A 142,951-nucleotide genomic window follows, 5' to 3' on the forward strand; every position below is an offset into this window, starting at 1 on the left:
CGTGAATTCGTGATTACGAAACCAAAATTGAGTTCCTTATGGCTAAAAGATATCGAGTTTAAGATTCTAAAATATATCTTGATTGAATACATGTAGCAGACAGAGTGAAGAGATAAGATAAAGAAGGTAAGCAACTAAACAGGACGATGTTAGCAACCTCCGCGATCCGATTAATTTCGCACCATAAAATTCATCAGGTACTCCTTCATGTGTTGTCACAACCAGAACCTATAACATGCACAAATAAAGCTAACATGTTAGTTTACAATGTTAGAAAAAAATATAGGATAAATGATGAAACAGTTATAATGAAAAGGCACCAAAGATGAAAATAAACATATCCACATGAAGATACAAAAAAGGAGAAAAAGTTACCTCATCTCCCATTTCACGAAGGTATTTTATGAAATTCTGAAACCGATTTTTGTATCCGGAGACATATCTGCAAAATATACATAACTCGGAATAAACATTCTCTTTAAAAGGAAGATACATTTTCTTTTCTCGCCATACGTCTTTTTATGAAGTATATAGCACGAATATTTCCTCGTGCACTTCGCCGCCGCCTTATATTTAACACATGAATAATGCTAAGTGCAATGCAATGTCATTGGGATTGTAATGCAGAGACTAAAAACATGGCAGAGTAATTTCTTATCGACCTTTCCTAGAACTACTAATTCTTCGAAACACATTCATAAGCTGTATTTAATTTTATTCTTTTGCTCCGAGATTCTCGGTCTTCCATGGTCACATTGGACTCCGATTAATCTGGAATCAAGCCAGTACGACTTATTTAAGGGGTAAAGTTCTCTCAATGCCTACTTTTCCATTCACTAGACTCGAAATCCTGTCCTTTCTATATCGAAAGCTTTCATCTATAACTCAAATATCCACGAGTGTGAGAAGCATCAATAAATATTCCAAAAGTGATGAAGACAAAGCATGCTCAATTACAACATAGAACAAAAAACAACACAAAAAAAGAAACAAAAAAGGTTTTAAAAACCATGTGATCTAAAAGTCCATACCCAATTAACCAAACAACAACAAGTCAGCATTGAATCAGAAAAAAGTCAACTGTTGTAAAAATTGCAACTTTGATTAAAAAAACCCCATTTTTTTGAAACTATGAACAAATTAACTAAAAATAACTAAAAGGGTATTTCAATTTTCACACACTTCACATAAAAATGAGCATTAGATAGTATCAAAATCATGCATTTCAAAGAGTAAAAGAAATGACTCACGCAAAAGGAGAAGGCTCAACAAAGAGAGCAATTCTACGAGGCTTAGAATTGTTCTCAAGTTCAAGCAAAGCAGATTCAGAAGGACCATCTTCTTCTTGTTCTTGTTCATTCACTACCTCAAGTAAACTATCATTTGATATGGTCATTTTGGTCAAAAGTTTTATCCTTTTCACACTCTTTGGACCTTGTAAAGAACACAATCGTGGGTTTCTACAAAAAAGAGAGATGGGTTTTGTTGCAAAAGATTGGATACTAGGATATGAAGTAGTAGTAGAAGAAATTGTAGTAGGTGAGAGAAAATGAGGGGAGAGAGAAATAGAGTTCATTATTTGAGAGTAGAGAATAATATAAGTACATAATATAAAGTATATTTTTATGATAATGTGGGAGAGAAGAGAGAGAGAATGAAAGAGAAAGGGAATCTAAGACACATGCTATGTTATGGATGGATATTCTTGTTTTGGGGTGTCACAACAATGGAATCAATCATGAACTGCCAGCATATGCTATTCTAAGGGGTGATGTCTGTCGAGTTTGTTTGGATGTCGAATTTTGGAGGGGAATGAATGAAAAAAGAAGGTTTGAGAGTCTTGTTATAAGTATATTTTAGGACTCTCAAGTCTTCATTTTTTCCTTATTTCCCTCCAAAATGTAACTCACAAACTAGAGTTTGTTTGGGAGTTGGATTCTAGAGGGGAAGAAAGGAAAATTGAAGGTTTGTGAGTCATTTCATAAATGTATTTTATGGCTTTCAATGCTCTTATTTCTATTATTTCCCCTCCAAAATTCAACTCTGAAGCTTTGTTTACAAGTTGAGTTTCAAAGGAGAATAAAAAGAAATAAAAAACTTCAGAGTAATTTCATCATTATATTTTATGGATTTCAACCCTTCATTTTATGTTTCTTTGTCATTCAAAACTCAATTCTTAAATCGGTAGAAATGAACTAATATAACCTTAGATAATTTGATATTGAAATATGAGGTAAAAAAAGTTTGATAGTTTTCATTATAATTTTATTTAAAGGTATTTTAAATTTGTACCATTGAAAAATTATTTATATTATGTTCAACATATTCATCTAACTCTTTAATACTAGAGATATTTTTTACTCATTATAAATCATTCACATCTAGATTTTTTTCTTTATCACCAAGTTGTTTAGAATAACTAATTCTAAAAGAGATTAATTTTATTTGTTTTTTTAAGAAATCTGAGATGGATTTCATAGGCTAATGTGATAACTAATAAGGTTTTTAGGTTGATAAAAAGATCTAAATTCATAATTTATGAGCTATAATTTGTCTTTATACCAACAAATAGATATAAGAATTAAAATTTGATATAGGGCCAAGGTTATGTAACCAAAAAATCTAATGTAAAATGTTTCCTCCTATGTGTGTTTTATGAGTATATTTTTAGGTATAACTAATGGTATTCATTCAAATAAACTAATTTTTTTTTGTGTATGATTATCCTTCCTAACAAATGTCGTTATCAGGAACTAGTCTTTAATATTTTGATACATCATGTGTGAGAGTATTTACACTTTCTCCCCATTATGTACTTGTTGTTGTTGTCTATTCATTGGTTGTCGACGACTTTTCCAATGGCCTCCTATACTAATTCATCAGTGATTCATGATGGTTTACATCATAACCATGACCAAACTTGTAAAAGCTTGAAGTTGAAGGGTATGAGCTCTCCTCCATATATAAAAGCAATTTTTATTTCATTTTTTACTTGAATACTAGAAACCATTCTATTTATCTTCCATTAATAGTAACATAACAATAAAAATTAAAAAGTATTAAATATGATACATAATAGTCTTTCCAACAACTCTACAATAAGGAAACAATGAAGGAATTGCAACAATTTCAAACAAAACAAAGCAAAACATGTCATAAACAAAACATATATGACATTCTTTGCAGGCACCTGAGCATGTGATGCAGCATAAAAAATGAAGTTGATATGTTTGTAGGTGAGACCTTCAAAATATTCAATAAAGCTCCCTGATATATTATAGGGATAGTTGTTGCTATAATGGACCTCCCTGATATATCAAAATATATGAAGATTCACCAAAAATGGCCAGGTGGCGGATGCATCGGCGATACACTGGCGAAGTTGGAGGTGGCTCGACCGACATAGTAGTCTGCGGTTCGGAGAGGCCGCCCATAGGCGTCGGAGATGCAATGGGGAAACGACATCGTAGAGCCTTCATGGCCACTGCCATGCACTCTCTCCATGAGAAAACCAATACAGGAACTCACACAAGGAAGTAAGGAAATTGACGTCGAAAAATAATTCTATATTATACCCACAGTTTTTATAAAATTTGCAATGACCAAAAATAGTTTTTGTAGGTATGAGGGATCTATACCTACGGAATATATTATGTCACTAAAACATATAGTTACAAACCTGAACATGCATAATTATATTACACTTATACCTACAAATTATTTATATTCATAGCTATTTTATATCAATACCTACGGTTTTATGTGTTGTCACTATAAGCGTCCGTATGTATATGGTAAATTTCTTGTAGTGTGTATTCTTGACAATACGAATGTATGAGTAACGTCTGTGTTTTTATAAGTGTGAAGTCTCACATTGGATATGCGGGGAGGAGTGAAATAGATTATCAGTAGAAAAGTCCTCTAGAACTAAAGCCTTAAGGTTTTGCTTCAAAATGTGGTGTCTCACTTGTGGCTTTCCATTCTTACCATACCCCGCTAACAACGGAACTCTCCAGTAGTTAGAGACTCCCCGATCACAGTTTGGTCCAACAAGATTAATCACATCATACAATTCCAACTCTAAGTTATGCTCCCAAACAAACAAGGATCTCATCCAAACCCAAAACCACCTCCTTCCAAGAGCCTGAGTCAACCACTAAAGCATGTTTATTAGCTACAACCATAAACAGTCTTGGGAAATTTTATTTCAAACAATATTGACCAAATCAAATATCTAACCAGAAACGAGTCTAATATACATTACCTATATAGCCTTACAAACATTTGACGAGAACCAATCCTGATTAGATCCCACTATCAGACCCAACTTCCTTACATCCTTCCACCATTGTGAGACTATTGTGGAGTTAGACATAGATAGCACATTGTCATACTTAGAAGTAATCATTTTCACATATAAGGAGTCAATCTCAACAAGAAATCACCACCTTTGTTTACCTAACAAGGAGCATTAAAGAGAGTAAGGTCTTTGACCCCTAAGCCACCCACATCTTTTTGTTTACAAATATCGCTCCAAGATACCCAAGTTATGCCCCTTCGACCAAGTTTGTTTGCCATAGAAATTTCCTTTAGATCATGGTTAAGGCATTGATAACATTTTTAGGAGCCTTATAAAGAGAAAGAAGATAATAGGAATGTTACACAATATTATATTTAAGAGGATAATTCTCCCAGTAAATGAGATAGACTTACGTTTCCAAGTGACTAGTCTATTAACAACTGCATCAATTACTGGAAGCCAAGTCGAGTACCTCTTTGGTCTTGCCCCAACCTGAATACCAAGATAAGAAAAACATGATGAAACCAACTCTACAATTGATAAATTAGCACCTAGATCCAGGGTGTTAAATTTTACCTCACATCAAGTGACAAAAATACTTTGACTAGAGGAATCTCTAAAACGAAATCCTGACTATAATTATTGTTGCATCAATCACATTTTTTCACAATTGTGACACAAAACCCACAATATAACCACACTCGCAATGTAAGAGAGTACCTTCATCCAGTGATTTAAATTGTGGATCACATCACGTGATGTAATCACAATATTATGGTTGTAGTGACAATCACAACCTCATCATATTGCAGTTGCGGTGTAACACTAAATCGTGACGATGTGGTCGCATCGTACCACATCAAATTCAAAAATATATTTTTAATTACAAAAAAATCCGCACACCAATTGCTGCTTCGCATTGCAACGGCTACAGTGACGTAATCACAATAACCACAACTATGAACAATCACAATAACCACAACTATGACACAATCGGAGTACACTAACCTGACTAAAAAGTAATTGAAAACACTAAATGCATCCTATAAGTCCAAATTTACATTTGTCATCATTTCACTCTCATGAATTGATTCAATTCCACTAAAACCCTCATTCCAGATCTATGGTGTTAGCTATTGTTGGGTTTTGGTGTTCAAAAACTGTTTTACAGTCCAAAAAATGGCCTGTAAAAGAAACATCATTGTTGGTGAGAAATACAACAACAAAAGTAGATGTAGACCCTGCAATACAACCTCAAAAGCAACGTTAATTGGAAGAGTATGCATTGGTTCCTTCTTCTCTCTCTCTATATATACATATATATATATATATATATATATATATATTATGAGCTTTTATTAACCTTAACAGTTTCATTCTTGTCTCCCTCTTAGGTCTTCATGGCTCCACCACTTTTGTCTTTTGACCAAAACCCTTCCTTTTTTTTTCCTCCGTGATCTGTGACAAAATTCTCACTCTATCTTTTTCCACCGATCATATCCTTTACTTCATACTTTGTCTCACTAACAATACTCACAATAAGCTTAATAATTTGTAGGGTCTCATACAATATATCAAAAAACTGTTGATTCTACCATAGGCCCATGCATGTGTCATGTGTGCATGTCTCATGAACGTATATCATAAGCAGAAGCTTGCTTCTTCTCACACTGAAGTTGATCTTTAAGTTTGTAACATCTCTATCCATCTAAAAATCTCGGTTTTAAATTGCGGTTGTAGTTATATTGCATTTATCACGATTGAGAAAAATATTGGGAAAATTGGGAAAATGTCACTGCAATTGTAGCTACCATACCATTGTAGATCAAAACAACAATATCGCGGTCACAATTGGGGTGTTACTTAAAACAACATAAACAACCTAATCGATGTATTTAAATTTTGTTGACACAACATCTCTTTCTTTAGACTTCTACTTTGACTCAATATTTTAAATTGTAGTTATGTTGTGTTTATTATAATTGTGGATAATGTGATCACTATGTTGTTCAGGAAACTCCCAGAACCTCAATATTATTGCTGCAACTTGATTCCATGGTGCAATTTAAAACATTGCTTTGACCAAGTATGTTTCTTTAAATCCATTTTATCTGAATAAGGATCCTCTCCATTAATAAAGAGACAAATATTTGATTATAAATATATTTTTAGTAGCAAAAGTGTTATTATATTAAATAAAAATGATATAAATATTTTACCATATTATTGATTTTTGTGTTTTTTGTAGTATTTGTCTCTCTCTTACTTCATTTATCTATATATACACTCCTTTTCCAACTTATTCTTACCATCATAATGTCCCTTTTGTTCAACAATTAAGGGAACTAACATACTTGACTTTTCTGAAGAAGTCTCACCTTGTTGTTCAAATGTTAAAGCAAAGCAAAAGAGTGTGTTTTAGTCATAATTTCAATGAGAAACCAACCATGTTTCTCAATCATAATGGTGTTGATGGAAGCAATGGTGATAGAGCATTAAGAAACAAGAAAAGGGTCATTGGATCTTGGACTTTCAGGTTACCCAAAGACCCTAGTTTGTTACCTATGAGATTCCTACAGAAGATAGGAACAAAGGTGGTAAGTGCTATAAGAGATTTTTCTTCTAAGAGAAGATCCTCTAGGAAGGTTTCTTCATCAACTTTTGTTAGGTCAAGTTCATTGTCACACCCTACTGAATCACATCATGCTAAATATGTTGAAGATTGCATTGAGTTCTTACATTCTTCTTCATCTAGGGAAAGACCTAGTTCAGCTTCTGAAAATTCTTGTTAGGAAAGTTTTTATGTGTGCTACTTTCAAGAGATGTATATATACTTGAGTGAGAGAAAAAGAGTATGATTTGTTGGTTTCAATTGACATAGAAGTTAATCTTTCATGCACTATGCCACTTCGGTTATGGATTTCTGAACAAGATCCTCTTCAATATTGGATAGGGGAGTTCTTGTTTTTCCTTTTATTTTCAGTGACAAAAGTGTTATTTTATTGTATATAAAAATATAAAAGTATCATACCATGTTTTTTCTATTGTTTTTCTAGATTTTGTCTCTCTAATGTTGGATATTATCTTAATTAAGTTGGATGTCTCATATGAAATTTAAGCTTTCTTTCATTGCAATATATTGTATATACAACCTTATGTTAGAATTGTTGTAATTTTGTTTTGTATAATCGATCAACAATATGGTTAATCGTTTATCTAGTTAGTTGCTTCAGTTAGTTAATTTGAGTCTTATATACAATAATCGATTATTAACGGAGTTAATCGATTATATTGTTAATAGCTTTTCTGTTTTGTATTTTCTTCATCTTTTGTATAAAATGTCATTCTTATACCTTTGTAACTCATTCAATTCAATAATGAGATATGTAGTTCTATTGAGTGAAATTTTTCTTTCTCATCCTTTTTGTTTCATTAAGAAATTAGTTCATGTCTCCTAACATTTTAACACCTTCCGACATGGTTATCGGTTTTCATTTATTTTATTGGCTATTATTATTCAGATTCTATTAATTTCTTATACCTCAATATTTCTGATCTTATATTCCTTCCCTACTTAAGTGTAGTTTTGATATTTTCTCTCTTATTCACTTATTTCATATTATTTATTGTTCTTTTTAACTATTTTTCCCTCGATTAATATGAGTTGTTATGGATACTTTTTCAAAATGACACCTTTAATAATTACCTTAATACATATTTATTATCTTAAATTGATTATAATCTGACTCACTTATGCAGTACTTAATGGATTAACGTGATTGCATATGCTTGCTTATATTTGTAATCAATGAAAATCATCAAAAGAAAAAAGTCATTGTGAAATGTCCAACTTGCCCATTTTCTATTTTCCTACTTGAAAATGGAATTGTCCATTTAGGTAAATTACATTTTTCTTCTTGCACAAACTATAAAGGAGCACCCGAAATTTAACTACGAGTAAAAAAATATATCCACTGATAATATATGAGTTTTATATTACTCATTATTTATATCTAAATTCTTCACTATTGCTACACCATACATAAAATTTGAGTGAAACTCATTTCAAGTAATAGAGAGGGAAATATTATAAAATATTAAAGAAAATGTAATATACATTAACATTTGTATCTTTTTTATTTATAATGAGATTACACTTTCACCCTTAAAATTTAAAGAGAAAAAACACTTCCCTGAGTTTCACTGATAAAATTATTGAGTGCTTATTATTGGCTATATAACCATTTATAACTGAAATAATCATGAGTTTCATGATGAAAATAAAATTAATGAAATATGTATCCTAGAGTTAGCTTAATTCATTCAGATATGGCGCATAAACTTTGTGTTGGCTCAAATACCAAAAACTACCCTCTCCCCTTTCTAAAATCAATGAAAGATGTTATTTGTTGTCATAAATATAAATATTATTACATGTGTTATTTTATAGTACTTTTCTCTCCGATACCAGAACCGAGTTGGATTCATTTCCTAGTAGGGATCTTTGCAATGCAATGATTCTGAAGCATTACAAAAAAGAAAACAAAATACTGGACCCAGCAATTGTTTACTTCTTCCTAGTAGTAATAAACTGATAACTTTTTTATCTTGTACTTTTGTCTTGTTTTGGTTGAAAGAGCTTCACTAAAGCAACAATCTTTTATCATCCACTTGAACAGCTAAAAATAGTTTCGGAGGGGTAAGCTCTTAAGTAAGGTCTGAAGAAAATAAATATATTCAATCTTATTCTCATAAGTGAAGAGACTATTTATAAGATTTTTTTTGTACTATCAAGGATATCCAAACTAATCCATTTCGAGATTCGTGGTTATCCCTCCTAACAAATATCGCTCCAAGAAATTAAACCTTCAACCTTGGGGATCTAATGGAGCCTTACACCACTAAACCAATACCTTATTGGTACCATTTATAGGATTTGAACTCGCTAACAATACCGTTGCATCAAAGCTGACCCTAGAGATAGTATAAATTTGTATTGAAAATGGTATAATTTTTTATCATCTTTATGGAGAGAGTAATAACTTCAAACATTGTGACAAAAAAGGACTTAGCACTCAGGCAATGATGGTACAAACAGAACATAAAGCATTAAAGTTCACACATCCAGTAATAATTGTGAATCCACTAATCTTATCCATGTTAGAAAAAGCAAAGATCCTAAATGGGATTATCAATGCATAACATGATCTAAGAATCCAATGAGAGATTTTGAACTTCTCAGATTCCTTGACTAGATGCTTTTTTCAACTCCAGAGCTCTTTTGTAAGGAGGAGCAATAGGAGGCTGAACAGGATCTAAGCTCTGATATGTTCCTCCAGCAACTTTAGGCAGTGGATATGAACGATCAGAATCATACCCACTAAGGTCACCACAAGCTAGAAATGGGATATATACCTTATTAGGGCCTTCCAACCAACCACTACAGCAATCTGCAAAACCCACATGCATTAACATAGCAACATGATAAAACTTGAGATTAAAGCTATGAAAATTGTTAAGCTTATATCTTAAAAACTAATTGGCAATGTGAGGACTTACTTTCGAACATCCCCTCCATAAAAGTCTATCGGACTAGGCTATTCGTTACCTCTGATGTTAGTGCAAAAGGGGATTTTTTGGCAAATGAAGAGAAGTTGGACTTTGATACCATGGGTTACCTTTTGACACATTACTAAGAGAAGTTGGACTCTAATACCACATTAAGGTTCTAGCTCAAAATCAATTGCCAATAAGAGGAGTAGCCCAACAAGTAGTAGTTAAACCGGTTAGGCTACTCAACTTGTTGCCAATTGATTTTGAGATGGAACATTAAATAGTTTCAGAGTCAAAGTCCACATTCTCTCCAATTGTCATGAAAACAAAAGATATCATTTCATATTGGGTCAAAAGTAACCTATAGTATGGTCCAATAACTTCTGTGGAGAGAGGGTATTATGAAGTAAGTCCTACATTGCTTGTCTCATTGTCTAGACAGTGGTATAAACATTTGTCGTTTTTCTCCTTCCATTGTCAACTGTTTTAAGATGGAACCTTAGCAAACATAAAAATTCATGATACAATGCAATTAAGCAAAAACAAGTATTTCAGGGTATTGATGATTAAGATTTAAGGCTTTAATCATATTAAATTACAGAAGAAATTAAATTGAACTCACTTAAAGTTTGCCTCAATTATACCCAACAACTTCTTTAAAAGTTACACTCCCTCCTCTTAGGAGAGGTCAGTATAATTTATAATCTTTTAGGGAGGTTAATATAATTTTCTGAAATAAGGTGCCCCAAGAGTAATTAAGTCAAACCTCGACATAAATCTTTAATTTTTCTTAAATTATACTCAGGAATAAATTTAAGAAGCTGAATTTGTTTTTATGATTGCTCTTCTGATTTGCTACAAGGACACGAAAATACCTGTGTCTTCTACCCCAGAGGGGCTTCCAACCTTCTCAAGAAGGCGATGAAGATCTTTTGGATTGAACCCTTCCGGAGGGGAATAGTTTTCACAAACTGCAAATGCCTCTGCATGGGTAAAAAAGCGCTAAGAAATATCACAAATAATATTAAACATATTCCCAATTCCTATAATGTAAAAGGTTTGATTCCTACGAGCGACACTTGTTGGAAGGCATAGTCATGCACCCCAAAAGAGATTAGTTCCTTACCCATAGGGTGAAGGGATACCCTTGGTTATACCAACAAAAAAAGCAGCTCCTTGGCATATATACAGGGAGATCAATGCTCACTTAAACACCAATATTTGTTAGGTGTATGAAGACACAAGGACAGCAGCAAAATAGAAGAAGATATTCAAAGTTCATACAACATTTGTTAACTAACAGATAGGCTTTGATCAAACATAAAAAAGTGCACAAAAGGTACGCATATCAAAAGTTAAAATAGCATGATAACAAGGAAACTAGGATTCTTACCTATGCTGGAATTGCGGCTACTTTTCGGTTTTGCGAAAGTCACTACAGGGAAAAATAATTTTAGCTGCAAACAAAAATATGAGACAGCATAAGTAATGATGATTCTATGGTTAAAGTTGAAATTTTAATTTATGAAAATTGCTGCTAAAACCAAAATTGATATGATGGAAGATCCAAGAAACTTTTAATGACAATGATATACTACCACTTCTCCCATTAATATGATTATGATCATTATGCGAAAAACAGAACTGCACAGCAATTTCACAAGTACAACTATAATTCCAGATACCATCATGAGTAGAGATCCAAAGTTCTAACCAGACAAAAGGCATGGCATCAGTGACTGAATCAATTTAAAAATGCTATTTACTTTTAACAAGTGCACTTTTATTTCTCATGATAGTAAGTCAATGGTTTTCCTTTTCTTGCTAAGAACAACTACATCATTTATTTTTTGGGTGAAACATAAGAATTTGTTAGCATCTGGTTGACTCACTGTTTTACACTAGAATTCTGCACACTAGAGAATTTTGCATTTCCTTTTATGCCTAAGAAATCTTCGAAAATACGATTATCTATGTTTCAAAGGAACATATCTTGTGGTATTTGGATTACTTCTATTGTCTTAAAAGGTCCGCAGCTTTCGCCCAGTTTTAAACACGAATATCTAGTATCATTGTTCTACAGATGTTAGAAAAGCTACCCAAAAAGAGGATGACTAGAAGATAAGCAAAACAACATTTGCTATTGTCAAACTATGCTAAAGTCTCCACTTAATAAACAAAATATGATATGGAGAAACTTCAAACACCTGACAGTATAGAAGGCTTGTGTCTTTTCCTCTAAATATCTTTGCAATAAACTTCCCTCCTTCCTTAAGTACATTGGTAACAATTGTTAGCCCCTGCATAGAATATCATAGTCATCAAAATTTTGCAACATTAAATATAGCCGAACATAATCACAAAACATTTAGCAAATTAAGAAATAACCCATTTAATGTGGATTGCATATTGTGGACTAGGATGTGCTTATTATGAATGTCCCTAGATTATTGAAAATGAAGGGCAAAACATCAAAACGTTGGTGCTTGGCAAGAGAGTAATAAGGAATAGGTAATAAAAGAGTGGTCAATGGTTTCTATATCATTCAAAAAAATCATCAAATTTCAAATACGGTGAAAATGTAGTATCAAGATAAACCTAAAATAAAAAAGAATGAATAAAAGAAAAAGTACAACAAAAAAGTTTTGCGAACAAAGTTTGGTACTTACAGCAAGTATGAGTTGAGACTGAACAAATTCATCCATGTCATGAAGCCCGGTAACTGCAAAACAACATACAATGAAATTAGTTTCCTAAACTGCAAATAAAAATAACTCTGAAATTGAATTGTGCATTTTCTTTACCATCAGGAGCACCATCACACACAACTAGATCAGCCTTGCAACCATCAAAATGTCTAATGACCTGAACAAAATGTCAACATATGTGTGAATTGAGTTGATTTTGTTACGGTATAAAGTCCCTGTATGACCATACTATTTCATTTCAGTATCTCAAACATGAAACATGTACAATTCACAAAAAGCAATTGGCTAAATATAGTGAATCAAGTGAAGTATAATAAAAGAAAACAGAAAAACAACAACAACAATGCATATATATTACACTTATATTAGAATTAGAGGGCTACATGGATCAAACGAAGTCATTGTCTTCTATCATTAACCATGTCTTCAGAAAGGTCACTTAAATCTATCTAAATCCTTTTTAATGATTTCACCTATAATTTTACTACAATCAAACTAAAATCATAATGTATACACAAGTTTCAAAAGCAAACCAAATCTATTTTGCAAATTTAACTTTCCAGTGCTTTGCCTTCTTCTGCATTCTTTGTACGAAAAATAAAATAATAAAAAGGAAAAAGAAATGACACAAGAAAAACATGAGCTCTTGATGAAATATTAGGAACAAAATTTAGATAAGCAAGAGAGTTGTTATCATTTCGAATTCTTCTGAAATGTGAAACATACTCAACCCATTATGTAAACAATATAACGATATATGCAAAAGGAATTAAAAAATATAGCTTTATATACCACTTCAGCAGTTCGAGCATTAGTTATATCACCCTGAACCTGAATAACACCTTCAATCGGAGCCATTGGCTGCAAATCAATAGCTACAATAAGAGGAATAATTCCATCCCTGCATATCATGAAGCAGCAAGAAAGTTATGATTTTGATAGAGACAGACTGATAATTATATTTACCTCATGTTTCAAAAACATAAAACACACCACCTTGAATAGTCAATAACACTGATTTGGTTATCTTTTCCACCTTATAGACATAAATGTTACCAAGATGTATTAACAAAGCCTTCTAAATTTGTTGAAACATATTAGTGGGACGGGGTGTGTTCTATAATTAAACAACAGAACATGAGCAACCAGAGACGTTAGAATATTAGGATTATTAATTATTATGCTAGGAGTCTTATCATGTGAGGAATTTTAGTGCTAGCTGTACATTTATACTTCCTATAGTATCAGTGTCAATAGGTGAATATCAGTATCAATAGGTGAATATTAGTATCAATATGTGTATTAGATTAATGTTTACCACAGACTGCATATCATCACATTATACAGAATCATTTAGAGTTGAGTCTTATGTCTTTCTTCACTCTTCCCATCTTTTCTCATTCATTCGAACAGCATTAAACAGGACATGTCCACTGCATAGAACACTATACTAGCTGTTTTGACGGGGTTGTCATATCATATATGCATAAAGATAGGACAACCTTTTTTTATTTTGATTCTGTGTTCTTTGATGTGATTTGTTTTTTTCTATTTTGGAATTGAAACAATCCTCGTAATTGTCTCACAGATATGGTCTGCCTCTTTAACCCAACAAATTTTCTTTTACTTTTACAAAAACAATCATTGAAAAACATAATTATTAAAAAGCATACGGTTTTATACATGGTTAGTGACGTTGATCTTGAAAAAAATTGAAAATTACCTCCTAAAAGTGTGCTGTACCCAGTATATTAAAAACAAATAATAATAAAATAAAAACTTTCAAACAGAAACACACAATGAATTACAAAACAAAACAAAATTAAACATAAGATACATATAAAGCACTTTAGTATTGCTTATACTCCATGTTACAAACTTGCAATCTCCCGTTTTCCACCAAGAGCAAAGCCAACCCAATCATATAAATGCTCATTATCGTTAGAGTAAAACATGTTTAGATAACTTCAGCCAACCAAAAAGAAAACTTAGAAGTAAATATAGCTTAATTTCAATCCCAACTACTAAGTCCTGGCATACAAAATTGCAGCATGGGTTGTGTATATTATGAAATTGTTATCCTCCATTTATTACACAGACACAGATAATGACACAATTTTACTTACAAACTACTAAATACCAGTAATGAAAAATTAAAAAGTATATTAAAACCTAAAACCTGTTCTAAAATACTAATATTCTTTATAACAAATACGCCAACTAAAGTACACACAAAAATTGCATAAAATTATAAGGTAAAAAATATTTAAAAATTAAAACCCCGAGTATACATTACAAGACGTGAGACCTCAACATCAACGAATCCTTAACGAACAGAGAACTTCCAAGGAAAGTGAACTTACTTTTCATCAGGTGCAAGCTTGGCTGGGAGATACAACTTACGGCTCAAAACCTGCATATTACAAATGAGTATTTTAAAGTTACTAAGATGGCTGCCAATTGCAATCTGTAAATGCATGCTCCTGCTCTTCCTTGCCTATTTTTTCTGTGAGTGCATGATTGCATGTAATAACTTAGAATTAGATCTTTTGTATAACTATTCTAGCATTCTTATCTCCATTTGCATTTTGCAAGATGACCTCGATTCTATTCTCGATGTTCAATTCTCTTAGTATATTAACAAATAATTTTTGCTGGGTTGCAAATCATGTTCCCAGGTCTGCAATGTTCATGCCAATAAATAAGAAGCGCCTAATTGTAGTCTGCATTCACCATTTATATGCTTTTGTTAGGCATCACGTTCTGTTTTTCTTATAAATAAAACCTGAGTCAAAAAATAAAAAGAGAGACTAATATTGTATACTACCAAAGCTAATCATGTATTTTTCATATCATTCATGGGAACGATAAGATCAAATTTTTGTTGATATTTGCCACAAAAAATCATGTAATTGTGTCTTTGTACATTGATCAATACCTCTGGGTTTAAACTCAAATCTCTCCTTCAAGTGAATCATATGTTATGGTGGTTATGAAAATAATAAAGCGGGATGGAAAAACTAAACTCAAGACATAAAAATCATAATTTAAAAGGGTGACGATACTGAGCATGCTTTAAAAAAAAGATTATTTCTTAATTCTTATGTTTTCATTTCTTTCTCCATCAGGGTAATTTAATGAATTTGTTATTTGGTTATTGTGGTCCAGTATCAATCATGCCATGTACAAACTTTACTTTAGTGGGATTTTCTTTAAACTGTTTCAGCTATTTTGGATTATTATTTATGTAAATTAGTGACTGCTCACTGGCTATTTAACTCAAATCTTAAATTGAGGCCTACAAACACCATAGTTTAGACAAGTGTTATCCAACCAGTACAATCAATATCAAAGAAAAAATGAAGAAATTACTTTAGCAGAAAGCGTTAGTTGTTAAGCATGTAATAACTAAGAACCGAGTGTGGTCATAGGTTTTCTATTCTTCTTTCCATCTTATTTTGTTTTGCCTAATGATCGAAAGCTGGTCAGATATATTTGTCAAATCCTAGATCAATGTTCAAATTGTAGATATAATTCACAAAACCAAAACCATCTTCCATCATATTTGTCCTAAGTTTCACCAAATCCTAGATATGTGTTGATTGACTTAGAATAGCACATTTAATAAATTGATCGGTACTAAAGTACAAAGATCCCCCACCTAGTGGGACTAAGGCTTGGTTGTAGTTGTTGTTGTAAAGTACAAAGATCCTTTCTTGCCTACCCTTTCAAGAAGGCTTAAACAGTAAGGTCATAGGTGCCACAGCTTCTTGTACGTACATGGCTATGGTAGGTTGTCTAGTGACAGTGTTTTCTAACAACCAAAGACATAAATTTGTATTTGATACAGTTGGGAGGTTATTTTGTGAAGCACCCGTCATAAGGGACGCTTTTCAAAACTTTTGTGGTTGTATACAACATGAAATACTTTAAATGCAAGCTTTTCATTAAAAGAATGGGTCAGTGATAATTTCATCACTAGTACCTGACTCCAGCTACCTGGGGCAGCACATAAGTCTACAACACGTTTCACTCCTGCAAAATACAATAAAGAGTAGTCAAATGTAGAATCCTCAGGCAAGAATTTGAATTTGTCCACTTTATGGATAAATATGTTTCTATTCATGTGTGCAAGCATTTTGTAATTTATGAAGTCACGCATAGAAAGGCTTGATAAAAACCTTACATTATTAATTACAATATGTTAATAAATTCAAAAGCTTTCGATTTCAAAAGTGGAATGCAAAAGGATGGTACACTGTTTACCAATGCATGATCCCATCGCATAATCAACGTAAAAAAACAACTAACTCATTATAATGTGTTCAACAATAATCAAGCCTTTATTCTACTAGGTAGGATCGGCTATATGGATCAAACGACGTCATCATAAATTATGTTAATTGACAAAGCATTGAGTTCTAAATCTTTTTTTATCATTTCCCTTATGGTTTTTCTTGGTCTCCCTCTTCCTCTAGGAATTGGACTAGCTTCCATTTTATCTACTCTCCTTACAGGGACTTCTACCAGTCTCCTCCACACATGTCCAAACCACCTAAAGTACGATTCTACCATCTTTTCTACAATAGGAGCTACTCCAATTTCTCTCTGATGTATTCCTTTATAATCCTATCTTGTCTAGTGTGTCTACTCATTCAGCACAACATTGTCATCTCTGCTATGTGAAGTTTGTGCTCTTGAGCTAACTGTATCCTATATCTGCTATAACTAACTACATATTCTGTTATAAAAAACATGAGTATACAACTATACCTTACCTGAGGTAATTGTTCTAGTATTCATAGTGGAGTCTAACAACTCGAAACACAAACTAAATAAACTTCATTATTAGCATAGCTAATAACTAGATATGACACCTCAATTGACACACCTCTCACATCTTCAAACGATAAGCTCACTCCCCCTCAAAACACGGGATACCTCCATATTCACCCACACTCATATCAATTTATGCCGTCTATATTGGGTACGATAGAGAGTGAGTTTGGTGTAACATGGCAAGGTTGTTGCTTAGCGATCATGAGGTCATGGGTTCAAATCCTGAAAACGGTCTCTCCTCTTGTGGGGATAAGCTTGTGTACATCTAACATTCTCAGACCCCACTACGTAGGAGCCTCGTGCATTATGCATCTCTTATGTTGGATACAATGTTCTAAAGTGCGGTCGCGTTTACAGCAATTGCAGAAAATTGCACGAAAATGTGGCCGGTATCATCGCGGAGACTTCCAAAACCGCAATATTGCGGCTGCAGAGTGCAATTTAAAACATTGATTGGGTGGCTTAAGAAAAGATATTACAAGTTGAATACACAGTACACACCTTCAAAAATGTTGAATTCCTCATCTATCTGAAGCAATTTAAAGGCACTACGAGCACGCCAACCTTCTTCTTTTGCTTTCCGGTAATATATATCCTGAAAAACAAGTCAGATATAAGTAAATATCACATTAATCAAAATTCATCACAAAAATTAAAATAAAATAAAAAAGATCAATCTTTCTACATACCCTTTTATCCCTTGATGCTTTTCCCATGCTTTACCACTTACTTAGACAACTACAAACTCTGAAAAACAAAATCACTGAGACTAATAATAATGTGTTGTTCTTTTAATTAGCCGTTTCTACAAACACCTTGTGTGCATAAAAAAGATGACAACACAGAGCACTACAATGTTGTGTTGCCAATCTAGGGTTTCAGGGTTTTAGCCTAACTAATTTGCATACCAAAGAAATTTAGCAGAACAAAAACGTTGTTAATGTTATGGAAAAAATAAAATATATTTTGACGTAACTATAAATAAACCGGGTCAATTTATCCTAGGTTCCTATGAATTTATTTTGATGGTATATTTCTCAATTCAAAAACATTTGTTAGAAGTACATTGTATTTGTATTTAGAGTAAATTACATTCACATTCTCTAGATTTTAATGAAATTATACAAATTATTCCTTCATTTTTTGTACCTACAAAATATACTGATTATCTCTGCATGATAAATAAGTACGATTTTTTAAATAAAAAAGATGATAAACGTAATTAAGTTAAACAAAATATGATATATTGTGCATACAAGTCCAAATAGTATACTAGTCAATACATTTTTATTATTTTTGGTTTAATATAAGATGGATAAATAATTCTAAGGACACATTTAAGTCAATCTTATACTATACTCTAATGATCAAAAAATAATGAAAATGTATTGATACGAATGTCATTTATTCTTGTTCCCATAATATAACATATTTTGTTTAACTTAATTACATTTATTACATTTTTTTATTTAAAAAGTCACATTTTTTTTCTCAGAGAGAGGTAGTCAATGTAAGATATGTATAAAAACTAAGGGTTTTTTGTAAGTGTAAATAATCGATGAGAAGTTTATGTAATTTTACTAGAACTCAAGAAATTTCAGTGTAATTTACTCTTGTTTTTTATAATCTCCTTATCCTTAAACAACTAATTATTTTGTAGTGGGTAATCCTTGAGTGTCACCCTAAGGAATTGAATAAAAAAAATTTGTTGATGTTGTGGACTGAAATAAATTTATGTTAGTAGTGTCCATATCCACAAACAAGATAATATCTTTTGTCTCAAAAATTATGTTACTAAGTGTGGAATTATATTTTTTATATAGGTTGTGTAACTAATTATATATCATTAAGATGAGATCCCTCCGACTAATTAAAAAAACATATTTCTTATCTTAATCATTCATTCTATGAAAATCTAATTATTCAGATTTAGTGATCATTCAAATCATGTGAACCATTAGATTTTCTAAATGACTTAAATGTGAAGTATGTTTTTTTAACTTACTCCTAAAGCAAGTGGATCTCATCCCTATCATTAAAGAAATTTTTTAAAATATATAAAGTTGGTGATATTTATGGCTCTTGTTCATTAATTGGATTGTAGTGGCTTATGCAAGTATTTTTAAGGATGGAGCCACTTAAGTTATTGTTATAGAAATTAGGTATAATAAATATGATTACAAGCACTAATATAATTCAATAAAATGCTTACAACTCTTAAGGGTTATAAGTGTATTTCATGGAGTTGAATTTTGGGGAAGAAAGGGAAAGAGAATGTTTGAGAGTCATCTCATAAGTGTATTTCATGGCTCTTAAACCTTCACATGTTCTTCCTTCCCCTCCAAAATCTAACTCTCAAACTAATCCTAAAGAAATTCTACAAGTTACAATATATTATGGAGGTATAAATAAGACTTCAGAAGGATGATGAAAAGGTATTTGTTGGTGGGACTACAAAGCCAAGGAAAGCAACTATTACAAGATGTGCATGTTTAGATTTTAGTCAATTGTAAAGTAGTTTTCTTCTTGTGATCTACAACTAGTCATTAGATATTTAATAAACCTTTTGAAAGTTAAGTTTAGAAGGAAAAGAAAAATAAAAATTCAAGAATCATGAAATATACTTATGAAATGACTATAAAATCTATCGTTTTGATTTTCCATCCTCCAAAACTCAACTTATAAATGAACCTTAATTAAAAGATAGATTCAAAGGGAAGAATGAATGAAGAAAAGACAATACAAGCTTATTGAAATGTTCAAGCATTAATTAAAATAACAAGCATCCAAAAAGACAAACAATACAATACTCCTTCAAAATTATTTGTATTATTTCCACAAATCAACAAATACATGGGTGGCATAATAATAAGTAATAAGGATAATGCATAACATATGCCATTACATCAAAGTATTATCGTGAACATCAACGGACGCGTTGGTTCAAGTGGTACATGCTTAATTTCCCTTGAGTAAGGTCTCGAGTTGGATTGCCTCCAGTGCGAGGATACATGTGAGAAACCAAAAAAGTACTATGTTGTACTAACCACGTATTTATACATATGATTCCTACACTTCTTTGACCAAGACTAAGAATGGCAAATTTAAAAGATTAATCTTGAACTATGCTAATATTAAGATGAGATATCATTCATTTTTATAAGAGCTTGAACTTAGTTTGTTATGTGAGTAGAATTTGAATAATTGAAAATGTTTATCTCATCAAAATCCCATAACATATAATAAACACTTAATTTTTTCAAGATTGGGATTGATCATAGTCATAACAAAAAATGCCTATAATGCAAACTAGTGATTTGATTTATTTTAAATTTACACGAACAATAACTAACTTCATAGCATAAACTTCAACAATAAATGTACATTATTTGTGTGTCAAATATGGCATTGAAACACATAAACTTCCTAACAAAATCTATAAGAAAATATAATTCAGAAATGTTGTGAATCCATTTTTCTATTACTAAAAATGAAGATGCATTCGAAGCTTGTACCACCCTTTCTTACAAGACCCCACAAAAGTCAACCCTTTCCTAATAAAAAATCCAATGCTTTTAGATCTCATCATCTTTTTATCTTTTGGACTTGAATTGTTCATAAGATATTTGAATAATGTTGAATCTATGTATCAAAATATGCAACCTTTTCAAGGTCCTTATACTAAATTCTCTTAAGTCATTTTGGAACAATAACAAGATTCTTAAAATGACACCAACCTCTTTGTCTTTAACACATGTCTTGTGGGGTTGTCATTACTATATCTATTGTAACAATTTGATATCTATGGTAATAGAATGTAACTTGTACAATTGTTGGTGTGTTTCATGTTTCTAGGTTGAGTAAATTTAGTATTGGTTAGTTGTTTACTCTATTTTTGGTTTTCGGAAATACAGAACCAATTTTCCGTACGATGCAAAATGTGCACTTGTAGAAGCGGCAAGTGGATAAATAAAATAGAGAATAGTAGAAGAATGGTACCAAAAAATTTAACATGGAAAAACGTGACAATAAGTTTTAAAACATTCTTCAAATTTTATATGCCTTTTTCTCATCTTATAACATTTTTATCCTTTTTCTTGATTTTATTTTTGGGTACTTCTTATTTGGTTCTACATGTATATATAATGTTCATGGAAGAAAATTCTTTTCAAGCTGGGTATGATTACTATTAAGGAAAAAGCTCTTCTTCCAAGTATTTGACCTAATTGTAAATTCAAAACTATACTTAAATGATCGACTATACGCTAAACTGATAATTAGGAGTATAAAATTTTACTATGGTGTCACAAATAAGTATAAGGAAAGAAGTTGTCGTATCTATAAAGACTTGCTAACTTAGCCTTTCAAATCAACTCACTATTCTAAGCTAGTTTTTCAATGATTGTTGGTTTGGTTGTGAAAATTCAATAAGAAAAAGTGTTGGAATTTAGATGTGGGGTCGATTCCCTATTCATTTCAATATTATGGCAAACAATGAAGCAACAAAACAAATATGATTCTACACAATATTGGATCTCAATTACACAAATAGCTAATGCTTTAGTCTATTTAGCAACTCAGAAAAAAATCAAAACCTTACTCACGAGATCGATAACAATGATTCACACACACTTCTATTTCTAACAATTTATGCATGTGAATTGAATTTGTGCACACCTCAATAATGTTAATCACCAATACCTTGGTCTATATTAACATTTTACCAAAATAACTCTATGTCTAGCAACTATAATGCTAAAATTAAATATTATGAACTGTTAAATATACATCTGTGTCTAGTAACACATGTAATTTAGTTTGAGAGTTTTTTTATATTAATATAAATTTATATCTAGCAAACATACACTCATTGTGACAATTAAGGATACAAACTACGTCCAAAATTATGCAAAAAATGATGAATTACATACTTTTGACTATAAACCGAAATTTCTTCACCAAGTTCTTTTTCTAAGATAAACTAAACATTTTGTCAAACAAATAACAAACATTATGCATAACAAACACAATTCATAAAAATCAAAACATTTCATTCATAATCAAATTCCAAATACAAAAATGTTTTTTTGAATAGTCAATAATGATTAAAAATAAATAGTATATGATAGACTAACAATATATAAAACTCTTACACTATTGATGTATATACATGTTTTATTCATGGAATATAAAAAAACTAATGTAATAATAAAAATCAATGTTATAAAAAACCCTAGTTAAGAAAAGAAAATATGATGAAGATGTGTACATGGATAAAAATATATATTTTTTCGAAGAGTTTAAAATCTATGTACCAATAACATAAAGTTTTTTATATTGTCAACCATTCATTTATACTACTTTTAATTGAAAGTAATAAATGAGTGATGAATGATTTGCCGACAATATAAAAACTGTTACACCGTTGGTATATAAATATTAAATCATTGTTACAATAATGAAATTTGAAATATTAAGAAGTCTATCATGGCACGGCGAGAGTAAAAGAACACCACCTACAACCACCTTGTAACACCGTCGCCACAAATATCAAATACAAAAAATTAGGGTTTCTTCTTCTTCTTTCTCTCTCTTCAGCCATGGTTGGGAAATTATCCATGGCTGCAAGTTCCCGTGAAAACCTCGCTAGTCTTGTCAACTCTTCCAATTTAGCAATTGATATACCCTCAAAGCTTCAATCTTTGCGCCATCTGAAGCGAGATCTTCCCCAACAAGACCCTGTTCTCCTCACCGAGTTTCTCCCTTCTCTCTTTGATTTCCTCTCTGATCGCTTCAGCCCCGTTCGCAAATTCGTCACTCAGTAGGCTTCGTTGCACTGCAATTTCCACTTTTTTGTATTTTTGTTTGACTATTGCTTGTATTTGTTTTATGCACCGTTTGCGAATTGGTTTTGGGAGGGTAATCGAGGGAAAAATAGATTTTAAGAGTCATGAAATACATTTCTGAGATGACTCTCGGAACTTACTTTGTTTCTCGTTTGTTTGCGAGTTGTGTTTCGGAGAAGGAAGAGAACATGAATGCTTCAATGCCACCTCACATGTATATTTCATGCCCAAACTTTTCAATTTCCCTCTCCTCCTTCAAAAACCAACTTGCAAACATAGCATTAGGTGTGTGTTTATGAGTTAGTTTTTGGAAGGAAAGGAAAGGAAGGGAAATGAGTATTTCATGTTTACTAAAGGTCTAAAGCTACCTCTTTCTGTTCAATTCCTTCCAAAAACCAACTTTCAGACAGACCCTTTTATGCACGGCAAAAGTTGGAGTCTTGTGAATGAAAAAATAGGTGCTGAGTTGTCTCGACTTAACGATGATTTGATTTGTAGTTTCGGTGATGGCAGTTTGCTTTGTGTTTGATTTTGTTCATATGATGAGTTTTGTGTGTGGAATTGAGAAAAAAAATCAAGGTTGAAATTGTGGTTTTATGGTTGCAGGATGGTTGGTGAAATTGGGTTGGAGAATACTGAGTTCTTGCCTGATATTGTGCCTGTTCTGATTGATGTATTGGACGATGATACCCCGGCTGTGGTTCGACAGGCTATACTTTGCGGCATTGAATTGTTTCGTTCAACTCTTGAGAAAATCACGATTCAGGTGTTTTATTTATATCAATGGTTGAATGAATTTTCTATTTGTGAACTTTCAATTCAGTTAATAATGAGTATGATGATATAAGTTGTTCTTATGTTCATCTGTGTTTGGTAAGGTTACTTGTTGTAGATTTTGTGCTTTCAGTGTTTTGTGATTTTGTTATGAAATTCTTGCAACTAAAATATGGCAGATGATTTGAAAACTTTAGTATTGGCCCCTTTTTATCAACGGTTAACATTCTACCATGGAAGAGAACATGGGTTCTAATGAGCTGATTGAAACGTCAATTAGTGAGATTAAGATTTATTATTGAATCAAGGAACATGAAAAGTGAGGGAAGGCATTGTTAAAATCAAAATAGTTTTCTTGGGTTTATTTTATCCACATTCAACCATCCAAGTCTGGTTCTATTCAAATATTTTTTGGAAACCTTTTCATTTCCATCACCTTTCCAGTTTCCGCCCCTTCTTGGTAACATCATTATAACTAGAACGTATTGTAAAAACTGATAAAACAATTATACACCTGAAAAAAAATCAGCAAGTTAATATGTAAAACTAGCAAGTATTTATACACAACCGTTTGAAATTTTTTAATATCTTATAGCAGTTGTCTCTCATCTTATATTGTTTTTATCTCTTTTATGCATTCTTGTTATACTTTTTAACATATAATCATTTCTGTTCTGGTTTTATTTTGTTTTAGGGTCTATATTCTAGTGATTTAGACAGTGCACTTGAATCTGCATGGGCATGGATGGTTAAATTCAAAGAAAAAGTATACTCAATAGCTTTTCAAGTAAGTAATTGCTCTCTTCAAATATGAAGTTACTGCATTGGTTTATGGTCTGATAATTGTACTCCATAATATGCTTAAAAGCATGGAAGTGGTGGTGCGAAGCTGCTGGCATTGAAGTTTGTTGAAGCAATTATTCATCTTTACACACCTGATCCTAATGGTTCGTCAGAGCCCACATCTCATCAAGGTATTACATTTTGAGTTTGGTTGTCAGTATCATCAACCTTAAAAAAAGGCTGTGCAAATCTAATATTTTTATTTGGTATGATAGTCTCCAAATCAGTTGCTTATACTGCTTCTATCCTATTTATAGGAAGGCCCGTGAAATTTAATATATCATGGCTGAGGCGGGGTCATCCTGTGCTTAATATTCGAGATTTGTCAATTGAAGCTAGTCATAGTTTGGGTCTCTTGCTTGATCAACTTAGGATTCCAAATGTGAAGTCTCTTAATCATTCAGTGGTCATTGTGCTAATTAAAAGGTATTTCCTCTACCCTCTCATGCCTTTGATTTGCTGCCTATCAATTTCAGAAAACACCTCACACAAATTATATTTGTTAGGACTTCTAGTAATCCAATACTATCATATTTTGCTGGGGCTTGTTTGGAAGAAAACATGTATTTGTTGGAAATATAAACTAGATCCACTCACTTTATTAATTAGTGTCCATGTATTTTCTAGGTTTGTGGTATTTTTCCTATGCATGCATCTATACATTCAAGAACTTTTGATGTCTTAGAGTTGTACTTTCAATGCATGTGCTTAGGTTCATTGTATCACATGTAGCATACGATAACTAAAGCACCTATAAATAGTTAAATACCCATGTACTAGTGCATTTGTAAGCAATTCAAGAAACTTAAGCAATTCAAGCAATTCACATCACTTTCGTTTATTCTCTCCTTTCCTTTTTCCTATTTAAAAACCTTCAATTCAACAACGCTTATTTTATAATGTTTGACATCCAATTTGGGGATTGCTTTACAACTTAAATCAAATTTTCATTATATTGCTGTCAGTCTGCTTGTGAAAGTCTGTTTTACAAATATTGCTGGCTAACTATTGACTTCCGTATTGGTCTATTCCCAGCCTTTCAGCCATTGCAATAGACAGGCCTGCATTCTTTGGCCGCATCTTGCCAGTTTTGCTCAGTTTAGAACCCTCAAGCTCTGTTGTTAATGGGTACCGTGTAACAGCTGCACATCTCTCTTTGAAGAATGCATTTCTTACCTGCTCAAAATGTACACATCCAAGTGCTGCTCCGGTATTTATTTTACACTAAGATATGCTTCACGTCTTGGTTGTTTAATCTTAATTAATGCTTTTTTGGGCTTACAAAATATTTAGTATCACGCGATGGAGTTGAATTTGGATGTGCAATTTTAGTTGTGTTTTCTTTAGTTTTTTTCCTACTAGTATGTCAATGTACAAATTTCCACAATTTTATATCTTGAGTTGCTTAATATTATTGCATACTTTTTCATGCCATCTAAATCATTTTCATGAAGGACAGCAAAACTTTTAGGAACTAATAGACTTAGGGTATTCCAGGGTGGATCAATGGTATAAAATAGATGGATTGAAGGTTTATTGGATGTACAAGTTACAACGGAGTTAGGAGGATTTGCTGGCAACGAGAGCGGTATTTTTTATTAACAACTTGATAATTGGAAGGGGGTTTCATTTTTCTGGGTGGCCATATCACATTGTCATCTTAATAATGTTTTTTGGCCTGTGTCTAGATAGTTTTTGAGCTTGTTCTACGACATACTCCAGGCCTACGTTCATGGGAGAAACAGATACGTAATCAACTGTTGTCAAAAAGTTACAAGCAGTAGCTTCACTATATGCTGATATTTAGTATGCACTACGATTTTACATATCACGTACCGCTTTCAGCGTACCACATACCATGTATCGGGTTTGTAATAATAATGTAAAAACTGAAGAATCACATAGGACTGGGTACCACGTACCATGTAACTATGGGCAGAGCATTAAAGAGAAGTGAGGAATTTTTTACTGACATTTTAGTATCCTTTTTGTTGCCAACCCTACCTATTGGGATAAAAACTTGGTTGTTGTTGTTTGTACTTTAGTATCCTTTTGTCATAATTTGTAAAAACACTAATTTTTCTTCATTGATAAGATGTGCTATAGAATTCTATTTTTCCATTTCTTACTCTGCTCTTACATATTCATATTCATATTCATATTTGGGTTGTCTGTCATCTTTGGTCAAGATCTTTTCCCTTATTCTGTTTCATATATTTGTAACTTTTAAATGAATCTTATGAATATTCAGGTGTGTAGTTCATATTCAAGAGGTTTAATTTGAAATTGCTTTTCATAAAACTGCTTATTTTTGTTTTGGCAGTGGAGGGAACGTTTGGAAGATGCCTTGAAGGAGATGCAGTCTGAAGGGAAGGCAGACCAGGTTTTCCACATAATCATATCTCCAAGCAAAGGAAGTATGGAAATAGAGAAGGATGATCAACCAATTGTCAAGGTAATAATCACCTCTAGCCCTCGCTTGTTTTTTTTATCATTCTGTTTCTTATAGATATTTTTCTTTGGCCTCTCTCTCTACATGTAAATATGAATGGTCTGTTTAAGCTCGATGAAATATTAGCTATATGGCTGGATGGGACACTATTATATTGATAGTTCAGAATTGTTGTATTTGCAGAAGTGATAGGTGATAATTACAGAAGTGTCAAACATAGTTGAAATCACGGATATAAGTGTAGAATTATCTTCATGGATCATTAATTAACTTTTTGACTTAGAAATTGGTTAGTTATTAGTGTACTAGTACAACATAGATACTTTTTCAATGTTATAGCAAAGTTCGCGGATCAAAAGAAATCATTTAAATTATATCTAATTATTTAGGATATGCTGGTAGATATAGAATTATGCATTCAATAGCAGGCATTGACCTTCGGTTGTTGATCATGACTTTATCATTTAACAGAAAGAGGAACCTACAGTAAATTCATGTGACTCAGTGCACAGTGATTTTGGTAGAAAACGACCAGGATCACAAAGTGGAAGTGATTTAGCTGAAGATGAAGATGTGGCAGGAAAACGTGCCAAAACAACAATAATTGGTTTAAAAGAACCAAAGAAAGAGGCAGATAGAAGTACAACTAACTCTCAGGGTGGTAGTCCTTCAACTGTTCCAACATCATCAAAGGGAGATACTGATAATGGGCCTGTACACCAACTTGTTGCCATGTTTGGTACTTTGGTTGCTCAAGGTGAAAAAGCTGTTGCATCTTTGGAAATTCTCATCTCAAGTATTTCTGCCGACTTGCTAGCTGAGGTGGTCATGGCAAATATGCGTTACCTACCTGCTAATTACCCTTATGCTGATGGAGATGATGAACAGGTGCATGACATTAGCATAATTGGTTCTGATGACAAGGCTAAATATCCACCCTCATTTATAGCTGGTGTTATGTCACTTTCTAGTACTTTCCCACCAATTGCTTTACTTCTTGATGCTCATCAAACAGTGTCCAATGAGGTAATGGTGTAATATCCAATATTTATTTATTTATTTATATATTAACTTTTAGGCCCTCCTCCTCCCTTTTCTCGATCCACTTGCAATGCCCCTCACTCGTAATGATCTCACCTGTTTTTCCTTTGTAGAATTTCTGATAATTATATTTTGTTGTTTTAACTAAAACTATCATGTACACAAATAATGCAGAAGTCTCAAGGTGAGGATGAAATTTTAGCTACTGGAGAAGATAATGTTGTTGTGCATTCTGGCATGAATCTTTCATCTGAAAATGTGTCGTCGCCTACCGAGTTTCCTTCTTTAGATGCCGGTATACCTGGAGTGGAGAATGTCTTCGCAACTGTGCCGCCTTCTGATGTTCATGATGTTGGAAACTTAGAGACCGGAATCCCTGGCCTGGAGAGTGTTGGTTGCAGTGTTGACTTGTCAGAAACCTTGGATGCTCCCTCATTGGCTTCTCCCGAGATAAAATCAGAAGAAGGCAGCCAAGAGCAAATTATGAGTTTGGATGAAAGGTCACCCTTGAACCTAGTTCCGTCAATATCAACAGATAGATCTGAGGAGTTGAGCCCAAAAGCAATTGTCACTGATGTGAATAGCTTGGTGTCCTCAACAGCTACTTCAATTGTGTTGCCTGCTCGTTTAATCCTGCCAAAGATGATTGCACCTGTTGTTGACCTTGCAGATGAACAAAAGGATAATATTCAAAAGTTGTGTTTTATGCGTATCATTGATGCATACAAGCAAGTAGCTGTAGCTGGAGGCTCAAAAGTCCGATTCTCGATACTTGCTTATTTAGGAGTCGAGGTATTAATTTCTAGCTTCTCAAAATTTTCATGTCTTATTCTTCTGTTGTATAATTAACTTAGGTTAAATGCTTAATCTAAAATGGTTTATTCATAGGTAAAGGTTGTATTAGGTAGTCGACAACCAATGTAATACTTTGTCAAGTCTCTGATATGTGATAATGTTAATGTTAGGTTGTTGCCTAGGTGCAACACACTATATTACTCAACTACAATTTGAACTAGCAAGGGCCGCTTGGATGTAGTGGCAAATAAGCAAGGGTTCTCACGTTTACATAAACGAGTGCGAGTAAAAAAGCTAGTTCATCAATCTACGATATAAATTAGAACATAGAATATACACTCTTACAGATAAATCAATGAAAATACTAGACACAATGATTAGGAGGAGAATCAATTTTATGTAATTACATGAAACTAAGTGGGTTGGTGAAAAGGTAAGAGAATTATATGCTTCAAGTTTTAAGTTGTGGTACACTAGTAAGACAAGATTGAAAAATGAGGTGAGTATAATTATAGGTAAGGAATGGAAGGAGGATATGATGGATGTATAAATGATAGGAGATAGAACCATAACCTTAAAGTTTGTAGCAATGAAATACACCTTCATTGTGATTAGTGCTTATGCGCCTCATATAGGTTTAGAGGAACATCACAAGATAAGATTTTAGGAAGATTTGGAAGGTGTAGTTCAGGGAATGTTTTATGAGAAAATAATTTTCCTAGAAGGAGATCATATTGGACATGCAGGGAGGGATGCTAGAGAGTTTGAATGTTTTCATGGGGGTTATGACATAAGGAAAAGAAATGCGGAATGGAACGCTGTTCTAAGTTTCTCCTCAATTTTTATTATACAATAGTCAACCCATGTTTCAAGAAGTGAGAGAAGCATCTTATCACATATAAGTGGTGTGACATATTTTCAAACGATTTCTTATAAGGAAATAAGATAGAAAGTGTTTGTTGGACTTAGGGCCGACAATGAACTGAACCAACTTGATATTCGCTTGAAACTCAACTCTTATATAGCTGAATAAGCTTAGTTTATGAATCAAAAACTTGAACTTGAGCTAAAAATTGAGTTCGTTAAATTAACGAGCCGAATTTGAACCTACTACAGTTCGACTCGTTAGGTTCATGAATCAACTCGATTTTATATAAAACAACAACAAGCCTTTATCCCTTTAAATGGGGTCGGTTACATATACCAAAGGACGTCATAATGCTCTATCACAAATCACGTTCTTGATCTTTAAATCGTTCCTAATCATTTCGTCTATGGTTTTTCTTACTCTGATTATATATAATATGATTTATCTATATTGGGTCAATCATACAAGACAATGGAAAAATTGAAAGAGATATAAATCATAAGATTCAAACGGGTTGGATGAAATGCGAAGGTATTTATGTGTCATATGTGATAGAAAACTAAGCGGAGGTATTCATGTGTCATATGTCATAGAAAACTAACTCAAGTTTAAGGAAAAGATTTACCTCACAACTATAAGATCCGCAATATTGTATTGTTTGTGACTTAATGTTGGGCCGTAAAATGTCAACAAAATATTTTGAGATTATTGAGATAAATAGAAGATTGCCGAAATATTTGAAGACTCCATATGTGCTTAAGATTAAATTATCAAATTATATCATTAATGTGATTAGGATTAAACATATGATTACAAAATCATATAATGTATTTACCTTTCTGATTTTATTTTCATAAAATTATAGGATTCATGTATGAACTCTTCTACTATAAATAGAAAAGGTTGAGTTCTTACAAATCACTCAAGCAATTCACCTCAACAATTTGTCCCTTTCAAGTAGGTTAAACTCCATGCAACATAGATAAGAATATTGCGTTGGACGAGTAGACACACTAAACTAGATAAAATTATAAATGAACGCATTAGGGAAAAAGTTGGAATAACTCCTATTGTAGAAAAGATGGTATAATGACACATATTGATTTGGACATGTGTGGAGGACATCGTTAGAACCTACAGTAAGAAGAGTACATCAAATGGAGGTTAGTTCAATTCCTTAAGGAAGAGAAGCCAAGAAAATGTAGGTGAACCAATTAGGAAAGAAAACTATGAAAGGCAACAAGAAAGCTGTGAACGAAACAAGAGATAGCTTATGATGAGTTATACAAATGTCTAGGTATCAAGGGAGGGGAAAGAAGTGTCTATAGGCTTGTAAAGGGTATGAAAAGAAAGATAAGAGACTTAGACCAACTGAAACATATTAAATATGGATATGGAAAAGTCTTGGTGAAGGACAAAGATGCTAAGGAAAGATGGAAGAACTATTTTCATAAGCTTTTCAATGACATTCATGATTCTTTGCATTTTGATATGTGAAACTCTAAAGAGGAAGATCAAATTGATAACTTTTGTTGTAGAATTCATGATTTTGAGGTGAAAGAAGCTTTGAAAATGATGGAGAATGACAAAACGGTTGGATAAGATAATATACCTATTGAAACCTAGAAGGTTTTAGGAGTGTAGAGAAATAGTTGACTCACAATGTTATTTAATGAGATCATGAGCTCCAAGAAGATGCTAGACGAATTGAGGAGATACATTTTAATCCCTATTTATAAGAGTAAGAGAAATATACAAAATTGTGCAAAATATAGAGGGATTAAGCTCATGCGACATACTATGATACTGGGAGAAAATAATTAAGTGGAGTTTGAGACAAGAGATGCTTTTTACTAAAAGTCAATTTAGTTTTATGCTAGGGAGGTCGACCATGAAGGATATATACTTGTCATGACGATTGATAGAGAGATACCAAAGGAACCAAAAGGACTTACATGTTTTTCATCGATTTGGAGGTGTATAATAAGAGAGATTGTGGAAAGCTCTACAGATAAATTGAATTCGGATTGAGTACATTTGGACAATTAAGGATATCTATACTATTAATAAAGGCAAAACAAATAATAACTACCTCATGGTATAATTTTTATATTCCAAACTTACCCTTTTATATTTTTAATAACTACTATAAACTTCCACATATTACTTTCATTTTTTATATTAATAATTTAATATCATTAATCTTTCACACATTCTCTTATTTCTATCTTCTATCTTTCTCCACCCAATAGACACAAAATGAGAAATTGACATAAGTTTTATGTATATCATATCAACTATCACATATTATCTTCTTAAATCTTCACTCTTTATTGATTTTATATACTGCACTCTTATATTTAAATTGTTTTTCTTAAATAATATAATATGAAGATCATACATACTATATCAAAAAAATAAGAATGCTGGTGACCGGCACGGAATGCCGGTCGACACGCTAAGTGTATGATAGGGTCAAGACCGCTGTGCATATGATATTTGTTTTATTTTATTTTCTTAAGTTTCTATGTATGTTTTTTATACTTATACTAGTTACAATAAATCATGATTTATGACAGCCTCAAGCTTGTACTGTCTAGTGTCTGTCGTATTACATTTATTTGAATATTAAATGTTTACTTACTACCTGTTTTCTACTTTTGAATTTAAAGCAATTAGGATGAAAAATTCAGGACTAGTCTAATGCATATTCTTCATATTTTATTATTTTCTTTATTTCATGTGTGTGTGCACAGACACACCTGTATCTTGCTTATGTTAAAATTTTCTTTCGCTCCATTCATGATTGCTTTAAATGTGGTTTGAATCAGACATCTATGACATCCTAAACTCATTCAATGACAGCTTTATCTAACACTAAATGATTATATGTAGTTCTTTTGTTTGCATACAGCCTCTTTGTAGGTATATTGTGTACTTTTTTTATATATTTTATTCTTCATGCAGTTTCCCTTGGAATTAGACCCGTGGAAGCTTTTACAGAAGCATATTTTGGTTGACTACACTGGTCATGAGGTAAGTTCATGTATCAAGTATTGGCTATTGCTTATATGCCAAGTTCTATCTAGCTCCTCACTCCAGAACTAGAAAAGGAGAAATAAGAGCTATGTGTGTTCTCTTTAGTCATTCTTTTTCTCAGTGTTTTAGCATGTTTCATCAGTTTAATTTATTAAAATAAAATGAAACTATTGAACTACCTATTATGAAAAACTGAATTGTCTTTCACTAATGTGACCAGATACAATGGATTAATTTACAGTTGAGGTGTAACCTAGTCTTTCATGACAGTATATTGACTAAGCTTTCACCTACCTTTATAAATCATGATATACCCTAATAGGGTTAATAGTGATTTTCAACTCCAAACTTGGAGGGCTGGCCTTCTGTTACAAATTTAAATTAGAGATTGGACCAATTGTGTTCATTTTTGTCATATGTTTCTATCGAAAAAGAAATGTTTGCCATGCTGTAAGTCGAAAACCTGGTTCTGTATGATTGTATTGGATAAGCCTCCTCTAAACTGAGTTTGTCTCTTAACTGAGCAAGTATTTAAGCATTGAGCCCACTAAATGTTTTGAAGGCAGAACCTTTAGCTCACTTTCGGGGTAACTTTTTCAATTGTATTAGGGTTTGATATTTGATGTGCTGCAAGTATAACGAGCACTGCTATTTAAAGAGGTAGGCAAGCATGAGGATGGGTTCATTAATAAACCCTGCCAACTTGTGTTATACTGGACATATAATATTTTGCTGGGTTCTGCTGTTTGGTTTAAATAATTCATACAAATAGCAGATATTAGATGTTGACTGCATTCATTCAGACTATACGTGCTGACAATGATTATCTTATGTCTCAGGGACACGAGTTGACATTGTGTGTCCTCTACAGGTTATTTGGTGAGGCTGAAGAGGAGCCTGACTTCTTTTCTTCGACAACTGCCGCTGCTGTATATGAAACATTTCTTCAAACAGTGGTATGTGCTTGTCTTTCTATTTCTTTTTTGTCTTTTGGCAAGGCAAGCATTGAGCTTTTGGTTTACTTCTATTGCAGGCAGAAGCACTTAGAGATTCTTTTCCACCTTCAGATAAATCATTAAGTAAATTGCTTGGGGAATCACCTTATTTGCCAAAGTCAGTTTTAAGAATTCTAGAAGACATGTGTTCTCCTGGAAATGGAGATAAAGTTGAAAAGGAGTTACAAACAGTGAATGCGGATAGAGTTACACAAGGTCTCAGTGCTGTATGGAGTTTGATTCTTCTGAGGCCTCCCATTCGAGATACTTGCTTAAAAATTGCCTTACAGGTTTTCTGCCCTACTTTTTTGTTTGTTTAGTTGTGATTGTTGGTTATAATTCCTATGACCCTGTTGCTTTTCTTTCCTCATTTGATTAAATTTAAATTGAACTTTAAGCCAGCACGTTTTATAATATTGTCACTTGTCCGTCTCCTTGAACTGTATACAACTGTATTTCTAACCTTTCTCCCCTTAGTGACTGTAATTTTGAACCTCACTTTTAATCTTTGTTAATTTGTTTTTCTCCTTTTCCAATGAAAGAGTGCAGTGCATCACTTGGAAGAAGTGCGTATGAAGGCTATACGTCTGGTACTTTAAGCGTGACTTCCTGTTAAACTTCATGTTGCATGCATAAGAGCATCTATCTTACAATTTGAGTACTTCTTTCAGGTGGCAAACAAGCTTTATCCTTTGTCATCCATTTCTCTGCAAATAGAAGATTTTGCGAAGGAAAAGCTATGCTCAGTGATGAGTGTTGATGCACCGGAAGTTACCAATGCCGAAGGGTCCATTGCTGATTCACAAAAGGTATTACTTTATTAATTAATTTACTTTTTTATCAGTGTTCTGTTGACTGCAAGCTTGTACCTTTTTTGTTGAAGTTAATATGACACTTTGTTCTTTTTGTGTTCCCCTTTACTTTTTCAGGGACTTGATATTGAAAAACTTGCGAATGAGCCATCATCATTGAGCGGCAGCACTAAAGATATCTCAGATAATTGTCAGTCACACACATCTGAAAGTACTTCATCAGTTTCAGTTTCTGAGGCTCAAAGATGCATGTCATTGTACTTTGCTCTTTGTACAAAGGTATTTCCTAGTTTAGATCGTTCTGTAATTCTCGTTCTCTGTTACTCTTTTATGTATTATTAAAAGTAATATATTGCTTTATGATAACAGAAACACACTCTCTTTCGCCAAATATTTGTCATTTATCGAAGCACATCAAAGGCCGTGAAGCAGGTTTCAGTTTTCATGTGTTTGGGATTCTAGTGAATATTATCAAATATTGCTATTCAGTTACTAGTTTTTATCTCTTCAATTGTATGGTGCAGGCAGTTCACCATCAAATTCCTATACTAGTGCGTACAATGGGATCATCTCCACATCTACTTGATATCATATCGGATCCACCATATGGAAGTGAGAACCTCCTAATGCAGGTTTACTGTTTTACCTTACTATTTTTTAAGTGTTGAAATATTTTAATAACTAGACTTTTAGGGTCACAGTTTTTGGTAATAAATGGAGACTTGGAGAGTTTAGATTTTAAGTGCAAACACAAATTATTTATAAATATAAACTTTCAACTGATGCTTTGTGGATTCATTCAAGTCAGTCAATAATATTATATCCAACCCTCTATTTTATAATCATTAGTTATGTTAGCGATATTATTTGATTTCCTGAGACCATCAGTTATCCAGTCTATATTTCTAATGCTATAGTAGAAGTGAAGTAATATATATTCAACAGTACAAATAAAAGAATCAATTGTTCCTAAAGCCAATGTTTCAAAATCTGAGTTGGACCTACCAATTTAATCAGTCAGATAGACGATGACTTGTTCCTTCACAATTCTAGTGCTACTACCTGTTATTATGTTATCCGGTTCAATTACAGATCAATTAGCCATAACCTTGTGGCCTCTCGCCAATTCAATTTTTAAATTACAGCCCCAATGCAACAACGATGTTTGCCTTGTGACCTTGAGGTTGTGGATGTGGAAACAATTTGTTCACTTGCCTTGTTGGTTGATAACGTTTTCTCTAAGCTTTCTGAATATGTTAGCATTAAACGGTCTCAAGTAGAATTTGTAGCTTTTTAAAAAAATAGACTTTTCTTTGGGAAACGCCACATCATCACATATGATGATTGGACATTAGATGGCTTGCAAGAGCCTACTTCTATAGAATAATGAATATTGATACTTTTGCATTGATCATGTCAGGTGCTGCAGACGCTTACGGATGGTACAACCCCTTCTAAGGAGTTAGTATTTACTGTTTGGAAGTTACATGGTTCAAAACTTAAGGTATGTTAAAATGTTGCTTTATCAGTCTGGAGTCAAACTAGGGTTCTGCTTAATATTTGGTTTTTGTACAGGATGCTGCGGTTCTTATTCCAATATTACCATTCTTAACGAAAGATGAGGTTCTCCCTAACTTGTGTTCACTTGCATATAACGTGAATCTTACATTCAAATAAATTGTGATGTGAATTATCATCAATAGATTTTATGTAATTTTTTTAATGATAGGTATACATTTATTTTCCCTTTCCAGTTATCTTTTTCAACTGCGCCACCTTTCATTTGGTGCACATCGTTTAACAAGTTTTTTTTATTAGGTAATGCCAGTTTTTCCTAACATCGTGAATCTTCCTTTGGAGAAGTTCCAAGCAGCACTTGGTCGCATATTGCAGGTTTGCCTCATCCCTTTACAGCTAATAAGTTGCTAATTATAAGCTATACTCCGGTAAATAAATGTTCTTCAAGCTTAGAATAGAGCTAGAACCAAGTATATGGAATTTAAGGTTGGAAACATTGTAAGTCGTAGCTATAGATTTTGACAAAGGTCAGAATTCAGTGAACGATGATATGTAAACTTCATGCATCTTTTTTGGTGAAAAAATTAAACAGTGAAATTGATGAAGATTATTAGATATGAAGAAGATATGAGAGGAGCAATTGCAGTGCTACTTGATTATATAGGGAAAACCTATTGTCCATAATGCGTTGTATGTGGTTCGTCATAGTTTGCAATGTACAGAACAGGTTATTACTAATTGACAAATTCATTAGATGCACGTGGTATGGACAGTGTGATGTCAGATATCTTCTGCTCTAATAATCAAGCATGGAAATGAATACGTACCATGCTAGAGAGGCCGGGATGGTTTAGGGTAAAAGTAATAAAGAAAACCATCGCAGTACAAGAGATAATAATGGTTACAGATAATATATGGTATTCTTTTTTATTTATTAAACTCATAAAAGTTTGGTAATTTTGACCTCATTTGTTAGGATTAGCTCCTACAGCACATCAAATTTAACTTCGATGATAACAAAGTTTGCAAGCAGTAATCTACATTGTATTGTAATTAGGAAACCTGTTCTGGACTGTGGATGTATTGTAGTCATTGAATTGACTGCAGAGTTTTTATACAGGGATCAGCCCAATCTGGCCCGGTACTTTCTCCAGCTGAAGTTTTAATTGCTATTCATGGAATTGATCCTGATAGAGACGGAATTCCTTTAAAAAAGGTTGGTCTCTTATGTTGTTTTGTTTTCTGCATCTAACTTATTTTAGATTCATCCCGCATAATGAAGTGCTTATATGCAGGTCACAGATGCATGCAATATTTGTTTTGAGCAGCGGCAAACTTTTACTCAAGAAGTTCTTGCCAAAGTTTTGAATCAATTGGTATGTTATATAGGATTTTGTTTAATTATTCCGAACTCATGTCCAACATTGTTGATCTCATGGTAATTGCTTTTCCCTGCAGGTTGAGCAGATTCCCCTTCCTTTACTGTTCATGCGTACAGTCTTACAAGCAATTGGTGCTTTTCCTACACTAGTAAGAAGCTTACTTATACAATGAAATGTAATAGTTAAGGAGCATGTTTGATTGTGCAGTCACTTCACCAATAATTGATTGTTTAGATGTATATCTGTAGTTCTGAAACCCCATACATCAATGTTAAGCTCTTTATCCTTCTACCCTAGGTGCCTCTTTAGGACACTACCTTCAAGTTAATTTCTTATTTTCCAAATTAAAATGAATCTACCCCCTGTCCCTTGTTATTTGTGTTCATTATTTGATTCAGATTTTTTATATTGGAACAAATCATTGACTTATTTAAATTGTTATAGGTGGACTTTATCATGGGTATTCTCTCACGCCTTGTGACGAAGCAGGTTATTATTATTCTATGAATTTAATTTTGTTGACATGATAGAACATAGTGGTGTATTGATCCATATAGCCAACTCTAGCTAGTGGGGGAGGAAATCCTTTAGTTGGTTTGTTTTTTTTGTAAATTTCTTTTGTAATTCTCAGTTGTTCAGTGTACTTATGCATGCCTTCATGAATTGCTGCAGATATGGAAATACCCAAAGTTGTGGGTTGGATTCTTGAAGTGTCTGCAATTGACTAAACCTCAATCATTTGGTGTTTTACTTCAGGTATTACTACCTGATTTTACTTGTCTGTTTAAGAGCTTATATCATTTGTAAGTTGTAATTTGCTGCAAGTTCTATTATTTGTATAAATAATTTTGTTGGTATTACCAAGAGTATCCTCTCACCCTACGAGTAAGTAAATAATCCATTTCGGGGTTCGTGACTGCACCTTCCTACAAGTGTCGCTCTCAGTAATCGAACTCTTGGCCTTTTGGTCTTTCTGGGGATCTAGTGAGGCCTTACACCATTAAACCAACACCTTGTTGGTATTATTTGTATAAATATGACTATTAGGTTTGTATTTTGTATAATCTCATCACATGGTTATCATGTCATTTAATTATCAGTCTCATTATATTTCAAGTCTCTATTTTCTTTTCCTCCTTCACTGCCAAAAACCTTCCAAGTCAACAAAGAATATATGCATTTAACTATATCCTTCACCATCTTATTTGTTTGGATTGTCTTTAATTTTAAAACTGCTCTAATGCGTTTTCTAATGGTCTATGCTGCGTGCAGCTACCTCCAGCACAACTCGAGATTGCGTTAAATAGAGCAGCAGCACTAAAGGCGCCATTGATTGCTCATGCTAGCCAGGCAGATATACAGTCTTCACTTCCAAGGTTCGGAAATCCACTTGGCACAATGCCATGAATTTGAGTCTCTTTTCTCCCCTTCTACTTTATCTATTTCCTTTTAAAGGGTATGTTTTATTTTTGTTTAGGTCTGTGCTGGTTGTGCTGGGAATTGCTTCAGATTCTCAGGTTCCAAGTCAGGCACAAACTAGTCAAACACAGGCTGACAGTGAAACACAGACTGTTGAGACAAGCAATTCAGCCAAGGATTCAGTGACAGAAAAATCTAAAGAATCATCTACTGCTACCTGAACTATAACTAAGCATGGTTGAGTGGCAGAATCTAACTGTGAGACTAACCGAGACTAGCTGCTGCGAGCTCTCTCAATACAACGAAATGAAGAGCCATAACCGATGTCTTAGGCACACCAAGATACCGCGAGCCATTTGCCATGGATTTCGGCGGTCTATGTACCCTATGTATTAGGCAACAACCTAGCATGTAAATTTTTATTCATGGGTCAGATATATATTGGTATATGATGTATCTATCATATTGTTCTGAAATTTTGGTCCCAATTTTGGATATGCTGCTAGACCATACTGTATTCCTATTAGTGATGTTTATGTTTATGTATTCACCTTCCAGTGCATTTGTTTTTGTTGGCATCACTTTTCACATATCTGGCTCTTTCATGCATTTTTCTTTGCTACTAGTTACAGTATTGAATTTGTGTAAAGGTTCTTAATTATTTTCTCAGATAGTTTCATAATATGAATCATGAGCTTAATCTATTATGGTTTGTTCAATTTTGATTGTTCTTGTTATTACTATAAATTAGGATTAAATATTTCTCATATGCTCATCTGAATCTTCTTCAACCTTATAATTTTATTGAACAATTTATTAAACTAACTTATATCATGTTTTCTTGGAACCTTCTAGACTTCAATAATATGTTATTTGGTTTAATTACTTTTTCATTCTTCATCATCTCCAAGTTTTTTTAACTTACAACTCTCAAATTTTACAATAAAATGTATATTTTGATTTCTCTTTCATGTATAGTCTATCAAAAAGCAAGAAATAATGTTTATTATTAGAAAGCTTATGAAAATATTTCCTTCATCTTTCTTTAAAATCCTTATTATTCACAATTTTTCATCTTCATAATTAATGATATGATATTAAGTAAATTATCATAATTAATTTAATTTATAGTATGTATTGTCTAAAGATGAGCAAATATTAAATAGAATTCATATTAAAGAAAGTTGTTATTTTGGTCTTTAAACTTAATTTACTTTCTCAATTTTTTGGTCCATGATTTTTTTTCTCATTTTAGTGTCTCAAACTTTATTAATGCTCTCACGTTTCCTTTTGATGTTGCCACAAGCACAAGATATGTTAGTTTTACCTCATTCAATCTTGTTAGGGTTTTCTTCCATGTTATGATAATTCCATTTTTCAAATGTTAGTTCTGGTTGATGAATGGTTCAGTTTAGTTTGATTTTTTTGTACTAACAATGATATCTTTTACCTTCTTTTGTACAAAACTAATCCCTTTCAATGATAATATGTGATTTATTGATTGAAATGAGAAAAAATATTGAAGTCCAAATTGAAAAGTTAAATTAAGTTAATAAATCAAAATAATAATTTCACCCTAGTAATTTGAATCAATAAATCACATATTTATGTACATAAGCTATTAGTATTTTTTTGGAATAACCTTGAAATTAAAAAAAAAAACTTAATTAATCATTTATTAATATGGAGCAATGATACAAGAACTAAAGAGGATTATATGACTGTCAAGGTTTATGCTTTTAATCAAATGAGGGGTTGAACTCTAATCCGTAAAAAAATTTGTACAATAAAGTTAAACCAAATTAATCCAAAAAACTAATGAGACATTTTACTTATTTTTTAATAAAAAAGTAGAAAAACATTGATCTAGTGTTCTATATCATTCTCATAAAAAATATTAATAGACATTATTTCATTATAATTATACATAATTATGTAATTAGATATAATTATATTAATGGTACATAATTATACAATTAAAGATAATTTTAATCATATGACATCTCTAGTTTATTCGGTTAAATTAATTAAATTTTATACAAAATTTGTAGTACATGATGACAACATGACAAATATGGATTGAGTTTGTGCTCACCCAACTTCGAATTCGAAATAACATACCTAGACTAAAAAAACTACCCTTTCTGTTGAATTTCGTGTAACCAAATCCATATTAAACTACTTGAAACCCGACCCTATCATTTAAATGAATTTGTTTCTCCTTTTATATTTATATGCTATATTTATAAGATAATTCTATATTTTAAACCTCAATATATAAATTAAATTTTGGTCAAATATCACATATCCCAAACCCAATATTTGAAATCGGAAAAAACCCGAATCCAAATTAATCAAAATAAGTTTTCCTCAATAAATTGAATCCCCACATGTCATGCTCATGTTTGGTTGATAATATAGAGTAAAATTAAGGACAACGTCACCTTTAGAATTTATTATTATTCAAAACTCTTTCTCGTTTATTCAACGAGACGCCGTCGTTTTACTCAAACGCCGGTGCCTCCGCCATGTCCGATAAAACAAAGCAGCGTCGTTTAACGTTCTCGCTTCCCGTAACCGTTGTCGTTTTGGCCATCTCCTACATTTACCTCTCTACTATCTTCGTTTTCATTGACCAATGGTTCGGTCTCTTCTCCTCACCAGGGATCATAAACGCCGTCGTTTTTACCTCCGTCGCCGCCATGTGCTCCGTCACATACCGTGTCGCTATTTCCGCCGATCCAGGTCGGGTTCCTTCCACGTACATGCCTGATGTTGAAGATTCCCAAAGCCCTATTCATGAGATCAAGCGTAAGGTAATATCAATTTTCTTTTTATTTGATGATATTGTTTTGTTTCATTCTTTTTTTTTTTCATCATGTTGTTCAGTGTTGATTTATTTTATTTGTTTTTGTTTCATTGTTGATCTATAATTCTATATCATATGAGATTCGGCAAAGTTTTAAGTTATCTGTAATTAGGATTAGGACCGGTTATGTATAGCATCAAATATACATGTGTATGTTTAAATGATGATTCCTCCGATTTATAGAGGAGGAGGAGAGAGGCCAAGAAAAACGATATGTAGATATCAATTTTTTGTCTATAAACATGATTTATGATAAATCATTATGGCGTTGTTCGATGACGTAGCAGACCCTAGCTATTGATATTAAAGCTTGATTTTGTTGTGTTTATTTTGTTTCATGTTGGTTTATGTTTTTTATCTTTGGATATTATGGTGTAATTTGATCCATGTGGTTGAAGCCAGCCCCACTAAGTAGAAAAAAAGAAACTTTTGCTGGTGTTAGTGTTGGTTTATGATTATTTCTATGATGCATTGTGGTACTTGAAGTTCTCTTGTAGTAGATACTAGCTGAATTTCCTGATGGATTTGTTGCGCTCTTCATCTTATGATCTGCAGCTGAAAGAAAGTGTAGCATTTTGCAGTTGGTTCTGTTTTAGGGCATGTTTGTTTAAGCTGTCTTCACAAAAAGCGTGATTAGTTTGATTTTAAGAATTCACCTGTAACCCTTGCAAATTTGTTTGGTTGGGTACTTGGGTTTATGAAGAAGAACATAAAAGATTAACTATTTTACAGGCTAAGATTAACTTTTTTAAGAATTTAACACCCAACTGGTTAAATGCTTAAGTTATGATGCTCCCCATTATTTGAAAATGAATTTGGAACCTTGCTTTTCTGTATGGTTTGGATTTGGAAAGGGTTGTTTCATATTATATATAGCCATACAGGTATAGATGCCTTTTTAATTTAACAATTTATTTTGAGTAACCACTTGGCTGAAAAAGATTAATGCATTTATGTTCTTCCAATAATTCCCAATAGCATGTTGTTCTATATTAATATATTAATGTTGAACACAATGAAATGTAACTTTCATGTCATGTTTGTCCGGAACTGTTAGCAGGGTGGAGATTTGCGATATTGCCAAAAGTGTTCTCACTATAAGCCTCCCCGTGCTCATCATTGCCGGGTTTGTAAAAGATGTGTTCTACGAATGGTATGCATGATCTAAATTATCATTCAAGGTTTGTCTCAGATTTTTTGGATAATGACAAAATGTCTCATGGTTGTAAGGATCACCATTGCATTTGGATAAATAACTGCGTTGGCCATGCAAACTATAAGGTCTTCATCATTTTTGTCATGTATGCTGTAATTGCTTGCGTGTACTCCCTGGTATGTTAGAATTTTTTTATTATCTTCATGAGTTGGTTTTAATTATGATTATTGAGTTCCCAATTAAGATTTTTTTTTCAGGAATAAAATCTTGGGCCTGAGCCTGATTTACTTTCTCTTCCTTCCCCCAGTTTTAATAATGGGGGTGGTAGATATGGTATTTCTGCTTGTGCTGACAATCTTCTTGTTTTCCCTATCCTTTATCTTTGTAGGTTCTACTCATGGGCAGTGTAGCTTATGATGATGGTATGCAGGATGAAGAGAAAAATGGTGGCTCTTTCAGAACTGTATATGTAAGTTCTGTTAAAAATGAATTTGTGTTTGCTGCTTAGTAACCAAGAGACCACATGTTCAAATCATGAAAACAGCTTCTCCACTCGTGGATGTAAGATTGTGTACATCTACCCTCCTCAGACTCCCACTAGGTGGGAGTCTTGTGCATTGGGCTGCCTTTTTTAAAGTAAACTCAACAAGTTATTTTCTCATGAAATTAATTTTTTTGCAGGTTATTTCTGGGCTTTTGCTTGTCCCCTTATCTATAGCATTATGTGTGCTTCTAGGATGGCATATCTATCTCATCCTACATAACAAGACGACAATAGAGGTTATTATATGTTTTTAGTTCAAAGATGTTTTTACTTTTCCAGAATGATTTCAAGTTTCTCAATGAGAGCAATTGTGTTGACAGTATCATGAAGGAGTGAGAGCTTTGTCGCTTGCAGAGAAAGGTGGTACTATCTATAAGCATCCGTATGACCTTGGCCCATATGAGAATTTGACATCTGTAAGAACTGAAGATTACTTGCTGCTTCCATTTTCTTGGTGTCTTCACATGTTCTTTCTCCATCCTTGCTTCTTTATTTTTCTTTCTCCACTTGCTTCACCTGAGATGGCTTTACTAGTGGATTGAATTTATGTTGTGCTGAAATTCAACTTTTTATTAGAAGAATAGGGCTGGCAAGGATCACCACTTGATCACAAATGCCCTAATGCTGGGTCAATTACCAGCTCGCTCAAAACCTTAAGTTGTTACCAGGGTCAGACCTAGGTGTTGCATAGTGAGGGCACTTGCGCCAACTACAATTGGAAATTTTTTATTACTTGATACTTATTTGTTATTTTCACTTCTATATTATGTATTTGTATGTTATATTTGTCCTTACTAAAACTTCCGTAGTTGTATATCTCTGGTCCCACCATTTAAAAATTTATGCTTGTATTTTATCTTTGCTCATACTACAAAATAATTATGTGCCCGTCACAGGTTGTCAAGTGTAGAAAACTCATGGATGGCTTTGTATCTCTAACATTAGTTTAAAAGTTTATACCACTTAACCGCAATGGATAATGTGGAACTATATACTTAAACTTTATGATAGTAATCAGTGGTGAAATCATAGAAATTATATGATTTGTGTTTATATGTGAATAAATATGTTGGCATGTCTTCATGGGTGAGTATATTAGAATTTGCAATACCCTTCTCTCTGTTTTGTTTTTTGTTTTGCTTTTTCCTCCTGTTTTCCAATTTATTGAAACAAATCGTGAAGCTACATATATAAACTATGAGTTTGAGCTTCTGTTTCATATTGCTGCAGGTTTTAGGGCCAAACATCCTTAGCTGGCTGTGGCCAACAACAGACCATATAGGTTCTGGACTTAGGTTCCGCACGGTCTACGATATCACACAAGGTGCATCGACATCTAAATAAAGTTTGATGATAATTGGTAATGTGGTTCACATCTAACACTTGCGAAGAATTGTTGAGTGATGACGGTGCTGAATGATCGGGTAATGTACTATCTCTGGTTCGGTGTATAGTTTTAACAATGCTGGTTTCCCACAACACAATTGTTGAAGTGTAGCGGTCCATGGAGCTGTTTGCTGAGAATGCAACGTTTATGCCCATTTGTATGTGGATATTGATAATTGACACTTCATTTTTTTCTACGTTTTTCCCTGTTGTTAGATACAGAATAGGCTTCCTTTCTTGCTTTCCACTTCTTCCGGTCTTGTTAAGTTTTTGGATGATGTGGGTATACAGCTGTAGAGTTTTGGTGATTAACCTGATGTACAAAGACAAGTTCTGAAACCAGCTCATCATGGAGGCTGTGAAAGGATTGCTTAACCCTCTGGTAAAATGTTGTATTTTGTAATATGGAACTGTAATTTTATGTATTTTGAATGAATTAATAACATTTGTTTTATACTTCTTTTTAATAGTAATGCAATACTTAATTGATGTTCTTTTTAATAGTAATGCAATACTTAATTGATGTAAGCTGGGAGCAGATGAACTTGCCCCATTTGTTGCATTCTCAGGGTTTCTTAAAACAAATGTATCTTAGAATACAACCGTATAAGACACTGTTGTTATATTATGGTAGGTTCAATTCCATCTGATAGTTTTCTGGGAGAAAAGAAATGCACCAAATAACCTGTTTAGGTATATCTGGTGTTGCAGCATTATGCATGTCTATGATTAGTATTCAAAATATGAAGTTTTGAGGCATATTTTAGGATAAAGCTTCCCAAGTTATGGTGTATCGTACAACTTCACATGCAATTAGAAAAGTTGATGCTTCTTAATTGACAAGTTCGTTTAAGGATAGACACAATAAGGTATCATCCCAAGATTATGATAGAATGTGAGTTTGGTAAACTATTATTCTTGATATTTGGTGTGCACCTTATAAATTATATGTAAATGACAAAATTAAGCCTATAAAAATTACATATAATTTGTAATAAATATTAGGGGTGGCAACGAAGAGAGGGTGAACTCGCCGTGCCGGTAGGGGTAATGGTGGCAATGAATGATCATGGGGAGTAGATGGTGTGATGGCAACAGTGATAAGGTAGTGGTGGGGTAGATGGTACATGGGGTTGATGATAATGATGGTAGGGTTGGAGATGGCAACAAGAGTTAGAGAAAATCTAAGGGATAACAAATGGTTCTTGGAATAACTGTGTCAAGTTTAACAACATATTGCAGTCTATTTTCTTTGGGTTAATGTATCAAAAATGTGGAAATGAGTCGAGTTTGATTCAGGTCGATTCGATAAGGGTAATTTTAGCTTAGTTTCGAGTTCAATATGAATTTTTGTTGCAGTTTAAACTTGCCTCAAATAAAGTTCACAAATTGTTTGAATCAGCTCAAACTTGTTCAGTCTACAAATCATTTACATATATGTATTAATGAAATTTTAATTTTAACATATTCAATATATTAATAGAAAAATAATGTAATCAACACATAGAAAATCTTAAGTTACTTTGTCAATATAAATTGTTTATTATGAACCTATATGATAAATGAATACAAATGACACATTTTCTCAAACCCTAAAAATGCCCAGAACTTATTGTGGAGTGTCATTGCTATATGCTTTTATCAATCAAAGTGTAATGTCAATTGCATAACTTTGTTCTCCTAATTGAGCACCAACAAACCTGAAGAAGTTATCATTGGTCCAAAGCCTCATTGTAAGGTAAATTGTTTGCCTTGTGACCTGAAAATATTTACTTGTAAGGATAAGACTGCGTATATCTATTTTTAGCGTACTCAACAATGTGGCACGTGAATGAAAGAAAAAGAGAAACAGTGACCACCAACTGAAGATTTGATCACAGATTACATCAAATAAAATAGAGTTGGCAAACCAATTTTAGAAAATGAAATTACAGCAATAATTCATTTACATGTGGAGAGAGAATCTAGCTGAGCAAAAGATAAACTAAACAAGGATAACATGTCAACGTGCATATTTAGTGGCACACCACCAATGTTTTTTTCTTCTTCCAATATCCTCTAGAACTTGTTCATCACTCTTTCCACTATAACTAATTGTATATTCAAAATCTGTGTACATAAGGGAAGCTACAATTTCAGGTCCATTGTTAAATATTGATACAACAAAGCATCACCTACTAGGGAGCCACATTTTCTGTCCCAAACTTCGTATATTCGATATACCCTTTATTTTTTATTAGTCAAAAAAGTAAAACATGAATTAAATGTATATTAACTTTACATTTTCCGACCAATGAGAAACAATGGATATATTGAGTGGTACCATTTTGGGATAGAAAATGTGCTTCCACCTAATAAAACTTTTTTATTATAGGGCTCAAATATTGACACAACACTTGTGTGCAAAATGCATTTCACCAAAGTAAATGATTTCATTTTAAGAATTTCATAGCTTTCAATTTAGACTACTACCAAACATGGTAGAGTTTTTTTTGGGTAGGTATCCCTCAACGGCTCACCCTATGGAGGAACTAATCTCTTTCGGGTGTGTGGCTTCTCCTCCCAACAAGTGTCGCTCTCGGAAATCAAACCCTTGACCTTTTGGTCTACCTGGAGATCTAGCGGGACCTTACACAATTAAATTGCTAGACCAATTCCTTGTTGGTAAGAATCTCTAGATTAAGTACAAAAGATGATAGCTTTTTACATGCTAAGTTATTCTGCACCATTAAAGCAATTATGTTCATAAGACAACCTAATACTACAAGCAACAATGAATTCTACTTTGTAGACATGCTTATTCAATAATCATGTTTTACATGACTAACCTCTCAGCTTCAACTTTTAGCTTTTAAGTTCATTTGATCATCATACATATTGCTCATTCCCTATTCAATTATCAGATTAACAGATACATTACCTCAAAATTCATTGAACAACAATGACAAAAATAAGTACATAAAAAGAGAGAGAATATATTGCAAAATAGAACTTAGAAAGGGGTACCTGAGATCCTCAGAAGACAAAGTAACTCAACAAAAGCCCTATGAGATGCCCTTTGTATTGTACTATCTTCGGTTGTCATGCAGGTCTCCAGCAAGAAAGCGCATAGATGATTCGGCCTTTCCAACCTTGCAACAACCAATTACTATCTTCATAAATTACAAAATCCTTATGGTAGCTAGATCTTACTTTCTCCATTGCCATCTTTACCGTCTCGCGATCAAACGGCTGTTGCGAAAACCCAGCCCGGAGAATATGTGCTTGCCACTGCTTATATGTCTCTGGCCTCTCTACTCTTTCACAGCCTTCACAAGCTATAACATTCAATGCTTCTCTCCCAAATATCTCCTTCTCAATTAGCATCCTCTCCCAATCTTCGCGAGGCACAATGGTTTCTAGCATATCGAACAGTGCTGAATAGTGAAACAGTGCCTCCCGGAATCGGGTAACAAAGAAAGGGGCATTGAAGGCCCCATTCATAGTGCCATGGATGAATATGTTTGGGTTGATCTTCCTTATCAAACTGAGGAAATTTTTCCTAGGACTGTCCACTACTACAGATTCATCCAGTAAGTTCTTACCTCTATAAAAACAAGTAACAACAAGGAACTCATCCCGATCGATCCTCAGTTCCTCAAGTTGAATTGTTTCCCATTTCTTTGCTATGGCATTATACTCAAATGGTACATTAAAGGATTCGGCATAAGCTGTCAAGCGGCGTCCTGTTTCTATAACTCTGTCTGCAGGCCTGAAACCAGGTTGTGGGAAGTCTATTCCCGTAATCCGAAGCTTTGGTGGTCCTCCTGCTCTCCATGAAAGCCTCTGTATAAAAGTGGGCCACTGAAAACCATAAAAGATGCCGAAATCTATAACGTGAACCCTCATTGAATTTGCTGCAGATTCCCTTATTGTGACATTCGACGTAAAATTAGAAATTTTGCTAAAAGGGCATGCAGCAAGGTATAGATGATAAGCTTTTAGAATATCAGCAGCTGGTGTTCTTTTACTAACAAGTCCCTTATAAATTTCACTTCCAGTACCAGCCAAGCGTGCCTCAAGTCCATCGGCAAAAATATGAGCCAACCTCTGATTCCCATCCCCAAAAGGGCTCGAGTGCTGCCTAATCTGCTTTAACAACTCATGTGCATTCCTATAGTCATCTGCTGCAACAGCTTGTGCACAAAGAACCAGTAATGTTCGCAAATCGATCACTTTATTTTTCCTACTTTGTTTCTTTCTCTGTCCCTTACCACCATTGGATTGTTTTGATTGACCACTAGCCATCAATATCTTGTTTGTTTTATTCTGCAATGCATCGCGACGTGCAACATAATGATCCTTACCATCTCCTGCACTATGAAGCAGGATTATATCTATCATACTTGACCGTAATGTTGGTTCCGAATAAATTGCTGCTTGCTTTCGGCTTCTATTTTCTTCAACATCTTCCTCATCCCTCTCAGGATACCTCCTTCCCTTGTATCCATCAACAACATCTTCACCCTCATCCTTCTCCACCTTAACAGACCACTCATCAATTCCTACTTTTGGCTCTAGTGGTTTAAAATTCGCAAAGAGATCATTTCCACTTGGGAGAAACTTATTAGCTTCCTCAACACCCTTATGAAATTGCCAAATGGATTGATTCTCACTACTCAAATCAGGGACCTGAAGATTACTACTTGAAGAGTCCAAAGTACTACTTATTACACTATTACAAGAGCTGTAAGGTGAGTTTGAAACACTATTACCTTGAAGATTTTGCAGAGGCAAGTTACCTGAGGTTGGAAACAATAAATCATCATTAAAAGCAGTGTCGTAAAAACTGGTTCGTGCCGGTCGGTTCAACCAGTAAATCAGTGAACCAGTCCCAATACCAGTACGTACAATAATTATATCAGTCATACAATCATATTGGTCATAAACTGGTCATACTGGCCGGTTTTCAAGTGAACCATACCGGTCACCGATTTAAATAGCATCAGTACTAATCCTACATAGAATAATGAAATATTTCTAATATTGCATAATGAATAGAAAAATAGTACCAAGAAAGATAGCATAACTTTCCAACAAGTTATTACCTCCAACACCATCATTTTGATTGTTAGGTGGGTACTTTTCACCAAGAACATCATAAAATGATCTCTCAGCTGATTGAAGATCTAAAGAATCTTGAAGCATGCATGTCTTGTCTTCCATATCTTCTTCCATAAGGATCTGACTAATGTAACTCAAAACTGCATCAGAAAAATCACAATCCTCTGGAGATTGTTCCTCATGAGTCACAGTAGAGGATGAAGATGTATTAGCTTGTATTGGATCAAATTGAAGATAATCAAAATCTCTACTTTGATCAAAAAAGGATGAATTTTGAAATCTGGGTATAGTAGAAAATCCTTGATTATGCAAAAGTGGCAAAGATTGATTCCCAAACTGAATTTCATTACCACTAAATCTTTCATGGTGTGGATCCATTTTCATGTAATTTTGAAGATATTTTAGTATACAAAATAATCAAAAAAGTTGTCTTTTTTGGTTCAAAATCTCACTTCAAAGATAGATACAAACTTTAGAATCCAATAGAAACATTGAAATAGTCTCAAATATGGAGCTAGTGTTTGATATTAAGATGAGGGTAATCACTCAAATTTCAACATGAAGCTAAATAAGACAAAGCAACATAGGAATAACAAAGACAACGTGAGGAACAATAACAACCGTTGATATTGATCACCGCTCTTCACCGTTGTATATCCACCGTCCAGAATATAACCATGTCTTGAGGAATCTGAATTTTATTAGGTACTAAAAGGTCTAGAATATTCTAGATATGATAGCATGTGACATATAAGAAATTTTAATGATGCAGATTTTAAATTATTTTAAATTAAAGTTTTTTTAATCAACAAATGAATATGTGTCTTACATTCTAGTACTCGAGAGAATCTTAACTCTTTAACGAGTTGATCATAAATTTGTTGGTACCATTGATTTCATATGAGTGACTCTACTCAACACTGATATTAGGGATTTCATGATGTGTATAGTACAATTTATACTTCTCTCATAGACCATATGAAAATCATTAAAAGCTTTAAACTCATTTTTCATCACAATATAGCATAACTAAATAATTAACCTGTTTTACCGAATTATATCTTAAATATTATATTGCAAGACATTTTGCAATAGAAATTACATAAACACAAGAGAATTGCTTTAACTCCTAAAGGAATATTTTGAGAGGATTATTTACCACTTAGTCTCATTTTGACACTCCTAAAGCAACTAACTCTAACTAGAAGATACTTTTAACATTAATACAGTACCTAAATCATAAATGAAAATACTAGTACATAATAAGAATGAGATTCTTCTCTAACACCCGAAAATCCAGATTCTAACATATGATATCAAAAAAATTTAAGGGAATAATTTTTTTATTATTTTAGGATCCAAATTATTTTTATTATCTGTCCCTTATATTCCAATATTGGAGAGAAATCATTTTCACATAACAAATAGTTGATTTGGTCTCACCTGAATGTGATATTCACTAAACATTATGGTTTTGATACAATCGGAAATCCAAGATATAAGAAATACTATTTCAACACCAAAAAGTATATAAAGTAAGCCACAAATATCTACCACTCATTATTTCATTTTAGCAACAAGATGGGTATAGGAATGTTCCAATAATTATATCATCAACTAAAACAAATGGGTTTAAATGTGCATATTTACAAATAACTTCCTCAACTTAAACAAGTGGGTTCAAATTGATATATCAAATCAATTTAAAGATCAAATATTTGACTCATGTAAACGTCATTTGTTGGAGATAGTCACATATCTCGAAATAAATTAGTTCTTCACTTATAAGAAAATGGAATCTTCTTGGTTATAAAAGTTTTTGTTCTTAGTTAGAAATGAGAGCACATTAGTTAGAAATGAGAGCACATTTGTTGCTCCACTTCTTGTGTCACTCCATATACCATCACCTGATTTGTTGAAAAAAATTATTTAAGCTAAAATTGTAATTATTAAATATTTTTCTAGTCAATCATATCTTCTAACACATGGAGTGACACAAAAGAGTTGTGGACCCATTAAAAATATGCTCTCATGTATCAATATAATTCTGAAGTGTGGACAATTGTATTGGACATAGTTTTGCATGTAAGACTTAAAATGCTTTAGGGTATTACAATTTATATTCTTTCTTGATGACTCTCACTAATGATATTCTTTAGGGTATTTCAATTTTTACTTTTTACCATAAAATAAAAAATTGTAGTCTACAATCTAGGAAAAGACCACAGTAATTTTCAAAACCATTTTTAGGCCACAGTTCTCAAACCTCTTTTATACCACATTTTTTTGTAAATATTGTTTAATACTAAGGCCACATCAAACTTATTGTCTTTCATATTTAAAGCATGTCTTGTTTTGATGACAAAACACAATGAGTTCATTTGATCAATCTTGTAGTAAAAATGTTGTAGTATGATTGTTATATTTTGAAGTGATGATATTGAACTTTACTTTACACCTTATAACAATATCAGTCCTTTGGAAAATTAAACATGTAGTAGTTATATAAAAACCACAACATACAACCTTATTAAAATGATTATGTATTCTTGTATTTGACAAACATGTGTGATTTGGCTAAATACAAAAGTTTACTAACTAACTAAATAGAAAATGAAAATGGATATATAGAATACTCTACACATATCCTTTAACAATATATATAGCTAGAGCTAATGTGTGTTGGTTTAAGTGGTACATGTTTGATTCCTCTTAAATAAGGTCTCGAGTTCGAGTCTTGTAAATGAAAAAATATTCACTAGGAGGGTTAGCACCACATACTTGTAGGAAACCAAAAAAAATATATATAGCTACAAGTAACCTTGAGTTCAAGGTCAACCCTCCCCTAGCAAAAAAACTTGTATACACTCATTAGAGAGTTTATTTTTTGTGCCAAAATATATACTACTATTATGAAACATTTTATTGTTATTAGTTAGAAAATATAAAATTAGAAATATGATTAATTATTTACTATACTCAGTAATGAAAAAAATGAGTGGTACTAAATTTGAGTTGAGAAAATTCTTGCCACTTTAACACTGCTACTACAAACATCTGTTTTGTCTCTCAAACAATGACTCATACTCACATAAAGTTACTAACAAGTCACTCTCATTTTTGACTTTCAGAGACAATGCAACCAAAAAAGTTCTTACGTCCATATCTCTTCTGCCATGCACACTTTTTTTATGGATTATATGTTTCTATCATGAGATAATTTATCTTCTTAAATTCATTGATTGTTTGACACGTGTTTTATTTCTTTTTTAATAATATATCTTAAAACGAAAACTACTAGAGAGAAATAAAATAAGACACGTGTTAAATGATCAATAAATTTAAAAGATAAATTATCTTATAGTATAAGGAGATACTTTATTTTCATTTTTATAACCCTTCTCTTCTCTTGGACCCTACTAAGTATTATACTACCCTATTGAGGTGGACAAAGGGTACATTAATTCTATGAATTTCTTTGGACTCTTCCTAGTATTTGATTTAAGGGTCATTCATTTTATACTCTATATAGTATATACCATATCCTATACATTCTCTAACACAGTAATGGCTCAACAGGTACCATATTCTCTTTCTTATATTAATGTGTATAATGGAATGCTTTTAATCATTGTAGAGTTTTTGGTTATTGTAGGAACAAGGGTGGCCTTTGGGGCTGAGATTATTGAATGCAAGAATTGGGTTGCTCACAAATGGTGATTTCTCTAATGGTGATTTCTCTAATGGTGATTTCTCTAATGGCTCAGTGTCTTTCACTACTTTGTTCACTGCTTCTGCTACACTTTCTACTCATTCTTCCTCGGATATTAATACACAGGTTTCTTATTTTGTTTCATTCTTGTCAAATAAAGATATGTATAATTGTCACATGCCATTTTTTATATATTTTGCTTTCGTATATCCGACACAAGGGTAAGGTTGCTAAGCTATATACATCTATACCCTCTCAGAACGTACTAAGTCGGAGTCTCGTAATTGAGTATCTTTTTTATTTCATTTCTCATCATTTTTTCTTCCTGTGTTTTTATATTTATATACCTATTTTATTATTACTATTGTCCATTTTGTATTTTTTACATAGTGATGATGATAGCACTATTTAAGTGGACCTCTCAAATAGTGTGTATCAGTGTTTTAAATTGCAGTTACGGTTACGGTCACGGTTGTGGTTACTGTGATTGTAGTTATTGCGGCCGACCTTACTATGCCTGAAATTATCATGAAAACCCAATTCTTTACTTTTATTTGTTATTGAGGCAATTGCACAAGATTCCTATTTAGTAGAGTCTAAAAATGGTAGATATATGTGTAGGCTTGCCTGCTAGAATTTGAACATGTGACCTTATAAGTAAGCAACAACTTTACGATTGAACTTCGTGACATCGAAAACATTTAGCACGCCTTGTATATGTTTCATATACTTTATCATCATTACTTAATAATAACAATGAAAAAGAAGGGTATAGATGATGCATATCTTAAATTTGAGATGCTTTTCTTCTCTTGACTTCTGGTTTGATCCATGTTCCATGGCTTTTGACTATGTACTTTGTGTAATTGTGTTCATTTCTGTCATTAAGATGAAGCTTTCTAGTACATCATGCTCTGCAAGAAGATAGCATTAGTTTTACTTTGAGAAAAGGATAATCACACTCTAAAGCAAATCAAAAAATGAACATAGAACATTTTCCCTAGATTGAATTTTGCACTAACTCTAACATTAATTACATTGAGATTATGCATGTTGAAAGCAGTTTTAATGAGGCATTTGACTATGTTGAAATGGCATTGGTTTTAGTCTACTAGATCATTGTTCAGAGAAAGGAGCATTACATTTGGCAGCCTCATTGGTATTTCATCCAATGGAAGAATGGTGGAAACCTCAGAAAATTACATCAAAAGGAATCACAAGTTGAAGTTTTGCTTCTTCTCTCTTTGTTCAAAGCTAACTACCGATGCGGTGAGCAGCAATCGTACTTACACAAGCAACCATTTATAGACGTAATGATTTCTTCGCAATTCCAAACTCGAAGTCGATATTTGTATCCTACCAGACCTCACTAGGTAGAAACCTCGTGCATTGCTTATATCTAAGTAGAATAGACAGTTAGAAACCAAGCAGGGAATGAAACATGCCTTGTTATTTCCTGTAACATTTGTATTTGATAAATAGACTCTTCCATCACCTGCGTGAATTAAGAATATTGTATTATCAAATCCAATTTAAATATTGTATTATCTTTGCTTTATCTCATCCTCTAGCAAGTGAGCATCATCATTGGATCATATTATTATATTAATCTTTATATGAATTGTTTTGATCCACTTACTCTTCATCATAGTCATTAACTTTATAGACATCAATGATTTAGATCTATTCACTGATTCAAACCATTAGATTTTCCTAGAATTGATGGCTAGGATGTAGAGTAACTGGATACCTCCTCCATAGTTTTACTTTAAATTTGTATAAAATGGTAGATAACTCACCTTTAATATTTTTTTTAATACTACTAAGAGTATCTCTCACTTTTTGGTAATGAACTAATCTATTTTGGGGTGTATGACTATATTTCCCAACAAATGACACTTCATAAATTGAACTATTAACATTTCGATCGTTCTAGGATCTAGTAGAGGTCTTATACCATTAGACCAACATTTTATTAATAACTCATGATTAATATGAAACAAATGATAATACTACAAAAATTAATTAAAATTACAATTTAGATATAGATTTGATGAAAAATAATCATGAAGTATAACATATTTGACAAGTGTGATAAATTCATCTCTTGATGCTCAAACATCACTTTCATGTCATGTCTCATACCAACCTAAAACAAAGCACACTTTTGACTCCTCATTCCCTCTTGGTTGTTGTGAGGAATTTACTTAGCTTACTCTTCAAATTTGGTTGCATACTCACTCATCCATCGGATAATGATTATTTTTATTATTAGAGAGATAAATGTCATACAATAATAAATAAAAAACAATATGTAAGAATATTTTATCTTTTTATTTATTATGAAATTATATTTTTGTCATTGAAAATATGAGGAGAAACAATTAGACACATGGGGAAATTTGTTATTGGAATCTTGCTCCAAAAAGAACACATTGAAATCACTTGAAAAAATAGTAACTTTTCTAAAAATTCCAACTTTAATAAAAGCATTCCATACCTGAATTAAATTCAACTACTTCATCACACTTTCACCAATTAAAGCATTAAAAAAACTATTGAAATCCTTTTAGTTAAGACAACCTCAAATTAACATTTTTATCAACATAGAAACTCACTCTTTCTAACTTCAATCATTTCAAAATACCAACAAGACATTGATCTAATGATGTAAAATTTCATTAGATCTCTATAAAGAAGTGGTATAAAACTTCGATTCTTGGAACGACACTTGTTGGAAGGGACAATCATACACCCCAAAAGAGATTAGTTGTACCAAATCATTTCAAAATATCATTACTTCAACCCTTGTGAATTAACTTGAACAAATCCTTTCAACTCTCACAAACCATTCTACTGAAAAACCATTTGAAAACTCTACATCAAAAACTCATCTTTTCCTTCATCATACTCATGACTTCTAAGGGAGATGAATTAAATTCATTCCCAAAATTCCATCTTTACTTTAAATTTGTATTATTATTTTTTTATGGGACGAGATCAACTTATTCTAGTAGCAAGTTATAAAAATATTCTCTACATCTTGACCACATTTTCTATGCAAATTTAATGGTTTAGAACTACAAACTAATTCAAATCACACTAATCATTATATTATTATAAAATGAATGACTAAGATATGAAATATGTTACCCGACTCATTTTTTATATGTAAGATTAGGTAAGGTGGTTGGTGTGACAAAACAAAACCTCACCTTCCACACTATAAGTCACCAACCCATTACTACACAACTAATAACCAACCAACACTTGCAATTCAATTTTCACCAACCACCATTTTCCTTTTGCTTTTATTCAAACACCACTTTGTGTGTAATTGAGGCATAACAATAATGACCAACAACCTCTTCACTTTGGCTCAAGTTTCACACCACAATCACTCCAAAGATTGCTGGCTTGTTATTCATGGAAAGGTAATCACAAATTTACCTTCTTTTTCTATTTTTAAACTTGGTTTTCTAGGAATATTTACGTTTTATTTATTTGCGAGTTGGTTTTTGAGGATTATATAGGTAACAGAAGGGTTGAAATACACTTCTGAGATGATCAATTTCAAAATATAAGTCGCAAACTGACCCTTATAGTCTATTTGCGAGTTGTTTTTTTAGAGGAGAATGAAGGGAGGGGAAAGACTTTAAGTCATGAAATATACTTATGAGATAACTCTTAACTTCTGTTTTTTCCTCTCTGAAAACCAACTAACAAACAGACTCTTAAAAGGGCTAGAGTTTTGTCTTGATTAAGGATATCTGTCCTATCCTATGTAAAAGGATTGGTAAAATTGTGGGGTTTTTGTTTTTTCTGCAAAAAATTGTGGTAATTATTGGTAGGTGAAAGAACCTATGGTGAAGTTCACCCAGTCACCAATTTATGGTTTTGATTGTATGTTATGTTATGTGAAGGATATATGGTTTTCAGATTTTCTGGCTGCAATCTTTGAATGGTTTATTTCAACTTGTAGCCATTGTTTTATATCATGATTCTATATTGGAATGTTAATTGGTTGGAATCTTTGGTAATTTGAGTGATAACCTTCAATGGTTGGGGATGTATGTTCAACACACTTTCTTCAGTTCTTGATGTGTTGTGTTACTCATTGTCTATAACTTAATGGCATAAAGATGAGAGACAGTGATTTAAAACAGCAACAACCAAATCCTTTTCCGGTTTTACTAATAGGCGGGGTTGACTACATTGATTAGACGATGCCAATTCGCCCTGTCAAAAACTAAATATTCATACAGATCAGTTATATATAAATTCTTTCTGATGGTTTGACTTAGATTTTCTTGATCTTCCTCTTTCTCTAATAAAGATTTGGTCTAAAAAATGAGGCATTGAAATTTCAGTGAAGACTTGTGACTCTTGAAATCCAATTTTTAATGTATTTCTCTTACTTAAATATAGAGTCATAAGATGCAAGAATGGTTGGTATTTGTTCCGTGTTCATCGTTCATAATCATGTGTGTTTAGTTTATGATAGGCAGTACTGAAACATGAGCCTATGGGGCTTAAACAAAATACCATTGTGCCATTTTGTGGAATGCAAAGTTTGATATAAGTTAGAGATGAAATAGTACTAATGATTTCTGGAACAGGTTTATAATGTGACAAAGTTCTTAGATGACCACCCTGGTGGGGATGATGTCCTGTTGTCGTCCACAGGTATCCAGCATTGTTTCCGACTGGACGTAATTATTCGCGAACCTCGTAGACTCACACAAAGTGAGATGTTTGTAAATGCCTTCTGATATCTAAAACAACATGTTTACAGGTAAAGATGCAACTAATGATTTCGATGATATCGGTCATAGTACTAGTGCGGTAGCGATGATGGACGAGTTCTATGTTGGAGACATTGATACATCAACTATCCCTTCCAAGGTTCAGTACACTCCTCCAAAACAACCTCACTATAATCAGGACAAGACACCAGAGTTCATCATCAAAGTCCTCCAGTTTCTAATCCCTCTGTTTATCTTGGGTGTGGCATTCGGTATTCGTTTCTACACCAAATCGGCATGAAATTATAGTGTTCAAAATTGAAAGACTCTTGCCCATTTTTATTCTTTTGAACTACAATTATGAGGGGTTGCAAAGATATGTTATTTCTATCTGCAAGATGTTATTTGTACTTTTTTACCTTGTTGCCTAATCTGCTGTTAAATATCAAATTGTCTTTCTCTGAATGACATGCTTCAGGAACATTTTCTGAAGTTCAACCTTTTGAAAGTTTAGCTGATTTTCAATAAACATGTTACAAAAGTTTTATTTTGAGAGCATATGTTAAGATCCATTCTTTTTTCCCTTCCTGGTCTGTTTTGGTGAACAATTAGGCATTTGGTCTTCTGTCTATGTGTGTTTGATGCTATACATAGCCGGTTTAAGCAAGCCCGGATAAAAGGTGAAAGTTGTAGGCAATCGACAATCGACATAAAATATTGTCGAATCTGTATAATATGGATAATGTGGTCTTGTAGGCTAATGAAGTATTATTTGCTTTCTTATACTATTGAACAAATAATGAGATTGAAATACAATTGATGGGGTGATAATCTGATGGAAATGACAATTTCAATAGCTTCAAGAATTTTGTTGTTCATGACTGGTATCATTAACAGTAGTATTTTCAAACAAAGAACTATTATAAAATTATTCCACAACACTAATTGGTTCTTGAAATTTTCCACTGAACTCAATTTGTCCAAATTCTAAGAATCAAATTGACCATGACATCACAAGAGACTAAAACAAAATTGCAGTGGGGTATAACATAGGGGAAATTGAAGGGGTATAATAGGGAAAAGTTGCAGTCTCATTCAACTGAACAAGTCATGTTTAAAACTAATTTTAAGAAGTTAGTTTCATCACCAAAGTTATGAGTGTTAAAGATTTCCTTCTCTCATTTTTTTGTTTATTTCCTTGATAAATGTTCATTGTTTTTTTCAACCAAAACTAAATTTAATATGTTATTATATAAGTAAATTAAAATTCAGAGTTAAGACCAAAAGAGAAGTCACTCTCAAGACAAAAAGAAAAATCACTCTCTCTCTTTTTTCCTTTTATAAGTTATCAGTTCTTATCATGATATAATTAATGGATAAAAAAGTAACATAGAAAATTGAAACATATTTATAGATTTATACATATGATATATATTCAAACAAAGCTAAAGTACCAACAAGGTGCTGAACTAGTGGTGTCAGGTCCCACTGGATCCTCAAGGCCGATGGTTCGATTCCTGGGAACAACACTTGTTGGAAGGGGCAGCCACGAACCTCGAAAGGGATTAATTCCTTAACAAAAAAGGTGAGGGATACCTTTGGTAGTACCAAAAAAACAAAACTAAAGCAACAATCACCAAAAACCTGAACCTGCAAGCAAGAGGAGCCTCTGTAGGTTTGTCCTAACATAAAGGATAAATGGCAAGTTACACATTTACCTATTCTGTACTAGCACAGGTTCTGTTAATCACCTTTGTATCTGTTTTGTGAGAATTCTTGGAGGGACTACTTGATCCTCTGGATGAACTATGTCTAAATAAGCTAATCTTACCAATTTTTTCAGAGAAAGAACTCATAAATTTGCGCGAACGGGACTTCGCCATGTCTCTCTTCATGCAAACATGATCCTTCTCTAGATCATTTAGTCTCATTCTTAATCGAGCTAACTCGAGTTTTAGCTCACGGTTTTCTCTTCTCAATGATGCATAGTTGTCCTTCGGTGACATTGCTGCACTTAATGCACCACTATTTATGCGCCATGACTGATGCATTGCAGGCTTGTGATCATCTTCGGCATAAGAACTAGACAGTGAATTTCGAAGTCTTAGTTGTTCGAAATATAGAACTTGCACTATTGATTGGAGAGGGAGGCGCTCATTTTGCGCAGCATGTGCTCCAGCTTCTTGAGAAAGCTTTTGGAAATCAATCAATTTCGATAGTTTCTTCTTGTCAAGATCTGATAAACCTGTATGAGCCTGAAAATGCATATATTAAGTATATCATATTTAACCATAAAGTTTGAATAGCTCAGAAAAGTTTATGAATGATATAAATTTTACTCCATATCATCCATAAAGTTGTTAATGCAGATAGCAAAATATTGCATACATCATCATGCAAAGATAGCAAAACATACTTTTAAGTAAATATCGATTGCTCGGTATAATCCATCATGATCGGTGCGCGCGTGTGCTGGTAAGGTTTCTGCAATGACCAGAAACTTGGACAGCTTCAGGTTTGCATCAGGGGCTATTTCAGCAAGGTAGTTGTCCACTAATTTCGCCACTTTAACTAATGCAGTTTGGGAGGGTGAATGAGGGCTATCAGATTCGAAGACAGAAGCATCATCTAAATCGTCTTCACTATCTTCCTTCTGACAGAAGTTAACCAGAATTCTATGAATTGTGTCAACATCGAATAAAGTATTATCACCCGAATGCCTAAAAGAGGGAATCAAAACATCATCAAGAGTGGCGACATCTAGCTGTGATGCAATCCTTCTTTCTAAGTCAAGCCTGGAAGCAATTGTACAATCAAGCATCACTGCACTTCGTAGAAGTCCGAAAAGGAAATTGATTGGAACGGCGAGTTTCTCAACAGGCAAAAGGCTAACAATAGTCTCAACCACAAGCTTTTCATGTGCACTAGAAATTGAATCAACTTTAGACTGGCAGCTAGATGGGTTCCACAAGCTGGATTTCTTAGTCAACTCTTTATGTGCATAACTCACAAGGGAAGCACCAATACTCTCGGGACGAATCCCGCGACATTTCATGGCTGTTATGACTCTTTGGAACATGTCAATTCTTAGAACAGAAAGATCTTCTATCCACCAATCACCATCACATTTGGCTTGCTTGCTCATGTGTAACCTCCCGGAGCTGCTATACTCTAACCTCGAGAAACTTGAAGCTATTTGTTCTGCACAAGTTTTTGAGGCTATTGCATCAATGCAGCAGCTAACTACCCTTAACTCATCAGCAAGAGGAAGCAGGCTTTCACATTGTTGCAAGACTTCAACACACATTTCAAGATTCTTGCAAACAATACTATCGAGATATTCCTCGGCACGTGAGCCAAGATTGTCTTTTGAGAAGTCTTCAGTCATTTCAAGGTAATCAGAAACACAACATAGTTGAGCAACATTTGTGGATGTAATCTCAAAGTTAATACCATAACAAAATTTAGCTGCCAACTGAAAACATTCAGCACCTCCTGGTAGATTAAGAAGCTCGACTCTTGAAATATCAGCATCCCGATGCTCTGCCACTAACCTCCGTATTCTTCCACTTCGAGCGACAAGAGGAAACTTCATACAAAAGTAATAAAAATTAGCACAATGACAGAGAGGAACTTCTCCATAGTTGTTCATGTCATTATAAAGTATCATAAGTAGGTACTTACCTTGTGCAATGAAAATGTTGCTCCATTCACTTCTATAGTTATATCACTTGGCACATCCCGGAAAATCCTACAGATTGTTAATGACTAAATCATTCAAAAAGAATAAGTATATCTTTATTTTTTATTTTTTACAATATGAAGTTCAAGACTATTAGATATGTAGCAAATATGGGTCATGTGACCCTATCATTCAAGCACAATATTCATAGCAGTTTTGAAGATTATAGCATTTTTCATAAAAATGATATTACATCCACTAATTCAATAATGCCAAGGAAAAAACCAGCTTAAAATTGGAATACCATGTACTAAGTAGTTCAGTTAATTAAATTACTAAGATAGAAGCATGTTAGTGATAAAATATTGGTTTAGTTCACAAGAAACTTTATTCATATGAACACATGCAACCAAGATGTTATGATCAATACATCCAAAAGAAGCTATTCCATGAATTAAGCAGAAGGACAGAGAGAACACTGATAACAGAGAACTATATAGAAGATCAATGCTTTGCATAATTTACAAATTGATCTTATGACAACATTAGATAGATCTTTGGTCATTTAATTCCAGAAACAAGAAAACAATAAGCAAGGGAAGTAAGTTTGAGTAAAAACAATGTTCATGAGAATTCATGATAGGCCACAGACTGGCTAGTAAATAGATCACCTACTGATAACACAAGAAAAGATTAAACAAAAGAAAAAAACGACACATGATCAAGGTTTTAAATCTGGGTCTGCAACCGTAATGAAAGTCGAAGTGTTACAAGTTTAAGAAGTCTCATAAATTCACCGTAATCACAACTGTGACCTCATTTTCAATTATAATCCGCAATTTTGGCAAATGCAATATCGTCCCGGGACTATAAGTGCAATTTAAAACCTTACCCATAGTAATAATAAGAATAAACAACAAAATAACATATGCACAAAAAGAGACTCACACTGCAAGTAAAAAAACTTTTTTTATGAAGGAAAACAAGCAAAACTCAACCTTAAACTAAAAAACAAACACAAGCTTTGACAATTCAAAACAGAAAAAGGGGACTAAGAAAGCATGAAACAAACCATTCATTGCATCTTTGTCTTGCACTCTTGGTCAAGGAAATCTGATGCTGATGCTGATGCTGTTGTTTGTCAGTACGGTCCATAGAGAATGAAGAAGAAAAAAACAAGTATAGAGGAAAACATAAGAGAATATGAAGGGAAAGTGTAAAAGTATAGTAGTAGTGGGTTTAAGGTAGTGATGAAAGAGATAGAGACAAGTAATAGATACTATTGTTGTGTGACTTTTTTTAGTATACTTACTTTCTTCACTCAATATACCTTACTTATCATCACGTACCACGTACTACGTACCTTTGTCATGAAGAAATGACGAAACGATTAGAATCACATACCAGAATCGATATTAAGTGGTATTAACTTATTTCTTTAGCCATATTGGTTTAAAAAAAGGTGGTGGTGAATGCATAGATTGCAATTGTCTAAAGCAGTGGGAGTGTATTGTGTGGGTCAGACATTGTTTTTGAACGTAATGAAGCTATTTACATGCATGCTTCAACCAACACATTTGTGTGCTGAGGTGACCCTATGAGGCACTATATTGTTATTATTATTATTATGGGTAGTGGGTGCTTTTACATTTTTCTTGGTTTCTTAAAGTTAACGATGCCCAAATATTGGTTTTGGACAGAAAAGTCAAAAATATTGATTGCAGGAACAGGAACTAAAGTAGGACATAAAGTTGTTAAACCTGTTTTTGTTTTGACAATTTGGTCTATTTTTGTTTGTTTTTGAAGTGGACAATTTTGTCATATTACTCTTATTATTTGTAAAATCATTTTATATGTTAGAATTTGATAAATAAAAAAGTTTTTGAAAAAGAAAGGATTTTTTTTTATTTCAGTAATCTTCATCTTCTATAAAAGGAAGTGGTGAAAATTTAATGTACAGAATTTTTATAAAAACAAAAGGATTACTTTTTCTGATCCCCTTTGCTCCAAATTTTCATCATTTTTTTTGCAGCAAATAATGATGTTTTGTCACCAGGTTTGAATTGAATTTGTATTTTATTCTTCTCACTAAAGATATGGTTGTTTCATGTTTGATCTTGTCATTTTATAAAAAAAACTGCAAATTACTTTTATGCAGAATTTATGGACTCCATAGATAAAGGTGTATTAATACATAATCATAATTAATCTGTATTAATGTGTCAGCAAATAATGATTAGACTTGGAGAGATTATCTCTAACAAATGTTTAAAAATTGTGAAGATCCTAAAACAAAACAACTCCTATTCACATAGACATAAAAACTTAATTAAATTTGAATTACTTATAAACTATTGCAAGGAGAATTGCAACAAAAGTGGCCTTATCAAAACCTGGTATGCTGCAAGCTCAGGATAATGTACTTTGCTGCTTCTGTAACAGGTATTTGTGTTGATCATTTTTCTTTACATTCAAGCATCAACAGGTCAATGAAAATGGGACAACTTTAGAGGATGTTTTGGTTTACAACTATTTGGTTGATGAGAAAAGATGTTATTTTCAATTCTAAGCTTGTCAGTTTCATACAGATCAAGGACTGAATTCACCTTAGGACATGAAGATGGTTTGTGCTTTTTCAGTTCATTCTAGCTTATCAGCAACAACAAAAAAAGGTGTATATGTTCAGAAAGGCTTATTTTGTATCACTAAAAACTACAATAGAAATTTGTTTGTATTTGATTTGTAATTAGAAAGCAAAAGAATGAAGGCTAAACTTGCAAGTGACTCAACATGTACTGGACTACACCATTCAAATCTTTCCTATTTTTTTCATTGCTGAACTATATGTGAATTGAACCTAATACATCTCATGAGTTCAACTTAACTCATACCCAAACTCAGGAGAAAAACTGGCAGAATTAGTGCAATACACCACCCAGACCTTATTGTTGTGTAACCTGAAAGCAACCAGATTTGCTTTACCAGCCACATTTCAGATAACTGTAGAACAAGAAAAATTAAACAATTAGAAAAAAATGAACATTCCTACACAATTGTTACCAATAGGATTGTCTCACATGAGTGGTAGGAATTTTAAAAAGTACAATTTTTGGCATGTGGTGGTTATCTGCATAAAGATGTAAAAAAAATGTTACCTAGCCTACAATCTCATAACTTTTCCATATGCTCATTTCCCATGCAAAAGAAATTCACATGGAGTGAAAAATGTCATTAGTTTTGCATTTTCACAATAATTTTTCCATATAAAAAATGGGTGGTCCAGTGTACAAAGACTCTCACTTAGTGGGGTCTGAAGAGTGATAAATGTACGCAGTCTTACCAGGTTACCCCTGCAAGCAGAGAGACTGTTTCCAGGAAAAGATTCCGTATAATTAGTGATGAAATTTAACAAAATGCCACCAGATGCAAAAAAGTTGTAATATTCCCACATGGATGAGACAATGCTTCAGGGTAGAAGGGGTCACAATAACAAATATTTTAATACAAAAAGGAAGTAGTTCAATTATCAGAGCATACCTTTAGGAACTAATACTTAATGTCCCAAAGCAGAGAGGAATTTTTGAAATTAATTGCATACTTCAGTTCAGGTGACACACTTCCAGATATTCTATGTGATAACAACCTTGACCTCAAAACTGCCAGCAACTCCTTATGACGTGATTCCTTTCTCTTGAGTACTTGTATGAAAGCATGAAATCCAAGCCATTCCACTTCTTCCTTTTCCAATTTAAGAATTGGCTGGATTTCCGAGCTAAAACGCATGGAATGCATCCTTTTCTTTATCAGCACATGCAGATATCTAGCAGTTGATCATGAAAGAAAATGTATTTGAGTAATGGTTATAATTTGTAGAATTGACGTATTCAGAAAGAAATACATAATCGTTTGATTGAGACCTAACATATAGCATTTTTCCAATGAGAAAAGCTAACCAAATCAACAATTAGAAATCAGTGTTAATACCAGTTCAAGAGTATATGATATTCATACCTCAAAGATCTCTGAATAATGTCTGAACAATATCTTGTATGAAGTTTGCAGATGAATGATAAGTCACGAATATAACAATGAAACTTCATAGCACATAACATAAACACTTGGTAGGTATTTAATCTGACAACAGCGGCTGAGTTGATATTTGAATCGAAGAATATAGGATGGCATTTAGGTCGTAGAAAGAGACACAGCTTCTCCTTCAGATGAATGCCTGGTTTACCTTGCCAGCAAACAGTAAGTGTCGAGCTTAAATGGTTACTCAAGTACCTGTTTGGCATATGGAATGGCTTACTCCGAGAAAATAACCAAAATATAATTCACACATGAATAAAGATGGCTTTCATGATAGTACATCAATCTAATATCATCCTGCACCTGAAGACAATGTTCATTACAAAATAAAGAATGAACATCTCAACTTCCGAAGTCGAAACCATAGTAGCAGGGTATGGGACAGTCTGTTGACTATCCCACAGCTGAGTCTAATTGACCCCTCCCCTATTACTGATTATATTTACTGATAGGGTGGAAGGTTATATACAAGGACAGAACAAGAATTTCAATTCAGTCATGCATAAACCTGAGAAACTCTCTTACTAATATAAGCAATTGCAAAGTATACCTTTACATCACATCTAAACAGCTGTAACAGGAAACTTGACAAGAAAAAACCTAAGACATCAATTTAAAATATATATATATAGAAACCATTTTTCTAGAAAGAACCAAACTGGGATAAACAAGCATATTATCCTTAGAGTTATTGGGCTAACTCTGCAGAACCACTATAGCACCCCTGTCACATTTTATTTTTTAAAGATGAGGGCATAAACCTATTGGATTTACAGAGAGAGCAGCGAGCTGCTGGAAGTTAATTTTCTCCTTTATTTTTGTTTGTTTCATTTGTTTTATTGCATTTAGAAGGATTAACAATATGATTTAACATTGATCTGCTCTTTCTAGTAAAGAATTTCCAAAACAACAAAAGAAGGCAGAACATCATCTTCCCACAAAAACTGTTCTCCATCAGCTGAAAATTGACACTGACTTGTATTATATTATTTTATCAAAATCCTGAAATCTTGATCCAAATTTTGAAAAACTCATCACTGGAACATTATTGATCAACACATGCAGAAGATAATGTGTATCTATTAACCATGCTTAAAACAAGGACACGCATTATATGCAATAACACACTCAAAGAAAAAAGCTTCGAATAAATATTAACTTTGTGTAGTCGGCCTGAATTTCCATAGTGGAGCAATTGATAAGCAGACCACTCCAACGAAGAAATGAAGTAGTCCCATCTTCACCAGCATAAACCCTGTTCAATGGGGGGCCTGATATCTGTTCTACATCAAAGTTTGCACCAAACTTTTTCTCATTCATGTAGCAGTTGTAACCACGAAATCCTCTTTGCAGCCTAGAGAACAAGCCTTCTGCCTGCTTTTTTGACGTTGATATAAAAAGGAAATCATCAATAAAGCGGAGTAGCATATAACATGGAGATAAGTCTTTATCATCACTTTTGGTGTGCACAGCATTGTTCTCCTTATGACTGTCAGATTCCAGTGTTTTTTCAAGATATGGAAATATCACATGCCTCTCCAAATGTCCGTAATATAAGGAGCAAAGCAAAGATGACAAAACACCTCCCTGGGGAATACCAACACCTTGCAAGTAAAATTTCCCATCAAACAGCAACACATTGTGCTTCACATGCTCTGTAACATAGGAAAATAGCACTTTCTTTTTCACATGCTTCCACCGTTCCTGAAACATTATAAAAGGTTAATTTGGCAATTGTAAAGGATTCTTTGTACTAAATAATTATCTAATTAGAGAAATTGGCACAATATCTTTTTCGAATCTACAGCAATGTTAATGTTACAGCTTGAGCGATATGCAGAGTTTGGAAACTAAGCAGGCTTACACCCTTAGGTATATTAAACATTCCTAAAACCTGCGGGTTTAAGCCATAATTCAATCATTCCCCTGGTTCTTAAAAGATGGACAAACTCTTGTTGGATAGATAAGTTCATAGTTCACTTCTGTTATTTAAATAAAAACATACTTGTTTTAGCATTAAGTAATCAAGTTCAGCAAGACTAGGACCAAAATACCAGACCAACCTAAAACTAGTCACCCTAGAGATGTGAAGGAAATGCAGGAGATGCCTTCTAGAAATACAAGGAAAGGATAGGAAACAATTTGTACTAGTATCAGGCTAGAAATAGCATTAATTGTGGCTCGCCACCTGGGTTTTCTTTATGGAGAAAAGGTGTGTACTCAACTAGGGATTTGGGTCGAGATCATTTGTTCAAGTCATGGATTCAAAACAACTTCCAGTATACAAGAAATAGAACCAACATTGTATTCAATGAAGGAGAAATTAAGGAGAAAGCAACTCTCATCAGTCTCATGCCTGAATTTTTACAAAGTGCGCAAGTTAGCGACCAATTTGGTAGGCAGTTAATGAGTTTTTGATGCCAATGACGAGTTAACATGAATTGCAATAATCCTAGACGATGGCATAATGCATAGTAACTGTCATTTACAAAATGAAATGAAAATACATTTCCCTAATGCATCACTAAATAATGCAATTTCAGTTGTGCTAATCGAAAATACAAGGATATGTCTGCTATGAACTGGCTTTCTTATATATTGTCTCCGAAACCGCCTGAACTAAGGAATCTAACATAAATTGAAGTAAATTTGCACAAGTCTCAGTTTATAAGAGGTGTACTGTAGTATTCTGTCACTTAATATCAGGTTGCCATGTAGGATAAAATAACCAAAATTTCAAGATACACGTCAGACACCCACACAATGGTAAGGACAAATTTCAAAGAGTGCACATCATATATAGGAGAAAAAGAAAGACCACAATTGACAGTCCATGCAGTTAAGTTTGAATAGGTAAACTTATCACATAAAAATTTAACAGAAAATATACTTTTTTTTAAATGGTACCTGATTAACAAAGACAGCGTGCTGAGAACGAAAGGAAACAAATGGAGTGAATTGCCTGTGGCCAGTGTTGATAGTTTCATCCACCAGTTTAAATTGCTTTTGAACCCAGAAAGATTTCTTTGTACAAACAACTTGATCATACTGTCTCAGACAGTATTCATCTTCCAGTAGTACATCTTTGATTATACCAAGAAGCTTGTCCTGATCAACAAAATCAAATGCTTTCAACACGTCAGATGTGAGAATGAACAAATTAGGCATAGAAGTCAATCCCTTCTTCTGGTGAACCAAAAATGGGCATAGTTTTTTGTAAACATCATTGTAATCAAACACTGAAGAACCTAAGTACTCAGGATCCTTGAACTGAATACTTTTTAGAATAGTATGGGCTTCACGGAGAGCAGAATTCACAGATTGAAAATATTCTTTCTTGGTTTTTAGATGTTTTGCTTTCCTTTCAGTTTTACAATATTGAAATCCCATACTGGATATGTGCAATGGCAATCTTGAAGAACATTTCAAATTTGCCACCATTCTTACTCCATTTTCTTTTGGTTGAAGTCTGAGCTTTGAAAACCCAAATGGTCTACCTCTAAGAATATTATGTACAGCCACATCATTCAGGCCACAGTATCTCCAGTCTTTGAAGCAAGCAATGGTGCTATTTGTTAACTTCTCCCAAACTGATTTCTGATAATAATAAATATCTTGTTTCCCTTGCTCACTTTCAGTAACATAGAAGTTTGATTGGATCAATGGTACAACCAGATTAGAGAAGTACCAGAGCATCCACTTCTCCAGAAGCTTACGTTTAATACCATGCACATCACTATTATGATTTCTGAATTCTTTATGGAGGACTTTACTATGTCCTTCCATATAATTTCGAACCCAAGGTTTTTCACGGTTTAAGAAATATTTATTTGATAGGAACGGAAACCTTGATGTTTTCAGTTCATGCATACATAGCTTTAGAGGGAATTTCTCAAATCTCCGTAAGTGTATGAACTTGGAAATATTTCTCCTCATTATCCTCCAATTTGAAGGAGTACCTAATAATTCAGAAGGAAGTAAACTCCTAGAAACAGCCCATATGAAAGATACCACTTGGCTTTTTGAGCAGTATGCCTTAACTGCCTCAAGCTGTGAATTAATTGCTTCAACAGTATCTGCACAATACTTAGTACCATAATCCTGAGATTTCTTGTCCGCACTTGTTCTTGAGAAACCATCCTGTAAGAATGTAAGACGAATAAAATCAAAGTGTCTTGTAACAAAAATTTATCATGAAACTTGCAGCAAATTCTGGAGATGAAAAATAATTGTTCCAATGAGTTATAATTACTAGGCAAAAGCTAAAATGTGTTTTGCACTGTGTACATGTCTCCAAACATCAACTAGGAACAAAGATAACGGAAAGTTTGAGTACCAACCAATATAGTAAAAATTTAATATCCTGAAGAGAAAAAACAACCTTAAGTCTGGAGGTAGATGTTCCAGATGTACATTGATCCAATGATGGACCATCACAATGTTTAACCAAGAGCTTTGTATGCTGGCAACACTTTGTCCTTTGAATGAGATTCTTAAACCACTTAACAAGGGAGTGAGACCTGCAAAAGCATTGCACTAATACAACTTACTAGAAATATGAGCTTTATCATTGAATTTGAACAATACTGGCTTCTAAAAGTCTCATTATTCGTCTTAGAGAATTGAAATTTATCATTGAATTTAAGTTATAAATTTTTTAAAGGTCTCAATATTGTTTCTTACTTCCTCCTCTGCCTTCTAGTTCAAGTCTATAAATATTTCATTTTATATGTACAATTACCAGGAAATATATCAGGAGTTAGTTATCAAAATTTACGAGGGTTCTAAAGTCACAGTCCATGCAATAATATTCTTCTATTTCTTCTCTGGCCTCTGGGTATCATTCAGCAGTTACATTACGCCGCAGTCAGGGAACCCTGTAAAGCCTCATTTTGCGGAAGCCGAGAACTTCCGGCCAATGATATCCAACTTCCAGAAAGTACAATGAACTTCACATACATTCTGGCTTTTTGAAGTAAAATGAACTTCACATACACTGATTTCAGGCCACAAAATACAGGTTATGAACAGGGGATAATTGTCAACAGTTAATGTAGAGGTATCATAACATTTACATTTAGGAATACACTGCAATCAAAAGGCCTGCCTGAACTTACAGGCATGCAGAGCCAATGAGACACGAACCACTGCTGTGAAGACAATGCATTGACTGGGCATTGGGATTTACATCTGAGAAGCCAAAAATATTGCCAAGGAGATACTTTGAACAAGCCAAATTTGGCCTTAAGGAATATAAAATATCTGAAGAAAAGCCGTGAAGGAAATGTGTATCCTATTTAACTTAGCAGAAGGAGCAGCAGGCCCTTGTGAAATGAAATTATAACACTGAGGCAAAATAATTTCCCTCAGGAATTCTGTATCTCCTGAAAACAATTTCTTTTGCTTGTAAACAGAAAGAATATTTTCATTGAAAATATCAAAAATATGGGAACAAAGAAAAATATCTCATTTCAGGAGACATGTAAAACCATGTCAGATTCATAAACCATTGGCAGATACGTTTCTTTGGAAGAACTGAGAATGAAGGCTCCAGGTTATAAAAGATGGACTGCCTTTTGATATTCGTCCTCTTAGGAACAGTTGGAAGAGATTGCAAGATTAAACAGCAAGAACATTGCCATGGCAACTGCAGCTAAACAAAATAAAAAACCAATGTATAAGAAAACAAATTATGTCTGCAAGATGATTTAAGCCACATAGTTCTAAAAGAACAAAATATTTTTTATGAAGATTGAAATGAACCCCACATAGTTGTCTTGTATTAACATTTTATGTAAAGTTGCCTACCATCAACATCTCACTACTCTCTCCTCCTTCGTCATAAAGACATTCCCTAAATTGTAAGTGGCATTCTACAGTATTACATAGAGACAATTGATCACCTTTTCATGAATACTCAAGCTGATGTTGTCGCACTGAAAACTAGCATGCAAGCCATCTTTGTTAATAGGAAGCATATTTAGACTCTTTTCTTCAAAATTTAACTGCTGCTTTTTGCATCTTTGCCGCTGCCATCTAAATGGCCTAGAACGCTTTCCAAGCCTAGGTGTAAAACAAACCGAGCCTTGTTTCCCTTCTGACTCTGACTTCTGTACCACAGAATCGGTTTTTGTTGACTTTGGAACTTCAGACACACTGCTATCGTAGTTCCTCCTTCCATGATGACTGATCAGTTGCAATGAAGACTTTTCACCAGTTAATCCAAGACTACTTACAAAGCTGCCAGGATCATTGGTACTGTAAGAAATATGGTACTTTTGTCTCTCTGTTGTTAAGTCATCAATGCCATCTCTTTTTCTCTTTTGCCCTCCTGTTGCAAAGAGAACTTGTTAGTGGAACACCTTACCATAAGCAAGAGGGAAAAGGTTTTTCTCAATACATAATGTTGCTGTAACACTCATGACACAAATAATTTGTCAGGAAAGAAACCACAGCCATAACATTAATCAGAAAATGAATGAAAGTTCGGAAGAAAAAGAAGAAGATAAAATTGGATCAGGATAAAACATAGACTTATAAATAAGAGAAGGCTCACTGATTCATGTGTTCATCCAGTTATTGGTACCAGACACATGGTAACTGTAATTAATCTCTCAGATGTGACAACTTGCATTCAAATCTTCTAAGAAATTTTATGACTAAATGTGTAAGTGATTATTGAATTAACCAACAGTTTGACATTGTAACAAATTTAACAACTCTGAATGAATAGCAAAACCTTACAATCTTTGAGAAACAAAATGGATTTTTTACCTAAAAGAAATAAAATTACATGGACGGATTTAAACATTTTAGATGCATACATATGACTGCAGTAACAAAAAACATATTTATATATATATATACACACACATATATATATATATCATGCTATGCCACAGTTAAGTTGTTTATGGATATCACAATATGATAGACACTTGTTACTACCGCATTTATCAAGTGAAGGATTCTGATTGCCAGACTTTGATGAACACTTGAGCATGTTGAAGCATAGATGATTAATTGGTGGACCTCCCACCTGGTGATGCTTTCCACGAGGAGCTGGCAAGAAAATTGATGTGTTCCTTAGTAGGTAAACCATTAAATCATCTCCAACCTGCATGGAAGCAAGGGTTTGCCTAGTTTCTAAAGAGAGAATAAAAAAACAGCTTCAAAATATTAAATATTAAACATCGTTATAAAAAAATTCTTGATATCATCTCATACCCTACTTAACAGAAGACACCAAGATGCACAGGATAAAAGCTCCACAATAGGACTTGAAGACTTTTTCTGCATATGAACACAATCGTCAAAAAAAGAAATCAAGACATGCATGCTTTTGTGTATAATAGTTTAAAAAGAACAGAAGGAATAAAACACATTAGTCTTCATGAAGAACCTAACATCATTTCAAGTTCAACCTTAGAAACATTCATGACATGATAACTAAATCAGAAATGCCTGTAATATTTCAAAATACTGGGAGGCTGGGGAAATTTAATATATTCTCTACAGGTTACAAACATCTTGACATCCATGACCAACAACTCAAAAACAAACCACTCTACATCAGCAACCAAGCCTTAGACCCTTAGTCACACATGATGGAGTCGGCTATAAGGATCAAACTACACCATAATGCTCTATCATATACCATGTTTATTAACAAAGCATTGATATCTAAATATTTCCTAATAGTCCCGCCTATGTATTTTTCTTGACCTCCATCTACCTCTACAAATTTGACTAAACTCCATATTAGAAGTGATCTAGTTATTCACTTATTACGAAAGTAGTCTGTTAGTTACTCGTAGTTATAGTTTGTTAGAAAGTTTGTTAGTTCTGAAAGGTTCTCTTTCTCTCTATATATAAAGGACTTTGATCCTCCTTGTAAATCAGAATATTAATAATACATTTTTCAGAGCTTTATTCTTCTTCGTCTTCTCTTTAGAGTTCTCTCATTTCTTATCTCTTACACTCCATTTGATTTACTATGCTTATTGAGGCTTCTAACGGTCTCCTCCACATATGCTCAAACCATCTAAGAACATATTCTACGCTTATAATAATAATAATGATCAAAAAACAAAAAACACAAGTCTCCGAAAATAGCAAAATAATAGTATAAATAAAATAAAAGTTTGTACCATATTGAAGAAGGAAAAAAACACTCCTTACCCTATCATAACCAGAGTACAACACATTTGAATAGCCGGGTTCCTTTGTAGACAACATCTGTTCAATAGTCTTCTTTACAATCTGAAAGTCAATTACAGAAATTCCTAATACATTATCTCCAAACCACAATACAAAAAAAAAGACAGAAGACATAATAGCTATGTTAGTCCTTCCTCATCAAGTTTCTATCCAAAAACTACCAAAAATATTTGTGGCACCAACACAGCCACATCACTTATGTGTGCATGATCCTATACATAGTTAGTCCTAAACTCGGGTAAAAAGTAAAGATTGTGTTAGTCAGTCAACAACCTACATAAAACTTTCTCGAATTACATAGCCATGTCACCTCCTTGTATTAGTTTATGAATACAAACTTGATGGATAACTAATGTCAGAAAAAAAGTGAGACCTAATATCCTTGAAGAAAAGTCACATGAGCAAAAGTTAAAGAGCCCAAAAATGCATTTAAGCGAATCAAACTCAAGTTCTTGTTTTTTTTTTTTTGTTTCTTTTCACAAGCACCATACTACATTAATCAATTAAAACGCTAATTCAAACAAAAAAAATCACTTTTTTACTTTAAAAAAAACCTGATTTTGGGGGAAATTAGAGTAAGGACTAAAAATGGCAAGTGAAGGAGCATTTCGAGCAACAACGATAAAGCATTTGTTGAGGAGTCTTCGGTAATCGGAAGAGTCATCTGATCTGATGAGGAATGAACTGCGATCGGCGGTGCAGCGAAGACAGCAGCGTCCCCTGCAGCGGCAGAGCTCCGGCGAGGGAGGCGGCGGAGGAAGGATGGATTGGATGGTGTGAGAGAGGGTTCGTGCACGGTTGCGGAAGAGACGCCATAGTACATCAGGAACTGGAAGGTGAGGCATGCGTTTCTTGCCCATTTTGCCGGGAATATCAACTGTTTCAAATTACAACCTTTATTCTGGACTGTTTATTTAAATTAATAATGTTATGAGAACCGGAACAGTTGGTCCAACCGATCTGATGACTCGGTGAACTTGAAAATAATTCTGGTTTACGGTCTTAATCGAATGAGATGATAGACCGCTTTGAATGGGAAAATTCTGGTCCGATAGTGTTAAACTTATTTAAATCGTAATAACCTGAAAAGTGAATCAAATGGTTCACATAATTTTTATAAAAAAACGAAAACTATCATAATATTTTATTTTACTTCGATCCAAGAAAATATGAAGAAATGTTACTTTACTATAGTTATGTATAATTATTAATTATTTTGCATTTATATACACTGGTATATAATATATAATTATCGAACAATTTAATTGTAAAATTTCTTACAATTTGATGTCAGACTTCACGATATTACTCTTTAAACTATGATTTCTTTGACATGCAATAAAAGCATGTGGAATTTTATTGGAATGATTACAAAGTCTGATACATAGGTGAAGAGAATGGAATGTTTGATTTGTGTGAAGGAGTGATTATTGGTATTCCGAATAGAGTTGAAAGTTCAAACATTTCTTAATTGTCTGATTTATCGTGCCTAATGTTTCCATGAACATGATTGGTAACTAAATAACATTGCTAAATACTTGTACATTCATAAAGTAAAATTTGATGTAAGATATGAGAATTATAGTAGAATTTGATATTGTTTGGTATGATAGAAAAAGAAGAAATATAAAAAAGTGATTGTTTTTTTTTCTCTCTTTTGTTTGGTTGAATAGAAAAGGAAAAGAGATATAATATTGTATATAAAGTGACAAAAATGCCCCTCAAGCAAATAGAAAATAAAAATATAATTAATTATTTGAATAACATTTTTAAATTTATTATATATTATATTATTTGTTTTAATAAACTTAAGTGTCGACTTTTAGTTAATTAATTTTACATTTCTTTTAATAATTATAACTTTTTATTTTATATATATAACTACCCTAAATCAAGTAATATGGAGTAGCTTAAAGTTATATATGTATACCTTAATTTAAGTTTATTAATTTTAATTTTTGAAGATTTTAATATTGAATATAACTTTTGAAGACTATATTATATAAGTATTTTTGTCACATCAAAAAAATTATAAGTGTTAATAATAAATAGATGTATGGACGAACTTGTCAAATGCGCAATTTCTCACCTCTTTCTTCTCAAAGTTGAGAAGAAAATATTTTTAGTGAGAGAAACCTCTTTCTCTCTTCAACCAAAAGAGGTTGAGAGAAAATCTCTATCCAATCTCTTCTTTTCTTCTTCTAAAAGTCACCTCTACCAAAGAGAAAGTGTATAAGTTTTAAAATGTCACCACATACATCTTTCTAAAAATGTATGCACTGATAATATATAAGTTTTATATATTGTAACTGTGTCATCTACCATTCATATTTGCAGTGATTGTATATAAATCTTTAAAGTAACAATACATAGATATTATAAAGACATTTTAAGGATTTGAAAGACTTATTACATGAACCTTGTAAGGATACAACCGATGAGCATTGATAGTCTCGAAATTTATATGGATTAGTCTCTCTATATGGTTCAAATGGTACATGTTTGATTCCCTTTAAGCAATGTATCGGGTTTGAGTCTTGTGGATGGAAAAAATGCCCACTGGGATAGTTAGCCTTACGTACCTGTGGATGTTTCCGGCTAGGACAGGATTGCCTCCAGTACGAGAATACCTATTGAGAAACCAAAAATTAAAGGGTATCCAATGTTAAGAAATGTTGGTGAATTTTTTTTGGTAAAGCATATCCAAATGTTTATGAATACTGGTGTTAGGATGATTTGTTGATCAGAATTCACTACAATACAATGGAAACATGTAACCAAAAGTGAAGAACATTTAGCCACCATAAGCTACAAAACATTGTTAACAAATCATGTATGTTGAAATGACTAGCAAAAATGACAGTTTTTCACAGATACAAAGGTTGTTTCTTTCTAATTTATCAACAATGGAACAATGACAAATGACCCTATTTCTTAATTGTTCTACCTTAAAGTTTGTCTGAAGGAAACAACGACAAACAATCATTACAACAATGAAATTTAATGCATAACATGGAACACATCTGTTGTCTCATAAAGTGTGTCATTATATGTATCACTTATGTGATTACATGAAAATAAAAATATATGTAAGTTAAAAGTTTAATAATTAAATGTTCCTTATTTAGCTGAGTTCCTGACCCACATAACAACCTTTGTGAAAGCTAAGTGCATTAAGGCCTGCAAGATTATACTCTAGTGGTACTGCCTCACCTGGATGCAATCAATTAACTAAGACATATGAGACACACAATGCATCAGAATAGTTCTTCTGAGAAGGAGTTTATACCAAGAAATTGTTGGGTATTTCAAGAGTGAATAAAGAAGTCCTACATTAGGCAAAAATGGATGAGTTAAAGAGCATATAAGTGGATAAACCCATATAACTAATGTCTTAAGGGTTTTGGGTCTAGATGTGGTGTCAAACCCACTTATATGATTCTTTCACTTAGCCCATAGAAGAATGTTGTAACTAATGGATGAAGATCTCCTAACAGAAACAGAAGATATGCTCCCCTAGTCCCTTATGTAATGAGCAAAAACTAATAGATGCAAATTTTAACACACTCAAAGAATTGTATATCTAATCAGTAATCACCATATAAACATGTATCAACTCTAGAGCAGCAATGTCACACACCTGAATAGGCCAACTAAGCACAAATTAATCACTATAATAGCAAGAATCACTAATGTATAATTCAAATAAGTGAACCTGGTAAGAAAATGACATTATGATTTGTTTCATTCATAGTTACATGGTTCCCTCATTTAGCTTAGGTATCGTATACCGAATTTTGCGTACCGTATACCACATGTCGGGTTAGTTATTAAGAAAATCTTGTAATAACAACGTAAAAACTGAAACTATAAAGAACAATAATTGTGGGTTGATTTCACAAGTACAAAAATTACAATTAATCCTCTAAGTTTTTGTTTCACTATTACTTAGTTGTAGTCATGGTATCATAGACAAGTTGTTAATAATAAATTGATTATGACACTTCAATTGAACATTAAACACAGAAAGAAATTGAAATTGATTGAGAAACATGGGATGGGAAATTACCACAAGAGAGGAAGTGATAGTACTTGTATAAATAGGAGTAACACTTATCACGAGAGACAATCACATGTTCGGAATAAATTATTTTCTTACATAACAATGAGGAGATGAATACTAGTATAATTAGCACAAAACATGATATGGATGTTCTTAATGTGTCTATAATATAGTGATAATATAAAAAACTCATATAATCGTCAATGTATATGTCTTTTCTCTATAAAAAAAAATATTCTTGAAGTTAAGAGGAAAAGTTTACATGTCCACCATTGTCCGTACCTTTTTGTTGTTGAGTTTGGCGGTGATGACGAGGGGGTCATCGTGCCCTCGGACGACACCTTCATAATCACGGTCGTCGAAGGTAATGGGGGAAGTGGATCTGTAGCTCTGTCTTTGCTGGGAGCTTCTGGCAGCGACGTGCATTACCTCCCGCACATATTTCTTCTGGGCGGTCCTAGAGGTACCCCGACAGCAAAACCTCCTGAGATAGTGTTGATATCAACTGGGCTCCTTGGCCTCCGGTTGTTTGTCCGGTGCCTATCCGCCTGAGGACGTGGGGTAGGGCGTCGTTGTTGAAATTGCGGGGGGACCGTCTTCTTGGAGGTTCTGGTCGACGATGTTGTGGTGATCGCCGACGTTGTTCCAAGCCTGCGATGAACCGTTGTAGATGACCAGCCTGTATGAGATCTTCGATGGTATCCCAGAGCTGGGTGCAGTCATTGGTTAAGTGGCCGAACATGCTGTGGTAGTCGCAATACTTGGACCGGTCTTGCGGGCCTGGCTTGGTAGGGCGGGGGTGTGGGAGTTGGACGAGGTGAGTGGAGAGGACTTCTTGCAGAATTCGTGAACGGCTGGCGTTCAGGGGGGTATAGGTGGAGTATTTGGCTTTTTTGGTTAGTGAGGGTAGGTCGCGGGGTAGGTCGTGTGGTCTTGGTCGTTTGGTTTGCCGAGAGGGGTGATGTGTTTGGGGTTCGGTATGGGTGTGTATGTGGTGGGTTTCTTCGAGATTGATGAATTGTTGGGCTTTGGAACGGAGGTCTTCCATGGTGAGGTCAATGTATTTAGCCAATTCTGTGCGGAAAAGACCTTCCTGAAGTCCCATGACGAGGACATGTACCGCTACTTCGGGGCTTAGGGTGTGCACCTTCATAGCCTCGGTATTAAACCGATCTAGGTATGCCCGGATGGATTCATTGGATCCTTGGCGAATGCCAGACAATGTATATGATGACCTTGGCTGCTCCTTGCTTGCTGTGAACCTTGTGTTGAAGGCCGAAGCGAGGGTTCCCCAGGTGTTGATGATGCTTGGAGCTATGCGGGTGAACCATTGGAGGGCCACCTTTTTAAGAGTCAGGGGGAAAGCCCTGCACATGATGGGGTCGGTTGCCTCATGGAATAACATGGAAGCTCGAAGGCGTCGAGGTGATGTTGCAGGTCTGCCGTCCCATCATATTGGTCCATGTTTGTGGGGCGGTTGAAATGGGAGGGTAATGGGTAAGCCATGATGGCAGGTGTAAAAGGATGTCTAGCACCACAAGAGTGGTGCAGGGTTGGTTGGGATGGAGGGCGGGACTCGCTCGCTGACTCTTCACGGTTGCTTTCGTGAACAGGGCGTTCCGAGTGGTCTTCAGGGTTTATTTTGGATTGGCGGAGTTCTTGTATTACGTCGGCCTGTTGCTGGATGAGCCGCTCGTGGCGTTCCAGCATTTGGAGAAGGTGTGGGTGGTTGGCTGTTGTTCTGGAGTGGTACGGTGGCTTCGGCTGGCTTGGTGGGATGGCTGTCTTGGTGATGGAAGAGTACTTGGGGCAGAGTCGACTTGGCTGGTAGATAGAGCTCGGTTTCTGGTGGTTACCATGGTGTGAGTTGGCCCCACAGACGGCGCCAATGTTCTTTATTAGAACACAAAGGTACAGACAATGGTTGATCAGCTGTTGAGGAAGGAGAAGAGGGTAGTCGTCAAAGTAGCAGGATGAAGTAGGAGAGTTGGACCCGCCGGTGGAGGTACCTGAAAAGGTTCTCCGATGATCAAGTCAGTGTATGAACTAAGTGAATGAGAGTGTAAGAATAATGAAGACAGACAGCAATAGAATGAGTAATGTTAAAGAGTGAAGAGATTCTGATACTTCCTGTTGGTAGAGATCCCTATTTATAGAAGGGAGAGTTGACATTGGGTTCTTGGCTGGTGGTGCGACGCGTGGCCGACCAAAGGTGTTGTCGGGATTTGCTTTTCCCGTGTGAGGCGGTCTGCCAGGACCCTACACTGTGCCATTCTTGTCTTCTAGCCTGTGGTTGGTTTGGTAGTCGTTCTGCAGCCTGTCTGCTGTGCTGGCAGGTGGGTTGGTGAGGTATGAAAGACATGTTGTCTCTTAGGTCAACTCTGGTGGTCCCAACACGCGGGGCCTACCTCGGCGACCAAGCATGGGACTCTTTGGTTCGCCGGGTAGGAACAATTCCTATGCATCTCTGATGTCAACCACGTGAAATGCATTTGGAATGTATCTTGGTTTCAAAGAGGAATGTGATATCCATTTTGAACTTCTAAAATTTTAGATTTAGTTGGTACTCCATGGAAATTAGGGTTTAATATAACCTAACTCTACTCACTCACTTATATGGTTTGATTATCATCAAATTCAAATAAAGGGTCAATTCTTATTGGGTTTATGACTGATTTCAAGTTTAAAAATTAGACTCAGTCAATATTCAGGGACAGGTAGAGGACAAGTATGACTTGACTCGACACATCTAATGATCACTCATTTATCATATTTATATGTATATTTATTCAATTTGTACGGTGCAATGACATCTTTTTGGTCAAAAGTATTATAGATTTCTATATTTTTTATCATATATAAATAATTAACAATATATATATATATAATATATATATATATATATATATATATATATATCAAATTATATAATAAAAAATAATATTGAGAAAGAACATAATCTAAGCAAGTACCATTTACACAATAACCACATATCTCACCTTAAATGGACATTATAAAAAATACAAAAAAGAAATTATAACATAAGGTAAATCAATATAAAAAAACATTACAATTATCTAAAATAAAATAAGAATACAGATCGGCAGACACGAAATACGAGATTCTACCTGATACAAATAGAAAGTAAGGTATACGTTTTAACCATTGGGCTTAAAGCCCAACCCATAACCACCTTAAACCCTAGTCCTTAACCTATCCTTCTTATACACCACTCTCAAACAATTCACAAGCCGTAGCAAAAAGCTTGAGAGAGAAAAAATGGTTTCAGGATCTGGAATCTGCGCAAAGCGCGTGGTAGTCGACGCGCGGCACCACATGCTAGGTCGACTAGCTTCGATCGTAGCGAAGGAGTTGTTGAATGGACAGAAAGTAGTGGTGGTGCGTGCTGAAGAAATTTGTATATCAGGTGGTTTGGTTAGACAGAAAATGAAGTATTTGAGGTTTCTTCGGAAACGAATGAATACTAAACCTTCTCATGGTCCTATTCATTTTCGTGCTCCTTCCAAGATTTTCTGGCGCACTGTTCGTGGGTAAGTTTTTTTTTATGAGGTTATGGTTCAAAGGTTCTTGTTCTATTTGTTTTTTTTTAATTTTGAATGATGGGTTTTGATTTTTAATTTAAATGTTGGGTTTTTTTTGCATAAAGGTGTTATTTTTAATTTACTGCAATGTTGAAGTGATGTAAGTAGAATATGTTGAAGGAAAAGTGTGATTTTTAATCTTATTCTGAGTTAATTATTTTTTCCCTTTTCATTTTTTTGAGTTTAAGATCGAAAGGTTCTTATTATATTTGTTTTTTATTTATTTTGGATGTTGGGTTTGATTTGAATTTAGATTTTTTTTGGTTTTTTTTGCTTAAAGGTGTTATTTTTATTTCATTGTTCTTGTTGAAGTGTTGTAAATATAATATGTTGAGGAAAAGTGTGATTTTTAATCTTATTATTTCATTGTTAGTTGCATACTTATAATTTAGAAGTGGTACATGTGATTGTTTTGTTTTTAGCTTTTCTATCAGTGAAGTGCTTTTTGGATTTGAGGTTGAGAGGTTTTTGTTGCATTGTTTTAACATTTGGGTTTTGTTAAAATTTTATTTTGAATGAAATGCGAAATCTTTATGACTATGTTAGTTTATTTGTTACTATTTTATTACATTCAGCTGAAAAGATAGTGAATGTTGGAGGAAAGAGGTTAACTTTAAAATAAAATGTATGTGCTTCTGAGTAACTCATTATCAGGAGTGTTTAATTCTTTGAATATGTGTATGATTCTGCATGGGCTGTTTTGCGTATATTTTGTTTGATGTTAATCGGATAGTTCTTGTCGATCTTTTTAGTCTCGTTCTGTTATCCTCCCATGCTGTGGATGCTTAAATTGTTTGAACAATCGTTTGTTTCTTTGATTCTGTATTGAAATTAAGAAAAAGTAAAGAATTAAGTATTGGATAGTTCCAACCACAAATGAATAATTCTCTCATTTACGCTATGTAGCGTGTAACTATGGTTCCAACTGCAAATGTCAACTGCTCGAAAAAATCTTCTGTAATTTCTTGCCTAAGTTTTTCCTTGCAGATTGCCTATAAAGTTCATCAATTTTGTTATTTTTGTCCTAAGAGTTTGAAATTTGAAACTTCTCTAGAATGATTCCACACAAAACAAAGCGCGGGGAACATGCACTTGCTCGCTTGAAGGTTTACGAGGGAATCCCTCCTCCATTTGACAAGCAGAAGAGACTGGTTGTTCCTGATGCTCTGAAGTAAGTTCTATCTTTCTGTACTGTTATTTATCGTAATATTTTTCGGAGGTTTCTTTTTATAAATGTCAATGATCTTACAATTTGTATGATGAGTTTGGTTTTCTATTATAAATACTGAACTGATCAATGAAATCAGGGTCTTGAGGCTTCAGAAAGGACACAAATACTGTCTGCTCGGTCAATTGTCATCCGAGGTCGGATGGAACTACTATGATACAATCAAGGTAAGTTCTTGCTCTTATCTTTTCTTTTTCGGACGCCACCAATCTCTAAAATCCCAATGTTCTGATTACAAAGACCATGGATATGTTTTATGTTGGTATAACGATATTTATGTACTCTATCATAAGTTAGGAATATAATGTTTTCTGAATTAGTTTGTGTCCTTATTCCGATACACTTTTATTCAGTCTCAAGGTAGAATAGAAATCATAGGTCGTTGAAAATTCTTTGTTGCGCTATATATTTTGATCTTCCGAAGCGGAAAAAAACAGTATTCACTGAAAGGAGGGATTTTTATGTTTGTCACAGGAGCTGGAAAAGAAGAGAAAGGAAAGATCTCAATTGGTTTATGAGAGAAAGAAACAACTCAACAAATTGAGGGTGAAAGCTGAACAAGTGGCCCAAGAGAAACTTGGTTCTCAACTTGATATCCTTGCTCCTGTTAAGTACTAAGTAGTGCCTTTGGTTAGTGTTTTAAGGTTTTGAAGCTGAGTTATACTGAATTGAACTATGAAGTTTGGAGCTTGTATTTCTCATTTGAGCTTTTATCTGTTAAACTTGAAAGCTTTTTTATTATTTATCTGTTTTATGTCATTCAGTTTCAGATAAACTTTATCTTTTGCATTTGTGGATGCTAATATTTTTACATGCTGAAACATCTAAACTTCAATACCCATGTCATGGATTCAAGAAATCCCACATGAAAATTAGATAGTACTTTACAACTTAAAAGTGATTACAAGGTGATTAACGCTTAATCGATTAAGTCAATGGTTGGATGATGTAGTGACAGTGTAAAAAATCTTTTCACTGTCGATGTATATATCTTTTTCCTATTAAGATAGGCTTGATTTGTGCAAAGCAAAATGCTTAATAGAATTTAGAACTATAGAAGTTTTTGTGTCAAAAATCTATTTGGATGCGCCATGGCATGCTAATTTGAATCAAAATAAATAAGAAAATAAAAAATAAAATATCGTAAGTGTCTATTAATGAATGAGTCTGAGTAGATAATTTTTTTCTCACATTAGGATATACTTTATTCCCGAAACAAAAAGATAGACCGATTCTTAATCAATCATTTTAGTGACATAATTATTCTAACTTATGACATTAATTTAGGTTTACCAATACATCTATCAAAACAAACAATGAAAGAGTATTATTGCTGTGAGGAAAAAGACAGTAATTAGAATGTTGGATTGTAAAGCTTGAAGAAAGTAGGTGATTTCAAACTAAATAATGAAACTTATAAAATTGAAAGTAGCTGCAAAATTATTCTTATCAATCAGAGTAAAAAATAAATATTTGTTCAACTTAATAAAATAAATCAAGAGTATATTCAATACATACAATTAGCTATGATAAAATGTTTTATTATATGTGTTAATATCTTCGCATATAGTTAATCAACTCCTAAACTTAAAATTGGTCAAAAAATTATTTTATCCAAATTGGGTTTAAAATTAAAAAAATTACATTATACTTGAAAAAACACAATGTCAACTTTAAAAAGTCGCACTAAGTTCAACATAAAAATTTGGACATGAGAATAATTATATTATATTAATATTCATTCTATATTCCAATATAACGATTTTTTAGTCTAAAATTAAGAATGATTTTATGCTTCTACTTTTTATTTTTTTTATAAACAAAATATGAAGTTTTAAATGAATTAAATTTATATTTCTTAAATTTTAATAGTAGTGTTCTAATTATAATGTAAGTGTAAAATCTATCCACTAACATTGTAAAAATTTATATATATTATTGTATCATCTATTATTTATTCGGATTTATTTTTTGAAGAATCAATAATAATTACATATGAATGATAAATATACAATACTAGTACGAAATTCATATATTATGAGTACATATATATTATTTCCTCTTATGTATTACCACCAGTGTTGTTAGAACCGGACCGGACCGGACGGCCCGATCGGTCTGACCACTGTTCGGACTTGAAAACAGCTCTGATTTGCCGTCTTAACCGAATGAGAGTTGGTCCGCTTTGAACCGGAAAAAATCCCGTCCGACCATGTTAAACCAGGTTAAACCGGATTAACCCGGGAGGTAAACCGGACGGCTCACTTAAAAATAACAAAATGGGGCAATGTTCTAATATTTTGTTTTACTACGGTCCAAAAAAGATAAAGAAGTATTATTCCAATATAATTATACATAATTATTAATTATATAAAGTTTTACATTTATATATAACTATATATTTATAAATAAAAATTATTAATTATGTACGAAATCACCCGGTTAGACAGAACAGTTTAACCGTTTAAACCTAATACGGAACCTATGCCGGTTTGACCGTCCTGCTCGGGTTTCTGATTACCACCATTCCATTTGAAAACCTAACATTCTAACAAGAATACATTGCTTAATTCATAGCCGCCATTTACTTCACAACAAATGCTAAAACATGTTGAATATTGCAACACCAACTTTGTTCCTCTCATAAATTAGGTATTCCAATTCCTTAATTTTCTCTATCTTTTCATAACATCTAACTAAGACTTTCACTGTTTTGTTCAATTCAATTTCCATGACTATAAGATGGCCAAAAGTGTTATCACCTACCTACCTTACTCAGATTATAAGAACTCAAAAAAACCCATTAATGGCTCTTCAAATTTTCAATAATGTCAAATCCAAGTACCCCAATTACTACCATAATGGTCCTGTTTATGCAACTATGATCAATGTTCTTGGAACTTCAGGTAGATTTACTGAGATGAAGGATGTGATTGAACAGATGAGAAATGATTCATGTGAATGTAAAGATTCAATCTTTGTATCTGTTATTAACATGTATGCGAAAGCGGGTCTTATTGATGAAGCAATATCGTTGTATAAGAACATTCCGCGGTTTAATTGTGTGCATTGGACAGAATCTTTCAATACCCTTTTGCAGATAATGGTGAATGAGAATCAGCTTGAAGCTGCTCACTATCTGTTTGTTGAGAGTTCTTGTGGTTGGGAAGTGAAGTCTCGAATTCGGTCGTTGAATTTGCTTATGTATGCTCTCTGCAAGAAGAGACGATCTGATTTGGCGTTGCAGGTTTTCCAAGAGATTGATTTGCAAGGTTGCTATCCGAATAGGGACAGTTATGCAATCTTAATGAAGGGGTTGTGCCATGATAAGAGGTTACACGAGGCTACGCATTTGCTGTATTCGATGTTTTGGAGAATCTCGCAGAAAGGAAATGGTGAGGATATTGTGATCTATAGGACCCTTTTGGATGCTTTATGTGATGATGGAAAATTTGAAGAAGCGGTGGAAATTCTGAGTAAAATTTTGAGGAAAGGACTTAAAGCACCAAAGCGATGTTATAACCAACTCGATCTTAGTAAATGCTGTGATGGTATGGATATAGAAGGCACTAAACGATTGCTTCATGAAGCTTTGGTCAAGGGCTCGGTTCCTAGTTCGGTTAGTTATAATGCCATGGCTGTTGATTTATTCAGAGAAGGTAAGATAAGTGAGGCTGATCAAGTGATCATTGAAATGCAACGTAGAGGCTTTAAACCAACACATTCTATATTTGAGGCGAAGGTTGCTGCGTTGTGCAAGGTTAGTAAAGTGGATGAAGCAATCAAGGTAATCGAGGTTGACATGATAGAAGTCAATTGTCTACCGTCTGCAAGAGTGTACGGTATTCTCGTGAAAAACCTATGTAACTTAGGAAATATAACAGCAGTGCTTGAGAGCTTGAGCAAGATGTCGAAAAAGGTAGGTCGCACAGCCGACAGGGAAACTTTCGGCATTTTGTTGGAAATGCTTTGTCACGAGAGAAGATATCTTGAAGCAAGCCAACTTCTGGAGCAAATGTCAATTAAATCATATTGGCCTTGTGCTCACAGTTACAATTCACTCATTAAGGGTCTTTGCTCCCTAGGTAGACAATATGAAGCTGTTATGTGGTTGGAGGATATGTTAAGCCAAGGGAAGCTTCCGGACATTTCTGTATGGTATTCATTGGCATCTATATTTTGTAATTCAGATAAGATGAAGGTGTCCTCCGAGACATTTAATCGCCTAAGAAATTTTTGATTCTTATCGATGTCGCAGTTAATCACTAGTCTTATGGACCTATACTACTGCCTTATTGTTACCTATTGGTTTAAAGGATGAAATGAGGTTGAATAGACTGTTTATAGGGAGAAAGTAGTGGCGTGTGTGAGAGAGAATCAAGAGAGGGAATGGTATGAGGAAGAAGAGTAGGAAGCATGAAATGCTGGGGGATCTTTCGGAATTCGAATTGTAACACAATGTGAAGACCATTCATTGTCACCATGCTCTTTGTGTTGCACGGTCATTTCGCATTTGGGTGCCTTATCTGCATCCGAAACCTCAATCCATTGCATACAGAGTTAGCATAGGAAAAGTAAAAGAAAAAAACTAAGGAAATGTTGGAATGAAAAGGGTGTTGAGTCTTCTATATCTGCTAAGGTTAGATCTTGTTACTGTTGGCTTTAGCTTCCGAGAACAGGGACATTATTTTCCTGTATGGTATTTGTAGTTGTGAGATAACTGAATTGCCTGGTTCTGGTGATTTTCAATATTATGAATGATAGGGTAACTACATTTAAATCATATATGCAAGATGCTTTATTTGGTTTTTACTTTACCTGATGAATGTAATCACATTCATTATATGTCTTTCAAGCTTCTACAATCTACAGAACAATAAAAAAGGTGCTTCAAATAGTATTTTGCCGCGCAGAATATCACATTCTTTCCCTCTACAAGTGAAAGGTTTCAGTAGTGAAGATGAACTTTAACTTTGTTTTGTAGCCTTGATATGTCAATTACCTAGTGCTAGGTTTGGATTTGGTGGATTTCTGATGTCTATTGCACATGGCAATTCTGAATGTCCACAACCAAGAATGTGCTATACATGATTGATAAAGAGAAATGCTTTAATGAGAGTTTATTTTCAAGATGCTTTCTTTTGCCTCAGTTTTCTGTCAGCTGAACAAAACACCTCATTGTAGCATTAGGATCATATTAACTAGTCATGTGTATATATTTCTAGTATAAGTTATTAGATTTAAGCATGATTTTCAGCCTACTAGCTAGACTTTCAAATTAATTGCTCTAAAGCAATGTCATTCCAGCCTCATGAAATAAATGTTGTGCCTTGTGATTACATATGGCACAAATCAATCCATCCCGTATATAAGACAACAACATTCAAGCCTTAATCTCACTAGGTGAAGCCGACTTCTATAACTATCATATATAGAAAAAGAAAGCTATTTACGTATATTGTTGAACCTCTCGCAAGGATGAAAAAGTATGATTAGATTTCTGGAGTGACTCAACAATAGAAACTATAATTTGCAGTGTTATAAAACTCGGCTCGGACCGACCAGTCCGAGTCTCTCATCTAACTGATTTTGCATAAAAATGAATTAATTCAGTTCGACTTGGTCGATTTAAGTGTAAAATCTGTGACTCGGATGGTCAGACTGATTGGACCTAGTCAAGCAAAAAATATTTTTTTTAAAAATCAATCAAAGCGATGTCATATTTAGATTAAAAAATCTGATGTTTTAACTTATTTATAGTTATGCTTGTCATTTGTTAACTTATATAGAAAAAGTTTCGTTGTTTAATTAAATTTTAAACTTATTGTTCATTTTTTGCAATTAAAGCATGACACATATGTTGTTTGATAATATTTTCAACTTATTTATCACATTTCAAATAGTGAAATCTTCTTTATCAGTTATTTAATTAGGCACGATAATATTTTTAAATTTGGAGTATAAAGTTATTAGATAATGTTACATAATATTATGAATTTTTTAGAATTTTTAATGCAAACTAAGTCAATCAGTCCAACCATTGATCCACTGATCCAACCAGTGACTCATTGACCCATTGTCCCCATCGAGTTATTGACCAGTCCAAGTTTAATATCGGTAATAATTTGTATGTACTAGACTAATAATATACACATAGAGAATCAAAAGGGATCTACTTCTGTCTGGTCTCTCCATTTCAAACCTTCTTCTTAGATGGAACTATTCTACATCTGTTACTGCATACTTATCCTTCCTTGTTAAATTGGTGCATCCACAACCATGTGTCTTTTGAAGAACCCCTTTAATATAAGTTGCACTTTCAATTGTTGATTTTCTAAACCTTAAATGATATCATGAGAACACTACTACTAGAAAATTACATCAACTCACTCCGAAGTCAAAGGCTTCATTGTTTGCTAGGATAAAACTGTGTACATCTACTCTTTTCAAACTCTATTATGTGAAAATAGATATACTGATCAACAAAGATTATTTTATAGTGTATTAAATCTTGTTGGTTATCTCATAATAGTTTTACCCTAAAATGAAAGAAAGTGTTCCATATAATGTACTCATCTTGTCTTTTCAAGATATCCACATTTTGGTTGAAACATCTTATTCACCATATTTGGTCTATATGCACACTTCACAAGGGAAAAAATAGTTAGCAAGTAGATATGGAAATTTAGCATGGCATCAACATATAAAGGAAAGGTAAACACAAAATCACTATACTCTTCTTTTTGTTCTTATCATATATAGAATATCAATCAAAAGTTCCATCTGGGTGAAGAAGAATGAACAGGAGTTTGTCGGGGTTTGGTAGCATGCTCAGGGTTGCGCTTCATGACCGATGAGACCGTCGGGCTGAAATAATCATTACTCCTATGAGAAGTTGCTCCTTGTGAATACATCTTCTTCCCATGAATAAAGCTCCTTTGGTTTTCTAGCGTTGTCCGGCCAGAAGCTTGGTTCCTTTGTGCAGCAGCGCCCCATCTGTTGTAACTAACACAACTTTGGCTCCTCCCAACTTGTTGAAACTTTACCTCCCTAGGGCTCGTATAATTGCGACTCTCTGCGGTTTCTGCAGAATACATAGTAGTCTCACCTTCGCTGCTATATCCGTTGTGCATCTCTGATACTTCTACGGGAGATGAGCTAGACTGAACCTCAGTTAGAGCTACATGAACAGAACCTGTTGAGGCAACTTCTTCGATAAGAACAGCAGGTCGATGTCTGTCCCGGTTTCGTTCTCCTAGTTGGTTCTCAGGTGCAGGATCCTTCGTGGAAGTTTTGGCAGACTTTGGTTGTGGTATTTTGGACGATTGTGCTAAAACTACAGGTTGAGCCATTCTTGGAGGAAAATTAATGTCCAGAAGCTGTATTTGTGTATTTTCTTTCTTTCTGAGGGGCACAGCATTTACTCTCGGCGATTCATATATTTCTGGAGTGGGAATTCCCTGTACATGTGCAGCATGCAGATTATTGGTCAAGTCTTCTTCTTCAATGGTATTAGCAACTGCTAAAGAACTTTGTCCCTGATCTCTTCCTTTGTTTGATGAAGAAGGGGTGCCATTGTTATCAGCATCGGCTGACTTAAAAACTGATCGCAATGTGAAGGAAGCACATGAATGCTCACTCTTTGGACCAGAAGACATCAACCGAATGAGTGGTAATTTTGGTTTGTTAAGGTCATCAAGGCTGCCTTCCCAATGCTGGTTTAACCAATCACATATTACAGAAATTGGTATACCGAATTGCATAGGGAGATCCTTCTTCCCGGAGGATGAGGATGAAGAAGTCGACGTGGATTTAGTATTTGGTGACGTAGCTAATTTCATAGGATCACAAATCATAAATGCTAGATTGCCATGCACGTCAAAACCTGCAGAACCAGGGTTCCACAGAATCCCATCCGTTGACAGTTTTATGAGATTATCCGTGGCTATGACCACCTTCCCTTCGCCAACGGTGAGCTCCCGTTTCTCAGTATAACCTAAAAGGTACACTACACTTCCAAGTTCTAGATTGGTTTTACAACAGGTCTTTAAGTAGTGAGGGCATTGACCCTGGGCATTTGATTCTCCATCCGCGTCATCTAAACCCACTATAGTAAGATCTAACACAGAACTTGTAATGAAAAACCTGGTATCAAGTAAAAAAAATAAGATTAAGCCATGTTATACAAATAATCACTTTACAGATAGGTAAAAGTAAAGGTTCCTGCAACAGATCCCTTGTTTTTTATAACAGAAGAAAATTTATTATACCAGACAATACTTTAGTAACACCTTAACGGAAACTTCATAACAAAGTATCAATAGCAGCATATTGCAATAACAAGGGAACAGGAAACAGTCGTTTCAGCTGTAGATGCAAGAAAGAAGTAGGATAGCATGGAGAGAGGAACCAAAAAAATCTTTAGTTAAACACTTTCTGCCCCAGCCAAGTGTTCCTAACCCATTCTTCTCGACGGCTGTCGTGTACAGCAACATGACAGCCTTAGATGATTGGCACACATAACTTCTGCGAGAGAAACCCCTTTAAAATGCCATGGGCTTTTCAACAATGATGCGAGAGAAACCCCTTCTGCAAGTTAGTTTTTGGAGGGGAAGGAATGAAAAAGGGTTTAGAGTCATCTCAGAAGTATATGTTCTAGCTCCCAAGCATTTCCCTTTCCTCCGTATTATTTAAGCAACCCAACTACAAAATTTATCTACCAATGTAACTACCAAAAAATTCTTAAAAGTACCCCACAAATTACCTACATTTACACCTCCATCTTCCCTTCTCTCTTTGTTCCTTTTTTTAGTTGTTAAAGAACCGTTCTATTGTATAGTAATGTTATATTGTAGAGGAACTCACGAAAACTCTTCCAATGGTGCAACAGTTCTTTACAATCGTCGAGTCCCATGATGCAACGCCTCCAGTCTGTCACTAGAGGTGTTCCAACAATGACAGTTACAAACGAGTGAAACAATATAATCTAAAAAGCAACAAAGCTGACTAATTCCATCACATTTCACCAGATTGAATACTTAATTCTATCAAACAACAATACTCATTGTATCATAGGACATCATTACAATTGTTGCTGCTAAAGCCCAACCACAATTATTCGTCAAACGAAGACAGAATCGTACACAAACAGAAGGGAGGACCTTAATAAAGGTACTACAGTCTGCAGAGCCTAGCAAGATCATAAAGAAAAGAGGCCTAGCAGGTAAGTGGTTTCAAACTTTCAATAACAATCATGAAATATTCATGATTTATTGTGGTTCAAACTTCAAACAAATAAAACCAACTAGTATAATAATTATGGTTTTCTTATCCTCATAGATTAAGCACTAAATGTTGTTCTATTTTCTATCATTATCTGTAACATTCTTGTTAGTACTAATTAGTAGCATTAAAACTATTCAATTACTATTCTGTTTTAATTCTTTCATTTCCACCCTCACGTATCTATCTTTTCAACTTTTCTATTTGTACCAAAAAAAATCTTTTCTTGGTGCAATAGAAAAAGAATAAATATGAAAATAGAATAAAGTATTTCCTCATATCCGAAGAATGAGTTATATCTTTTGGCCACTAAAATCATGATAATTTTCTACAAAAATATTTCAAAAAACTAATAAAATAGTACAAATGTCATGATTTTAGTGACCGATGTAAATAACATATCTTCTGGTACCGGTAGATATTACTAGAGCAATGTCTTTCTATGTTTGGAAACTTGAAAACAATAGAAACCATTTTGATAAACCAAAACATAATCTCTTACTATATTTGGAATCATCCAAAAAAATCACTAGACATGTAAGATTATGTCACAATTCTCAAACCCTACTCCATATGAAAAGATTTCTTAACCATTTCAATTCCAAAAGCTACATCATACCCACTAGGGTTACATTCCAAGACTCAAACAATCTGAACATAAAAATCACATTTTTATCTTCAAACGTTGTTGGGTACCTCTGAGGAACAAGGGTTGCAGCAACACCGTCACGTAGGCGAATATCAGAGGTGTCGGCGGCGGCGGTGGAAGGGAGGTTGACATGGGTAGTCAAGAGGAGGTTGCGGTGGATCAAGAAACCGGAACCGGAGAGGGAAGTAGAAGAATTGGAGATAGTAGCCATGGATTGAGCTTTGGAAGAAAAAATGGAAGCTTTAGTTCTCTCTGATTTGGTGAGTCCAATGTTGCAGAAACACCATGATTCTTTGAGACCAACCATGGTGATGATGAAGAAGGAATGGTAGAAAAGTTGGATCTACCAAATGTGAAGTTTTCTCTTTCTCTCACTAGTTAGAGAGAGAGAGAGTGTGTGTGTGAGGAAGTGGTGGATAATGAGAAAAGGGTAGAGATAGAAAGAAGAGTGTGAAGTGTAAAAGTGAGAGTGAAGTGGAACAAGGTTTGGTTTAGTTTATGTTATTATGTCCTTTTATGGTTTTCACACCATGGAAATTCAATTGGAGTTTCTACATTTATCTCGTGCAGTTTATGTTATTATGTCCTTTTATGGTTTTCACACCATGGAAATTCAATTGGAGTTTCTACATTTATCTCGTGCTTATTGAGAACGAATCAAATCAGATGGTTCTATTTCTCAATCTTTTCTATCTCGGTTCCGTCATAAAGATTGAGAAAAATCGGTTATTCACAACCATTGATGAAGGATTCCTCGAAAAGTTAAGGATTAGTAATCATTTTGAAAATTCAAAATCGAATGAATTCAGTCTTATACATACGCGAGGAAGGTAACAAAAAAAGAAAGAAGTTCTTTTCTGATGTAAGTTCCCTCTAGATACTCACATGACTAAAAATGTCAATACTTTGATTCTTACGGTCAGTCAAAGAGATTAGTTTCTTACAACCAATCAATAGTTCGATTCTTTCATATTTTTTTGTAAAGAAAAAATTTATGCATTATAAGTTTTATACATATTACTGTATCATCTACTATTGTTATTTAATCATTATTGACTTTAAAAAAAATTAATTCAAATGAATGATGTAACATTTATATATAATCTTTATATTGATAATATATAAATATTACATTATTTTTGTAATGACTCTTACTTTCAATTTTTTTCATTGTTAATGTTCTTTTGTCTTTTACCTATTTTATAAGGATATATATTGGTCCTCCATAGTTTTTATGTTTAGTTTTTTGGTCTTTTACGTTTTTGGAAAAGCTTCAAATTACTTCTTTTATCATATTGTTAGTTTTGCCTTTAATGTTTTGTAATATTTCAGCCTTGTATTAGAAACTGAGTTTTTATTTTGCTTTATGAGTGTGAGAAGTTGGTTAGAGATGACCCATTGGTCAATTAGGGTGGTGAAGGTTGATCCTCATGTTGAACTAGAATAGCACCATGTCCATGTATGGTTGTAGAGTTGGTAGCACTAATGCAGGTTTAGATGTCTCGGGTTGAGTAGGACCTGACCCTACCCACTCACTCAGTATGGTCTGGTTATAATCAGACTCGGATTATGGTTGGGTCTTATTGAGTTTAGGATTAAGTTTAGATTCAAAAATTAAACTCAAACAATGTTTAGGATCGAGTATGAGACAAACATGACAACCCAACCCGTCACATGATCACTCATTCATCATATTTGTAAGTGTCTTATATTTTTTATGATATATACATGATTTACAATATGTTGGATATACTATTTTATATGTCAAATTACATATCCATATTATTAAGTAATATTGAGAAGTATTTATCTAAAATAAATATGTATGCATTATATTTAATCGGGTTCGAATTATAAGGCTAATCCGATCAATATTTTGAGTCGAGTTAGTTTCAGATCTAGGATCGAGTTTGAATTCAACAAGATGATTTGACCACTATTTAGAATCAAATAAAGAACAAGTCTTACCTAACACATCTCAATCATCATTAGGTTTTACAATAGAAATGAAATAAGATAGTGACATAATTTTTGAAGTGTTTAATAATTGTGATATTAAATTGTCCAGTTTTTATTGATTGGCCATTATGAGTGCCTTGATTATTTGATATGAAAATGTTGATTGTTGTAATGAAATAAAATTTGACTTTAAAATTAATGTTTTTCTTTACACTATCAGCATATCATCAATTATTAATTTATATTACTTTTATTTGAGAGTTAATGATAGTTAATTAATCAATGATGAATAATTGACTGACAGTGTAAAAAACTTTTACACTGTCGATGTGTACATATTAAATCCATAAAATTTTGACCTTAAGGGCATGTGTATGATTCAACCAAAACACACACGAACATGCATAGTGGAGGTTAAGACCAATATTCAATGTTAATTTCTTCACACATATGTGAATAAATTAACTCATTTGGCAACTCATTATTCTTTATGATGTTATCTCAATGTCACTATTTAGTTTATACATGTCATCTCAACAATATGATACTCCTTTATTACACATCATCTACACATTTTGCTAAACAAAATTATGGCATGAAGACCAAATTTATATAGATTTAATATGTATACATTAATTATGTAAGTGTTTTTTACATTGTTAATAAATTATTCACCATTCATCTTTTAATTGTAATTGACTCTTAAATAAAAATAATATAAATCAATGACAACTGATGTGTTGACAATGTAAAATGTTTTACACTAATAGTGCTAGATTTTAAACTCAACTTATATATATATATATGATGACATGGAGACATAAAAAATAAAATAAAAGTAAATGTAGCAGTGTGCTTATTCATTTTCCATTTCTATTCTCCTATTACAATTCAATCAATGTTGTTTTGCACAAAAAAACATGAACACAAATGAAATCAAAACATGAACAAAAATGAAATCAAAACATGAACAAAAAAACAACTCAATCAATGTTGTTTTGCACACTTCATCATTCCATGAACATGCAATGCATAATTTGATGATGGTTCAATCCATGGAACCTTTTCAAGGAGTTTCTTCACCAAATCACCAGCTAAATAAGAAAACACTGATAACACAGAACCAGTGCTAACATAGTATAACACTGTTTTGAAGTATGCCACAAAACTATTTGATCTTTGTATATAAGCTTTGGCAATTGAAAGCAGTGTTATGCAAAGTACAGATGCTGCTAACACTGCTCCAATCTTGTGATCTTTGTCACCACTCTCATGGAATGAGAAGCCATATACCAATGGTGGCACTAATCCAAAGATGATGAATGATATTATAGCAATGAAAGAATGAAGAATGAAATTCTTCTTCTCCCCTAGTAACTCTTTATATCTATCCACAGATTCTGCTTTTAATTCTCCTAGCTGCATTAAAACAAATAATAATATGGTTGAGGTTACGGGAAAATGCGGCTGCAATTGCGATTGTAATGTCGTTTTAGAGACCCTCAAAACCATAATATCACGATTGCAGTTGCAGAAGGCAATTTAAAACTATGTTTGACGAGAAAATTAGTTAGACAAAATAGAATGAGGACTCGAAAAATCGATGTTTCGAACATGTAACTTACATTATGAGCAAAGATGAAAAGTCCACCAATCAGGTTTGCTATAGCCAGTGCAACAATGCTCACTGCAAAATGATGAAACTGTCATTATTATTACTGTTGATAGTGTATGCTGGTAAACTACTCAGGATTCATATTTCTAATCAATCACATATTATGCATTAGTTATTCATAGATTATGTACATGTCGTTTAAAAGGGCGATCTAATGCACGAGATGTTAGAAATTTATATATTTGATACAATGATATTGACTATTTATTTCGAGGGTATAATATAAGTGATCTAATTACTGACACTCATAAATTTCTAAAAGCTGATAACAGATATGAGCTTAATGAGTGAATACTCATCAGGTTAGCCCATAGGGGATAATGGGAACCCTATAAGTTTAACGCATAATGAACAGTTATAGTCCCCAACATACCAAATCAAATCCAGTTTTCATATGTGTGTAAGGTTGAGGAATTAGGGATTTGGTTGAGGAATGTCATCACACCAAAACCCCTCTAAAAAAGGTAGATCAAAGGAGCACATACAGGAACATGGATTCAGGTATAACACTGCACCCTTTGTTTCATATATGTGTATGAGAATAATGAGATTCAAGATCCTAGGATTGGTATTTCACCAATCATAAGGAATTCCCAACACGAGACTCTGACATAGTAGGATCCGAGAAGGGTAGATGTAAGCACTACGCAACCTTACCCCTATAAGTGGAGAGTTTGTTTCCAAGATTTCAACTTGTGACCTCATGCTCACTAAGTAAGCAACAACCTTACCGTTGTGTCAAACTAAAAAGATGAAATTGAAGCAAAATCAAAGTGATACATACATGTAGTAGCATCAGCACTGGCTGCAGATGTGACAACACTAAGGCTTGCTAATGATTCAATCAAACCACCATATACAATGCTTTTCAGAATTTCCAATGCCTTATTGCTTGCTACTTCTTCAACCACAACAACAACCTCTCTAGGAATAAGAGGTTGTTTGTTTTCTTCAATAGATGTTTGTTTACCTTGTTTGTGTTTTGTGGCCTTAGAAAACCAACCTATAACTGTCCAATCACTCCAAAAATGTTCCTTCCTTGGTGCAACTAGACCCTTTTGGTCTTGTGGAGTTAAAGTACTTTGATTTGATGAATCTGGTGATGTAACATCGTTTCCAGCACTGCTTCTAGTACCTGAAGATTAAAAGTTATGTGGGAGTCTTATTAATATCGTATTGGTCATCAAATCGCTCAAGGTACTAGTATAGTAGTATAGCGGTTTAACTGGTAGTTGATTGATTAGACCGTATACCGATGAAGTTATATATATATATTTTATACTAACATTAATGTTGAAAAATGAATAAAGAAGACAATTACAATTTTTCTTTATACCATTTGTTAAAACAAAGAATGTCTCACTTGATGATAGAACATGTTTTAGAAGTATAAAAAATGTAAAGTTGTGTGTTTGATGACTTTGATCTTTCATACCAATATTTTGGTAAAAATAAGTCATTTTCATTAAAAAAATTAAATGAAACTAGCTAGTATGATTCGTACAATACAATTGAAAATCGGTCGGTAGATTGGTTTTGAACAATTTTAGCTAGTATAATTACATGATCAATATAATTAATATACTGGTGTTAGGATCGATTCACTGACTTTCAATAAATACAGCATTACCTTGTTGATTTAATCCTCCATTCTCACCACTTACCAACCCAGATAACCAATTTCCTGCTCAAAACCAAAAAAGAATTCACATTCCATCTTATGTTTGATAATAATACACACACATATATATATATATATGCACCGTTCGTGTAAAGATTTATTCACTTCATTATTCACCATTTATTTGGATTACTTCTTTGAAAAGTCGATAATAATTAAATATAAATGATGAATAATGTTATGACAGTAATATACTATCAGTGCATACATTTTTTTTCTTGATCAAATAATAATCTAAATGTTTTTGTAACCTTACCTATTGGAATTAAGAAACTGAAGCATGATGAACATCTGAATGTATCAGTAGGAGGTAGTTGATCAAGATCAGTAATAATTTGTTTCAATTCTCCTTTTTGAATGTAAACTTTTTGGATACAAGTTTTACAATTAGGACAGTAAAATCCTTCTGTTGGAAGTTTATGAAACACACTTTCCAAATATAATTCTTTTATTTCTTCATCATTTTCTATTGTTATACCAACTGCTCCAATTTCCGGTATCGTAGCAGTGGTCAAATAAGTGTCGTTTTCAGGAATAGGTGAATCGGATGTAGGTAAAATATTGTTCTCCTCACTTTGGATGATGATTTCATGATTTACTACATCTTGTATAACAATGGTTTGGTGCAACTCTTGGACTCCACCTTTGAATCAATAAAATTCATTAGTATATACAATAATATGCACCGAGTTACCGACATAAATGTCAATGAGTGATAGATAATATAATAAATCTTTACGATAACAATAACAAATTTAAGATTTTTTCAGAGTTTGTGTTAACAAGTTGGTTAAGAATATTATTTATGGAAAATATATTTAGCAAGTGAACTTTGAAATTAAGGACATTGTTTATAACAAACATGAATTTAAGGAATTCAAGCTTCATATAAATAACAATCATGAATCAATATACATTCCATGCTAGAAGATGAACTATATAAACTTTTGAGAGTCTAATAAAAAACTAATTTTTTATGTTAATAACTTTAATATCTATACATTGCAATTGCAATTGTAAAAAAAATTTACACGATTATTTCATTATTCATATTTATCATCTTTATTACTTAAGAATCAATAATACATAACATACATATAAATGATAAATGATAAATCGACAGTATTCGTATGATTACCTTGTACATCAATATTTGAACTAAGGATGATGGGTTGCTTCAAATCCACTTCTTGAATCACATTCTCTACACCCTCCATTTTCCTTTTGAGTTTAATCACAATTTCATGTTACTAGTAAATAGCACAAATCAATTTATAATATGTGGTTTTGAAGATTGACTTAGTCTTTCAATGCTTTCTTCTATGTTCTATGAGTGGAAATTTTGAGAAATTGTTGAATGCATGTTAGCATGGTACTATAAACGTGGCTGCCATTATAGTAAAATAATGAATATTGTACTAAAGATATCTACCATTGTTTCTTCAAAGTATTTAATATTTTTTGGTTTCCCACGTGTATTTTCGCAGCGGACATTTTTTCCATCCACAAGACTCGAACCTGAGACATTGCTTAAGGGGAATCAAACATGTACCACTTGAACCAAAGTATTTAATATGTATATAGTGGCGTGTTTTTTTATACTTATGGTGGATTATCTACTATTCATATGTTAATTATTAATGACTCTTAAATAAAAGTAATATAAATCGATGGTGGATGATGTGTTGACAATATAAAAAAATTTACATTGACGGTACATATATTTTAAACTCACGCAAAAATGTGGTCGATGCAGTAGCCATTCCAGCTATAATGCTGTCAGTGTAAAGATTCATACACAATCAATATATCATCTACTATTTATTTGTATTACTTTTTAAAAAAAATCAATAATGATAAACCAGGTGAATAATGTAATTGTAATGTATAAAATACTTGTACTATGGGTACATATATTTTTTCCCCATTAATTTGTGGCATTAATTTTTTGATCAATTTATTTTCCTGTCACTAGTAAATATCACAAAATCAAGTTATAGTATATATGATTTTGAATAGTGAATTATTCTTTCTATGCTATGTTCTATGAATGAATAATTTGACAAAGTGTGAATGCATGTTAGCATAGTAGAATAGATGTGGGTGCCATTATAGTATAATAATGGGTACTGTGCTAAATACAGCTAGCATGATTATATTCTTCAAATCTTAACAATTCAGTTTAATAATTATGGGAAAAAATAAAAAATATTTGGATTGGAAAATATTTTAGACAAACAATATAAATCATGGAGTGGAATGGCACAAGGGGTGTAACATGTGATTTTCTATCTGATTTAATAAAAAAAATCATATTTGTCCTATTTTAATAAAAAAAATCCTATCTTGAGACAGTACTTCAAAATTACACAAATGTCACTAAGATTACACCACTAGTGTTAGGAATCAAAATGTGTAATCTAAGTATACCTTGGAAGCATGTGCCTTGAAGTGTTGAAAAATGGGTAGAAAGATGGGTCACCTTGTAATAAGTTTTTTAGTTTTTTTTTTTTAAAAAAATGTGTATAAACCGGCCAGTTTAGTCAAATACCGGCCGTTCACCGGTTTTGACCGGTTTTGATACTTGGCCAGTTCAACATCTGTACCGTACCGGTTAGGAGTCCGGTTCGTCGGTTTTCCGATCGAACCAGCCGGTACGGTATAGTTTTTACATCATTGGTTTAAAGAGTGAGAGGAAACATTGCAATATTAAGTCAACATGGTAGAATAGGCCGACAAGTATTCTATCGTGTCGATTCATCATATTATGGATTGCATAGGATATGACAAACTATATTATCACGTCCACGATGAACTCTTAGAAGTTATGAGATGAAGGGAAAAAGAAGACTTAGATACACTTAAACTCAAACCCTCTTCAACAAAACTCAACTCGCAAATAAATCCTTAATCATATATATCTATATATAAATTTAAGCACCAAAACCATTTTGATATTTTTTTACCTAAACTCTTTTTACAACCTTGACAACTTCTGTTAATAACCATAGAAACAAATGGTCAAAAATTGTATATTTGATTGTATTAGAAACTCAGACATGCATTACATTGAGCAGTGGAAGCAAGGATTGTATTGTACATAAATAAATCATATGGAGCTAGAATGTAGTACACAGTTAAAACTACCTAGTTAGATGGTATCATTGTGAGTAGTATTGCCATGTAACAGCAACTCCTGCAACCAATAGAACTTTAAAAACCAATTTCGGGCTAACGAAGGATGATGATGGTGGCGGTGGCGGTGATTGTGGCTGAGCAGATTCCGATGACCTCCCTCTAAACTTGGCAGACAACTTAGCTAGTACTTGAAGCAACACCCCTTTTTTTGCATCTACAAGCAGAAAAACACAAGGCACTTAACTGAGTAATATTATAGGTCTCTAAACTGTAAGAATATATGATGAATTACATGCTGCTCTTGAAGATCACTTTTAAAGAGAAAATGTAGATTATAGTCTACCAGAACTCTACCTATTTATGTAATTTGCTATTAAATTTGTGTGTTTACGTTGGATAACTGCATATTATCGTAAATATAAATACCATAGCAGCTAAATTTAAGTTCGGCATTTACTTATTATCGGAGAGGGTGAGCCTTGTCACGATGGTAAGGTTGCTATATTGTGACTAGGTACTCCACTGGTTATAGTCACTGTAACAACCTCTCTAGTAATGGTTACAGGGCTACCTACATTTGACCATTCCCATACCCCAAAATAGTGGGAGGCTCATGTTCTAGGCCATCCTTTTATAGTTTATTAATTACGAAAATACCATACTTGGGGATTATTCGTTATACAATGCAAACTAAACACCCCCTTCAACTTAGGTCAGTATGTAGTTTAGTCTCTCGATTTCTAAAACATAGAAAAAGGTCCTTCACCATTGAAGGTTTTTTTGGGTACTTTTCTCTTATACAATATTGAATTACATGTGTCCAAGGATGCAGAGTCTATAAGAGTTGAGGGTTACCTTTCTTTTTCAGAAGTCTTTCCTCCTCTCCAACACGTCTTCGGAGTACATTTAGCAAAGATCCAAAATACAATGCGAAAACTGTGCATGTAATGGTGATGACATTGTAGGGCATACTGAAATCGGGAGTTGTCAAGGGTACAAGCAAAACTTCTGTATAGGAGAGAACATGATTCTTTTCCTGAATTAAAGACCCAAACAGTTAGGTATGACAGAAATCTTATAGTACCAGAGTCGAGAGCAACTGAGTGTATATTCGAATAACCTGAAATTTAGACAGCATTGGTGACTTTCTTAGAGAGTTATCCGAAAATTGCAAACCAGCATGGAATTCAGGAAAGCTTATTATTGCTGATGGAATGTCAAATCCTTGATTAGCATCTGGAGGATATTCATCAATGTGCAAGAAACCCTATGCAAAATTGAAAACCAACAAAAGCAGTTAAAAACCAACTTTATCTAAAGAAAGAAAACAGTTTCGTATCCATATTCACCCATCCTAAGACTTTCAACATTGAACATATGACATAAGATAGCTATGATCAACTTCTAATGCCACATATAATAAAAACAAAATGATTTATCACATTTTATGCTGCGATGACATATATGTACCTTTACGTTATGGTATAGTTCACCACAGCCGATGGATGTGAAGATTAAGGGCATTAAAAATCATAAAGATCAGATCCAATAACATAAAATGGGTTTCAGTAACTTAGATGACTAAATTCTCAAATTGAGTACAACAATTATTTACAAGCATAAACTTAATAAATTTGAAAGAAAACTTCTAAAAAGACACTGAAAGTTAACTTTCGGTGCTTTATTTTTTTAATGTTTTAGCGCAGTGCAAGATGTACCATATTTAAATCAAAATATTGTGTTGGAACCCTGATACTTTATTACAAGGAAATAGGGGAAATACCCTCAAACTAGTACAGTAGTACAGTATTATGTTCAAGAACTTAGAGAATCTGCATCTCCCTATGCCCAAAAGCTCCGGTTCTCTCCCTCTCAACCCTTCTTCTAATTTACAGGTAACATGCCTTATTTCTCTAGTTATCCCCAGCCCCGAACTATCAACTAAGTATTCCAATTGGATAACTAACTTACGGTTTACCTAATAATACTCCTCAAGGTGAAAGCCAGTGGGATCCAAAAACAAATTCCCCCTGGGACCAATTGTTTCAAACATGGTAATCCGGCTATTGATGAAGTATACAATTGTCCACCGGGGTTCCAGTGGCCCTATTTCATGCCAAAGACCGATACCGAGACATCAAACAAATGGTTCCCAGATGAGGAATTGCAAAATGAATCTCTTATATAGATCGTTCACTGTGAGTTACAGTTGCAGTACCAAGAGCAATAGCATGCATACAAGTATTGCAGTTAGAAATTCACATGACTGTATTAGATGGTTCTTTGTGAGTTCAGATGGCTCATTTGTATACAATTGTGAACATAGTTGCCTAAGTAGAATTATTAAAAAATAAATGGTTACATACAATCACGGTAAAAGAAAGAAAATGCCAAAGATCGAGACCACAGATCACAAAATGCAAACTTAGGAGAACTTGATATGCATGAGCACGACTGACTAGGACTATGGGTATTGTTACATATGTAACGGAAACATAAAAGGTAAGGACAGATACATACAGACCACAGCATTAATGCATTCTGAAGAAACAAAGCTAAGTTGAAAGATCAATATTCACATTTAGAAAAGTCGCATTGCTAACATTACACATTATACTGCATTTACTCTTCGAGTTTTAGACGTTAGAGTCTGAAATCTAATATATAAGCATATGTTTAAAATTGTGCTATCATGGAAACAACCTCTTTGCTTGTAAGGATAAGGCTGCGTACATCTACCCTCCCTAGATCCACTAGGTAGGAGCCTCGTGCACTGGGTTGCCTATCTTTAAATTTTTGCTAACACTCCCCCCTCCCCATAAAAAAAACTTTGCCTATAAAAAGAGTTTAAAATGACCAGCATGTAAATCAAATTAATAGTTAGTGTGATTCCTCCTACTTTCATATAATGAAACCGACAATATTATTTCAACAATATGTAATGATTTCCGTATCAAGAGTTCAGAGGTTGTTTTAACATAGGCTTATAGAGTTTGATGTCAATTAAACAAAAAGTGACGTGAATATCCCAGAAGAAAAAGATATATAATTGAAAGCAGGATTTTGAGCAAACCTTATCAAAGTCTATATTTAATACAGCTGATTTGGCCTCACAAGGAAATTTGAGGATCAGCTCCATCAACCCTGGTGATACCTTGTCTTCAGAAGGTGAAACACGCATTCTCTCAACAAAATCTGTGACTGCTTGAGGCTTTTCATCAACAAATAATTGTAAAGTATGATAATATACCTTAATATACCAAGGTACCATTTGGAGAATATTAACTTGCAACTTACACCTCTCTCCAACATTATTGGCTGCAACGAACCCCTGAGTTGATTCTGTCGATTTCAAGGATATTGCAATAGCACCCCTTTCATTTCCACTTCCCGTTAAAAATCTACTGGCATATAAAGGTGCATGTGGGCTAGACCAAACAAGAGGATGCTTCCATGTTAGGCCTAAATCAAATTGTTCACTGTCTTTGTACTCTTTGATTGGATATTCATACAGAATTGAGGAGCTCCTCTCCACTTCTTTGTGCACTTTGCTGGGATTAACAGATAATTCAAAGCCAATGTTCCTTCTAAAGTCTTCAGAACCTGTGTCATTAGCAGCAAATATAGCAGCATCCTTCTGGAGATTCTCAAGTTCAGTGACTAGACCTCTCTCAAGTTGAAGGTAAACATTACTTGACTTAGCAAGAACACATCTTCCATTGATTTTTCTTCCAAATATAGAACTGAGAGACCAGCTTGGTTGTAATTTTGATTCACTTACATAGTTCATACCGGCTCTCTGAGTATCAGGCTGAAGTACAACCGTAAGCGTCTGTTCAAGTATAATTCTTGAATTTAACCTATCTTCAGCAATGCTGGATCTCAAATGCAATCGCTGCGAGTGGTAAAAGCTTCTGTAAATAGATGGTCTATCCATTAAGGTAGAGATCCCAGCTTTATCCCGACAAGGAAGTAGTTTCAACCAGGGAGTTAGATTTTCTGTGCAGACAGCTTCACGTGGCAGTGTACCATATCTCAAACTTCCCAAATCTGATTGAAATGCCCACTTCGGAGCAGAATAAGAGGTGGAAGACTCTAGAAAATTTATGGATGCACAAAATAGACCTGACAGAGCATGGGTTAAATTTTTCCATGAAGCATCAACCTGAAGTGGAGGGACATCAAAGATTGCCCATAATTCAACTCCAGGAGGCTTTGCATTGCTGCTTGATATCGGATCAAATCCACCCCATCTTTCGTAGTTCCACCGTCCTTGGGTGAATGATAACTCCATTTCTTTAATTTGAAATTTCTTAACCTGTCCATCCAACACTAATCCACATGTTATTTAGTATATTCAGAAAAACCAAAATAATCACAAGCAATCAGAATGTAACAAATGAAAACTTGCTGCTACAATACAAACTAAAGGGACACAAACATAGGATAGACTAAAGTGTAAGCACAGGAAAGCATCAACAAAACTATAGCTCAAGTGAAAAAAAACCGTAACATGAATTCATATTTGATGTCAAATAAAGGACATTTTGGAAAACTTAAATGGTAAACTTTTTTAGTTGTTGTGCTGCATTCTTAAGTAAAGGCACAATAATAAATTCCTTTTTACATATGACACATTAAAAGCACAATTTCTCGAGACCAAGCCTCAACGCATTAGTAAAGTTGCTTTCTTTGCGAACCCCATAAGTTATGGTATTAGAGTCAAAGCCCAGAAGACATGAATTCAAATCATGGAAACAACTTCTACACAAGCTATCTAACCTCTCACACACTCCACTAGGTGGGAGTTTCGTGCACCTGACAGGTTGACACCATTTTTTTTTTATTATAAGAAAAGTGCATATATATATATATATGAGTTAAGCCTCGACCCATCAGTAAAGTTGTTTTCTTTACGAACGAAATCATAAATTCAAATCCTGAAAACAACTTCTACGCAGACTATTTAACCTCTCACACACCCCACTAAGTGAAGCCTCGTGCCCCTGACACCCCTTTTTCTATAAAAAACACAATTTTTGGGATAAAAATGAAAATCATGTAGCCCTAACCCTAAAGCTTATATATATATAATGAATTATGAAAGAATAAGAGACATAGGTACCAAGTGAGAAATGGGTTTTGGAAAGAGATGGTGATGAGTTGCAAAGGAATGATGATTGTTAAGAGAAGCTTGATTTTGGAAATGAAAATGTGTGAGGACTTTGCGATCTGGCAATGGTTTCAATAGCAATTCCTCCCAGAATTCTTCATCTTCATTTTGTTCTTGGGGTTGTGCTAGTAACGTTGTTGTAGAAAAGATTATCAATGTAAGAAGAAGAAGAAGTGAAATCTGAACAAGACCCATTGTTTTCTCTCACTCTCTATGAGATTAAGGATTGTGAATCAAAACAATAACATCAACCTACTTTCTACTCCTGCTTCATAGACTTATTTAAAAGTAGACTTATTAGCTCATTTAAATATATAAGTGACGACATATTTTATATTTTATGATCATATAATATAAGAAGTTATTAAACATGTTAATAGGTCATATCAGACTTTTAAACAGATCAGATATAGACTTTGGATTTTTTGAATGAGCTAATAGACCAAACTAGGCTTCTATATGTTACAAAGCATCAATTCCTTGTAGGCAAAATTTAATCTAACATGTTTTTATCCCTAATTATAAGTAATAAAGGTATATAAATTGTAAGATGTTTATTCAATCAAATGTTTATAATTTGAGTTAACAATAATATATATGTTAAATTTGAGTCCAACTAATCCTTATCCATTCAAGTTATTTAAACCATTAGACTAGGACTAATAACTATAGGTCCTAATTGAAAACTATTTTTTTCTAGAAACTAAGTACTAAATGGAGGTGTACATTTGTTTTCTTCTTTAAATACATATATTTGATTATTAATATTAGTAGTATCATCCTTATTATTGATTATTCAAATAAATTAATACAAACTAAATGATAATGTGAAACTCTCACATAACAACCTATTTCACTTTTTAGTTTTGAATTTAATATTTACTAGCATGTCGAGCGATACTACGTGTCGATCGATCCACATTAGATTTCTTCTTTAAATACAAACATTTGATTATTAATATTAGCATTATCATCTAGTATCGATTTTTTAAAAAATTAATACAAATTAAATGATAATGTGAAACTCTTACATCAGTTTTAGAGGCCTATTTCACTCTTTTAGTTTTGGATTTAACATTTACTAGGGCGTGATCGGTACTCCTACCGATTGACCCGTATTCATATTTCTTCCAATATATAAAATATTAGCTTCATATTATACTATTTAAGAAAAAATAATTTAAATATAGAAAATGTAACATATGAACTCAATAGAGACTAAAAAATAGAAAAATAAAATTACAGTAATTATTTGAAGTTTTTACTTTATACAAGATAATTAAACATGTAAGATACATTAAGCTCTTACCGTTAATATGCAATACTATACATATTTTGAAAAGATATTTGTAAAGAAATTGAAGAGCACATAAACCCTAGACCCATTTCCATTATAATTCTGAATCTGATTCTCAAATTTGCAGAGAGAGAAAGAGAAAGATGAGTGGAACAGAGAAAGGAAGCACAAAAACGCCAGCTGATTTTCTCAAATCTATACGTGGCCGTCCAGTTGTAGTGAAACTCAATTCTGGTGTTGATTATCGAGGTTCCTTCTCTCTCTTTATTCATTTACATTTCTGGGTCTTTTCTTTTTTCACCATATTCCACTAATTTGTACTAAAAATTTGTTTTTTCTTCAATAAATTAACTAATAATATGATCTTAATTTGTTATAAGATATAAAGTTCAAGACTTGTGAATAGAAAAAATCTGGGCTAGTAGCTTTAACCCTTTAAATGGGTTCAGAATTTTTTTAGAGATGATTTTGTCAAAAACATTATAATGGTGATGCTGTTAGAGTGTTAGAAATTTGCAAGTAGTTATGTTGATTTGTTAATCTTTCATTTCAGAAAGCAAATTACAAGTAACTTTTTTTATGTTTAACTTAGCAGAGTGTGTCTATATTTTACTGTCATCCTTGTTGTAAAGAAACCAATGTTGATTTCCTAATATAGTAGATTACTTCAAAATAAAGTTGCTTGTTTGTCGGTGTAATGGTAAGCTTGTTTGCATTTTGACCTGAAGGTCGTGAGTTTAAATCTCGGATACAACATTTTTGCTTGTGAGGGTAAGGCTGTGTATACTCACACTCTCTAAATCCAACTAGGTGGGAGCCTCGTGCGTTGGCTGCCCTTTTACATGAAAAGAAAGATGGTCATCTGGTTGGTTATTTATGTGTTAAATTTTGAGCTCAAGTATCGGTTTTGATTCATGGGTTTGGGACTTTGGGTAATCGTCGTTTGAGTTCATCCACATGAGTGTTTTGAGTTGCGGCTACTGCAATTGCAGTTGTTGCGATGTAGATTGTGACCGTTACAATGTGAATTTTTTTTGTGATAAAAAAAATGATTTTGAATTTGATGTGGCCCAAGGCAGTTGTGTTGGGGTCTAATGCAGCCACATAACTATGATTAGGTGTCAGTCACACTGCAATGATGGTGTGATGCGGTTGCGGAAGCCACCATAACAACAATATTGCGTCCACATTACATGACGCGATTTGCAATTTGAAACTGATCCACATTATATGAAATCATAAAGAAGATATCATATGCTTATCATTTTTCAAGATTTATCAAATCCCTAGTGATTCTTTTTGTATAAATGCCATATTTCTTTCCCAGGCATTTTAATTTGCATTATTTGGTGATTGATGATAGCAAAGCTCTATTTAGTTAGATTTTAATGTGAATAATTAGATGATTTGTCTATTCAAGTGGTTCAATTTGGATTGAAATGAAATGGTTCAACCAATTAGTGAAAGCATTGAAGTCCATACACCATAGGTATGAAATAGTTGAAGATCATATGTGAGCGTTGAAAGTTATTACAATGAATTCTTTCTAAGTCCATATTTGATGGCTTTGAACGAGTTCGCATATTGGTGCTGGTTGGTGGACATTGCATCTTGTATTTATATCATTCTTTTTTGTTAGGACCCATATTGAGAATGTAACCACAGCTGGGCAGTTAATTTAGTAAGTGTTTGATAGACCTAAGGTGCAGAATGTTTATTACAATAAGGGTATGAAGGAAATCGGTTGTAGAGGTGAGGTGGCCAAGAGAATGTAGCAAGGTTGTTGGTTAAGAAATCGGGTGGAATCTTTCAGTAAAATATAGGCTGTAGGCTGAATCGTGGAGAGAGTATGGGGTTATCTTTTAGAATCGGGGAGTGTGAGCTCTCTTTAAGAGCTTCGGCTTTGTGGCAGTAGGAAACTTGTGCCTACAGTAATTCCTTTCAGTTCTAGCAATAATATCAGCCTATTTTTCGTAATCATTATTTGCTCTTTTTTCTTTCCTATTTTTGCAGGTATCCTAGCTTGTCTAGACGGCTATATGAATATTGCGATGGAACAAACAGAAGAGTATGTCAACGGCCAACTGAAGAACAAGTACGGCGACGCGTTCATTCGGGGGAATAACGGTACTAATGCTTGAAATGCGATGTTTATTTATTTATTAACAACTTAACAACCGATGTTTGATTGCATAAATGATTAAAACTTCTTTCCTCTGTTGCAGTTCTGTACATCAGTACCTCAAAAAGCACTCATGCAGAAGGGGCTTAGCAAGTACAAGACTTGAAACATGTGTTGTTTTGCAATACTTTGATGACCTTTTTTAAAGGCTTATGTTACTGCCTTTACATTGAAGTAATTGGCTATTATTTTGAAGCTTGTTAATTTGGATCAAAACAAAACATTATGGCTAGTTTGTAAAATGGGTTTTGGGATATTTTACAAGAACATAAAGATGGATAACATTTACTAAAAAAAGAACAACATAAAGATGATAAAAATATGAATCAAGAGGCACAACATGCTCGTATTAATAAGGCACTAGCCTATATTAAGATTGTTGGAATTTGTATTCTAATCCAATGGTAGATTTTGTGGAAAAAACAATTTACATTGAAGTTAACAATGGTATAATTGAGTTATTTTATGCCTAAGTAAAAAGTAATCATGCTAAGGTGGTAGGTGAAGGAAAGAGGAGTTACTAACAAGTGCTTATACAATTTAGAATTACCCCGACTAATGAGACTAAGGCTTGGTTGTTGCTTATACAATTTGGGTCGGGTGATGAGTAAGTACTCGGTCAACTCAAAATGTTGACCTTTAGGTATGAATTCTTGTAGTAAAAGCATCATAACCTTGAAAGTTGAAGGAAATAGAAGACAGAACAAAGAAAAGGAAGACATCATTCCTTTTTTGATATTGCTTGTTTCAAATTCTGTAAATAACAATGTAGGAATTTAAGTATTCCACATTTAAGGAAAGAGTATAGTAATTACATTATGTAACATGAAATGAAACAAACTATTTTAATTTTAATCCTAAACAGAACTGTACAAAACATTAACTGGATGAAAACTGTTATGTGCATTATTATTATTATTATTATCAGGATTTGATCATACTTGATTTTGTTCAAAGTTTGAACACTCAATCACAAGCAGTGACCGCGCTGAAATGGTGAAGAAGACAGAGCCAAAAATGGTGTAGTTAAGATGTTAGGCTGCAAAGGCTGAAAGGAAAACCCTGTTGACTGTTGTGGAACCCCAATTGCCTGATGTTGAACTGATCTGTCACAAAGATAAGCCAAGACAAAAATAATAAGGGAAACACCTAATCATATATATATATATATATATATTACATGATTGCTATATTCATGGTCAGTTTAGACTTTAGATAACAAAAATAATACGTATTTAATCTAAATATAAAGTACATGTTACATGATTGCATTATGTCAACTATATACTATTTGCACATGCAAACCACTTATATAACTATTCAGATTGGAACATCTTAATTTAAGCAGATCTACTTTAGACTTTTTCTGCAAAGTTTGGATTCGATAGAATTAGGTATGCAGAAATCTTCTCTTTCGAAAACGCGGGTTATATATGGGGGAAAATACCACAGATGAGGATATTGAAAATTTGAAACATGGAATCTGTTTCCTCAGAAACATTATCCATAACATTTTTCCATGATCTTAGTTCTACTATATTACTGCATGATGAATAAACTGATAATATTTATTCCACAAAGCATAATTAAGATTACAATGTATGAAAAAACACAGAAAGATAATGACACCATCTATAATTCTATATATAGGATGAGGAAAAGCTTAGTACCCGAATGACAGTGACAATGAAGTCTCTGCTGAGTTGTGAATTCCATTTTGATCAGAAGATAATGTCCAAAATACTAGATAGCACAATAACCATAGTTCGTTATTATCGTGTAAATAGAGTGAAAGTTGAAAAAATATCTTCAAAAGAGAAGTAGAAATGTCATGCATTATCCTAGAAATGATAATGAAACTTATCAATCAGTCTCCCCAAATAATTCCACAATGTTAGCTCCATTTCTTTTGTATTTTCTGATAACAGGGTTCCACTGTTTTAATGTATCACCTTTATGTTTAACACCTCATTGTTTTACCGTCATGTAAATAGAAGGATTCCTTATTGTCCATATTGTTACTTTCCGCTTTCTCTTTTAACGTAGTTCATTCATTGTGAAACAAACGGTGAAGCACAACGAAGCCTTCCTTAAAAAATCAAAATCAAGATTAACCCAGGCTTTCAAATGTTATAAGCAGCAGCTCTTGTACATAAACTTGGTTATGAATGATTATATTTCAAATAGAAGGTAAGAAACTAATAATCACCTGACTTGTCTGGATGATCATTAAAATCCGAGCAAAATAACATGTTCTGCATTATTATGTAGTGTATTAAGTCAAAATAGAGGTAAACAGATCTCATATCACTTTTTCTAAACATAAAAATGCCATAATGCTGGATTTACGGCACAGTATACCAACCTCTCTCATAGTCTGAGATACATTTTGGCCCACAGCTGCGGAAAATGCAACAATAGAATGGTCAGCCATGTCTAATACTAAAACATTGACAAAAATAAACTTTTTGAAATATCAAGTCCAAAAAATTACAAAACATATCAATCAAGTGAAGGAGAAGAGTATTGGAAAAGCTCAAACATTTCAAAAAGGTCAACATCGTTCAGAACATAGATTCAACATAACAAATTGCAAAAAGTTATTAACAAAATGCAACTGACAACAAGATTTGCAACTTCTATTGACATCTTAATGAAACGAATAACATTAACCGACTTCTCATGTTGAATAGAACTTAAGTCTGCTTTCAATCTGTGTCAGTATTTGGCATACCAAGAGGACACATCATAAATTTGGAGAGGAATCAAGCAGTAGCACAAACAAGAAAGTTGCAGCATATGAATGGGGATTAATTCCATCACAGAAACAAACAACAACACCAAATATTATTATTCGACTAAAAATGGGTGAGCAAAGCACAATTACTAGTGCAGACAATCTAACTTCTACTTTAGTTAAATAAATAGTTATGATAGTATTTACTCAAGTTTGAATCACTGGGCTTTACAGCTAATGTCAGACCAAGGAAACAATCATCTGGATCGGGGCCAAAATCCTGCAGATTCAGCTCAAGATTTGGCTTTGCCCCTGCAAATAGTGCATGAGGAAAGGAATAAACAATAGAGCCAAATACCTGATCATTCTGCAATTAGCATTTAACATAATAGCTATGTAACAAACATAAAGGGATTAAAAGAAGGATATAAGACAGAAAGAAAATGGAAATGTCCTCACTCTTGCTACTCAGCTGCAGCTCAAGTGGGTCACGGAAAGGACAAGGAACACATGTAGATACCTGTCGAGTATATTTAGTAAACTGAAGACATGAAGTGAAGCAGAACAGACTTCAAAGAAAACGTTACATAGAAAAAAGGATGTTGCAATGACTGATCTGCATCTGGCCTTCTGGATGGGTCCCATGATAACAGTTGCTGCAGAGTTTATAATGCAGCAGATATTAAAAGATAGCACTGATTACAAAGTCAAAATGTAATAATTTCAATACTGAGTATGACGGACAACTCTATGCCCAGAACATACAGTGATCAAATCTATTGCTTCCAAGCTAGCGTTTGGAATGATATCAGACAGCATCATAGGTTGAACCTACACAAGCATTAGGGCAAAAAAGGATACAGGAAATAGTTAAAAATGAAAAATATGATAATATGAAGTAATATTACACAATCAGACTCCAGTTAGATGAACACTTACCACTTCATGACCAACAAGGTCCAATAGCCGAAAGTTGTTGGCTCCTATGGGGAAAGCAGTTAAATCAGGCGTACCAAGAATGCGGTATATTTTGTACAGTTGATCTATTTCACTGTCAACGGGAAAAAAGGAACTTTCTAAAATGTGATGCAAAGTCTACTAGGTTATTTTAGTTAATATATAAGATATACCAAATACATCACTACTTTGAGTAAGTTTCCAGTTCAGATATAAATATCAACTACAACTTATAGTGGAGGAAAGTTCCATATACATGATGTGATATGTAAAAGAAAAAGATCCCAATGGAATGACTTGAATTAGTAGAAGCAACCTCTTGAATATCAATGTCTCATATTATAATATCTAGACAAAGAGGTGTCTGAAGAAGCAAGAACAAAAAGACATTGATCTTTATATAGAAAAAACATACAGACCAAAGAAATGAAGAAAAAATAAATACATAAGTACTGAAATGCTTCCAAATGCATTGAACATTTGCTACAAACATGCATCTTAAAACACTTTAAGATATAATGAATAATTCTTTCGTTGATGGAAAAAGTTAATTAAATATGCAAGAAGCACAAAAATATAATGCTGTAATAACATCAGTGCATTGTAAGAAAAACAAACAGCATGAGTGCAAAGAGTTGTCATCAATACTTTAACCTTCTTACAACAAAACCAAATCATAAAAAAATTGGAGTTTAAGATACCTTTCACCAGGAAAAATGGGGGTCAAAGTAAAAAGCTCAGCTAATATAGCACCAACTGCCCACATGTCTGCAAAGAATGTCTAGATGTTATTCACCACCTCAAGAAGAAAAACAAGAATATGTCCATCTCAGAGTGAGAGCATAAATGGCAAAAATAATTTGGCCACATAAAATGCATATGTGCATGCAAAAATAATTTGGCCACATAAATATATACATGGCATGAAGTAACTCAAGTTAACCATGAACCTTTGTATTTGGTCTAGTGTTATGAATGGCAGCCTGGCAGCCACCATGACTGCCACAGCTGAATGGTTTAAATCATAATTCACATCTTCCATAAAATCTCCAAACATGGTAACTTCAGTCTTGCACCACTATGGTGTCTGTCGTGTGCATAGTGACTGACCAAGATAGCATGCAGACAGATGATTCCCATATGTTCCTTGCCTCCAGCCATTAGGTACTAGAGCTATACAAGTCTTTTGGCTTGCTGGATTAAAATATAGTTTTAAATTAAGCACCAGAATGCTCACTCCTTCATGACAAACAAGCTGCAACTTGGGCTCTCGACACAAATAGATTCAGATTATGAACTGTCCGTGACATCCAAAGGATAGAAGCACTAGAATGCCAAACAGGATTGGAAGGAAAAGGATAGTAATATTGTAATAATCGACTCCCCAAAATATGTTAGTGCTAACTGAATCATATCTGTGGCCCCAAAGGAAACAACTACCAATTTAATGAAGGCAAAAATGTCAAGTTGACATTAACTATAACTTCTTCAAGCTGGAAAATAAAGCAGTAAAGGGGACCAGCAATAGAATCTACAAATAAGTCATTTTTGACATTACTCTATAAGGTTGAAGAGCTAGGCTTAAATAATTACCCCCCACCCCCACGACAATGGAGTGCTTGGGTTAGCTTTTGGGATACCCGAAAGTGGTTCTGCCTGCCAAAACCAGGTTGAGGCAGAAACTACAAAATTTGTAACTTCTGCCTCCAAAATACTCTTGCTGGCTCCTAAAAACTAACACCGGCACACTATTAAGCCATCTATTTGAGAATAAAAATATAACTAAAATAATTAATAAGAAAAGATTAAATTTAAAAGGGACACTGATGCCTACCAACAGCTGGAGTATAACATGGGGACTGTAACAAAACTTCTGGGGCCCGATACCTGAATTCCCAAAACAAAAAATTGTGATAAAGTTGATGATAATGATGGCAAACAATAACTCCGTAAAGAACATATACTCGGAGACAATCCATAAAATATTGATATGATATCCGAAGTTGACCATAGAGAAATTTAAGCACACATGAAAACAGACGCAGACAAAAAAAAAAAGACAGACGTGAAAGAATATGACTCACCATCGTGTGGAAACATATTGAGTATACGGAGGCATCGATGATACTTCTCTAGCCAGTCCAAAATCAGCTATTTTAAGAACATCATTTGTCACCAGCAAATTCTCTGTATAGAAGAAAATATTTCTAATACATAAAGATTCATACGACTCTTAAAACAGATTGAGCTGGAAAATATAAACACAACAATATACCAACAAAATTTGCTTAATAGAGTTGTATGCCTTACCAGGTTTTAAATCCCTATGAAAGAATCTTTTCTTGTGCATGTGACTAAGTCCTTGCAGTATTTGTTTCATTAAACACCTTATCTCTTCCTCCGAAAAGGGCCTTTGCCTCTCATTAATTAATTGATAAAGATTACAATCCTGAAGAGGTGAAATTGCTCAAATTAGTGTGAAGCACTTGCTAATAAAGCAAAAGCCAATACAGACCTACATCCAACCCCTAGCTAAAATATTGGAGGGTTTTGGATAAATTACATACGAGTTCAATATTTTTTCTTTAATCAAAACATCGGAGTTCAGTATTCTCAGTAAATACACTCATAGCAATGAGAACCATGTAAAATACTGCATTAACATGCAAAGATTAATTGTCATTCCCCGTCTTCTCTAACAGTAACTTTTTTCTTTAACTTCACAGAATAAAAAACAATATATTACTGTTCGATCTTTAAGTGTTACTATATGTGTAAAAATCACTCAACAAATTGAGAAATATGTTATGCATATAAATCATTAAAACATAAAAAGAAGAAGAAGAGCTTCTTTACCATATATTCAAAAATGAAAAATATTTCATTATTCTCTTGAACAACCTCTTTCAACGTTATGATATTTGGGTGATTCATTTGACAGAGGGCCTGCAGAAGGAAAGCAATGCACATCAGTGGAGATATTAACATTTAAACACAATATTTCTTGCATTTCCAGGAGAGGATGATAACAAACTTATATCTACAGAAGCCTAATGTAGCACATACCTTAACTTCTCTTAAATTTTTGTATTCTTCCCAGAAAAAAAACTTTCTTTTCAATCTTTTGACAGCAACCTAATAGAAAAATTTAATTAACATGATATCAGAAAATATTCCAAAATATAATGTAAGTACTGTCGAAATCAGCATGGTTATAACAACAGTTCACATGGGGCATAAGATAAAGTGAAGTTTTTGACACTTTTTTAAATACACAGCATGATATCCATTTTGACTTTCAATACAATGTATACATGAATATGTAACATCTTGTGACATTACCTCACAGAAACCCTTTGGCAAATCTGTCTTTAAACATTTAACTGAACTTGTTATAAATTTACTGTGAGCTTTAGTTAGGACGGGCACATAGAAAGCTCGGCTCATATTGATATTCTCCTTAGAATTCATTTTATTCCATACTTTAACTTTTGAAATTATTAGGGAGTGTATTATTTCAAACAGTTAGGTAGTATGTAATTATTGAATGTTAATTAATTTAATCAGTACATACATATGTAAGAAAAACATGTGTAGTGCTGTTGTGGCACTTGAAAACAAACATTTTTTTAAAGTGAAACAACCAAAACCCTTTGTCACAGATAGAAATAGGGTTGTAAGTTATTTGACATAACAAAGCCAGAACTCATACACATTCATTGCACATTCCCAACGAGTCTTCCTTTTTCCCCTCTAACCACAGCCTCTAATCAGCAATAAACCTACCACTTTTTATGTACACATTCATAGAATCACATATAATCAAACATGAAAAACAGCTTACAGCTTCCAAAGTGGTTCCATCCCTAATGTGGTAATCAAGTGCTCAAACAGGAAATAAAGTGAAGTATACACAAAATTTAACATGGTCCAAGCAACAGCAAGCTACAGAGATAGAAAATTCCATATGATCAATGAAATTTACAAGGAGCATAATCCTCAACACTCGAATCCCCACTACACTGTAAAATCAATAGTTAGACTGAGGATTGTGCATGGGTGCATCAAGGATTGAATCTCCCAAAGCTTAAGCTATACGTGGAAGCATTTGAGTAGTTTGATATCTTTAACAAGCCCAGCCAAGCAAGGATCATTTGAACTTGAAATGTGAACAAAGAACAAACACATTTCACCTTGTGCTTAAGGTATTAGGTGGAAGCACTTGAATGTGTAAAACATGTCTTCTCAGGAAATATGAAAATTATGCTTCCAGATTATAACACAATGAAGTACAATCTATTCAAGGCCAATAACAGAACATAAGTGAGTGGAAATATTGAAGTTTATAGAATTGCTTACAATCTCATAAGTACTCATATCACGGGCTTTATATACATGACCGCAAGAACCATCTCCAAGCTCTCTCAAAATTTTATACCTAAAAAGAAAAAACCGAAACGAAATAAATTAATCTGCTGACACAATTGAGATCCTAACAACTGTACATATGTCAAGGGATGGAAAGAAACTAACCTCTCCATTATTTGAATTACAACACTACAATCAATAACACTTCAGAGAGACAAGAACAGACTCCATGAAGATATGTCTAAAATTCAACACATCGTTAGCACTCGGCACTTAGTTTTCAGAGTGAGTTAGTGTTAAAATGTAGCATGAAACATTTAATTTCATTAATAATCCACTTTTCGTTGTAGAAGTCATCCGCAAACAGCAAGCAGTCTGTCAACATGTTGTGATCCTCAGATCCCCAATCACTAAATGTTTCCTTTAGCATATAACGTGTAAGGCCATCTTGATTACATCGACTTCAAATCGATCTCATGTATTCGGAAAAAAGCAGTACGCTGCAGTATAAAATAAAAGAATAAGTGCTTTTTTTCTTCAAATTAGCTTACTTGAACTTCAAGTGAACAAAATGATGTATCTATATGTACCTGGAAAGTGAGGAAAAAAAGGATAATACAGTGTGATGTTATTTCATTATACAAAACTTAACAATAATAAATCACTTCATACACCAATTGGAAGGTTTGTTTTTCAATTCACTATCGAGTATTCAACCATGACCATTCTATCAAATCTACCCATGAAAATTTGATCATGAATTGATATCAGAGAATGCAGAAAAATTACAATAAAATAAAATGAAAGTTGAAAACAATAACACAAAAACTAAATTACAGTACAGCATAAAAATAAAAATAAAAATTCAACCATATATACATAAAAAAATCTCTACTTTCAAAATATGATAAAAAGAACACATATGAACAAAACACACGCTCAACCCAACCAACCTAGTGAGAAATAATTCAAATGAAAAAAAAACAGAGTCTTATATTTTCTTCATTCAAATTTCTAGAAATCAATAAACCAGTGAGGAAATCAAAGCTTATTATTCTTTTTTCCAATCCTGATTTTCTAAAAGGAAAACAAAAAAAGAGGTAAATAAATTGAGAATGCATATAATTTCAGAAAATTGAAAAGAGGAAGAACACACAGCGTGTATAAAAATGGATAGGAATAGGATCATAGCATAGATCAAGAATGCGAATGAAGCTTGCCTGAAAAGAAACGTTAACAATGGTTTCTTAGAGAGAGAGAGAAAAAGCTTTAGAGAGAGAATATCTCTTAGGAGAAAGGTGAATTATATATAAGAAAAAACGAATATACTAAGAAAAAAAAAATTATCGCTAATTTTAATAAGAATATTATAAATGAATGATAAATAATATATTAATTATATATAAATTTTTATATATAATAGATAATATATTAATAATGTATAAATTAGTACACAGATGGTATACTCATATTATAAGTAAAACCTTTTACACTTCAAAAGAAGTTTTGTCCTAATTTAAAACTAAAAGGTTTAACGTTCGATTCGCTACATATATTGAGAGTGATATCCTTTTTATGTGAAGATATATTTTTGGTAGTATCAAAATTTTATACAATATATATTATCTATGATTTATTGTATAACATTCTTAGCTTAAAAAACCTATAGAGTGTGTAGTTAGTCTATACATTTTTTTTCCTCTTGAATTTTTTTAGGTGCTTCAAAAATAAATAAACAGAAAAACTTTATGTGGAAGCTTATGAAATTTTATAATTTAGGAGTTAAAAATTGAGATAAATAAGATGATTGATTAAAAGTTATAAATAATTGATAAGATTGCATAATAAGTTATTTAAAAGATGTAAATAAGATGATCAAGAGAGTAACATGTAGTTATCTACCATAATTATTGTAAAATAAATGCTTACCATACTTAGTTATTAATAATTTGTCATAAGATATACTCAACTTCTCAATTGAAGGTTTATTGCAAAAAAAAAAATTGAAATAAGAAGAGTTGCAAATACAAAACAAACTTATATAAAATAAAATAGTGAGAATCTACTTATTACAAGAGAGTAAGTTTTTTAAATTTATTAATTATCCTAACTATTAATTTTATGGATATCTAATTATTTAAATATACTCGTTAATTCAAATTATTGGATTTCCCCAGAATTGATGGGTAGGATGTGAAGGTGAATCCTCTCGAAAATAAAAAACTTTTGGTTTAATTATTTATTCATTTTAAATTTTAAAATGGAAATTGATTGGTTGTGGTTTGTATGGTCCCCACACTAGTATAAAAATATTTTTGTTAAAGTACGATACTACCCTCCAACTAGTTCTTTATTAACAACAATATAATTATTAATTTGTTACCGATTCTACCCTTAACTTTAACTACTGAAAAGACGAAACAACCCTGATGGAGCAAGCGAAAAGACAATTTACCCTTTTCAGGTGGATAAGGATAAGGGGTAAAAGAGTTAATAAAGAAACAGTTGTGGGTTTTAATGTCATTTAAAGCCATATACCACAGAATATCCGGTTTCAGATTTCAGATCCATTCAGAGGGATTCGATTTGCATAAAACGACATTGAATGTATCGTTTTCTTGGAAATTGAAAATAACATAATGAATAATGCCACAATATTAACGAGTTCTCAATATTAAGGATGACAATGAAAATCGAACTCATGAATAACCGTTTGAACTCAACCTGAATTTAACAGGTTAAACTCATTAAAGTGATCTAATTCAAGTAAGGTAATTATTATGTAGATACCAAAAGTCTTATTTATATTTTATGATGAGCAAAATTGAAATAAGAAAATGAAGTAGCATCACCCTTCATAGAAGGTTATGTTTGTCTTATAAATAAGGTTATGGTCCTTAATTGTAGACAACAGTAAACAATATGGACGACATCATAACACAAGATGAACCACAACGCAAGACACAAAATCATTCTCTTCATCCTATTAAAGGAGAAACTAAGGTAATGGGTGGTCTACAATCGGGAGACCAAATAACCTACATGTCTACTATGAATATGCATTTGTATACAAGGACCAATGACATGAAGTTGATGGATACATGCTCAAGGATGACATAAAATTCAATTCACCATATTCTATATGAATATAGTAAGGTACGCTTCTGCTCTAATTTTATCTATATTCTTCTTGATGATTTGACATGAAAGATGTTGACAATATATGATGATAGTATTTATCATCTTTAGTATATATTATGTATCTTTAAGTATATAAAGTCTTCAACCATATTAAAGTCTATCTATTAAATAATTTTTTTCCCTACATGAAAACCAACTAGTAGTTGGATATAACCCAAAGTCAATTCTAAACTATGAATATGCTAAATGTATGTATTTTCGGGTTCTGCCGACGAGTTTGGAAATGATATTGTTAATTTTATTTCGCTCAATTTGGGTTCAGGTTTTGAATTTCGGGTTTGAGTAAACACAAACTCGACCCCGACCCACCATGCTGCCATCCATACTCAAAATTAAGATGATGATTTTATATTTTGAAAAGTGGTAGAACTTAGTTTTATAAAATTAATTTGTGCATTTGTATTTCTTAAAATAATACTTTTATGACTAACAAATTGTTGGTCTAGTGATAAAAGCCTCATAGATCATGATGATCAAAATGTTAAGAATTTGATTCTTATGAGTGACGTTTGTTGAGAGAACAACCGTATATTTCAAAAGACATTAATTTTTTACTCAAAATGGTAAAATAATACTATTGTTAGTAAAAAAAAAGAAATAATATTCTTAGGATATTCATTAAACAGTTCTATATATTTATTTTTATATATTTATTTTTCACTGTGAAGATAAATAATTTAAAAATAAAAGTAATCACCATTAAGCACTTCATCAAAATATCAAATAAGTACTGAAAATTTAAAATACTTACCACTTTAATTTTTTATGATATTCATTTGTGATCATTTGTTTTTGAGTTAGTTTTTTTTGCTAGTAAATGCAAATTAATCATATATTATAATTATTTAAGTGAGTTTTACTTTCACCATATAGTCTTTCAATACAAAGGGAAACAATTTTAAAGGATTTTTGTTTGGTAGTAGGGATGATAATGAAAATTAAACATGTGAGTACCTGTACAAATCCAACCCGAGTTAATGGGAAAAACTCATGGGTATCTGTTTGAACTCAACCCAAATTTAATGGGAAAAACTCATAGTGATTGAGTTTGAGGTTTACTCGAGTTTGATTTTCGGGTTCGAATTTAGTACAACTAATACCCTACCCCGAACTTGCCTGAACTCGATTGACATATAGTAAATCAATAAATAATAGAACATACACACATGAAATCACACTATGTAAAGGTATATGCATGTTATGTTTTTTGTACACTATAAAAGTGTAGAAGTTCCACTTTTTGAATGAAGTTACCAACTAAAGGAAGAAGGAGAAGGAAGATGATTTCCTAGAGAGTATTTATGAATAATTTAGGCTGCAGGCGAGTTTCTATCGGGTTCAGGTTACCTAAAACCCAATAGTTTTAAAATTGGTAATATCTCATATTATTCTCATACATTTATGATAATATCTCCTATCATTCTTTATTTATTTATAAAACATTATATAACTCTTTCTATTTAAAATTAAAGACATATATTCCTTTCATTTTACTTCCAAAAACTCCTATGCAAGTAGACATTAGGTAAATGTATGAGAGCTATGCAAAATGTTACCAAGGTAATTCTAAAAAAACATCATTCTTAACAAATTTAATAAAAACATCATTCTTAACAAATTTAATATGACTCGGTACTAACTACTCCGAGTACATCTTTTTGTCTCATAATATGTGTTACTTCATATGTCATAGACTGTGATTGATTGAAGAAAATATATTTAAATTAAAAATATAATTATTAAGTATTTTTGACGAATCACAGCTCACGACACATATTATGGGACAAAAGATGTACTCCCCTAACTACTGAGTCCGAACTATATGAACCAACTTTCTTAATTTAGGTAAAGGTGATAAAAAAAGTGCTTATAATAGTGAGTACTTACAACCCCATATTCAAGACTTTTACAATCATGATCAAGTACAAAAAATGAACTATGATGAAGACAACCAAGTACTAGAATAGGAAGCAAAAACATGCTATTAAGGTTTACCACAAATGTCACTGTCTAATAACAAATACAACTTAAGCAAATACACAATCAAACTATGTGATTGTACAATTTTGTCAACAATATGAAAAAGAATAACAAATACTATAATCTAACAATTTCCACCATTTCAGTTCCATGCAAGGAAATAGTATATCACTATATTGGTATTATAATAGCTTAAGATATGTGAACAAATTTTGTTGCTAGTTTCAATATGTTTTGCTATTTGGAACTGAAACAACTTTTACTTAATGCATAGGACTTGGCATCAACAATGAGGGAATAGTTTTTACACCAAGAAACAAACAATTTGGAGCCAAGCAAGCAGGAACAGATTTGCTTCAATTTGGAGCCGAAAACAACGTAGTATGAGTGAACAACTTAGGCTCAAATCAAATCGACGTGTCGGGGGAAGGATTTAAGGTTTGGTCATTCTGAACTTTTATATCGAATCAATGTCGGAATCTGAGAGGTTTTTGTATGCACTAAAATGTGGAGTTCAGCTAACTTGCTCCCCAATCAAATCAAGACCAACAACCAAAAAGCTTATCCCTTGAAATAGTAGGAAGTAAAAGTGAATTCCTTGGGCAGATAATAAGCTTCTAACTGAGGCAGTTAACAAAATAAATGCAAGAGCGAGTTCTTTTCGATACAAACGATTTCGCTTGGGCTTCGCGGTTTTTTTGGACAATTCTAGTTTACTTAGTTCCTCAATGCCTGAATCAGAGGATGATCTATGAAGACTGGTGGATCGCATTAGTGGTTCGGATTCGTTTCCGAAGGCAACCAAATCGGCTTCTGATGATCTACCCAATTTTTTTGTAACCACCCACTCGTAAGAACTTCCGAAGCGAAATAGTCCAGATATCATGGCATTAAATTTTGTTACTGACATAGTATTCTCAAATAGAAGGTACGGCACTATAAACGGAAATGACCGTGGAGCTGGAAGAACACTTAGGATAGACATGATTCCAGGAAGGTAGCAAACAACCCAGGCCGGTAGCTCAGCTTCGGGAAGGAACATGGTCAATGGAAGAATGATGCAGAAAAGGGTGAATGAATAGAATGGCAGGATAAGCTTCCGAAGGAGAAAGAAAAGAAATATCAAGTTTGCTTTCTTTGCCCAACTAACCTGTTACAAATGGAATTAACATCAGCAATTCAGTATAAGGTTATATCTATATATATAAGTAAAAAAAAAAGGCGGCCCAGTACACGAGAATCCTACTTAGTCAGGTATGAGGAGGGTAGATGTATGCAGGCTTACCCCTGCAAGCGGAGAGACTGTTTCCAGGATTTAAACCCATGACCTCATGGTCACTAAGCAACAACCTTACCGTTGTGTCAAACTTACTCTCTTTATAAGTAATCTATAGTATATGTACTAGCATTTCAACAGCCAAATGCATATTACAAAATTTAAGTAGCATTTGTAATGTAGGGCTAAGAATGTAAGCCATTTGAGGCTTAGAACATGATGGTATGCTCATGCCATCATCATATCAAACTTTTATTTATATTCTGATTCTATAGGCAAATATTTTATGTGTCTGCACCATTTGTTTTTCATGTGTTCTTTGCAACGTTGTTTGTGCGGAAGTGCGGTTCTTGTCTCTTGTATTGCCCTGATGATACCATTCTTATGACAATAGTCATAGAATAATACATTCCTGGATTTAAAAGACTTCAAATGCGCTAAAGATAAAACATGCATAGAATTCGATACCTTTGAACGAAGTATATCAACAAAACATAGACGGAACAATTGCATTGGACCAGAATGCCAGCGGTGTTGCTGTTTCTTATATGCCTCATAGGTCTCTGGAAGTTCACAAAGGCACTGCAAGAAGCATAATAGATATATATAAAAACTGAAACATTCCTGATTAGGCCCCGGAATTTCAAATATAGCGTACCTTAACATCATTGAGAAATATAAACTTCCAACCACAGAGATGAGCACGGACAGCTATATCCATGTCCTCGACAGTTGTTCGCTCCAACCAGCCACCACTCTCCTCAAGGGCCTTTATTCTCCAGACACCAGCAGTTCCATTGAAACCAAAGAAGTTAATGAACACACCATTTACCTGCTGTTCAACCTCAAAGTGGAACGATAAATTAACGTTCTGCAATCTCGTAAGCAAGTTCTCATCCTTGTTTACAAATGCCCATCTTGTCTGGACTAAAGCCAAGTCATCATTTCCCTTCAGTTAGAACAAAACAAGAACAAAAAAATCCAGTTAGAAAGATGCTTAGTACATGAGCCAAAAAGAATGATCATTTAAAATGACCTAGCAGCAAATAAGCGCATCTTTGATTATTTCTTTAGATTATTAATCATGTTAGTCCAGTATTCATTTAGTTGCTTTAATATAAATCTCTTTCTACCAACAAGGTACTGATCTAGTGGTGTAAGGCCTTGCTAAATCACCAGGATGATCAAAAGGTAAAGAGTTCGATTCCTGGGAGAGACTCTCGTTGGGATTAGTTCCTTACCTATAGGATGAGGGTAATACCCTTCGTAGTACCCAAAAAAATCTCTTCTTTACATCTTTATAAATACTCTTATAAGAAGTCATCATTTGCATTTACAGCTAGTAATAATGGACATGTGAATAAGTTACAAGAAGCAAAGACAGTTTCAGAATTAAAGTGACTGATGGCATATCACAGGTGCTGGATAATTCATTCAAACTAGTTTCAAATTGGAGATTTAAAAAACGGCGATGCTTAACATATTTGATGAATAACATCGGAAAAATTATTCTCAATATCAAATTGTCTACCTTCCTAAAAGTATAAATACTATTTAAATAGAAAATTTTAACTATATCAAGACACTATGTAGCACTTTTTAACCGCGGATGAACTAAGCCAACAACTCTAGTGCCATAAAATGTGATCCATTTCCAGAAGCATTGGAAAATTTCAACTTTTTTTTACTAATCGCGAGTCAATGTAATTCAAGGACCAGTCATGAACATTGACACAGATAAAAATGAACACCAATATTTTAAAAACTTGAGTTTTGAATGAGACAGGGTCGTGGACAGCCGAGCTTGTGTAGAACTGTAAAGCATGAGAAAGAAAGATGGTTGCATCTCCTGCATTGTACTTGTGTCAAATAAAGACATTGTTTGCGACGTCATCAGTATTGGCACAATAATAAGCATATTATCACCAATCGGAGAATGGTAGAAATGTTGATTTCATTATTTGAACTATTAAAGGGAAGTGCTGTGTTAAGAATGCATGTCCTATGATTTTTATGTATATCACACTTCCCTCTGAATGATTCTGGGTAATGTTATACAGTATGTTTGAGATTCAAAAGTGCATGTTGTAAACAGCTTGCAACAATTAATTATGGCACCGAAGATTTATTACTGGCTGAGCCACCATCCTATGTAGGACTTGAGTTTTTTCATTTCACACTACGAAGTTCACACTTTGTTCAACATTTCCAAATTAAAACTCATCGAAAAGCAACTAGACTCTGCAACTCAAAACTAACTCTAAGGATGTGCCCAATCAAAAAACATGAGGAGACCATTATAAGCTTGTTATTTAAGCATAAATAATGAGCATCTATACCTGTTCTCTCACACTCAAATATCGGCTGATATATTTTACTAATGTCAACAGCATCAAATATAGCCACAAACTCATAATCCTTGACATAAAATTACCTTGAAATAAGGCACTGCCTTCTTTAAGAAATCTGGTGTTGGCTGAAAATCAGCATCGAATATTGCCACAAACTCATAATCCTTGACATAATCACAGCTCATTGCCGATTTAAGGTTCCCTGCCTTATATCCAGTGCGTATAAGCCGATGTCTATATATTATCCGAATACCCCGCTGTTGCCATTTCTGCACTTCCGCCTTGATGAGCTGTTGGGTATCTACTTCATCAGAATCATCAAGAACCTGTACAAGCATTTTCTCCTTTGGCCAGTCCAGGATACAAACTGCTCCAATGGATTGCTGATAAACCTACGGGACAAAAAGACAGAAGTTAACAAAAGAGAGTTGGGTGATATTAATCAAGATATAAGATTCTTAATTGCTCATTCCATAAAGAAGAATGTAAGTCACTAAATTAAAGGCATTTCAATTCCATAGAACATCAACAGTCCCAATCTTTAAGACAGCCAATCCCAATCTCAATCCGAGATACAAAAGTTAGGTAGTCGGCAACCAACATAATACCTTGTTAAATCTGTGTGACATGAATCGATCGTAAATTATGACAAGGTGCATTGGCACTACACTGAACTTAAAAACATATATGCTTAGTTGATTACAATGTGTTGGTCTAGTAGTATAAGGTCTCACTGGATCCCCAAGATCGAGAGTTCGATTCCTGGGAGTGACACTTTTTGTGAGAGGCAGCCACGAACCCCAGGAAGGAGTATTTTTCGCCGCAAACCTCTTGATGTTGTTGATGTCTATCCTAATGTAATTTTCTAGGGACAGTAATGTCTATAATTACAAGGTCTATTTCATGAATCTAAGCACATGTTTTTGACGGGAAGAGGGGAATTGTGCAGCTTCCGGCGTTTTAACCCAGGTGCTCACACTTTATGTCCCTTTGAGCTGCCACTCGGGGACGAATCGAAGCACAGGTTGAGTATTCTTATGAAAGTAAATGAATGTTACCCGAATGTATATTTTATTTCTATGACAAAGCAATGTGCACTTTCACTCTGTGCACAAGACCTATAGAAGACAGCAAAATAAGTGCCTAGAATGTTGGGAAAACAGCATTTTTAGATCGAAAAATTTGTCCTTATGATTCCTTAACCGTCTCTTCAAAATTAATAACTTCGATGATGAGAACTAAAACTGGTTATTTTAATCAGTATTCGACTGTAGCTACCTATCCTTTTGACAAACTCATATAATCTTTGAAGGATAAAAGATACAAGTTCTAAACCTTAACATATCAGGCAAATGAGACCGATGCAGCCACAATTGCGATTTCAACGACTCAAAACCTTAACATATCAGCATTTGTAACGGTCGCAGACCCATGTTTAAATCCTTGCAAATTAGTAACCAACATTGATATTAAAGTTTTTTCTTACCTCCTTCTCATTACACATAGGAATTTGAACCAACACCATAGGATAATCCTCCACATCCACTCCACCATTCTCAACATTGGTTTCATAATCCACAGAAGCCACTGGCTTGATTCTCCTAAACTTGATCCAAAAACATCCCAAGATCAAAACTATCCTATCAACTGTCTGCACTAAGAACAACACAGTGCACAAATTAGCCAAACTCTGCAGCGGCGGCGCCAAGTAATCGGCCCGAATCTGAATCCACCTTGCATAAACAATCCCCACCATTCCCATCAAATCGGCAGACCCCACCGACGGCGGCCGGAAATGCCACCCTTTAAAGTAAGCAACCATTTCAAACCCCAACAAAAGGATGACCACAACCAGGAACACCCGAATCACCCGGTAAAGGCGCGAAGAGGCCGAATCGGCCCGCGGCGAGGTGATGATCCGGCGGTTGGCCGTCCGGACCAAAATCACCAACCCATTTGATATCCAAGCAAGGGAGCCTGCAATTTGCTGGAACCTCAACAACCATACCCATGATAACTGCCGTGCACTCCGGGCACGGTCCTTCTCCACCGACACTGCACCGCCGCCACCGCCGCCGGTGTCAACATCTATGGAATGAAAAGATGGTGAATTGGGTTGGTCGGAATTGTCTTGAAAAGGGTCAAGATTGTTTTTTTCTCTCTGTTTGTTCCACCATTCTTGAAACTCATAGTTTGGTGCACGAGACATAGAATGAAGCAAAATGGGAAGAAGAAAAAGTTGAGATCTTTGTTTGCTTCCTTTTATGAGTGTGGTGTGTGATCCAAAGTGGAAGGGAAGTTACTATATATAGAAAGATAAAAAAAACCAATTTTGTTGTTCGTTGGTTTTCTGTTTTTCTAGTTCCACGCGCTTCTTAGCAGATTTAGTGTAAGGAGGAGGACGGTGGCGCGTGAACTTGGTAAAGTTTTATATTCATTTGCACATGGTTACCTAGATTTGGACTAGATTCTCACCTATCTTATGATATTAAATATTCGATTCCTTAAAATGATATTTGTTCGTTGATAGGAACAGTCACGCATTTCAAATTAGTTTATTCGAGTTAATGAGTTGATGAATAGGTTGAAATCATCTTCAGTATTAGAATGTGAAATATAAATTGGTTTTATGGTATAAGAAAAACTTTAATTGAAAACAATTTAAAATTTGTACAAAAAAATGGGTATTGTTCCATCCTTGTTCCATAATACATGTCATAATCAAACAAAGATAATTATCGAGGAAGACAAACATAGTTTGAGCACTCCCTCACCTAGTTCGGATTGTCCAAGCCAGCGGGTAGTGGTCAAGTAGAAATGAGAAGATAGTACGAAATTAGTTTTGACATTCTACTGCAACGCTACTGCATAACACAGACATTTGTTATACGCCACATGTTACCTACACCCTACTGACATGACGACACCTGCCATTACGAGCGAAAGTCAACTGCCCACAGCATATGGATCCACCCAAAGTCGCCTGATACAGGAAAAATCAATCTTGTTTGGAACAGACCCGATAGGTTATTTGGTCGACTAGACCAACAACATCTATAAAGAAATATTCATACGATTTCTCCGCTATAAATAGAGGTTCTTCCCCTTAAGAAATTACATTTTACGTACTCACCTGATATATACTTGCTCACTCTTATTACTTATTCTACTTGCCTATTCTCTCATTATATATCTTGTTTACTATTTTATGATATTCTATATATTTTTGTCATTTACTGACTTGATCGTCGGAGAAACTTTTTAGGTACCTCCCAACAAGTTCAAACATCCCTCAAACTATACTAAAAGATTCCATCAAATTTCCTAGTTTGGTGAATCATGTCAATCACTCATGTATAATTAATAATTATGTATAAATATATAATTAATAATTAGGTAGGTTATAGTAACCTCTCTCCATTTTGATCATTACTAAACTAATTATGTATATATAATCCTACAACTTCTTAAGTCGATAAGTCGATGAGTCACTCTCTTGAGCTTGTGGTATCCGGATGGCCCATCAACACTGGTTACAATACTAGTTCAGTAATCATTCTACTTCTTACTATAAAGCACAATATAGATTTTTATCATTATTCATTAATAAACTAACTTTTCAATGATACTTAGGAGGATGAAGTTAAAATCTTCTAACATCTTTTTAAAAATAAAATATATGTTTTTTATTAACACTGATGTGTTACACATTCAATGATATAAAGATGGAGCTTGGACAGTGAAACTTTTTTATTGTATAAAAAAGGTACAATCATAATGCATCAAAACTAATCTCTTAATTTTTTTTGATATAACTAAAGGTATTCCCTCACTTGTAAGGAACTAATCCATTTCAGGATGTGTGACTTTCCCTCCCAACAAACGTCGCTCCAAGAAAACGAACTGTTGACCTTTTAGTCTAACCGAGAATCTAACAGACCTTACCCAAATAAACTAACACCTTGTTGATAACAAATCTCTTAATTTTAATACTCCATATTACATAACTTTTTACATCCAATGAATCTTATTTCTTACACTATCATGCTGAGCAAAAGATGTTCCAATGGAAATACAAAAAAAATTAGTACTGCAATTGAAAAGGGCAAACTGATAATCAATGACTATAGAGAAAAACAAAAATTTGGATACTATGTTGTGATTTTCAACATAAGAATATGGTAACATATATTACACAATTAACATTGTTCTCTCTCACCCTCCAAAATCTCTGGTGCAATTTTTGCAATAAATAAGAATCATTGTGACTGTACAAAATGGTATAACATACATGCAAATTGGAGGTGAAATCACAATAAGATGAATCATAGGAACTAATCTTTATTTGAACAATAATCTTCATTCTTTCTATCATGGGAAACCTTTGATGGCAACATCTGTTCTTGAACACGAGCTGCAAGCTGAGAAGTTTCCTCATCTAAATTAAGGGGAAGCCTTCTCAAGCTCTAGTAAACAATGAATTTCAATATGGATTTGCATTTGTAACATATAATTATCATATCAATCACTGAAAATGGAAATATTACCTCAGAAGTCCATAAACAATCATACGCCTTTCGAGGAATTACATGCATATGAGTCTGAAAATCACATGTTAATTTATGATTAGCAACATTTCACAATTCACATAATGTAATGAGAAAATGGGAGAGGGAGAGCTGCGAGAGAAAAAAACGTTTATTTCTCTTCTTTTTTCTCTACAACCAAATAACACAAAAATCAACTTTATTTCTCATATCTTTCTCACATATTTCTCGCTTCTTACTTTTTTATCTCCAACCAAAGGGTAAATGTGTGATTTTTTGAAAAGTATGAGTAACAACGGTATAGAAGGTTTAATGTCTTACATGAAATATTACTTGGCCAGCAGCTTTCCCATTGTTAACCAACAGGTTGAATGAATCTGCAGAATTTCAAAGTTACCATGAAAGCTCAATAAGGAGCAAGATATTATGTGATACAAAGTATTAAGAGAATATATGACCAACAGGGATTATAGGAAAATGAAAATAAGCAGGGCACTTATAATTTTTTCCCCAAAGCAAGAAGCCAAAGTTCGATATCCCTGCACTAAAGAAGTTTCAGTTGTGAATGATAAATGCATACCACATTATGAAACAAGGCTCTATTTCTTAATTTACAAATGTCAGGAACCGTTTTCCCCTTGTGGTGTGGCTTTAGTTTCTATTCCTAAAGTTCAGATTACATAGATTTCTGACACGGAAACATTAGTTCTGCTGAGTAGTACATTTTATGTGGGCTTCTGACTTGTCAAGATAAGCACATACAGGTCACCTTTCCTACTTTTCACCTTCAGGACAAGGTGACCCTTTTAGGGTGGGGTATTGATATGATGTAGAGGAAGGTATATCAGAGAAAGGAGAGGAGAGTAGCACCAAATCCTAATGCTCAGTAAGGACAGCTTTAATCCTAACTGTATAAGTAACAACTAGTGTGAGCCTCTAAATAGATTACTAGTTGATCGTTTCTTTTGTATTGGGTGGGCACCCTTTGTGCTCAGTTTAATACAATTTTTCTTTAATGAAAAAACAACAACTAGGGTGAGTTAGTTGGTTAGTTTGGGAAACAAGTTACTGAGTTAGCTCACTTAGTTGGTTGGTATTGGGAGAGAGGAGGTTCTCTTTAATCTCTGGATATTCATTGTTTTTGTTCTTCTACCTACTTCTGCATCATTATCACTTCGGTAATGATCTGGGAGGTTAGGGTTCATCAATAAGATCTAGTTTTCTTTTCTATTCCTAAATCAATTTTACCAATTCCTATAAAAGTCCTGAAAAAGTAACTTGGTGGTAGTATACTAATATCTAATTTAGATAATCAGTAACACTGAAGAATTGAGTCTTATCATGCACTATAGCTGTTAAATAAGAATGAAATTCTAATGAGGTATACCGAAAATTTCCCACTTAATGATAGTTTGCGTAGTCTAAATAAAGGCAAAGGTTTCTCTTTGTTGTCAATGGAGAAGTGAAGACTGTCCCAGCTCAGTCAAGTTCAAAATTTTAAAGTAACTTATTGGGTAAAGTGCAAGAAACTAACAGTATGCAGTCGAATCTGTACAATGGAAAAGGAAATTCCCGTAGTTATAAATTATAAATATATTCTAAGATGAGCTAATTAAATTGAATGAAGTGGCCACAGAACATTTATCAGTGCACTATTTTGTGCTAATTTCTATATCGATTGAAATGTTTATATTAACATCTCCAGCTTCATTTATTCACAGAGCTGCAACTGAATCTTGAAGAAGTCAATTTTGATTATTTCCTTCAGGTTATTTAGGTGAAAAGTGAAAACATGGTTAGCATCACATTTGGTCATGGCCATCATTAGTCTTTAGAACGAGTTATTCAAAGACATGTTTCTCTTGTAATTTTTTCGAAGCATTGAAGTCTAAGACATAAACGAAGGTAAATAGCAAAATTTAAGTATGAGTACATACTGCAGCCAGTAGCCTTCATGATTGCATTGCTAATTGAGGGCACCTTTGAACACATTGAAGCTATGACCTGCATCATAACAATTAGGCACACGCATATAAGCATAATCACAGTTTTGAATTTAAAATTAATTAAACACTTTGGTCAACCAGTTAGCAGACCTTTGTTGAGCATTAGAATCAACAGATTATTGAAGCTTGAAAATATTATAAGAATGAAAAATGGACAGAGATATAAACCATAACATTCATAAATCAATAAGGGCCTAGTCGGTCTGAGAAATCATTTTATGTTTTCATTTTCTACAACTATTGATAATTATAGAAAAAATCTCTATGATATAGATAAACAATGCGATTAATGATAAAGGTAAAAATCTTCATAATATATTGACCCCGTATTGTCATTGTATTTTCATGCTAATTATGAGTCTGACCTCGAGTTTTCATTACATATCCTATTTTAATTTTTTTTATGAGAAACAATGAAAACAACTTTTTATCATTTCCACTGATTATGTACAAATATTCGAAAACAAAATGAAAACGGAAGTCACAATCATAAATAACTGGAAGCAGAATGAAAATAATAGGTATTACTATAATTATCAACAAAAGTAGAAAATAAAAATTCTGTGTTTTCTTAAATCAAACAAGCTCTAAGATATAAGACTCCCATTTGTGGTGTACTGCCATTTATTATCATCATGCATTGGTCATGTCTTTTCTGTGGCTCATAATTAGAGAATGGTGCACATATGATATGGGGATTAAGATTTGAAGTCTAAAAACAGAAATTAAAGATCCTGAAGACGCTCACACTGGTACAGGTTACTTAATATCGCAAAGTTCTCATTAAAACCAAATACCCTACTTTTCATAGCCACCAAAGACTGAGGTTGAGATTTTTGGACAAGCTCCTTTCCATGGTCAGGTGTACATGCAAACACGTGCATGTTATTTTTTTGCAGTCAAGTTAAGCTAAATCAACATAATTTAATTTAACCTGTTCTCATTACTATCACGATAAAATTATATATAGTGCAGTCAATAAAAAATAAATCAGGAATTCAATCTTCTTGTACCTACTGAAAATTACTTACTGATGGTGGAGTTGCATCCAATGAAGGAAAATGAGATTTTGGGATAATAAGGGAGTGCCTAGTAAACAAAGTGTACATATCAGAAATACATAAGCAAACAATACTGTGCTGAATGCAGAATGTTGAAAAACAGTAAATGCAATTATTTTGTGAACTTGTGGACACAATAATGATTATCATCCTTATGTTTATTAGATTCAATCTACAAAGTTATAAATAATCTAAAGTCCATTCTAGATATACAAACTTAACACTTCATCTTCAAGAAAATTCATGACCCGGCCATGAAATGGCACAGCTCTTTTCAGTCAGTCTGCTCTATCACTGTTGATAACACAATTGATAAACTATCCAAGATTCGTAAATACTTAAATTTGGCATGGGAAATGGAAATTTTGGAATTCTCAATAACAAAATTTTACACTCATTTCATTTCGCGACTGAGGAGTGGGGAAGAACTCATTTGTACCATTATCAAAATGATAAAATTACTATCGGTCCATTTATGTTCACAAATGTATATATATCTATTACTGTGCCTTGAATATGATACCTTACCCATGACTCAGTGGATACGTATCCAATATGCAGATGCACGTATCATCTTCGTATAGCTGTCAATTTGACAAATAGGAAAAATCAATGTGAAAGCAATGACAAAACTTGTTTGTAAATTTGTACTGAATAATAAATCATAGGTAACAAACTAACAACAGAAAATTTCATGTTAGTACTATCATTTAAAATGCGAACATTTTTCCAACATCAAAAAATTCATTCACAATATCAAATTCAAATTCTAAACTCATTTCTTGGGATAAAAAACAATGGTAAAACCTATTCTACACATTTTTTTGCTGGAAAAAACAATGTTTCAATTTTAAATACTCCGAAACTCAAAATCTCAACCACAAAATCATTCAACATGCAATGATATAAACAAAATATAAATCCACAAGCTTTCAAAATCAAATAGTTAACTATTTTCCGAACCTAAAATATAAAAACATAACCTACTTATGGCCTGAATTAAATTAACTACGCTAAGTTCCTGAATTTTCCTATTGAAGTTTCTATTATACAAAAATGAGAAATAAAATTGAATTATGATGAAAATTGAGGGTTGATTTACCTTGAAAGATGGTGCATCACCACGAATAATCTTACAGAAAACGCAATCATGTTGAAAATTGTGGTTCAGAGAATGAGTGAGTGGGTTTTGTGAATCGGAAGAAGAAGAAGAAGAAGGTGAACCGAAAACCGGTTGAACCGATTGAACCGGATTGAACCGGGTTTGGCGAAGATGGGAAGATAGAATAGTGACTCTTCTTGATGCCTTTTCCATTCAACTCAGACCACTTTCGATGATATTTTTTTAAGGCTGTGGCTTTTGCTTATTATCCATACACATCCATAGGAATCAATAATTTTACGTATTTTTAGTACAACATTATCTTAAATATTCCAGACCAACCAATTTATTTAGTAACTAGGAAAATTATGTAGAGTGTAATAGGTATGAGCTGAACCTGATCCTACCGATTATTCGATTTCACTTGATCATAATTGGGTTTGGATAGGGTTGGGTCTCGCCGGGTTATGGGTCGAGTTTGAGTTTAAAAATTAGACTCGATCAATATTTAGGATAGGATATGGGATAATCATGACCCGACCCGAAACTGTCTCATAATTATTCAATCATCATGTTTGTATGCGTCTTTATTCAATTATGTATAGAATAATGACATCTATTTTAATGCGTTAATAACAAACCAAATTCAGGTAAACAAATTTGTTTAGATTGATTAAGTTGTTATTATTCTAAAATCAAATATGAATGTGATATGTCAACATATTTATTTAGATTTTAGGAAATTTTTTTGTGTATATAAACAATGTGGATTGATGAATAAAATATCCGAATCCATTTCTTTACCTGGTATCAGAGCCAACCAACAAAAAACTTTTGAGAAAATGTATATGGCATAGATGATGACCGAAGGTAAAGGTTCTGTGATATATTCAAGAACTGAATATGTTCAGAAGAAAAGACCTTCATGTTGGATACTTTATACTGGGGCATCGAATCACATGACAGGGGATTTGTAACACATGTGCAACGTGAGATGTCGTGTTGGACTTCCAAATGGACACACTGCCATCTCTACTAAGAATGAACAGTAAAACTTTCTGATAATTTAAATCTTGAATATGTACTTTATATACATCAGTTCAAATACAACTTAATTTCTATATCACAATTGTGAGATGACTCAAATCGTAATATTCAGTTTACTAGTGATTTGTGTGCTATAGAGGACCGAACCTCGAAGATGATGATTAGTTTGGATGAAAGAAGGAATGTGCTCTATCTTTTTCGAGAAACCCCAATGAAGAATGTATGAAAAGTTGAAGGAATGAATGAGGTAGAAGTATAACAGAACAGGTTAAGACATTCGTCTTGAAAAAGTACCAAACTAATTTCAAATGATAGTAGAAGTGAAATTAGTAATTTCAATAATAAAGTCTGTGGCATATGCCAAAGAGCAAAGCAAACTAGAGAAACATTTCCATTGAGTAATAATAGAGCTTCTCATATATTGACTTGATATATTGTGATTTATGAGATTCATATAGAACTCGTGTTAAATGTAATTCAGTTTTGATAAATTTAGAAAGTTTCTAGATATAGAAAGTTTGGTTAGTTTAGTTTGTTGGTAGTTTTACTATTTTTGGAAAGTAGTTGGCACATTGCTATATAGCTTGTAAATGTCTTTGATGTTAATACACTGGTTTTTACTTTCCATAATCTCTATCATTTTACTCTCTCCTCTCTTACACACCTAAAGGCTACTTCTTTCTCTTATCCTGCACTAATTCTATTTCTTTCTTTCTCTCTGCAACATAGTTGCAATTCTATCTTCTTTCTGTAACAACTCGTTCATCTTGTGGGCTTCATATTTTCTTGTTATTGTTGACGATTGTTCACATGCGATATGAATCTATTTGCTAATTGATAAGAAATAAGTCACCAAAGTGCTGACAAATTACCTTTCTATGGTAGAAAATCAATATAACAAGCGAGTTAAAACTGTGAGAAGTGATAACAAAACAAAGTTCATTTGCATGAGAAATTATTTTATAGATCATAGGATAATGTTTCGAACTTCATGTACAAGGACACCTCAGCAAAATGAGAGGGTCGAACACAAACATCGCCATATTCTCAATGTTGCACGAGCTTTACGATTCCAAGGTAATTTGCCTATTGATATTTGGGGAGTGTGTGTGTTGACAGAAGGCTATTTGATCAATCGCATACCAAACACAATTTTAAAAGGTAAAACACCATATGAAGTGTTATTTGGATAAGAACCCTCCTACAATCACTTATATATGTTTGGTTCTCTATGCTTCGCTCATAACCAACACACAAATGACGACAAATTTGCAAGTCGAAGTCGTAGATGTGCCTTTGTAGGATACCCTTATGGGTAACGAGGTTGGAGAATTTATGATCTAGAGACTCATGAATTCTTTGTTTCACAAGATGTGCAGTTCTTTGAAAATCCATTTACATATCAATGTTCTGAAAATAAGAAAGAAACCTCTCATTCTTTGCCTATTGGTGATATGGTGGACACTGACCTTAATGACATACAAACACCAACCTAATAAATGAATGGTCAGATAGTTGGGTTCACCTCTCGGTCCTTCCCCAATGTATCTAAGAGATGTAATTTGTTGGTCAGACAACTCACGGGAATAAAACTTAGTATAATGATTCAAATCACAACACTAAATAAAATAGAAGTAAGAATAAGTATTTATTGAATATAAAAGGGCATAGCCCCAATCCTAGAAACAAAGAGAATTACCCACTAATGATGGAGAAGAAAATACAAAATTCTAAATTAGAGAATTGTAATGTAAAGTGTAAAGTGTAAAAGTGTCATCCTTGAGGGAGAACCATCATTTATCCTAATTACAAAATATTGGGCTAAGCCCAACAAAACAAATCTAAAAAATAGGAATATAATATAACATCTATGACTTCTTTTGGCCATTCAATTAGTCTTCACATAGCCTCAATACTGAATTCCATATTCTTGCATCCAATCTCTACTTTTTTTGGCTTTAATCCATCTAAACTGCACAACATAGCCAAAAATATTCGCTCAACCCGAACAAAGAGAAATAAAAGCTAAAAACGGTCCTAAAGTCCTAATTATGTCATAAAATGAAAGTTAAATGCAATGCAAATGTAGCATAATTTCACACTCATCAACCTGCATGCACCCGATTAGAACAAAATCATTATTTGTCTCTTACTAGAAGAACTTTTCTTGCCAACCCTGAATGCTATCGTCGATTGGTTGGGCAATTGATTTGTCTATGTTTCACATGTCCAGATATTTCATTCATTGTTCATACATTATCTCAGTTCATGCAGGAACCACGAATTGAGCACTAGGAAGCTGCCCTCAAAGTGGTTCGGTTTCTCAAGGGCAATCCTGGTCAAGGCATATTGCTTTCTCGCAACTATGATCTCGAGCTTCATAGATGGTGCGACTTCGACGGGGCTAGTTTTACTCTTACACGCTGCTCCATTACTGGTTGGCTGGTCCAATTTGGTCAATCCCCTATCTCTTGGAAAACAAGGAAACAACACACCGTTTCTCGGTCGTTGGCTGAAGTTGGGTATTGGTTCATGACAACTACTACATGCGAGCTCAAATGGTTAAAATGGATTCTTTCTAATCTTGGCATCGCTCATACCAAATCTACGATTTTTCACTATGATAGTAAAGCAGCCTTCCATATCACTAAAAATCCGGTATTTCATGAACGCACCAAGCATATAGTTGTTGATTGTCATTTTGTTCCTAATGAAGTCCTCCACCATAATATTCTTCCAACCTATGTCTCTACTACTACTCAACTCGTAGATATCTTCACCAAAGCTTTGGGAATACCACAATTTGAATCCTTCCTGGACAAGTTGGGCATTCTGAATCTCCATGCATCCACTTGAGGGGAGTAATGCGGTAATAACAAACCAAATCCATGTAACCAATTTTTTTAAATTGATTAGGTTGTTATTATCCTAAAATCAAATCTGAAGGTGATATGTAAACATACTTTTTTAGAGTGCCAATAATACCTAATTTTCACATACTTTTCATGGCACTTGTCCTATGCAAAAATGTGAAAACCAACTTAATTCAACATTTTTTAGATAAATTTTGTATTTTTGAATAATATAATTTTTTATCACCTCTTGTCCAAGTTTCCCTTGAATTTTGTAGGAAATTGTTAATCCAAAAGAGAGCCAATAATTCATGCTAAATTACAAGCCATAAGTCAAAAACAAATAAGCTAAGTACGACATGTTGTGTGCGTAAGCTTCTCACCAAAAAATTACTTAGGCTTGAAGAAATTTACCTTTCTTCACCTTGAAGAAACCCAAGCTAGGTATGCAAAACAAAGCCTAAACTCAAAAACTTACCTAGACTTGAAGATATCATGCCAAAAGTGCCAAGTAACCAACTAAAATCAACTCAAAAATCATGGAACAAAGGTTGCTTCGGCTTGAAGAAAGGTTGGTTCCTTCACCATGAAGGAACCAAGCAGCTGGGCGTGGACCAGGTCTGAGCTGGGTGGCCAAGCAGGTCAAGAAACCTAGCCACGAAGAAAGCTTGGCCAATTCATCAAGCAACTTGTCTATTTTTTACTTGAAGGCCAAGCATAGGACCTCATGCATAACATATGTTCTGAAAGTTTTAAAATCTCTCTCTATTTGCTTATGGGTAAAATTACAGCTTTTATAATAAATTGAATTTAACTTATCTTAATTGATTATTATTAAACTTAATCGATTAAAGTTTGTTAAAAATAACACATTTTCATTAGTAGGCACATTTAATCAATTAAGCTTTGGTATAATCGATTAACGAGGCTAAGAGCTTCAAACTAGTAGCTATTGTAATTCAATTAATTGGTCCATAAAAATATTTAATCAATTAACGAGCTCTAGAGACTACTTAATCGATTAAACTATATCTTTAATCAATTAATCAGTGTTAACTAAAAGTTTAGATTACACTTATGCAAGGTAAAACTTTCTAAATGAAGTATGTTCATGCAATGAATGATTTTCAAGAACATGTGCAGTTTTAATGCTCTAAAATCAGGTATGCTCAAGTGAAGTGCATGCATACTATCTATTAAGGATGGGTGATTCTCATTTTTAAGTTTTATTTACTTTTTAAGCTTTGTGAGATTCTCATCATAGGTTTACCTTACCTAGACTCGAACTAGGCAATCATCTTAGGACGTCTAAAAATAAAAAGACTTTCCTAATTCTATTTAACCTTGAGTCTTCGGCTTGTTGTTTGATAAGTTGAGTCAATCTTCAAGCTTTACTATATTCGTTGTTTTCATTAAAACTTTGTTGTAGATCGCACTTGTAAACTTTGATTTCTAGTGCAATATCATCCACCATATGATGCCAAACAGAGAATGGTTCACCAGATACAGGGCATGTAATTTTGGTTTCGTGTATCTCGGAAATAACGTAGCACGTGGAATTATTGGCACGAGAGAAATCAAAATTGTGATGGATGATAGTGTAGTGAAGACATTATGTGAGGTTAGGCACATACCAGATTTGAAGAAGAATTTGATTTCTTTAGGGACATTGTTGGCCAAAGGATTTAGCTATAGAGTTGATGGAGATAATGATATTCTTCGAGTATGCAAAGGTGCTCTGACTGTGACGAAGGATAAGAGGACTGTTGGGAACACTTACAAGATGTTAGGGAGAACAATTGTAGGTGGAGTTGTTGGGGTGACTGAAGAGATTTCAGTAGATTTATACCATGATGTTACAAAATTATGGCACGTGCATTTGGGACATACTAGTGTGTTTAGCATGACAGAACTATGCAAAATAGGAATGTTGAGAGGAGTCAGCAAACATAAGTTAGATTTATGCAAGTATTGTGTGCTTGAGAAACATACGTGAGTTAGTTTCAAGGTTGGCCAAAACAGGACTCAAGGCATTCTAGACTATGTCCAAACTAATGTATGGAGACGTATGCAGGAACCATCCCTAAGAGGTTCTAGGTATTGTGTTACCTTTGTTGACGACTTTTCTCGCAAGGTATGGGTATATTTTCTTATGCATAAAGGAGAAGTCTTTGCCAAGTTCCAGGTTTGGAAGGTATATGTAGAGAACCATACTGATAGAAAAATCAAATACATGAAGTCGAACAATGGTATGGAGTACAAAGACTTACAGTTTCATAAATTCTATTAGAAACATGACTTTTAGAGGCATTTTTTAGTGAAGACTCCTCAACAGAATGGTGTTATAGAGAGGGTGAATAGAACTCTTAAAGAGATGGCTCGATGTATGAGACTGCATGCTAGACTTTCTAAAGGATTTTGGAAAGAGACACTTAGTATGACATTCTATGTCATTATAGATCACCATGGGCTTCATTGGATGGTAAAGTTGTAGAAAAAGTATGGACAAGTAACTCAGTCAATTATATTATGTTATGCATATTTAGTTATCTTGCTTATGTACATGTACCTAGTGATGAACGATATATACTTGATCACAATTCAAATAGGTGTATCTTCATTAGATATACCAAAGTTGTGTAGGGGTTCAAGTTTTGGGATCAAATTTTTAGAAAAGTGGTGTTGAGGAGAGATTCAGTGTTTGGTGAAGATTTCATACTGAAATAGTCAGTTTTGACAGAGGTGCTCAGGCCAAATGGAGAGACTTTGGGATCAAATATGATTCCAATAAGGAATAAATGGTTCAGGTAAATAAAGGCAAGGAACCATTCACTAGTTCAAGTAAAA

The 142,951-nt window shown here is 33.5% G+C and overlaps 17 protein-coding genes across 27 annotated transcripts in view; 7 read left to right on the forward strand and 10 right to left on the reverse strand.

Annotated features, from left to right (window-relative positions):
• Positions 1–1,597, reverse strand: part of LOC109363307 (sulfoquinovosyl transferase SQD2-like) — a 4,392-nt gene extending 2,795 nt beyond the window's left edge. Inside the window, exons 1-3 of one of the 2 annotated variants that reach the window (XM_019609531.1) lie at positions 1,251–1,597; positions 376–442; positions 158–228 (exon numbers count right to left, since the gene is read on the reverse strand). In XM_019609531.1, coding sequence (XP_019465076.1) covers positions 158–228; positions 376–442; positions 1,251–1,576 — 464 coding nt within the window. In that variant the 5' untranslated portion in view covers positions 1,577–1,597. The remainder of the gene's footprint in view (positions 1–157; positions 229–375; positions 443–1,250) is intronic. The other variant, XM_019609540.1, reaches the window with a different exon arrangement.
• On the reverse strand, positions 9,291–18,322 carry LOC109363321 (putative tRNA (cytidine(32)/guanosine(34)-2'-O)-methyltransferase). Its single transcript, XM_019609552.1, has 12 exons — positions 18,209–18,322; positions 18,090–18,177; positions 17,902–17,995; positions 16,547–16,596; positions 14,925–14,974; positions 13,354–13,462; positions 12,658–12,718; positions 12,523–12,575; positions 12,061–12,153; positions 11,247–11,310; positions 10,729–10,836; positions 9,291–9,750 (listed from the first exon to the last, which is right to left on the reverse strand). The coding sequence occupies exons 2-12, from the start codon at positions 18,114–18,116 to the stop codon at positions 9,539–9,541; spliced, it is 921 nt and encodes a 306-aa protein (XP_019465097.1). The 5' UTR covers positions 18,117–18,177; positions 18,209–18,322; the 3' UTR covers positions 9,291–9,538.
• LOC109363330 (symplekin) lies at positions 22,864–39,755 on the forward strand. The gene is made up of 27 exons (XM_019609563.1): positions 22,864–23,221; positions 23,853–24,012; positions 24,715–24,807; positions 24,889–24,994; positions 25,121–25,289; positions 25,899–26,073; positions 27,187–27,318; positions 27,787–28,341; positions 28,531–29,148; positions 32,987–33,055; positions 33,898–34,014; positions 34,092–34,343; positions 34,596–34,643; positions 34,725–34,862; positions 34,983–35,144; positions 35,235–35,297; positions 35,390–35,497; positions 36,286–36,369; positions 36,441–36,488; positions 36,684–36,758; positions 37,504–37,599; positions 37,679–37,759; positions 37,842–37,913; positions 38,210–38,254; positions 38,438–38,521; positions 39,038–39,141; positions 39,243–39,755. The coding sequence occupies exons 1-27, from the start codon at positions 23,001–23,003 to the stop codon at positions 39,403–39,405; spliced, it is 4,038 nt and encodes a 1,345-aa protein (XP_019465108.1). The 5' UTR covers positions 22,864–23,000; the 3' UTR covers positions 39,406–39,755.
• On the forward strand, positions 41,606–45,632 carry LOC109363338 (probable protein S-acyltransferase 16). The gene is made up of 7 exons (XM_019609576.1): positions 41,606–42,000; positions 43,114–43,206; positions 43,284–43,385; positions 43,598–43,678; positions 43,891–43,989; positions 44,074–44,169; positions 44,984–45,632. Exons 1-7 carry the CDS (start codon positions 41,713–41,715, stop codon positions 45,095–45,097), a joined length of 873 nt encoding a protein of 290 aa, XP_019465121.1. The 5' UTR covers positions 41,606–41,712; the 3' UTR covers positions 45,098–45,632.
• Positions 46,667–50,903, reverse strand: LOC109363347 (scarecrow-like protein 9). Of its 5 annotated transcripts, none has more exons than XM_019609593.1 (4): positions 50,227–50,903; positions 48,146–49,920; positions 47,968–48,027; positions 46,700–46,898 (listed from the first exon to the last, which is right to left on the reverse strand). In XM_019609593.1, exons 1-2 carry the CDS (start codon positions 50,624–50,626, stop codon positions 48,221–48,223), a joined length of 2,100 nt encoding a protein of 699 aa, XP_019465138.1. In that variant the 5' UTR covers positions 50,627–50,903; the 3' UTR covers positions 46,700–46,898; positions 47,968–48,027; positions 48,146–48,220. The 5 variants fall into 5 exon arrangements, with proteins under 5 accessions (XP_019465163.1, XP_019465138.1, XP_019465155.1 ...); XM_019609587.1 differs by lacking the exon at positions 46,700–46,898 and adding an exon at positions 46,978–47,248; XM_019609618.1 differs by lacking the exons at positions 46,700–46,898; positions 47,968–48,027 and adding an exon at positions 46,667–46,690.
• Positions 53,730–55,389, forward strand: LOC109343234. Of its 2 annotated transcripts, XM_019581455.1 has the most exons (4): positions 53,730–53,821; positions 53,898–53,958; positions 53,989–54,080; positions 55,062–55,389. In XM_019581455.1, the coding sequence occupies exons 1-4, from the start codon at positions 53,810–53,812 to the stop codon at positions 55,260–55,262; spliced, it is 366 nt and encodes a 121-aa protein (XP_019437000.1). In that variant the 5' UTR covers positions 53,730–53,809; the 3' UTR covers positions 55,263–55,389. The 2 variants fall into 2 exon arrangements, with proteins under 2 accessions (XP_019437000.1, XP_019436990.1); XM_019581445.1 differs by having other exon boundaries at positions 53,898–54,080.
• LOC109363379 (cytochrome b5, seed isoform-like) lies at positions 57,221–59,252 on the forward strand. Its single transcript, XM_019609629.1, has 3 exons — positions 57,221–57,388; positions 58,574–58,640; positions 58,750–59,252. The coding sequence occupies exons 1-3, from the start codon at positions 57,308–57,310 to the stop codon at positions 58,998–59,000; spliced, it is 399 nt and encodes a 132-aa protein (XP_019465174.1). The 5' UTR covers positions 57,221–57,307; the 3' UTR covers positions 59,001–59,252.
• Positions 60,198–63,929, reverse strand: LOC109363389 (BTB/POZ domain-containing protein At5g48800-like). The gene is made up of 4 exons (XM_019609640.1): positions 63,454–63,929; positions 62,384–62,450; positions 61,116–62,288; positions 60,198–60,954 (listed from the first exon to the last, which is right to left on the reverse strand). The coding sequence occupies exons 1-4, from the start codon at positions 63,534–63,536 to the stop codon at positions 60,418–60,420; spliced, it is 1,860 nt and encodes a 619-aa protein (XP_019465185.1). The 5' UTR covers positions 63,537–63,929; the 3' UTR covers positions 60,198–60,417.
• On the reverse strand, positions 65,061–75,574 carry LOC109363399 (telomerase reverse transcriptase). 3 transcript variants are annotated; one of them, XM_019609660.1, is made up of 13 exons: positions 75,245–75,574; positions 74,652–74,732; positions 73,698–73,763; positions 73,419–73,587; positions 72,374–72,801; positions 71,991–72,123; positions 71,588–71,732; positions 70,852–70,990; positions 69,378–70,610; positions 67,630–68,174; positions 66,393–66,665; positions 65,919–66,201; positions 65,061–65,381 (listed from the first exon to the last, which is right to left on the reverse strand). In XM_019609660.1, the coding sequence occupies exons 1-12, from the start codon at positions 75,548–75,550 to the stop codon at positions 65,928–65,930; spliced, it is 3,792 nt and encodes a 1,263-aa protein (XP_019465205.1). In that variant the 5' UTR covers positions 75,551–75,574; the 3' UTR covers positions 65,061–65,381; positions 65,919–65,927. The 3 variants fall into 3 exon arrangements, with proteins under 3 accessions (XP_019465205.1, XP_019465214.1, XP_019465197.1); XM_019609669.1 differs by lacking the exon at positions 65,061–65,381 and having other exon boundaries at positions 65,769–66,201; positions 71,991–72,117; XM_019609652.1 differs by lacking the exon at positions 65,061–65,381 and having other exon boundaries at positions 65,769–66,201.
• On the forward strand, positions 81,994–84,328 carry LOC109363428 (60S ribosomal protein L13a-like). Its single transcript, XM_019609692.1, has 4 exons — positions 81,994–82,304; positions 83,410–83,526; positions 83,663–83,750; positions 84,058–84,328. Exons 1-4 carry the CDS (start codon positions 82,033–82,035, stop codon positions 84,199–84,201), a joined length of 621 nt encoding a protein of 206 aa, XP_019465237.1. The 5' UTR covers positions 81,994–82,032; the 3' UTR covers positions 84,202–84,328.
• Positions 86,144–88,713, forward strand: LOC109363420 (pentatricopeptide repeat-containing protein At1g05600). Its single transcript, XM_019609680.1, has one exon. It carries the CDS (start codon positions 86,315–86,317, stop codon positions 87,821–87,823), a length of 1,509 nt encoding a protein of 502 aa, XP_019465225.1. The 5' UTR covers positions 86,144–86,314; the 3' UTR covers positions 87,824–88,713.
• LOC109363437 lies at positions 90,161–93,947 on the reverse strand. The gene is made up of 2 exons (XM_019609703.1): positions 93,562–93,947; positions 90,161–91,728 (listed from the first exon to the last, which is right to left on the reverse strand). The coding sequence occupies exons 1-2, from the start codon at positions 93,819–93,821 to the stop codon at positions 90,354–90,356; spliced, it is 1,635 nt and encodes a 544-aa protein (XP_019465248.1). The 5' UTR covers positions 93,822–93,947; the 3' UTR covers positions 90,161–90,353.
• On the reverse strand, positions 101,799–107,402 carry LOC109363447 (GPI transamidase component PIG-T). 2 transcript variants are annotated; one of them, XM_019609713.1, is made up of 5 exons: positions 107,093–107,402; positions 105,041–106,285; positions 103,088–103,234; positions 102,823–103,003; positions 101,799–102,181 (listed from the first exon to the last, which is right to left on the reverse strand). In XM_019609713.1, exons 1-5 carry the CDS (start codon positions 107,333–107,335, stop codon positions 101,991–101,993), a joined length of 2,007 nt encoding a protein of 668 aa, XP_019465258.1. In that variant the 5' UTR covers positions 107,336–107,402; the 3' UTR covers positions 101,799–101,990. The 2 variants fall into 2 exon arrangements, with proteins under 2 accessions (XP_019465258.1, XP_019465266.1); XM_019609721.1 differs by having other exon boundaries at positions 105,041–106,299; positions 107,093–107,211.
• On the forward strand, positions 108,508–110,875 carry LOC109363463 (sm-like protein LSM6A). Its single transcript, XM_019609732.1, has 3 exons — positions 108,508–108,686; positions 110,451–110,564; positions 110,663–110,875. The coding sequence occupies exons 1-3, from the start codon at positions 108,581–108,583 to the stop codon at positions 110,707–110,709; spliced, it is 267 nt and encodes an 88-aa protein (XP_019465277.1). The 5' UTR covers positions 108,508–108,580; the 3' UTR covers positions 110,710–110,875.
• LOC109363474 (serine/threonine-protein kinase MHK-like) lies at positions 111,321–119,488 on the reverse strand. Of its 2 annotated transcripts, none has more exons than XM_019609749.1 (17): positions 118,847–119,488; positions 118,673–118,751; positions 117,380–117,448; positions 117,170–117,259; positions 116,624–116,762; positions 116,398–116,500; positions 116,148–116,200; positions 115,015–115,081; positions 114,296–114,407; positions 114,122–114,187; positions 113,944–114,012; positions 113,816–113,876; positions 113,564–113,668; positions 112,985–113,019; positions 112,829–112,874; positions 112,290–112,362; positions 111,321–111,720 (listed from the first exon to the last, which is right to left on the reverse strand). In XM_019609749.1, exons 1-17 carry the CDS (start codon positions 118,852–118,854, stop codon positions 111,654–111,656), a joined length of 1,242 nt encoding a protein of 413 aa, XP_019465294.1. In that variant the 5' UTR covers positions 118,855–119,488; the 3' UTR covers positions 111,321–111,653. The 2 variants fall into 2 exon arrangements, with proteins under 2 accessions (XP_019465294.1, XP_019465286.1); XM_019609741.1 differs by having other exon boundaries at positions 111,321–111,725; positions 118,847–119,486.
• On the reverse strand, positions 123,873–129,884 carry LOC109363492 (probable xyloglucan glycosyltransferase 6). Its single transcript, XM_019609760.1, has 5 exons — positions 128,976–129,884; positions 127,573–127,881; positions 125,797–126,087; positions 125,607–125,720; positions 123,873–125,012 (listed from the first exon to the last, which is right to left on the reverse strand). Exons 1-5 carry the CDS (start codon positions 129,696–129,698, stop codon positions 124,377–124,379), a joined length of 2,073 nt encoding a protein of 690 aa, XP_019465305.1. The 5' UTR covers positions 129,699–129,884; the 3' UTR covers positions 123,873–124,376.
• LOC109363503 (adenylylsulfatase HINT3) lies at positions 131,614–136,491 on the reverse strand. Its single transcript, XM_019609770.1, has 7 exons — positions 136,206–136,491; positions 135,632–135,687; positions 135,074–135,131; positions 133,974–134,040; positions 132,358–132,413; positions 132,037–132,090; positions 131,614–131,955 (listed from the first exon to the last, which is right to left on the reverse strand). The coding sequence occupies exons 1-7, from the start codon at positions 136,416–136,418 to the stop codon at positions 131,824–131,826; spliced, it is 636 nt and encodes a 211-aa protein (XP_019465315.1). The 5' UTR covers positions 136,419–136,491; the 3' UTR covers positions 131,614–131,823.

The sequence above is a fragment of the Lupinus angustifolius genome, chromosome LG01, assembly GCF_001865875.1.
Source record: "Lupinus angustifolius cultivar Tanjil chromosome LG01, LupAngTanjil_v1.0, whole genome shotgun sequence".
Classification (NCBI taxonomy): domain Eukaryota; kingdom Viridiplantae; phylum Streptophyta; class Magnoliopsida; order Fabales; family Fabaceae; genus Lupinus; species Lupinus angustifolius.

Bases quoted from the DNA above. Each gene is read 5' to 3' on its own strand.
- LOC109363321 (XM_019609552.1), bottom strand. From the start codon at position 18,116: ATGGGAAAAGCATCAAGGGATAAAAGG. The intron at 13,463-14,924 runs GTAAGTTCACTT...CATGATATGCAG, and splicing joins AAGCTTGCACCTGATGAAAA to GGATGGAATTATTCCTCTTA. The intron at 11,311-12,060 runs GTGTTTGAAGTT...TTTTGTTTGCAG, and splicing joins CAAGCCTTCTATACTGTCAG to CTAAAATTATTTTTCCCTGT.
- LOC109363330 (XM_019609563.1), top strand. From the start codon at position 23,001: ATGGTTGGGAAATTATCCATGGCTGCAAGTTCCCGTGAAAACCTCGCT. The intron at 24,808-24,888 runs GTAAGTAATTGC...TATGCTTAAAAG, and splicing joins TATACTCAATAGCTTTTCAA to CATGGAAGTGGTGGTGCGAA. The intron at 34,863-34,982 runs GTATTACTTTAT...TTACTTTTTCAG, and splicing joins CCATTGCTGATTCACAAAAG to GGACTTGATATTGAAAAACT.
- LOC109363338 (XM_019609576.1), top strand. From the start codon at position 41,713: ATGTCCGATAAAACAAAGCAGCGTCGTTTAACGTTCTCGCTTCCCGTA. The intron at 43,386-43,597 runs GTATGTTAGAAT...TTATCTTTGTAG, and splicing joins TTGCTTGCGTGTACTCCCTG to GTTCTACTCATGGGCAGTGT. The intron at 44,170-44,983 runs GTAAGAACTGAA...ATATTGCTGCAG, and splicing joins CATATGAGAATTTGACATCT to GTTTTAGGGCCAAACATCCT.
- LOC109363347 (XM_019609618.1), bottom strand. From the start codon at position 50,626: ATGAAAATGGATCCACACCATGAAAGATTTAGTGGTAATGAAATTCAG. The intron at 49,921-50,226 runs GTAATAACTTGT...TTCCAACCTCAG, and splicing joins TCAAAATGATGGTGTTGGAG to GTAACTTGCCTCTGCAAAAT.
- LOC109343234 (XM_019581445.1), top strand. The intron at 54,081-55,061 runs GTTTCTTATTTT...CATTGGTTTTAG, and splicing joins CCTCGGATATTAATACACAG to TCTACTAGATCATTGTTCAG.
- LOC109363379 (XM_019609629.1), top strand. From the start codon at position 57,308: ATGACCAACAACCTCTTCACTTTGGCTCAAGTTTCACACCACAATCAC. The intron at 57,389-58,573 runs GTAATCACAAAT...TTTCTGGAACAG, and splicing joins GGCTTGTTATTCATGGAAAG to GTTTATAATGTGACAAAGTT. The intron at 58,641-58,749 runs GTATCCAGCATT...ACATGTTTACAG, and splicing joins TGTCCTGTTGTCGTCCACAG to GTAAAGATGCAACTAATGAT.
- LOC109363389 (XM_019609640.1), bottom strand. From the start codon at position 63,536: ATGGACCGTACTGACAAACAACAGCATCAGCATCAGCATCAGATTTCC. The intron at 62,451-63,453 runs GTTTGTTTCATG...AACAATCTGTAG, and splicing joins AGACAAAGATGCAATGAATG to GATTTTCCGGGATGTGCCAA. The intron at 62,289-62,383 runs GTAAGTACCTAC...TTTTGTATGAAG, and splicing joins CAACATTTTCATTGCACAAG to TTTCCTCTTGTCGCTCGAAG.
- LOC109363399 (XM_019609660.1), bottom strand. From the start codon at position 75,550: ATGGGCAAGAAACGCATGCCTCACCTTCCAGTTCCTGATGTACTATGG. The intron at 72,124-72,373 runs GTGATCAATTGT...TATTTTGTTTAG, and splicing joins GCTTGAGTATTCATGAAAAG to CTGCAGTTGCCATGGCAATG. The intron at 66,202-66,392 runs GTATGAATATCA...ATCAACTGCTAG, and splicing joins ATTATTCAGAGATCTTTGAG to ATATCTGCATGTGCTGATAA.
- LOC109363428 (XM_019609692.1), top strand. From the start codon at position 82,033: ATGGTTTCAGGATCTGGAATCTGCGCAAAGCGCGTGGTAGTCGACGCG. The intron at 82,305-83,409 runs GTAAGTTTTTTT...AAACTTCTCTAG, and splicing joins TTCTGGCGCACTGTTCGTGG to AATGATTCCACACAAAACAA. The intron at 83,751-84,057 runs GTAAGTTCTTGC...TGTTTGTCACAG, and splicing joins ACTACTATGATACAATCAAG to GAGCTGGAAAAGAAGAGAAA.
- LOC109363420 (XM_019609680.1), top strand. From the start codon at position 86,315: ATGACTATAAGATGGCCAAAAGTGTTATCACCTACCTACCTTACTCAG.
- LOC109363437 (XM_019609703.1), bottom strand. From the start codon at position 93,821: ATGGTTGGTCTCAAAGAATCATGGTGTTTCTGCAACATTGGACTCACC. The intron at 91,729-93,561 runs GTACCCAACAAC...ACTTGATACCAG, and splicing joins GCAACCCTTGTTCCTCAGAG to GTTTTTCATTACAAGTTCTG.
- LOC109363447 (XM_019609713.1), bottom strand. From the start codon at position 107,335: ATGGGTCTTGTTCAGATTTCACTTCTTCTTCTTCTTACATTGATAATC. The intron at 103,235-105,040 runs GTTTGCTCAAAA...AATTTTGCATAG, and splicing joins TAAATATAGACTTTGATAAG to GGTTTCTTGCACATTGATGA. The intron at 103,004-103,087 runs GTTATTCGAATA...TCTTTAATTCAG, and splicing joins CAATGCTGTCTAAATTTCAG to GAAAAGAATCATGTTCTCTC.
- LOC109363463 (XM_019609732.1), top strand. From the start codon at position 108,581: ATGAGTGGAACAGAGAAAGGAAGCACAAAAACGCCAGCTGATTTTCTC. The intron at 108,687-110,450 runs GTTCCTTCTCTC...CTATTTTTGCAG, and splicing joins TTCTGGTGTTGATTATCGAG to GTATCCTAGCTTGTCTAGAC. The intron at 110,565-110,662 runs GTACTAATGCTT...CCTCTGTTGCAG, and splicing joins GTTCATTCGGGGGAATAACG to TTCTGTACATCAGTACCTCA.
- LOC109363474 (XM_019609741.1), bottom strand. The intron at 117,449-118,672 runs GTAAGCAATTCT...TTTTTCTATTAG, and splicing joins ATATGAGTACTTATGAGATT to GTTGCTGTCAAAAGATTGAA. The intron at 117,260-117,379 runs GTATGTGCTACA...TTCCTTCTGCAG, and splicing joins AAAATTTAAGAGAAGTTAAG to GCCCTCTGTCAAATGAATCA.
- LOC109363492 (XM_019609760.1), bottom strand. From the start codon at position 129,698: ATGTCTCGTGCACCAAACTATGAGTTTCAAGAATGGTGGAACAAACAG. The intron at 126,088-127,572 runs GTAATTTTATGT...TTCTAACTGAAG, and splicing joins AGGCAGTGCCTTATTTCAAG to GGAAATGATGACTTGGCTTT. The intron at 125,013-125,606 runs GTATCGAATTCT...CATTTGTAACAG, and splicing joins TTGATATACTTCGTTCAAAG to GTTAGTTGGGCAAAGAAAGC.
- LOC109363503 (XM_019609770.1), bottom strand. From the start codon at position 136,418: ATGGAAAAGGCATCAAGAAGAGTCACTATTCTATCTTCCCATCTTCGC. The intron at 135,688-136,205 runs GTAAATCAACCC...TCAAATTGACAG, and splicing joins GTGATGCACCATCTTTCAAG to CTATACGAAGATGATACGTG. The intron at 132,091-132,357 runs GTAAGACATTAA...TGTGATTTTCAG, and splicing joins CTGGCCAAGTAATATTTCAT to ACTCATATGCATGTAATTCC.